This window comes from Pelophylax lessonae, assembly GCF_965119305.1.
Source record: "Pelophylax lessonae genome assembly, chromosome: 6".
Taxonomy (NCBI): domain Eukaryota; kingdom Metazoa; phylum Chordata; class Amphibia; order Anura; family Ranidae; genus Pelophylax; species Pelophylax lessonae.
This window is the reverse complement of record NC_138773.1, coordinates 181,763,761-181,907,939: the sequence shown is the minus strand read 5'-3', so window position 1 is coordinate 181,907,939 and position 144,179 is coordinate 181,763,761. Positions and strand designations below refer to the sequence as shown.

The window sequence follows — 144,179 nt, the reverse complement described above, 5'->3', positions numbered from 1 at the left end:
AAGCACCCTGTGCCTGTTCAGGCACTAGGCTGTGAGCCAGCCTTGCCCCCCTCCCTTCCAATGGTCTCAATGATTAGGAGTGACAGCATCAGGAGGCAATATTGGCATGCTGTCACCTCAGTTAAGGAGGAGGGGGAGTCTGTTCCAGACAAGTATTAGTGCAAAAATTTGGACCGTAAAAAATGGTCCCAGTAAGTCTTAGGGGGAATATGCACACCTATCACTTGGAATACTAATGCATAGAATGCATTCACATAAAGAACCTGCTGCCTTTAGAACAACTTGAAGCCTGAGCGGAGACATACACAGTTAGCATTTCTCCACTTACTAAGTAGACACATTACTGGAAAAGCACACAACTTACCATCATCAGGTTTTTTTGGGGCCCCTGAAGTGGATGGCGTGGCTGGCGTGGCTGGCTCTGGAGAAACTGCACAAAAAGAACACAAATAGTGAACTGGAATGTGTTACATTACCGAGGAAGAGTATTTATGAAAGATTGACAAACACACATTTTCAGTGTTGACTAAATCAGGACATGATTAAATTACAATGTCCACAAAAAATTTACAAGTACAAAGCACACCATTTCCAATGTAGAGAAACTAACACCAATTTAGAATAGGGTGGCTTGAGATAACTTACAAAAGATAACATGTCCTGTAAAGCTCCCCAAAACCACCTTTCAAACATGAAGGTTAAGCAAGAGTGTTTCATGACCAACCTTCCTGTCACATATAGCAAAACTACACTTGCTTAGACTCCAACTTAGATTATCCTAGATACACATCATCCTAGCACACACAATTCATGTGAGAATCTAATTTTAGGTACTTACAGACTAGTTCAGGGGAGCCTGGAGTGGGGGAGGATGGGGGAGACCCTACATGGGGGGATGGTGTCCCTTCATGGGGGGATGGTGTCGTATCTCCTAGAAACACAAAGACACAAATACAATCCTTGAACCAAAGCTATTTGATAAAGGCACACAGAAAGTAGTTGGGAAACATTGAAGGTAGTAGTTACTTTGGACTGGGTAAGCAGCAGCCCCTCTTCACCAGTCCTCCACAACTAACATCCTCAATGTCAGCTGCTACATAACCCCAATGGCAAAATATAGATATTACAGCCCTTAGATTTCCCAGGACACATTGAACACACAAACACATGTAGAATACTTACTTCCCATTTGAGGAGAGCCCAGGTCCTCATCCGGTTCAGACCAATTGGCCTCTTCTTGGGCACCAATGTGTTCCTGGCCCGGATCCAGGCGACTTGGCCCTGCCTGAGGCTCCTCTCTTGCTGAAGTTACATCAACCACAAAAGAAAACAAAACAAACAATCATTCCTCCAAGTTCGACCTAATACACAACACACCAGCACATCCACATTACTTACAGGGGGCCTGAGAAGGCTGAGCCTCCACATCCTGATCACTGGTTTCTAAAATAAAAGAAAAACATTATATATTATTTATGGACACAAATAGGCAGTAACCTCTCATCATGCTAGCACCATACTCAATGCCCCTACAATTCAGAACATAGAAGTGCACTTACACCAATGAGAGGCATTGACCATGTTTTAAAACAGGAGGGCACCATGCAAATTAAGCGGGCGCCTAAGGCCTCGCACCTACAGGGGCCTTGCGGCCAGTGGCGGAGCACCAACATTTCGAAGGGCGCAGTCAGGGAAATCTCCCAAGTAAAAGATTGCTTTCAATCCTCGGATCAAAAAGTTGCAGCAGTGTGCTGCAGTCCCTTCACTGCGTCTGCCAGGTGTCTGTTGTCCGCTGACACTTACTCCTCCTTCTCTGCCTGGGGATTGGCCGTCTGATCATGTTATCCTAAGATGTGGAGGAATCGGTAGGTGTGTACCTGCACCAGTAGGAAGTGACTGGCCGGTCAACTCACTCTGCTATCATCAGTTGTTGCTCTGGGAGGAGAGCTCCGCCCTGGACCCGGAACATACAGGTAACCAGGCCCAGACTTGATATTTTGCAGGCTGGTCATAGATTTGTTGTGTCCACTATGCAAAGTGGTTGAGTAGCCCCAGGGAAGTTGGAAGAGTCTGAAAATGGTTGGTGGAGGAGGAGGAGAAGAAGGCCCTGGGTGGCTGGGGGACAAGGAGAGGGCCCCTGGGGGTTTTCTAGAGGAGGAAAGATCCACAATGACGCCAGAGTCAATTGCCAAGGAAGAGAGTGGAGCTGAGCAAGTCCTGCCTATCTGACATGAAAGCCAAACATGGTGTAGATGGAGCCCTTTGCCCTACACAATGACAGCACCGGAGGTGGAAGGTGAGTGGTAGCGGGTATTTGACATTATAGAGCATATGGACTCTGTCCATTATTGGTAGTTTTGTTTGGAGTTGTCCTTTAGATGTTTAACTGTGTTGTTTTTGACCCGAGCTGTGAGGGACTGAGGTATGACAGCCCACTATGCTGAGACTTATAGTGCCCTAGAATGTTGAGGACTGAGGAATCCTTAGTCACTAACAGAGGGCACTACAAGTCTTAGCATAGCAGGCAGTAGTTCCTCATTCCCCTACAGAGAGCATTACAAGTCCAAGCAGGTAGCCTTCTGCAGTGGGACTTGTTGTGCCCTTGACTGTGGTGGACTGAGGAAGGGAAGTGTAAGAGGGTCTCTGTAAGCTCAGATTTATGGGGGAGTTTTGGGGACCACAGAGTTCCCTTTTACACCAGAGTCCACAGCTTCCCCCCTCAAATAATGGTTCCCAGAACTCTCCTTACATCAGAGTCTTCACACTTCCCTCTTACAGTGTAGTAAGTCTGGAGACTCCGATGTAAAGGGGGCTCTGTAAAATGTGATTAGAGATTTGAAATTTCTACCATTTTTATTTTCTACTTACGATCCACAATTTTCAGCTGCTCAAATGGCTCGCTGTCTCTGAAGGCATATTGGAGTGTGGCCGTCCTCCTCCTCCCCTTCTTCACCAAAAGCACAAGAGGGTGCCGGCCGTCCGCTTTGGCTAGAAGCAGAAGAAAAAAAAGAAACATAAAAAATACGAATGTACATAGTAGTATTAAAGGTTGTGAAGAGACACTTGATGGAGGTAGGAAAGGTAGGAGCGAGAGGGAGGGGGGGGGGTGTTGGTATTAGTGTTGTTGCATAGCTAAACACATGTCCACCTACCCAAAAAATTGTAACCTATCTGGTCACATGTAATGTATATTTTTACTTACCGGAGATTTGCTCCACAGCCTTTATCAGGAGCCTGGGTGAGCGCCTTTTGGCATCACTCCAGGCCCGCTGCAGATCCACCATATCAGCCTGGAACTGAAATCTCCGCTGCAGCCTCATCCGGACACGACACATCATCTTGTGCTTTTGGTGAAGATGCATGTTCACCTTATCATACCCCCAGAGGAGGAGGAGCTGTGGAAAGAGCAGTGTATGTTTGAGTCCAAGTATGTCCAAAATAGTACAGTCTTCAAATAACATGCTAGGTCGTCTTTGAGATATTGTAGAACAAAGAATTCCATTTCTGGTGATACATATACATCGATGTCCAAATCTACCTCCATGACATAGGTTGCCCCACACTGGTGATTTCCTCTACATGATATAGCCATTTTCTCAATTGGCCTTTCATGACACACCCAGGGCCGCCATCAGGGGGGGACAGGCAGTCACTGTATTTACAACCTTATTGCTGTCCATTTAGCAGGGTGAAAGTAACTTTACACACATGTAGCATAGGTATCAACTTTTGTCACCATGTTAAAAGGACAGCAGTATGGGTAGCATTACAGTGACTGTTATTAGTCCAGGCTCACTAAACTAGCCAATGCTTGGAAAAGCAAGCCATGCAGATTGCTTTTCAGGTCCCTTTTAACATGAGCTGTCTGATTGGGTGTGGCTGTTAATTTTTGACGCAGACCTGATAAGCCCCTCAATTCTCCTTTATGGAGTGTTATATGTAAATGGGATTGCTTCATTTGAGATGCAGATTTAAACTATGTATGGCCAGGCTGAAGGTACCCAAGTGGATTGCTCGATCACCTGGAGGACAACGTACAACCAGTCTGTCAGATTTTACACACACTTATCGCTAGCATCTCTTGTAGCCACTAGCAATAATCACTGTGTTTTACTGGCAGGGGCAGCACCGGGTGAACACAATGGCTCCGCAGGAGGGTTTCCCCTGTCTGTGTTGATGGTGGAATCAAGGCAAAATGTTTTTCCTGCAAGCCACGGGACAAACAAAGATAGTTTTGTAATTAATCCATGATTTTGCCAAAATGGAAAAAAAAGAGGTTTGCTTTGTATATTCTTAAGTTTGCTACATAACTAGAACATGTAACAGTGTTATATCATTGCATGAGATTTCCCCTCACTTCCTGTCTTGGTGTCACCACGACAGGAAATGAGGGAATCTCCCGTGGGGATATAGCCAGCAATTCTTTCCTTTTATATATACTATGGACATTATAAGGCAACAATTGCAAGCTATTTCCCCACAGTGATATTCCCCTCACTTCCTGTCTTGGTGACACTAAGACAGGAAGTGAGGGGAAATCTCATGCAATGATATCACCCTATTAGAAATTGGAGTTCCGTCTAAAAAGTATACATAAAGTAAGCACTTGGTTTCCAAAGTGGCAAAATTATGGAGGAGTTAAAACCCCATAGTGTGATTGGGGAATCTGACGCTGTGCTCCTACACTCCTCAATGTGTCTGTTCATTATGCTGTGCTGAATTATCCTTGATTCGCAATTCCTGCAAGAGTTGCACATGGTATGTGGGAGATGCAAATTTAAGGTGGCATAATTATCCACACAATCACACATAATCCTTTTTAAAGGTCCCCAGCAGAATTTGATGGCATAGTGGTTCACAGCAGTGCCATCAAATTCCAGTTAGATCTGTAAATTAACAAAGCAATGTGATCTGGGGGTGTATTTAACTTGCAATGGACACCCCCATTCATTATCATATGGCAGTGTGAGATGGGTGTGTTGGGAATGTGATCCATTAAGAAAAGTGATTATACACTCATGTGTTTCTTTTAGAGGTGATTTGTTCAAGGCAATCCTTTGAAGACATGACCATTCCAGATTTTTGGGATCACTGATTCCATCTCAGGTGAACCAATTAGCTGCTGTGTGCAGATCCAGCTTATGATGGTAAGAGTGTCAGACAAGACAAACGGGGCCGAGCTTGCAGTGTGTATGGATGTATGTAAGGCAATAATTTTTGGCATTATGCATTTAGGGAATATAATAATGTTTCTAATCTTGCATATATGAAAAGGGTCAATACATTTGTCTTTATCTAGACAGATTCCAAAGCGTCAGAGCAATCTGTCACAGATAATTGTGTTTCATTTTGTGTAAACGTTGAAACTAATCAAATCTATCTATATACAGGCATAGCCCACTTTAAGTACACAATGGGACCAGGGCATGTATGTAAACTGAAAATGTACTTAAAGTGAAGCAATCCCTTTTTTCTTTTCTCAATGCATGAAAATACACCAGCTCCATTGTAAATTTTGGCCACATTGACATAGCCTTACTCCGAAACCATGTGGGAGCATGTTAAGGGGATCCAGGACTATGACATGATAGATTACCTAGGCAAGCTGCCCAGCCACAAAATGGATATGGTGTAGTCCTGGGTACCCTCTCGTTGCTCCCTAAGTTTGTTATCCCTGTCACTTATGGTTTGTGAGCAGTGCCATGGCAAGCTGAACAAGCTGTGTCCTTACTCACGATTGTATATAAAGTGAGTGTACTTAAAGCAGGGTATGCCTATCTATATCTATATAGAAAGATCAGAGATGTGAACCTGTTCCCTATTATATACACTAATATATGGTATATAACATATTCTATAATGTATATATTGTATATAATGTATATATTGTATATAATATATACATAGTATATATATTGTCTCGAATATATATATTTTCTATAATATATATTTTGTATATATATATATATATATATATATATATATATATATATATATATATATAGGGAACAGGTTCACATCTAGGAAGTTTCTATAACAGGAAGCTTCTAGATCACGTCTAATAGGCAGAAAGTGCATGCGCAGATCAGCAGACCAAAAGTTTCTTGCACACCCGCTAGATAAGCGACCCACCCAGCCACCCACCCACCATCCCACCATCCCACCATCCCACCATCCCCCATCCCGCATCCCGCACATTCACACCCCCTCCTTACCTTACACACAAATGCCACAATTTCGGACGTGTAGAGCGCAGGAGCCATGATTGCGATAAGGGCCGGGACAATTTCCGGAAACGTGTGCACGCACCAAAAGTTTCGTTTCCGGTTTCATGTATAAATGTGAGAATGTGGGTTTGTATATTCGCGAATTCGCGAATAGTCACCATACACAACCATTAAGCATATTTAACTTAGAAAAAGAAATACAAATACATACATTTGTGGACACCAGAAAACTTTATTTAGACACATGAAGACATTTGTAAAAAAGATTGTAAACATGCTGTTTAATACACAAATACACAGCTCAAACATTTCACATGACATATTTTTGGCACAGTCTCCACAGTATCCCATTGAAGCCACAGATTTGTATTTTTCAAACAAAAACAACCTTTGTACAACATTTAGACCATATACATCGACAAAGAGCCCATAATCAACAGATGCATGTGCAGATTGACAGAATTATGTTAACAGCAATAAATACTTACAGAGAGTCAACACACAACACAGCCAAATCTCACCTCCATAAATAACAAAGGGCCACAAATGTGAACCATAAAGCATGTGACACACAAATATTTTGGACCTCTTTGTAGGTCAAATCTTTCCTGATGTCTGAGTGAGCTATATATAATCCAAGCAAACACACACCCAGAATGGTAACGCCCAGTCCAAAAATTAACTGTGTGTGTCCTGTGTGTTTTGGAGCATGCTCAGTTGCCAAAACAAGGGAAATAGAAATGAGGAGGAGGAGAGAGACCTAAACTGCCCAAATCCATGTATGTATGTATGTAGGTGTGTATAGTATATGTGAATTGATAAAATTCTCTCTTCAAGTTTGCTAGTCATTATTTAGAATGTTTAGATACAGGAATACATACATATATATACAATTAATATAAAAATATGTGCAGCGCTAGAAGAAAAAAATTCCCAACAAAATAAATTGTCCAATCGCAGGAAACATTCCACAAGTAACGTAAACAATTGATGGTGAGAAAAAGTCCAATATATAATGGTGCAAATCATATATAAGTGCAGCAAATCCCGTCACCAGTGAAGGTAGAAATATATTGCGCTCACCAGATGGATGGGACCCCAAAACACCATATAGTGTAGGAGTCAAACAGGCTTAAAAATGATGGAGTGTCCCCACAGATTTTTCACCGATTCCAACGGCAACCATGCAAATCTCCGGTAGATGGAATAGTTCAGAGATTCCCCTTCCACATGGTGGGTGGTAAAACCGAAAAAAATGGAGGGACATATAGCGTAATATTGCTAAAATCAATTTAATAACAATAAAGCTGATACACTTACAGACATCCGTGAAAGACAGGCATATAAGATGTAAAACAGCTGGGCTGACCAAGTCCTCTTTACATGTTTCGGCATAAATGCCTTTTTCAAAAGATAAAGTCAGCAGGTAGCCAGTGTTCATATATATATAGAGGTAGAATTAATTGGGTACACCTGTAGGAAGTAGGCGGTGGACTGCATGGAAACCGGAAGTAAAACCGGCGTGTGTTCCAAGCCTCACTATGGTATAGCGCCAAAAATGAAGTCTATTAAATCATAAGGGGAAACAGGAAGTGATGAAATGCCTGGAGGGGATGGCATTAGCCATCGTACATCCCAAGCCTCTTTATGAATTGTAAGACAGGAAGTGCTGACATCACATCCGGGAATAGGCGGAAGTGATGTCAGCGTCAAAACATCGAGGGGGGACGGCATTTAACCATCATCAACCCCAAGCCTCCATCTGAAGTGTAAGACCGGATATGCCGACATCACATCCGGGATTGGGCGGAAGTGATGTCAGCACGGCAAGGCGGACCGCTTTACCGGAAGTTGGAGCATATCAATGCACCAGGTCAACAAAACAGAAATGGAGACAGCTCAGATTGGCCGATTCAGCGAGTAGTGAATATCGCCAATAAGAGAACAAAAAACGGGGGAGAATAAAAAGATGACGTTATAGTTAAACAGCGCCAACAAAAAAGGGGAGAGGAAAAAATCGGTTTAGTTATCTAAACCATAATATATCAACATAGTGGGCTCATTTATTGAGAAACCAGTATATTGAAAAAAACAAAAATGTCAATTGTCCACAGTTGAAGGGACATAATAACAAATTTTGTCTATATACAGTCCATAGTCTATCTCCATATTAGGTGACCCTTAATACAGGATATCTATAACAAAGAGTATTTTTATTTCATAACTACATGATGTATACAGCCAAAAGACAAATATAATAAAAATATTTTAAAAAATATCGTGAATAAAAATAATAAAATCACATAAAAGAACGAATGAGGATAAAGGGAACATATAAGGCTAAAAATAGCCAGAAAGGCAGATGGGAATGGGATATTTAGTACGCTAAGCTTTGTTTATAAAGGCGTTTATATCCCACTCTATATTCAACCCAAAAGGATGGTAGGACTTCAAAGTATAGATCCAGTATGTCTCTCTCCTAGAGACACCACGAATTTTTGAGCCACCCCTCCAGGGAGGTACATACTGGTCTATGACCTGAAATAAAGTGCCAGTGGGATCTTTATGGTGATAAAGAAGGTAATGTTTACCTACAGTATGCTTATCCTTGCCTGTGAGAATGCTCGTAATATGTTCATTAACACGCACATTAAAGGACCTTATAGTGCGTCCCACGTACTGCTTTTTACAGGGGCACGTTAACAAATAAACAATATAAGTAGTTATGCAAGTGGCGAAAAATTTGATATGGTGAAGACTCCCTGTGACAGAAGATTGAAAGGATGTAAATTTCCTTCTTTTATCACAATTATATTCGCACACTCTGCACTTCCGGCAGGGATAAAAACCAATAAGATCAGCAAAAAAATTTTTTTGGTTTAATTGGTTCATCCGGTACATTGGGAGCTAATTGTCCTCTTAATGCAGGTGCACCTCTGAAAGTGACCGAGGGTCGTACAGGTAAAACGGTACCCAAAATGGGGTCATTTCTAAGTACATCCCAATGTTTGGATATAATTCTCTTGATGGAATTATGCTGAATAGAAAAATTGGTAAAAAAGGACCATTTAGCAAAATCAGACTGGTTTTTTGTTTTATTTCTATTTTTAGACCCAGAAAGTAATTGTGCTCTATCAATCTGGGTTACTTCCCTTATAGTGGACTCAAGAGCATCAGAATTATAACCCTTAACTAAGAACCTATCCTTTAGCAGCTGGGCTTGTTGGAGGAATTCATGTTCATGAGTACAATTCCTCCTAAGTCTGATGAATTGACTCTTGGGTATTCCACCCAACCAAGCCTTGTGATGACAGCTGTCAACAGGCAGGTACGAGTTACGGTCTGTGTCCTTGAAAAAAGTACTGGTGACAAACTGATTGTCCACTATGGAAATATTGAGGTCTAGGAAATGGATATTGGTGGAACTATATTCAAAAGACAAATGAATACCTCTCGTGTTATCATTCAAGAATGACATGAATGTCTCGAGAGATGAGGTGTCCCCTTTCCACAGGAGGAGGATGTCGTCTATATAACGCACCCAGAGAACCAGCTCGGGTGCGTCATAAGGAAAGACGACATCCTCCTCCCATTTGGCCATAAAGAGGTTGGCCAAACTAGGGGCGAACTTCGCCCCCATGGCCACACCCCTTTGTTGTAAAAAGTATTGGTGATTGAACCAAAAGTAATTCCTCCCGGTGGCAAATATCAACAGATCTAGAATGAAATCTCGATGTGAAGGAGAGATAGATTTATCTGTCTTTAAGAAATGGTCAACAGCATTTAAACCCTGAATGGGACATTGCGTTTTTAGAATATTATATCTCTAAATCAATGGTTCCGAGAAGCCTGAGATGGGAGGTATCCCCCCAATCAGACGATACAGCCTTAGAGGCTTGGTCCGATTATTTCAATAATGCTGGTTTACAGTTATTACGGCATCTTGTTGAGATTAAACGTACCAAATTAACCTCCCTAGACAGGGAGATCAAAGAGTTAAAAGAAAAAGTTACTCCTTTTAACACCACAGCTGAGTACAAAACTCTCTCTGAAAATCTTCAAAAGTATTTAGAGAAAGAGGAAAGGGAACAAAAAACTAAGAAACAAAAAAAGTTTATGAGAGACATGTCCGATTATGATAACCGTACTGTCTTTCAATGGCAAAGGAATCTACTGAATAGTGATCCTAATGATGGTAATCAGACGGACCATGTGATTCTTAATGCTCCTGGGGCTACCTCTGTTCAAACTTCTCTTCCACCCAAAACACAAAAGAAGCCAAAAAACAAGGGTCCCCCCCATAAAAAAGGAAAAAATCCAAAAAATCAAAATTGGAAGGGTAACCATCCACCACAAACACCACATGAAAGAGGCCCTGTTAAGAATAACTGGTATCCTCCTCATCCAGTGAATTCCCCTAGGGGACAGTGGTCTCATAATGAGAATTATCAAAGACATTTCTCTCCCCCTCCATTTAGACCTTACCCTCAACAAACATATGCTAAACCATATAATGTGAACACACATAATAGGTTTTCTCCTTTGAGGCAACAACCTAGACATGATGATCAGTCTCGTTCGTACGATGAGGAGTATGACCATCAAAATAGTTCACCTTTTAATTACAACCAGCCACGCCCAGGACCCAGTCATGAATGGGATTTTCCCCGGCAACACAACAAGGGAAAAAGGGGTGCGGATCCAAGCGAGGTACCAGAGGGGGGTGGCGGATCCAAAGAAAAAAGAATAAAAACTTGATTGGATCCGGTATCTTCAACCTTAGCAAGGTGGAACTCAGTCCTGATGAGCTATACACCTTGGATAGAGGCTTGAAGTTCGCTCCACCCAAACCCATTAACAAATTTAGTACATTTATCGATGTCCACAAATATGTACGCAAAATAAATGTACAAAGGTACATTCTGTCAAAACCCAGAACAGAAGTACCACATGAATATACCTCTTCTATTAAACATTCCGGATTATCAAATCCATCTTTATTTAACCCCCCTGGTCCGGTTGCTCCATCAGTGGCGGTGTTTAAAGATTTGGTGTTTAAAGATCTGGCTGAGTTAGCTGTTAAGAAACCCTATATACAGCCTCAACTGAAAAAGGGTCTAAAATCTCTGTGTGAACAGAAAGACCTCATAGTGCGCCCTGCAGACAAGGGCGGCGGCATCGTCGTCCTTGACAAACAGGACTACTATGATGAAATGGGTAGAATCCTAGGAGATCAGGACACCTATATTAAAATACAAAATAACCCTACTACTTCTTTTAAGAAGGAATTGGTGAGACTGGTGGAGAAAGGCTATGAAAGGAACTTAATAAACAAGAAAGAAAGGTCTTTTTTGGTTCCCACAGCCCCTCGCATCCCAGTCATGTACTATTTACCGAAAGTACATAAAAACCCGGTAAATCCTCCTGGTCGCCCTATTATTAGCGGCATCAATTCTATTACATCACGTATTGGCAAATACATCGATTTCTATCTACAACCGCTGGTTATTGAAACTCCTTCCTTTATTAAGGATACCTGTGATGTTATCAACAGGCTGAAAAATATCAAGTTAGAAGGTGAACATCTGATGGTGACAGCAGATGTCACCTCTCTCTATACCTGTATCCCTCATGATCAGGGTTTAAATGCTGTTGACCATTTCTTAAAGACAGATAAATCTATCTCTCCTTCACATCGAGATTTCATTCTAGATCTGTTGATATTTGCCACCGGGAGGAATTACTTTTGGTTCAATCACCAATACTTTTTACAACAAAGGGGTGTGGCCATGGGGGCGAAGTTCGCCCCTAGTTTGGCCAACCTCTTTATGGCCAAATGGGAGGAGGATGTCGTCTTTCCTTATGACGCACCCGAGCTGGTTCTCTGGGTGCGTTATATAGACGACATCCTCCTCCTGTGGAAAGGGGACACCTCATCTCTCGAGACATTCATGTCATTCTTGAATGATAACACGAGAGGTATTCATTTGTCTTTTGAATATAGTTCCACCAATATCCATTTCCTAGACCTCAATATTTCCATAGTGGACAATCAGTTTGTCACCAGTACTTTTTTCAAGGACACAGACCGTAACTCGTACCTGCCTGTTGACAGCTGTCATCACAAGGCTTGGTTGGGTGGAATACCCAAGAGTCAATTCATCAGACTTAGGAGGAATTGTACTCATGAACATGAATTCCTCCAACAAGCCCAGCTGCTAAAGGATAGGTTCTTAGTTAAGGGTTATAATTCTGATGCTCTTGAGTCCACTATAAGGGAAGTAACCCAGATTGATAGAGCACAATTACTTTCTGGGTCTAAAAATAGAAATAAAACAAAAAACCAGTCTGATTTTGCTAAATGGTCCTTTTTTACCAATTTTTCTATTCAGCATAATTCCATCAAGAGAATTATATCCAAACATTGGGATGTACTTAGAAATGACCCCATTTTGGGTACCGTTTTACCTGTACGACCCTCGGTCACTTTCAGAGGTGCACCTGCATTAAGAGGACAATTAGCTCCCAATGTACCGGATGAACCAATTAAACCAAAAAAATTTTTTGCTGATCTTATTGGTTTTTATCCCTGCCGGAAGTGCAGAGTGTGCGAATATAATTGTGATAAAAGAAGGAAATTTACATCCTTTCAATCTTCTGTCACAGGGAGTCTTCACCATATCAAATTTTTCGCCACTTGCATAACTACTTATATTGTTTATTTGTTAACGTGCCCCTGTAAAAAGCAGTACGTGGGACGCACTATAAGGTCCTTTAATGTGCGTGTTAATGAACATATTACGAGCATTCTCACAGGCAAGGATAAGCATACTGTAGGTAAACATTACCTTCTTTATCACCATAAAGATCCCACTGGCACTTTATTTCAGGTCATAGACCAGTATGTACCTCCCTGGAGGGGTGGCTCAAAAATTCGTGGTGTCTCTAGGAGAGAGACATACTGGATCTATACTTTGAAGTCCTACCATCCTTTTGGGTTGAACATAGAGTGGGATATAAACGCCTTTATAAACACAGCTTAGCGTACTAAATATCCCATTCCCATCTGCCTTTCTGGCTATTTTTAGCCTTATATGTTCCCTTTATCCTCATTCGTTCTTTTATGTGATTTTATTATTTTTATTCACGATATTTTTTAAAATATTTTTATTATATTTGTCTTTTGGCTGTATACATCATGTAGTTATGAAATAAAAATACTCTTTGTTATAGATATCCTGTATTAAGGGTCACCTAATATGGAGATAGACTATGGACTGTATATAGACAAAATTTGTTATTATGTCCCTTCAACTGTGGACAATTGACATTTTTGTTTTTTTCAATATACTGGTTTCTCAATAAATGAGCCCACTATGTTGATATATTATGGTTTAGATAACTAAACCGTTTTTTTCCTCTCCCCTTTTTTGTTGGCGCTGTTTAACTATAACGTCATCTTTTTATTCTCCCCCGTTTTTTGTTCTCTTATTGGCGATATTCACTACTCGCTGAATCGGCCAATCTGAGCTGTCTCCATTTCTGTTTTGTTGACCTGATGCATTGATATGCTCCAACTTCCGGTAAAGCGGTCCGCCTTGCCGTGCTGACATCACTTCCGCCCAATCCCGGATGTGATGTCGGCATATCCGGTCTTACACTTCAGATGGAGGCTTGGGGTTGATGATGGTTAAATGCCGTCCCCCCTCGATGTTTTGACGCTGACATCACTTCCGCCTATTCCCGGATGTGATGTCAGCACTTCCTGTCTTACAATTCATAAAGAGGCTTGGGATGTACGATGGCTAATGCCATCCCCTCCAGGCATTTCATCACTTCCTGTTTCCCCTTATGATTTAATAGACTTCATTTTTGGCGCTATACCATAGTGAGGCTTGGAACACACGCCGGTTTTACTTCCGGTTTCCATGCAGTCCACCGCCTACTTCCTACAGGTGTACCCAATTAATTCTACCTCTATATATATATGAACACTGGCTACCTGCTGACTTTATCTTTTGAAAAAGGCATTTATGCCGAAACATGTAAAGAGGACTTGGTCAGCCCAGCTGTTTTACATCTTATATGCCTGTCTTTCACGGATGTCTGTAAGTGTATCAGCTTTATTGTTATTAAATTGATTTTAGCAATATTACGCTATATGTCCCTCCATTTTTTTCGGTTTTACCACCCACCATGTGGAAGGGGAATCTCTGAACTATTCCATCTACCGGAGATTTGCATGGTTGCCGTTGGAATCGGTGAAAAATCTGTGGGGACACTCCATCATTTTTAAGCCTGTTTGACTCCTACACTATATGGTGTTTTGGGGTCCCATCCATCTGGTGAGCGCAATATATTTCTACCTTCACTGGTGACGGGATTTGCTGCACTTATATATGATTTGCACCATTATATATTGGACTTTTTCTCACCATCAATTGTTTACGTTACTTGTGGAATGTTTCCTGCGATTGGACAATTTATTTTGTTGGGAATTTTTTTCTTCTAGCGCTGCACATATTTTTATATTTATTGATTTATCACCCTCCTTAGTTCAGTGATTGATGTCAGCTGCTTACATTTTTTAAGTTAGCGCAATAATCTCTATTTTACTCTATATATATACAATTACATGAGAGAGCGAGAGAGAGAGAGAAATATATATTTAGGGAAACAATTGAAACACACCTTTTGGGATTTGGGAAGTGAGATTGTGACGATTGAACAGATATGTAAGCCAACAATCTGACTCATCACTCATGAACATCCCTAAATTTGGCGTGGCAATTATATCAGGCGTTCTTATGTGCGTTTTGGCTGGCGTTTTCACAGGCGTTTTGACATGCATTTTTTGGGCAGGCATTGTTATATGAAATCACCTAAAAAAGCCCCAAAAACAGACCACAAACACCTACATGTGAACGTAGCCCGTTTGGGGGCGTTTGAGGGGGATTTGTCCAGCTCAAGGATCAACTCCCAAAACAGGCAAAAAATCCAATCCTATTCAGTTCAATGGCCCCTTTTCCCATGTGAGCATTTTGCCGGCATGAGGAAAACACCCAACGCTCACTGAGAAATAGCACAATGATTAGGGAGTCTGCCTTCCTGCTGTAGGTTTGTAAGTTCGAATCCGGAAGGAGCCCTCTGTATGGGCAACACTTGGATATCTCCAATTCTCCAAATGTTGACATCAATAATTTTGTTCATGTTTGAAAAAGGCATGTGTATCAGCAAACTTTTAATCTAAAGACATGAACAAAATACAAAAGATGCCAGTCAATATGTAGCAATATCGTGAGCTAAAGCTCTATTTGTTTGTTGGGCATACTTTGCTAATTAGCCAAGTATGAGATATATATATATATATACCTTCAGTTAAATGTGTATTAAAATGGTAACACTTGGCCATACCCATATGGAAGAAAATGTAGTATTTGCAATATATTTCTAAAAAAATTCTTTGGAAACACATAAAATATTGTCAAAATTGTGACATTTCCTTGATATGTGTGAAATGCTAATAATCTTTCTTTGAAATATGTTTTACATCTATTTTTTTTATATCTGACGACCAATTCCCCAATGTAATATTTTGTGGGTTTTTTCCGATAATGTGGAGGTTCTATATAAACACTGTAGATTTGACTGCTATGATTTCTGAGTTAGCAGGAAAGGTGTATGGAATGTGATGGTGTTTACTAAGGGATCCCTTGTTGGAAGTGTGCATGTTTTTCCAATTCCGCCGGTTTTTGCCATTTTCTATGGGCGAGACAGCGGATTTCCAAGCGGTATTCAAAAAAAATTTGACCCAAAATCGCGCTGGCGAAATTTTTGGAGCCTATTTGGCGTTACGCATGCGCACATTCGCGCGTTCGCAGCTCGAGGCTGGAGGAGCTGTTTAACCTTTCTACACTTTCGCAGATATCTCTCTTTCTAAGTCAGTTTTTGACATTTTTTAAACGCAAGTCATCTCCAAATTGACTTCCACACCTTCCACAGTGATTTGGGATTTTTGGGGGTACAGGGGAAAATTTGGCTAAACTTTAGTCGAGCTTTTAGCTGGCGTGGTTTTAAGTCGCGCTCTGACCATATTGCATCTTAATGAATCTCACACTAGGCGCTATTTTCCGCCCGCCGTTCTTTGAATGCCAATTTCAGACTTAAATAATCGCCGGTTCGCAAAATCCCGCCGAAACGCCAATTCGCCGTACTATGAATTAGGCCCCGTGCATCCCTAGTTAAAGATAGGAATAAACAGAAACATATAAATATAACTATAAATATAAACAAAGATGAGTTTACCAATCTGTGTCTTTTTATTTCCATGGGGTGGATTTACTAAAGGCAAATAGACTGTGCGCTTTGCCCAGAGCTTGGTTAAAGTGGTAAAGCTTCACTTTGTAAAGAATAACCAATCAGCTGTAAGGAAACAATCTATTTGCCTTTAGTAAACCCACCTGAAAGTGTTCTTACCATGTGGAGCTAGGTGCTTGGCTAAGAATGAAGGTGAAAGAAACACTGGCTGCAGCTGCTGTGGTGTTGAACTGGTTAATAGCTATTTCAGCAAAAGGAGGGAGCTGCTGAGCTGGAAGAGTTCAATAGACTGAGTCAGGGAGAAATGCACTGTTGGAACTGTAGTCCTGTGAAGAGACTCTACTGTGTAATCCAGAACTTTTGAACTTCATTCCTCAGAGAGATTGCTGGGAGAAAGGGCAAGAACTGCATTTTCCCTGGCAGTAAAGGACACAGTTTCCTTTTGCCATGAGGGAGACTAGAGAATACATATCGCTGTCCAGTGTACACCATCACTGCTGCATATCGGCAGATCCAGAGTGCTGAAGTGGGGGGTGCCAACAGCCAGAGTGTGGACTTATCACTGTGTGTGACCGGATTGTGAGCTGCAATAACACTGGGACTGGTAAACTGCTGCTGTGGAGATTTACTGTCTACTACTAGAGAAAGAGACTGAGCCCTTTAGGAACTGACCATACAGCCATCTAGTAGCCTTTTTGCTGCCTGAAAGCTTGACTGGGACTTTCATGTGCACCACTGGTACAAGTGGGCCCCAACACTAGTAGGCTAAAGGGTTAGGACTAAATACTACCCATAAATATTTACCTATTGCTTATGCTATAGGTAACTCTCAGGGGAAATTGCACCATATCCTAGTCATTTTCATAGAATGCACTCTAGACTAGTTTAGGTATTAATTATTCTTCAAAAGTACATGAAGAAGGCAGCGCATGAACCACACCGGGATGCAATGGATAAGGAAGTCAGGTAAACATCCAGTATAGAAAGGGTTCACAGTTTATTGGTATTGATAACCGGAAAACAAAGTACATAAAATGCTTACATCCCCCTGGGCTGGAGTGGACAAGGGCACCTGGAAGCAAGCAACACAAGTGAGAGGAGGTCAATCTCCAAGGACTGCTGAGCAGTGTGTGCACAAAACTGGAAACCAGCCGTCGCGAGGATGAAAGGATTTCGCTGTAGTTAAGGAGCAGTGACATCAGCCGGACAGGCGCCACTTGCAGGGAAACACCAGGAACCAGGGTGGAACACAAGCTATATGGTTGCCATGACTACATGTTTCACACCATGCGTTTTATCAAGTCATCTATCTAGGTATTATTGTTCACATTGCAGATAATGCTTATATGCAATCCTTATTGCTTACTCTTGCTGATTTATGTGTTGCATTCAGTGGTACAGAACTCTATTCTAAGCTACTTTGGCATAGTCATTATACTGTCTTGCAGACAGGGCCAGGATAAGGGGTGGGCAGGAGGGGTAGCTTCACCAGCAGCAATGGTATATTGCAGGTATGGGGGTGCCCTTGAAGGTAAACAAAGCCACTCATATAAATGTGTAAAGCTGAAGTGAGAAAAATGGTGGCTCACTGATGTACTCACTTCATACATCAGAAATATGAATGGATTTGCTAACAAACACAAATCTATTCATAAATGGAAAATAAAAACCTTTAAAAACAGAAACATAAAATACATTTCATTAATTAATTTATTAAAAAGTCACACAATGGCATGTCATTTAAGCAGCCCATAGATGATTCAGTTTTTTTTGTTCAACCAGTGGGTATAACGAAAAAAATTAACCGATTCCCCCATCAACATATTTGAGGTGGATAGGGGAGTCCCTCCCACTGAGCTATTGTATTCTGACAGTAGGGAGACTTCCGTACCATCAGAAAACACTGGTCAGCGCTGCTGGCTATAGCCAGCGTCACTGATCAAGTGGCATTTATGCAGCAGGCTGGTTGTACAGAAATCGATTGGTAGATTACATGAATCGAAATTCTGCTACTCCCTGCTGAACTGGCAGAATTTTGATCCATGTATGGCCGGCTTAAGTTCAGTTGGCCACAGCATAGTGCAAGGCAGTCGATTGCCTTGTATTGCACTGAAATAAAGTTGTGCATGCAGCACTTTTTTCAGCGCACAATACAGTGGTGTGAACCAGCCAGATAGGAGACAATGCATTTTACCTTGTCTTGTGGTGGGACTGCGGTGGAATAAGCACCCAACACAGTCCAACCACACCTAATGTGAATCTACCATCACAAATTGTTGTCTATTTTGTTATTTTAACCACTTCCCGACCACTTCACGCAGATTTGCTTATGGTCTCTGATTAGACACAGCGGGAGCCAGGACGTGGGAGGAGAGGGTGCGATCTCCGCCAGCCTCCCGCAGTCTTCACTGAAACTGACAGGAGAGCAGCCTGCCTATGTAAACAAGGCAGGTGGCTCTCCTGTCACACAGGCACAATGAGATTGTGTGTTTCAGCTAAGCTGAAGCACCGATCTCTGTATGCCTGTCACAGAGCCCCCCCCCCCGCACACACAGTTAGTAAGCACAATTTAGGAGCACACTTAACCCCTTGATCACCCCCAGTAATAACCCCTTCCCTGCCAGTGTCATTTATACAGTAACAGTGCATATTATTTAGCACTGATCACTGTATTGGTGTCACTGGTCCCCAAAAAGTGTCACTTAGTGTTAGATTTGTCTGCCGCAATGTCGCAGTCCCACTAAAAATCGCTGATCGCCGCCATTATTAATAAAAACAACAAAAAAATTAAAAGTCCAAAAATCTATCCCATAGTTTGTAAATGCTATAAAACTTTTGTGCAAACCAATTAATATACGCTTTTTGGAATTTTTACCAAAAATATGTAGCAGAATACAAATTGGTCTAAACTGATAAAAAATTGCTTTTTTAAAAAATTTTATTGGGAATGTTTTATAGCAGAACGTAAAAAATATTTTTTTTTTTCCAAAATTGTCACTTGGTTTTGTTTATAGCGCAAAATCTAAAAACCGCAGAGGTGATCAAATACCACCAAAAGAAAGCTCTTTTTGTGGGAAAAAAAAGGACATTAATTGTATTTGGGTACAGCGTCGCATGACCGCGCAATTGTTAGTTAAAGCAACACAGTGCCAAATAGCAAAAAAATGGCCTGGTCATTTAGGGGGTAAAACCTTTTGGGGCTGAAGTGGTTAAAAAAAGTCCAACTAGTAACTTTTAAAATTTAAAGAGACAGTAGCACAAGCATATTCCAAGTGTTAAAACTGCAAAGGTCGCTACTTTCCACCCTTTTTTATCGAACATATTAGCTACTAAAAAGCTTGGTAATCTGACATAAACAACCTATTGCTTCTCCCTAACCTGTACAATTACATACTCTAGTGACTGGCATGTGCGTTCTTTTGTTTTGGCTCTGACACAAAAGCAGCATGTTCAAAACGGAATATTTGTTGTTCCAGAGCTTTCTGTAACTAAAACAACTTTTAGATCCTTAGTTAATACCCTGCCGAACTTTCCAAGTCCTGTGCAAGTTAACCTTAGAATAGTTTTTGAATAGTTTATGCATGATTGCCATTTCTGTGCCACCTCCCAACAAAAGTGAATAATGATACCCTAATAAATGCAGCTGATACATCAAGCCAGAATGTATTGTTACCTTCAATTTCCCTAGTTTATGGTGCTCCTTTGTCTAAAAGCTAGTGCTCTAAAAAAAAAATTATATATATAAACATATATACACACACTGTATATAAAATTCAAGAGGATGGATGGCACCAGCAGATAATATCCATGCAAGTAACCAGGTGGATCCCAACAACACCACCAAGCTAATCAATATATAATACAAAGGGGTTACAGCACAGTAAGTATACACATTTAGCCAGTTATAAAGCAACTTCAGGGATTCTTGCCCTTATAGATATCAACTTGAACACAATGCAGTAAGATGAGAATGGGGGCTCAGGTCCTGACGTCCTATTAGTCAAGTCAAAAATAAAACTTGGTAAGCAAAATTATTCTTGCTTTAAAAACCTTTCGATTTACAACAATGTACGGAGCAGATTATGAAGGCTCAACTATATTTACACAATTAGGGAATGGAATTGTTCTCTTTAAAGCGACCCTGTCAACTTACAGCAAAAATAGAGATGAAATTGTCCTGCAAAAGAAGAGTTCTTACACCATTATGCACAGTGGTACCATTAGTCTCACTTTGCAACTGAACGATATCTGTATCTCCAAAAATAATCTATACACATCCACACTACTTAACGGCCCTGTAATCTATTTTTATTTCCAACCATTTTTTATTAAATTTCTTGACATAAATACAGTAGGTAACATGTAACCATAATAACAATGTACCATAGACAACGCCAGAGAATTGGGTTAGGATCATGTGCAATTCCTCTTGTATCTTAAAATGGGAAAGATTCAGTCACCTGTGTGAAGAAGAAATTTAATATGGAAGCCCCAACTCTAGGTTGCAGTATCTATTTCCATGGTCTTATAAATCCAAATTTTGTCCAAAGGGTACAAGTATACAGTACTGTGCAAAAGTATAGGCAGGTAGGAAGAAATTCTGTAATATAAAAATTCTTTAATATCTATTTTAATTGTTTATTTTTAATTTACAAAGTGAGCGAACAGAAAACAAAATCAAAATCTAATCATCATTTGATGTGATTACCCTTTGACTTCAAACTAGCATCAATTATTACACTTGCACAAAGTCAGGGATTTTGTGCAAGGATTAGAGTCAGGTGTGTGATTAACCAATTATAGCAAGCAAGTGCTAATGACCATCAATTTCATATGTAGGTTGAAAAACAGTCATTCATTGAAACAGAAACAGCTGTGTAAGAGGCTTAAACCTGTATGAAGAACAGCCAAACGATGCTACTAAGGAGAGGCTATGGAAGACAGTTTCATGTTACAGGTCATACACAATGGAAAGACTGAGCACAGCAACAAGATACAAGGTAGTTATACTGCATCAACAAGGTCTCTCCCAGGCAAAGACTTCAAAGCCGACTGGGGTTTCAAGATGTGCTGTTCAAGAAAAAGAAGCCAAAGAAATGGGTAATGTTGAGGACCATAGACACAGTGGCTGGCCAAGGAAATGTAATGCAGCAGATGAAGAAGGCCGCCATCTGGGCAGAACAGCCCGTACGGATGTAGGGGGCCCGGGCGTCCCGAGAGGCCTGGTCCCTTGGGACACCCAGGCCCCAAGTGGTCATCTCCCCTTTGTTCCTTTCCTCCCCTACACTGACAACTAGTCCCGACTCCCACTGGTGCTGCCCACTGCACTGGCTCCTGACTCCCAGCCTCCTGCTGGCTGCCGCTGTTAAAATTATTGGTTGCTAGGACCACCTGGATGTAACTTCCTGCTCCACCACATGCTAGTGTTTCGGCTCCCGGCTTCCACTTTCCAGCTTCCATCCTGCTGCTGAGAACAGAATTGGACTCGAACAGAATGGAACTGGCGAGGGGAACCAGGAGATAGGGGGACCTTGGAGGAGCAATGCAAGGGGGAGAGGGGAGGCAGCACTGCTGAAGTGTGAACAGTTGTGAGGGCTGAGCTGCAGGCACTGCTGAAGTGGAAACAGCTGTGAGGTTTGAACGGGGCTTGGAGGTTGCTATGACTGTCTCTTTTCTGGATTGCGCTGTCTCTTTGCTCGATGGGGATGTCTCTTTTCCTTTCAAATAGTTTTTATTGCATTTTGTCATACAACAATGTAACAGGAAAAAAACTGAAAAGGGAGGGGGAAAAAAGAGGGGGGGAAGCAAGCAGTCATCAAGTACATCAATGCACATCAACAGGGTAACAATGACTGTAACAGTAAATAACATTACACAGTACCAACTGTTGCATACTCCATCATACTCGACTAAAATGCTATCTCCTCAGCGCCACCTAGTGACGTAAAAGAATATTGTTGTCAGATTATGGTTCCACTATACTATATAGGAGGAATACCATTGTTCCCATGGTTTCCACCATTCCAACTCTCTTACATATCTGCCATGGGAAGGGGCCATTAACAATTCAAATGTTTTGTGCGTTTGGGTGGTGTTTATCACCTCAGAGAGGGATGGAGGTAGAACCTCCCTCCACCGTCTAGTGATGTTGATTTTAGTAGCGAGTAGTATGGTAAGTACAGACTTGCAGGATATCTGTGGCAGTAGGTCAGCCGATATGTGAAGCAGGGCGAGTTCAGGCGACGGTTTGACAGGGGTCTTGGATATTGTTGAGATTAAAGCGAATACGTTCTCCCATAACGCCAGGATGGGAGGGCACTACCACATGATGTGCATAAGTGTTCCTCGAGCTCCGCAGCCTCTCCAACATGTGGACGGGGCTGTGGGGGAGAACCTCGCGATCACACTGGGAGTGAGGTACCACCTCAGGGTCAGTTTAATGTGGAGTTCTCTCAGGGATGCGCTTAGCGTGGTTTTGGAGCTGGATATCAAGGCCTTTTTCCATTGGAGTGGAGAGAAGGAACCCCCCAGATCCCGTTCCCATTGCGTGAAGGGGCGGCTTTTGACAAACGCATCCTTTTCACCCAGCATTGGGTAGAAAAGTGATATACCTTTAGCCGTCGGTGGGCTGGCTGTTAAGTAGTGCCATGCGTTAACCGGAATTTTAGCCCTCAATTGTGGGTTGCTACGCAGACAGGAAGCAATTTGGCCATATCTAAACCATTCTCTATTATGGATACCCAAGTCCGTTACAGCTTGCTGGAATGGTTTCAAGTGATCCCCATTGTAGAGGTCATGTACGCATATCGGGGGAGATTTACGCCACGCCGACAATTCCAGGTCAGGGACAATCTGCAGGATGCTGGTAATCGGTAGGACAATGGTGACGAGCGGCGTGTACTTCCACTTCGTGTGAGTCAGGTGCAGCCATGCCGAGACAGAGGCCTGAGCAGTCGGTGGGATATGCTTAGGCAATCGCGCTCCTTGCCGTCTGCTACACAGCCAAGCGCCCAGGTCCCGTTACGGGATCCCCTCGCTTTCCATCTTACCCCAACTCTTGTCAGGTGGCTGCTGGAACCACGTCCGTAGCTGAGATAGCAGGTTAGCCCAATAGTAATCAAGTAGGTTTGGCACGGCTGCACCTCCCACAGTGGTGGATTTCATCAGCAGGCTTCCGGCACACCTGGCACGTTTGCCCCGCCAGAGGTATCTGGAGACCATACTCTGAAGTGCGTTTATATACGATTTGGGGACGTGAATCGGGAGGGACCTAAATAGATAGAGTAACTTAGGCAGGGTACACATCTTAAATGCCGCCAGTCTCCCAGTCCAGGTAAGTTCATGCCTGGAGAGAGATTGGAGTTCTGTGGACATTTGGGACTTAAAGGGGATAAAGTTAGCTTGAAATAACGCAGTAGTATATCTAGTGAGTTTGATACCCAGATAAGTCACGCCGGAGTCCGACCACTTATACGGGAAGGTGCGTTCGAGGAGGTTTCTGGTAGTACCGTCTACCCCGAGGTCTAAAATATTGGACTTGGTTTCGTTGACCTTGTAGAGAGAAATGTCTCCAAAGTCTTCCAAGATTCATTTTACGCGCGTGAGGGAAGCCGTCGGGTTTGATAACATCAGTATGACATCGTCCGCAAAGAGACTGATACGATGTTCCTGAGATCCCACGCTTATCCCCGAAATATCGGGGTCCGATCTAATTTTTTGGGCCAAGGGCTCTATAGCCATGTTAAAAATGAGTGGCGAAAGTGGACAGCCCTGCCTCGTGCCGTTCGTGATCCTGAACGGTGATGAGAGAGTGCCGTCCACCAGAACCTGGGCCGAGGGGTTCGCATATAGGGCCATAATTGCAGATTGCATTCTTCCCCCTATTCCGAAGCGTCTAAGCACCTCGCGCAGGTATCCCCAGTGCACCCTGTCGAACGCCTTCTCCGCGTCCAAGGAAAGGAGCAGAGAAGGCGTTCCAGATGTCCGGGCGGCATGCACTATATTGATGAGGCGTCTAGTCGCATCAGCCGACTGTCTGCCCTTTGTGAAACCAGCTTGGTCTGTGTGGATTAGCTGTGGAAGGTAGGTCATCAGTCTAGTGGTCACTGTCTTAGCATAGATCTTAACGTCTGTATTTAACAGCGAGATTGGGCGAAAGTTTTGGGGAGTGTCGGGGTCCTTGCCCGGTTTAGGCAGGGTAATGATGGTTGCTGAAAGCATTTCCGAGGGGAAGGAAGCCGACTCCGCGGCTTCATTGAAGACGGAGCATAAGTGGGGGGCCAAAATGTCCTTAAGCTGTTTATAATATTCATTGATCATCCCATCTGGGCCAGGAGATTTGCCGGACGGAAGGGACTCAATGGCAGAAGTCACTTCATCCACCGTGAATGGGCTATTAAGGTGGGCTTGTTGGGTATGGGACAGGGTGGGGAGAGCAATGGAATCAAGAAAAGCCTGTATGAGTGCGGGTGTGGGAGATGTCGATTGAGTCGCTTGGAGATTATATAGGGAATCGTAATAACTACTAAACGCATTTGCTATGTCTTTGGGGTCTTGGAGTGATGCGCCCGTGATTGGGTGTTTAATAGTCTTAATCCTGCTCTTAATACGTTGTCCCTTTATTTTTGCCGCCAGCGCTTTGCCTGCTTTGTTGCTAGTAGCATAGTATTTCGCCCTAACCTTTCTGAGGTTACGTTCGTATGAGCCTAGTAAATACGCCCTGAGTTCCTGTCGAAGCCTAATCAGCTGCTGGTTAAGAGCTACCGCAGGTGCAGTTTGATTCTTAGCTTCTACAGCCACTATCTCCCTAGTGATCCTGTCAATTTCACTCGATCTCTTTTTATTCATTCTATGCTGCATCTGTGTCAGTATACCCCTACTAAATGCTTTGTGTGCATTCCAGAGGACCGCAGACTCCGAGACCGACCCCGCATTGGTCTGAAAGAACTCTGATACGGATTTGCTGAGGTGTTCAGCATTTTCCGGGATCTTAATGGAGTCAGCTCTCGCTCTCCACGGTTTAGGCGTTGGAGACGCAGATGAGATTGTAAACGATACTGTAACAGGGGCATGGTCTGACCATGTGATGGGGGAGATCTCGGAATCCACGGCCCTCCTAAGGACCGCACAATCAGTCAAAATCACATCAATTCGGGCATATGTGTTATGGACGGCAGAGTGATGTGAGTACTCCCTGTCAGAGGGGTGGTGACACCTCCACACATCATACAGTTCATTCTTGTGGATAAAGTCCTGTAGTGACGCTTGATGCCTGGTGGAGGTGGAGGAGGAGTCTAAAAACCTGTCTGGAGGCATATTGAAGTCACCGCACAAAATCAAAGGACCCTTCTGGGCAGAGCGGATCTTTTTAATGGTACGGTTCAAAAAATAAAGTTGTCGCACATTAGGTGCATAGACCGATGCAATCGTCACCGTAAAACCGTCTATGGAGCCAATCACTACTAGGTACCTCCCATTTGGATCTACAATGGAGGAAACAATGTTAAGGTCCAGCGATTTATGGAATGCTATCAGCACACCTTTCCTCTTCTTAGGGCATGAGGCAGTGTAGACTTCAGGAAAGTCCTTGTGTGAGCAAATAGGTGTGTGGGAGTCCAAGAAATGAGTCTCTTGTACGCAGACAATCTGCGCTTTGTGTGCTGTCGCTGTCTTCCACAGCGAGGCCCGTTTGCCCGGATGGTTCAGGCCGTTAACGTTCATCGACAGAATTTTAACTGTCATTGAAGACTAAGGGCCAGCGTGTGGTGTAGCTACTCACAGTTAAGAAGGCACAGGACACAGGTGGTGCCGAGCTAGGAAGTCCAGAGAAGGCAGGTCTGAGTATTGATCGGAGAAATGCTGAAGAGTTGTGGTCGATTGGAGATCTCGGATGCTGTAGATCGTTTGATGAGCTTGCACGTGCATTACAATCTGAAAAAAAAAAAGGGTTTTTCCTGCTTGCAGGGAGGGAGAGGAATAGAAAGTAGAACAGTCCAGTACAAAAGGAAAAGAACAGCGACAAACAAAATGAAGTGGAGATTATCGGCAAGATAGCCATCTCCTAGTGGGGTAAGACAGTTAGTTAGCCAAACAGGCTAGGTGGCTCCAGGCACAGCTGCTGTGATAGCCTAGCATCCAAAGTGGTGGTGGTGTGGGGATCAAACAGAAGGGTCAGGCGTCAGGTGGGTTGCGTTGGGGCATTGCGTGCCATTGTTGGGGTACCCTGCTCGGGGCCCTGTGGGCATCTGCTGGGGGTGCGACTTCGGGGATAATACCCCATAGCTTTAACAAGTCCAGTCCCCTTTGCAGACTTGTAACGGTATGCGAGGCACCATCCTTATCGATGATAATCTTGGAGGGATGTTTCCATTTATAGGGAAGGTTATTATTGCGGAGAGCTTTGGTTATAGTGGACAGCTGTCTCCTCATATCCAGGGTGTGTTTAGACAGATCTGCGAATATCTGGATGCCAGAGTACGGATCCGGAAATCGACCGAGTTGCCTCGATCTCTGCAAGATTGATTCTTTGATATGGTAGAAATGCACCCTCAGGAGGGTGTCACGAGGAACTTGCTGGGAAAGAAATGGTGGTTTCGGTACCCTGTGGATGCGATCAATGGTAAGATCAAGAGCGGTTGCCTCAGGAATAAGTGTAGTAAATAGCTCCAGAGCAAATTTGTGTAGCTCTGCTGGCGGAACAGACTCAGGGATGCCCCGGATTTTTAAGTTGTTGCGTCTGGAGCGATCCTCCAGATCTGCGATTTTGGCTTTTATCCACTGGCGTTCTGTGATATTTTCCTCGTGGGCTTCTACAAGGTCGTTGACCGTGGTAACCATATCCGTCATGGAAGATTCAACATTATGTACCCTATCACCCAATGAGTGGATCTCAGAAGACAGTCTATTAGCAAGCGCCAATATGTCGGCTTGCAGGGATGTATGAAATGTATACATCATATCTTTAAGGGCAGTGTCCATTATAGGCTTGCCTTGGGTAGGGAAGTCCGCAATAGGGGAAGGTCCCAAGAAGGCTGGTGCTATCGAGGTGCGGCCTGCTAACAAGGCCCGGTCCTGTGAGTCCAGTCTAAGCTTAGACTTGGCGGGGCTGCTGCATGAGGGGCTGGATGGCTCTGGGGTGCGGGGAGACACAGTACCTGGATCGGAGCGGTCCCCGAGAGGATTGGCGTCAGGTAAGTCCGAGTAGTGCGCCCGCCGCTGCTCCGGAGCAGCAAGGCCCAAGCCGCCGGCGCCATCTTGTCGACTGCTCCGGGACGGCGGCGGGAAGAAGGCTGTAAGTTTTTTCGGCCCCTTGTCCTTCTTTCTCTTCCCCGACATGGCAGCAAGTGCAGGGAAGTGTAGGAAGGCTGTCGATAGCTGGATGGCGGCTTTCGTTGCTCGGATGTCGCTGGATACAATGCGCCTGGAGCCGGAGCAGAGAATCAGGCGTCCATCTAGGTCCCGCGCTGGCCACGCCCCCGGGGATGTCTCTTTTCAAGGTGGGGGATGTCTCTTTGCTGGATTAGGCCATCTCTTACTATATGGGGATGTCCTTTTGCTGGATTGGGATATCTCTTTGCTGGATAGGGATGTCTCTTTATTGGATTGGGCTGTCTCTTTACTGGAGTGGGCTGTCTTTTTGCTATATAGGGATGTCTCTTTACTGGATCTGGATGTCTCTTTGCTGGATTGGGGCATATCTTTGCTGTATGTGGAGGTTTCTTTGCTGGATTGGGCTGTCTCTTTGCTGGATTGGGATGACACCTTGTTGGATTAGGATGTCTCTTTGCTATATGGGAATGTCTCTTTGCTTGATTGGGCTGTCTCTTTGCTACATGGGGATGTCTTTTTACTGGATTGAGATGTCTCTTTGCTGAATGGGGATGTCTCTTTACTGGAATGGGCCATCTCTTTAATGGCATGGGCTGTCTCTTTAATGGAATGGGCTGTCTCTTTACTGGATTGGGCTGTCACTTTGCTGGATGGGGATGTCTTTGTTGGATTGAGATGACACCTTGTTAGATTACGATGTCTCTTTGCTATATGGAGATGTCTCTTTACTAGATTGGGCAATCTCTTTGCAATATGGGGATGTCTCTTTGCTGGATTGGGCTACCTTGTCGTGGTGGCAGGCTTCATATTTTTTGTCCAAAATATAATTCCTTACTATTAGCACAGAACTGCTGGAAATCAGTGAGACCCAGGTACATCAATCTTCTGTTTAGAGAATCCTGGCCAGAAGTGTTCTAAGCGACTCAACTATGCACAAAAACGAAACGCAGTTGAAAGTTCCATTGGCTGTCAGGTGCTGCCACCACCATTGCCGGTAAGGGAACCCGGGAGTGAAGCCTTGCAGCTTCACGGACAGGCCTCAACTGCATATTCGTGAAGTGTGCTGCGCTCGGTAATTGGCCTGGAAACAAGGGAAAGAGGAGGGGGCCAAACCCCTGACGTACAAATAAATAAATAAATATATAGTGCGCTAAATAATAAATGAGGGACTGTAAACAGTGCATATAATAGTGAACCAAACATTGAAATAAGGTGGGATCTTGAACATAAACTGTCCAAAAGAAAGTCCATAAAGTCCTTAAGTGTAAATAATCACATAGGTGCTTGAATGAAAAATCCCACTTCACAACAGGTGAACTCTTAATCAAAAGGTGCTTGCTTTAAAAGGTGCAGGTGTTCCCCTTACCAGACGGGTGAAAATAAGGTGCAAAAGACTCTCCAAAAAGAACATAAGTGCGGTGATGAAGATACACCAGCTCTGCCCACCTCGTGAACAGTCAAGAGTATATATCCTCTTACCAGATCAAATTAGGGCATAGGTGTTACATAACCTCTGGATATCCTTTCCACCATCAGCTGTATATAATGGATGTTCCCCCAATAATTTGGCTTCCTGTTGTCCAGCGGAAGTAAAACTCCTTGCTGCAGTGCTTCTGTCTTGCCTGTCTTGAAGCGCTTCACAGTGCAGATGGACAATGACCAGAAGCATACTGCAAAAGCAACCAAAGAGTTTTTTAAGGGAAAGAAGTGGAATGTTATGCAATGGCACCTGACCTGAATCCGATTGAGCATGCATTTCAATTGCTGAAGACAAAACTGAAGGGCAAATGCCCCAAGAACAAGCAGGAACTGAAGACAGTTGCAGTAGAGGCCTGGCAGAGCATCACCAGGGATGAAACCCAGCGTCTAGTGATGTCTATGCATTCCAAACTTCAGGCTGTAATTGACTGCAAAGGATTTGCAACCAAGTATTAAAAAGTGAAAGTTTGCTTTATGATTGTTAATCTGTCCCATTACTTTTGGTCCCTTAAAAAGTGGGAGGCACATATACAAACTGTTGTAATTCCTACACCTTTCATCAGATTTGGATGTAAATACCCTCAAATTATAGCTGACAGTCTGCAGTTAAAGCACATCTTGTTTGTTTAATTTCAAATCCATTGTGGTGGTGTATAGAGCCAAAAAGATTAGAATTGTGTCAATGTCCCAATATTTATGGACCTGACTGTACAAACAAAATTTGGAGTTTGACCCTGCAGAGATTTTCATTTGGAAAGTCTGAATTTGATGTGGAATGCTGTGTGCACCCTATACAAAAATCGTTCCTCGTACAGAATTTTTCTTCTGATTTATTTCATAGTGTGTACCCCACTTTAGGAGTGTGTTTTTAGCCTTTAGGAACTGGTCTCCTCCCTCTAGTACTTTATATTTACAAAAACAACACCTGAAGCTTGGATACCCATACACTTCTAAAATGCTGGAATACACAAAAATGCTCACAAAATAAGCCTGAAAATCACTGGGTTCAATTAACCTCTTCTGGACCACCCCACCAGATATAATGCAGCAGGGCGGCTCCTGCACAAAATCACGTACCTGTAGTTGATTTTGTGTACTGGGTCTGATGCGCCTGCGCGCTGCCAGCGATCCGCTCCTGCTGTGGTTAGACACCCCGTGATCGTTCTCAAAAGAGGCAGAACGACGGTCTGCCTATGTCGGGGGTCTCCAAACTATGGCCCTCCAGTTGTTCAGGAACTACAATTCACAACATACCTAGTCATGTCTATAAATGACAGAGTTTTACAATACCTCATGGGACATGTAGTACTGAAACAGCTGGAGGGCCCTAGTTTGGAGATCCCTGGCCTATGTAAACTAGGCAGACCGCTGTTCTGTGAGAAGGGAAGATGGGGATCTTGTGTTTCTGCTAAGCAGGAAAAGGGATCTCTGTCTTCTCCCAGTTAAAGCATCGCCCACAGTTAGAAAGCACTCTTAGGGAACGCATTTAACTCTTTGATCACTCCTGATGTTAACCCCATTCACTGTGTGATGCAAATTAATGGGGATTATGATAAATAGTGAGTGCGGTGACAATTATTTTTCCAAATTAATGGGGATTGGAGCACAGAAATTCTCTTGGTGCGCCGAAAACTTCACTGCAATGAAAAGCACACTTGTGGATATTAATACGCGCCAAGCACCATTAATCCCTTGTGTTGAAAAGTACAATGTACAGCTCTTTTGTATAAAGAAATCCTAGCACGCTCAACGACAAAGGAGGAAACAGGCGTACGCTGTGTCACAATCGATGCCAACTGAAGAGTCCCTGCTTCAGAGCAGAGCCCTGGTTTATTTATAGTCAAGAAAAAGGAGTTTACAGTGGGAGGAGACAACTGTACCGCACAACCAATCACACATATGTATGCATTCAAAGGATCAATAGATGGGGAGTGCATGTTCATGCACGAGCGGAGCCACATGCCTGAGTTTCCTGCCGTTGGGTACACAAGCGACCCTGCACTCCTGCTAACAATGAAACCAACGTGTAGGAAAAATGCCCACCAAACACTATACTATGGAACTAGCGTGTTTCTCATGAACGTTGCCCCGCTAATATGTGTGCATGCACTACCATCATTACCTGGTAGAGTGAATCCTATATAATATAGATCATAAAAACCATATTTGATAGTGATTATGCTATTGTTCCAGTGAATGAGTCTATATCTGCAAAGGACAATAGCAGCAGTATTTCAATCATGTAGATCAAGCATATGTGACAGGAAGTTAGGTAAACCACTTCTCGGCTATCTCCCTGTGTAACTAACCCCCCCAAAGGGGTCATCCACACCCGCCACCGAGCTAATCAACGCCACATATGGTGGAGGTATGCATTGGGCAGAAGCAGAGATCCCTGCAAAGAAGTGCATATGTTCTATGAACTTTGTCTGGTGCATGAGATTGCACAATCTATGTGTGCAGGAGAGGAGATCCTGAAAGAGAGGAAAAACTACTTGTTTTAAAGAGACAGTGGTCTCAAAAATTTTCGATGAACTTTGTCTGGTGCATGAGACTGCACAAACTGTGTCTGCAGGAAAGGAGATCCTGCAAGAGAGAGAAAAGCTACTGGCTTTAAAGAGACAGTGGTCTCAAAATTTTTTGCTGGACTGTGAAAAATTTATTGTGGAGTTATTGAAGATGGGGCGATCAAAACGCCTGAAAGATGCAAAGATAGCTGAAATGAGAGACCGAATTCTATGGATGGAGGGGATGTTACCGCGTGAACGAGCCCCATCTATGCCTGAACGGAGTCTGCTAAAAAGAGAAGTTGTTGTCCCTAGCAACACTCAGGCAAATGCGGATTTTCAGCGGAGCTTTGCAGCTCAACAAAAGGCTCACCAAGAGAGTATGGCAGGCTGGAAACAGAGACGCCAGCAGCAAATGGAGGTCATCGGTTTGGAGGAAACCGAGTATGTGTGCAGGGCTGAGCTGGATGCCTTGCAACAGAAAATGGAAGAAAAGGAACAAGCCTTGGAGTTGCTTAGGATGGAGCATAGAAACTTGCAGGCTCAGGTGTTACAGTGGGAAGAATCCACTGCTCTTCTTTTTTCCGAGTTACAAAAACGTGGAGAGACTATAATGGAGAAAGATACCATCCTCATTGTAAAGGAAATTGAAGTTCAGACTTTGCAGAAGCAAAGTAAGGGTGATATGTTGGAGTTGCGTAATCAGCTGACAAAAAGTCTTCAGTCTTTGGAAGCTACAAAAATAGACCTGCAGGATGTGCAGGAACAGAATGTCGCTCTGAAAACGACAGTGTCTCTCAGCTACAAGGAGAAAAATGAGAGAGAGGCTAAATTACTGAGTACTGTGTATGAGCTCACCACTTTGAGCAATGTGGTAGATGAATTGCGTACGGACTGTGAAAGTTGAAAAGAGGAAGCCCAACGTGTCCAGCAGCAGCTAAAGAAGAAAGAAGCCTGTGTGGCAGAATTACATTCCCAGAAGCTAGCCAATGAGGTGAAGGCTCTTATGCAGGGAAAAGGAGATTCTGAACACAAGAGAAAAACAGTAGAGGCACAGCTGCAGGAATCGCAAGTCAAGGTGTCAGAAGGTGACCGATTGTGTGCTAAGCTGTCAGAGAAGGCAAACCGACTGCAGGTTGAGTTGGACAATGTCACAAATCAGCTTTCTCAAGCAGACAGCAAATCTAGAAATTGCCAAAGATTTCTCTATCTTGGAATCACAGCTGCTAGATATGCAGGAACTCTTACAGGAAGAGAGGTGTCAAAGGCTGAGTTTTAGCACAAAGCTCAAACAAATGTAAGATGAGAAAAATGGCTTCCTGGAACAATTAAAAGAGGAGGAGGAAGCAAAGAAAAACCTATCAGAGCAAGTCGCAACACTGCAAGCTCAGATAGCGGATATGAAAAAACGCATGGAAGAAAGCGTTGGTTCATTAGAAATTGTTGAAAATGTGAAAAAGAAGTTTGATCAGATGCTTGGTGAGGAGAAGACCGTGTCTGCAAAATATGCAGAAGAACGCGACCGTGCAGAAACGGAGGCGCGTGATAAAGAGAGCGAAGCCCTGTTCTTGGCTCGCTCTTTGGAGGAAGCTCTAGAGTGTAAGGTTGAACTAGAAAGAGTTAACAAGCAGCTGTGTACAGAAATGGAAGATTTGGTCAGCTCCAAGGATGATGGTGGGAAAAGCGTTCAGGAGCTAGAAAAGTCTAAGCGAGCCTTAGAACAGCAAGTAGAAGAGATGAAGATTCCGTTGCAGGAACTTGAAGAGGAATTACAGGCAACCGAGGATCTGTCCCAAAGAGGGGATAGTGTGCCTGATGCAGTTTATAAAAGGACCAGTGTTTTGGGGTTTGTCCTGAGTGAGCATGAGAAATTTGATGACATGTTGTTTGAATCACCCCTCTGGAATAAACAGTTCCTTCAAAAACTTCAAGCACTGGAAGATGTAACATTAGAACTTCAGCAAACAAAGGAGCTGTGTAAGAAATGTGATGATTTCTCAGTTATGGCTGAAAACCTAGTGGAGAAAACTAAAGCAAGTGATATAAAGCTTGGAGAAAAAAGCAAACACCACCTAGTGGAGAAAACTAAGGCTGTTGGTGAAAACGTGAAACAAATGAATACGTGCCTTTCAGGGAATATTTCCAAAATAGAACTGGCAAAAGACAGGTGGCAGAAGTTTGATCGTGATCTTGAGATACATTCCATGTGGAGTTCAGATAAAGAAAAGGAGCTACAAGGGAAAAGTAGTGCAATAGCCGAAAGTGCATTGAAGAAACCTGTAATAAACTGTGTTGTTGCCTTTGACCCATATGTTGGTGGAAGGAAAGTTGATGATGTCGCTGGAAAAATGAACAGGGGTCACTTTGAAGAAATGTGTGACAGCCTGTTGTCGCAAATGGAAGGCCTTCTGCACAGCATCTTAGAGCAAGCTAAGCTCAAGAAGGCATTTCTTGGAACAAAGCCAAGTGAAGCAGAGGTTCTCAAAGTTTTGTGGAAATCATTTATTTATTGCAGAGAGAGGCGGCTCAAGAATGTTGAAGACTTTAAGACTAGCACAATTGAGTTGCCTATGGATCACGGTCCTCCATGGTGGATAGGACAGACGGTTATGCAGGACAAACTTGAGAAGGAGCGAAATGATGCTAAAAATGCAGTTGAAGAATGTGTATATGAGATGAGTGACAAACTGTGTGACATTTATGAGAAATCTGTCAATGAAGATGACAGAAACAGATTCACCCTGAAGCTTGAAGATACTAAGAGGCTTATCAGTGAGAGTCAAGAGCAGTGCCTGACACATGCGTGCCTGGAAAACTGTGTCCCAACCCTAGGGTTGAAACAAGAGGGGGGGGGGGTATGTGACAGGAAGTCAGGTAAATCTGTGGATGTAGTCACAGACAGGAGATACATTTCCACCTGGTTTAGAAAATTCACCAATTACTATAGGGTGTCGGCTGCAAAGGCAGCAGGAAGGTGTAAAGAAGTTGAAAGGCCTTCAGCTGCTCAGAATGAGGAAGTTAAGGCCTCTATACTTTGTCCAAAGGAAGTCTAAGGATTGCTGCCTCCTGACACTGTGTGGGGAGAGGAGGACAGTCAGATGTGTGCCTCAAGACGCTGTGTGGGCATGGGAGAAGGGATGCCCCCTGAAGCTGTGTGAGCATGGGGAAGACCTCCTGAAGCGATGTGCGCTGAGGAGGGTAACAAGTGTGAAGACTACTCAAGGTGAGGTCTTGGATCGTTTCTATGTGAAAAGAAACCAATGGACATTTCCTGTGTGAAGGGGAAATTAATTAAGACTGAAGACTACTCAAGGTGAGGTCTTGGACTATTTCTATGTGGAAAGAAATAAATGCACTGTTTGCTATGTGAAGAGACAAACAAAGGAATGTGTTCTATGTGAAGAGATAAGCAAAGGGACATGTTCAATGTGAAGAGGAAAAGGGACATGATCAATGGACATTTGTTGTGTGAAGAAAAAACATGGACTATTGAGTGTCTGCTGTATGATCAGCCAAGTCTGCCCAACAGTAGGTTGGGGACAGACTTCATTAGATAGGTTCCTGTGTGTGAGAAGGTAGCCGCCCACAGTGGCAAGGATTTATTTTGTGTTTTATTTTATTTTGATGTTTTTGAGGCTTGCACTTGTGTGAAGAAAATTGCAAGAATAAAAACTTACACTGTTGTTTGTAACCACTTCTCGGCTATCTCCCTGTGTAACTAACCCCCCCAAGGGGTCATCCACACCCGCCACCGAGCTAATCACCCACACATAATAGAAAGCTACCAGCCATTAACCCTGGCAAAAGGGCAGATATCAAAACGATAAGAATTCCACATTGCAAACATATCCCCGCCAGTGAATACCGGGGCCCCGGCTGGCCGATATACAGCTGCAAGAAAAAGTATGTGAACCCTTTGGAATGATATGGATTTCTGCACAAATTGGTCATAAAATGTGATCTGATCATCATCATCTAAGTCACAACAATAGACAATCACAGTCTGCTTGAACTAATAACACACAAAGAATGAAATGTTGCCATGTTTTTATTGAACACACCATGTAAACATTCACAGTGCAGGTGGGAAAAGTATGTGAACCCATAGACTAATGACATCTCCAAGAGCTAATTGGAGTGAGATGTCAGCCAACTGGAGTCCAATCAATGAGATTAGATTGGAGGTGTTGGTTACAGCTGCCCTGCCCTATAAAAAACACACACCAGTTCTGGGTTTGCTTTTTACAAGAAGCATTGCCTGATGTGAATGATGCCTCACACAAAAGAGCTCTCACAAGACCTACGATTAAGAATTGTTGACTTGCATAAAGCTGGAAAGGGTTATAAAAGTATCTCCAAAAGCCTTGCTGTTCATCAGTCCACGGTAAGACAAATTGTCTATAAATGGAGAAAATTCAGCACTGCTGCTACTCTCCCTAGGAGTGGCCGTCCTGTAAAGATGACTGCAAGAGCACAGCGCAGACTGCTCAATGAGGTGAAGATAAAGACTTACAAAAGTCACTGGCAAATGCTAACATCCCTGTTAACGAATCTACAATATGTAAAACACTAAACAAGAATGGATTTCATGGGAGGATACCACAGAGGAAGCCACTGCTGTCCAAACAAAACATTGCTGCACGTTTACAGTTTGCTCAAGAGCACCTGGATGTTCCACAGCAGTACTGGCAAAATATTCTGTGGACAGATGAAACCAAAGTTGAGTTGTTTGGAAGAAACACACAACACTATGTGTGACGAAAAAGTGGCACAGCACACCAACATCAAAACCTCATCCAACTGTGAAGTATGGTGGTGGGGGCATCAAGGTTTGGGGCTGCTTTGCTGCGTCAGGGCCTGGACGGATTGCTATCATCGAAGGAAAAATCAATTCCCAAGTTTATGAAGACATTTTGCAGAACTTAAGGCCATCTGTCTACCAGCTGAAGTTCAACAGAAGATGGTTGTTGCAACAAGACAATGACCCAAAGCATAGAAGTAAATCAACAACAGAATGGCTTAAACAGAAGAAAATATGCCTTCTGAAGTGGCCCAGTCAGAGTCCTGACCTCAACCCGATTGACCAGACCAGACATCCTACAAATATTGCTGAACTGAAACAGTTCTGTAAAGAGGAATAGTCAAGAATTACTCCTGACCGTTGTGCACGTCTGATCTGCAACTACAGGAAACATTTGGTTGAAGTTATTGCTGCCAAAGGAGGTTCAACCAGTTATTAAATCCAAGGGTTCACATACTTTTTCCACCTGCACTGTGAATGTTTACATGGTGTGTTCAATAAAAACATGGCAACATTTCATTCTTTGTGTGTTATTAGTTTAAGCAGACTGTGATTGTCTATTGTTGTGACTTAGATGATGATCAGATCACATTTTATGACCAATTTGTGCAGAAATCCATATCATTCCAAAGGGTTCACATACTTTTTCTTGCAGCTGTACATTTGTGTGGTGGAGTTCCCCTCGCACCGCCATAGATCCGTACCAGAACTTGCTTGTTCACGTAGCCGCTCAGAGCGCCTTGCCGATAGGGATGATCAGGCAAGTAGCGTGCAGTCTCCATTTAATGGAAGGTTTCCACATCTATAGGTCTTTCCTTAATGCCAGTTAAAGCAATATTAGCTGTGCATAGCGATTGCCAGTAAACCGACACTGGGAGACATAATGGCAATTTAAGTAAAAACACATTCTAAAAAAATGTCCACACAAATATTAATATAATTTCCATAACAACTGCCAGTGTCATTAGTATAGTTACAATGCATAGTTTTAGCACTGATCACTGTATGTCACTGGTCCTCAAAAAAGTGTCAAAAGTGTCAGTTAGCGTCCGAATTGCCTGCTGCAACGTCCCAGTCCCGCTAAAAATTGCTAATCAGCACCGTTACTAGTTAAAATCATCATTTTTATTTGGGTACAGCGTTGCACGACCGCACAATTGTCAGTCAAATTAACGCAGTGCCGTATCGCAAAAAAAATGGCCTGGTCATGAAGGGGTATAAGGCTAAAGCAGGTCCATTTTGCAGCCACTGAGATCCCTATTATCAGTATTAAAAATCTTCACACCATAAAATATCCGCTGGGCTCAGTTCCCCTAGCGATACCTCACGTCTCTAGTCACAGGCAATGAGGTATCGCTTTCCTAGCCCGGGCCGCAGTCAGACCCGTTATGTACACACACAGGGACAAAGTGAAACCAACAATCTACTTCCGCACACTGCAAGGCCAAACTAATCAACTTCGGCAGCGCCTTCACACGTCCTGTCCCTGCCTCCTGCCAACCCTCGGTGTGGGAGCTTTGTGACCGGCTCACCTGCACGTTGCCGGTACATGAACGGCTAGCCAGGATGGTGCTGCTATAAAATCACTTTAAAACAAAAGTCCGTAGCCAGAAAGGGACCGAGAAGACTGTAAATCATTCGGGCTCAATGATCGGCTCTCGTGTGCTTTAGCCTGATCTTCCTTAGCGCCAGTTCAAATCGAAGGAGAAAGATGAAAGTTGGAGGAGTCGGTGTGTGGAGTGCAGTGTGCAGCATTGTCCAATCTCTGCTCCTGGGTGACGTATGGGGCCACACAGGTATAGTACATACTAGCCAGAAATCAATGCCATTTATTTGGCTAAAGCAACTGGAAATTAAAAAATGGTGTCATTTTTTTTTAATGAAATGCTTGTTTTCAGCTTTACATCCTGCTGATCTCCTGCAGCCTGTTTGCAACCTGTTTTCATGCATGCAATGATAGTGTGGATTTTCTGATGGTAACAACAGTGCACAATGCATGTGACATACAGTATGTCTTAACCACTTGCTGACCGCTGCGGCAGGCTGGTCTGGCTGCATTAATCGATGTACCTATCCTGGTGGCACATGCCCCCATTAGCCAGCGGGGAAGCTGATTCACGTGGCCGCGATTGCCGCTGGGCACCAGCGATCGCTCCCCATTTGGAGAGAACAGCGGTCTGCTGTTGTAAACACAGCAGACTGTTGTTCCCTCAGGAATCGACACAGAGCGCCTGTGATCCTCCTATTTAGGATCACATGTCTCTGTGTTGATTCCACAAGCCAATCCCCCTCACAGTTAGAAAAAAACCCCTAGGCTCACATTTAACCCTTTGATCGCTCCTGAGTTAACCCTCTTCCCTGCCAGTGTCATTAGTACAGTAACTGCATATTTTTAGCACTGATTACTGTAGTAATGTCACTGGTTCCCCCAAAAAAAAAAAAAAAAAAATGTCAGTTAGGGGTCCGATCTGTCTGCCGCAATGTTGCAGTTCCGCTAAAAATTGCTGATCGCCGCCATTACTAGTAAAAAAATAAAATAAAAATGACATAGATCTTTCCCCTAGTTTGTAGACATGATAACTTTTGCACAAACCAATCAAAATACACTTATTGTGATTTGTACCAAAAATATGTATCAGAAAACAAATTGGCCTAAAAATCGCACAGGTGATCAAATACCACCTAAAGAAAGCTGTATTTGTGGGGAAAAAAATATTTGGGTACAGCGTCGCACGACCGCGCAATTGTCTTTTAAAATAATGCAGTGCCGAATCAAAAAAATGGACTGGTATACCATTAAGGGGGTAAAACCTTCCAGTCCAGAAGTGGTTAAGGTGATCATGTATGATCTCCATCTAGGGCTATGTTACCAAACGTTCGTATTTCTACTAGCAGCCAGTAAAAAACGGGCGCTTTTCTCATGCAAGTGACAAGAAAAGGTTGGCAGTATGCGCAGTTCCAGTCTGGGGCCAGCTGAGACCAACTGAGTGCCTGCTGTGGCGCTGGCAGGTCTGGTGGAGGCGGTGCCTGAGCATGTCGTGTGATGTCATGGTGCAAGGGAGCCGTTTGGAGCATCGTTTGCGGGCCAGGAGCAAGGCAAACTGTGTGGCGGACTGTCAGCACTGTTTGGACTGGAGTGGAAGGAAGTAGCCACCTGGTTTGGAGATAGGCTGTCACTGTGACTTCTGGAAGGGACGGAACTAGTGTTGCCACCTCATGCCTTTTAACCAGGACACACATTAATTACACAGATTCTGTGACTGATTAAGATGGTAATTAAACTCACTAAGTGCTTTATCTGCATTAAATTAGCCACAGAGCCTGTGTAATTAATTTGTCCTGGTTTAAAGGGATGAGGTGGCAACCCTAGGTGGGACAAGAACATGGAACTTCTGTTAGGGAGATCAATCCTCAATGATGGAAGGGGGGGTTTGGTTGGCCTCCGTGGTCATGCAGGGAGTGCCACGCTGACCCTGGGGCAGCTCTTCTGGAAAGTAGAAGCAACGTTTTTATCATGTATTCATTTTATTTATTCTTAGTCTTGTAGTACATCCTGCCCCTGTGCCCGTCTCTTATTGGCCACCCATCACCATATATCTCTCTCCATTCCCCACTTCCGGTCCCACTCTTTATTTAACTCCAGGCATCTTCTCTCCCTGTCATCGGTATGACGAAGGAGCCTAATTGCGCATGCTCCGAAACGCGTTACTGCCCCCTGATGTCACTACGCCCCGTGCAGTCCACGGGCGAGGCGTGCGTTCCACCACGGCCTGGGACGGAAGTACTTTCCCTTGTTGGACTCTACAATTCCATCACCCCCTTGCTGCTGGACAGCCAAGGGAGATGGAGCCATGGAGTCACAGGGTCAAGAATGGACCCTGAGTGATGCTGTCACATGCCTGTTTTACTGGCCCATCCTGTAAGTTTTATATCTTCGTGTACCAATAAAAGTAGTCTATGCTGCACTTAGGGGTGCCTTCTCCCTTTCTTACTCTAGACGAGACAGGTTGGTTAGGTGTCCTCCTCATCCGTGCTGCTGCACACTGCTGCCAGTGTCACTGTGAGTCAATTTCATGTGTGTATGTGCCCGACCATTCTAATTTCTTGCCCTCCTTAGTCTTGTCCCTGAGCTAATTACTTACAAAATAAGATATGTTTTTTTTGCCTTAACATCTACCTTAACCACTTAAGCCCCGGAGGATTTGGCTGCTAAAGGACCAGGGGTTTTTTTGCGATTTTTTACTGCGTGACTTTAACGGACAATTGCGCGGTCGTGCGACGCTGTACCTAAACGAATTTGACGTCCTTTTTTTCCCACAAACAGAGCTTTCTTTTGGTGGTATTTGATCACCTGTGCGATTTTTTGATCACACGCTATAAACAAAAAAAGAGCGTAAATTTTGCAAAAATAACAATATTTTTACATTTTTTTATATGAAATTCCCCAAAAAAAAAAGTAAAAATCAAAATTTTTTAACATTTTTCGGCCAATTTGTTTTATGCTACCTATGTTTGGTAAAAAAAATCGCAAAAAGCGTATTTTGATTGGTTTGCGCAAAAGTTATCGCGTTTACTAACAAAGGGAAAGATTTTTGTCATTTTTGGTGGTTTTTTTTTTTAACGCGTAATGGCGGCGATCTGCGATTTTTTTTTTTTTTTTCGGTACTGCGACATTGCGGCGGACAGATCGGACCCTTGACTGACATTTTTGACACTTTTGGGGGCACCAGTGACATTACTGCAGTAATCAGTGCTATACATATGCACTGTTACTGCAAAAATGACACTGGCAGGGAAGGGGTTAACTTTATTGGACAGGGAGGGGTTAAGTGTGTCCTAGGGGCGTGATTCTAACTGTGTAGGGACATTCCTATTGGTGTAAAAGCAAAGATCAACCGTTCTACATAGTAGAACGGACAGATCTTCACTTTTACACAGGGAGAACTGACAGGCAGCTTGTTTACACAAGCTGCTCTGTCTTTCTCCCTTCACAGGAGCGATCGCAGTGTGACTGGCGGACATCGAGTCCGCCGGTCACACGCACTGACTTGTCTGTGAACGAGCCGCTGGGGGCGCGCGCCTCGGCGGGCGCGCGCCCGCCCGCGATAGGCTCGCAAGTCAGTGACAGGCGAGTGACGTACCGATACGTCACTCTGCCTGGCCGGGGCTGACCGCCGCAGTATATAGTCGTGCGGCGGTCGGCAACCGGTTAACCTCTTCGTGCTAGCGCCTCCCGGCCCCTTAGGAGGGTTTATGACGCAGGGCGTGGGGCTTAAGATCACGTGACCACCGTCATTGTCTGTTACTGCGCTCACGTGATTAAAAAAATCCCAATCGCAAGCGGCGATCTGGAGCTTTCGGTTAGGCGCCGGTAACTGTGCTGGCAGCCTGCACGCTCTCCTGGCACAGCTCCTAGTGACCGCAATTCGCACAAATATGCCTGCAGCCACATATTTGCAATTGTAATTTTGTAACTTTAGGAAATGTAAAATCTTTGCTGTGTCAGTAAATTTTGGGTGTCGTGTCAGTACATTTCAATCTAGCAGGTTGGCAACACTGTTCTGAAGCCCTTGTGACAGATACAGATGAGGTTGGGCGTCCTCCAAACTCATCTCTAGCTGAATTCCCACTTTCTTTTAACTCTACTGAGCTGTGGGCTGGGCCAGGGCTTGACAAATTTACAAATTTGCTTTGAATCTAGGAGCCAGCTAAATAGAAAAAAAGTTAGCAGCTATTTTTTTTTTATTTTTAAATTGCTTGCCTACTAAGCACTCTCCCCCCCCCCCCCCCCCCTCCTGCCCAGGCCAATTTTTAGCGCTGTTGCACTTTGACAATTGCGCGGTCATGCAACACTATACACATATCGTTTTTATCATTTTTTTTTTTTTCAAACAAATAGAACTTTCTTTTGGTGGGATTTAATCACCACTGGGTTTTATATTTTTTGCTAAACAAACAAAAAAAAATTAAAATTTTGAAAAAAAAATATAATTTCTGTGATAAAGTTTTGCAAATAAGAAATTTTTCTTCTTCACTGATGTTAACTGATAAGGCGGCATTTATGAGATTGATCAGTGTCCTGATTTGTAAATGTCCCCTGTCACAAGATAGCCGGTTATCAGATTTCCTTCTCGCACACTGTGACAGCGCTGAGGAAAGGAAATGCTGATAACTGGCATTTGATTCCATGTGGTCAGCTGTAATTGGACACAGCTGATCACATAGTAAAGGGCTGCTGGTGATTGGCCTTTTACCTCGATCTGTGATGAGCTGTGTCTGAAGGACACAGCAATCACAGAGCGCGCCCTGGGGTAGGGTCCTGGGAGGACGTCAATAGGTGCCCATCCCCGAACTAGACGACCGAGATGTAGCCATCTTTCAGCTATAGCGAGGCGGGGAGACTATGTGAATGGTTAAACGCTCAGGTGTCAGGATGCAATTTCTAGTCGCCATGGCGACCTGGCACCTGAGATTTATCAAGCCCTAGGCTGGGCCATTTCTGCCCTGCAGCTCACATAAAGTAAGAGGTGTGCCGAGTAACCCGGCTGGCAACAAACTGGCGTAAAAAACAGTAGAAGTTCAGAGGTCTGCTAGAGATGAGTTTGGAGGAAGCTAAAGCTTATCTCTACGAACGGTGACCACGCAGGAGAGCTGTTTGGAGACATATATAGAGGGTTGTTATTAGAGATGAGTTTGGGTGTCCTCCAAACTCCTCTCTAGCCGAACTTCCACTTTGTGCTAATCTCTAGTCAAGTCAGCTGCTAAAGGGGCAGATGCTAGTAACATCAGTTCCCCTATATGGTCACATGCCCATATTTAGACCAGTTTGAATATAGATGAGAACAGAGGAGGCCCAAGCTCGTCACCCTATAACAGGAAGTGCTAAAACAAAGACCCAAATAGCAGAATCACCAAGTATTGTTTTGATGAGGCTACAGATTTAAAAATATTGAAAATGAATGATTTTTTTAAAAAAAATTAACATTATCATGTTAAAGCTTATATGAGATGCGATTGGGTTTGCATATTATTTAATACAGTCATATGTGACTACAGCGAAGTTAATACATTGGCTGTCAGGAGCATCAATTTAAAGCCCACTTTTGGGCAAGATTAGCTTAAAAAATTTGAAGCAGGAATACCTTGGGAGGACCTCATTCTCATGCAGACATACTTTGATCTAAGGCAAATCATTCAGTTTACATGCTAGAAAAGGTCCAGCTCCTGCTCAACACCCTAGCAGCTCCAGCTGGAAGTGCTGCAGTTCCTTCTCTCTGGTGGTTGTGGCTCTGCAGGCAGTGGTGGCTGTGGTGGGAGTTTGCCAAGCCCTCGAAGTTTGAGCAAAATGTATGCTTTGTTCCAGGGCATCCTGCCATTTGGCAGTTCCTTGAAGTTTTCTGAGAGCCTTAAGTTTCTCAGTGGATGCCTTGGAAGACCCCATAGGGCAGCTTTTTCAGTTGGGTGTCATGTTTGTCTATATGAGGACCCAATGGCTCAAGTGTTAGGTGGTTGAACTTTTCTATAAGTAGCAATTTGAGAGGCTGCTCTTTGAGGATGAGCCCTTGTTTGGAACCTCCGTGGACTCTTTCATGCAGAGGATGAATGTGGGTAAAAGCACATTCTTATGCAGTTAGCCTTGAGCTCTAAGCAGAAGGCTACATGCCAGTTTTTATAAGAAAAACTGGAACCCAGGTCCTCTTCACAGTAAAGCAGGGATCCTCAAACTACGGCCCTCCAGCTGTTACGGAACTACACGTCCCATGAGGCATTGTAAAACTCTGACATTCACAGACATGACTAGGCTTGATGGGAATTGTAGTTCCTGAACAGCTGGAGGGCCATAGTTTGGAGACCCCTGCAGTAAAGGGATGCCCCCACTCATGTGGGTGGGGGAAGTCTAATGGTCTTTGCTACCATCTGGACTCAGGAAGTCACAAGATGTCAAGATGTGACAAGCTGGAATTGCGCTGCTTTTTCTCCACACTTTGTGCTCAAGGGTCTCTTTGGAGCCATAAAGCCGAGTGGTTTTCTGTGCAGCTCTGGAAAAGCTACTGTCTAAGGGGAATAAATCGCAGAATCAGGTTAAACAAATTAATATCAATGAAAACAAGAAAGCCGTCACTCCAGGTGAGTAGATCCAGGTAAATGGATTGAATAGGTGGGACTCATCTCACGGTTGCACACCTTGGCTCACCAGCCGTAGGTTACCCATGTGAAAGAAAGTGGCTGCACACTGAAATACAGAAAGTCTTTTTATTGCATGATCCCAATAAAATACATGACACACATTACGTCAACCTCTGTACCGCTCCTGTGAACCCAGTTTTATCATTGATTTATTATACTCCTAGACATTGATTGTAGGACTGATTACTGTGATTGGTATTCATTTGTTCACCTGATACTGCGTATTATTCTTTTGGTAGGTGTTGATGTGCTGTGGATATATCACTGAGTAGTACTGAGTATATTGCTTTTGGTGTGGGAACACATTGATTGTTTTGCTGCAACTCCTTAGGCTACGTTCACATCTTGGCGTTGCTATTACAGGTGTTTTTATGGACGTTTTTACAGGCGTTTTTTGTGCAGGCGTTTTTAGATTGACTAGAGACCAATGGAAAACGCCTGTAATCTGCCCAAAAAGAAGCTTTTTTGAGCGTTGGGCATTTTGCTCACGGCGTCAAAACGCTCAGATGTGAACAGGGGCCATTGAAATGAATAGGATTAGTCTTGTTGGGCGTTTTGAGAGCTGATCCTAGAGCAGAAAAACTCCCCAAAAACGCCTACATGTGAACGTAGCCTTAGGAAATTCATATTTATTTATTTTGATACACTTTACAATTTTGTGGTAGCGCACAGAGGTTACGTTTTTTTGTTTTGTTTTACTTTCTTTGGGGGGGGGGGGGGGTGTTCATACTGCCCATTCTAGAAAGATAGTGGTGTCTTGGCTTATATTCTAAACTTTTTACGGTGTTTCTAAGTCACACAGAAATATCTGGCCTATTCTGGACTTTAAGGGTCTCAACAAATTCCTGAGGGTACAGGGGGACTTTCTGACATCAGTTGATATCAAGGATGCCTACCTACACATTTAAATTGCACAGCTTCACCAATAGTTTTTGCGATTCGCAGTGGAGGGCTGCGACTACCAGTTTGTGGTGCTGCTGTTCGGCCTTTTAATGGCTTCCAGAGCTTTTAACAAGGTGTTTGCTCTTGTTCTGGGTTTGTTAAGGGCTTAGGGTATTCCCATTGTGGGGTATCTGGGCAACCTGATTCTCGGGAAGCAGACCTTGGCATAAGATGTCCATCAGGAGGTGCAGATCCTGGAAAGGTTCGGTTGGGTGCTGAACCTTCAGAAGTTGCCTCTGGTTTTGATGTAATACCTGGGCTATTTGATCTTAGTCCTAGACACAGCAAAGGAAAAAGTGCTGCTTCTGCAGTGGAAAAACTTGTCCCTTCACTCCCTGGTGGAAACTCAATCAAAGAAAACTCCATCGATTCATGTTTGCATGAGGGTGGTGGGGGAAGATGACAGCTGCCTTTGATGTGGTCCCAGTTCAACTCCAGAGCTCTACAACTCAATACCCTTGTCAGTATAGAACGTCAGGAGTCCTTATATCTGCATAATATGAGAACATATGACTCCCAAGGCCAGGCTGACTCTGTAAAGGTGGATATTAACGCAGATGCTGGATTTTTTTTTCTTCCAGTGACTTAAAGTGGATGTAAACCCTCGCATATATCCAGTGAAGTGAACAGCCTCAGATGATACACAGAGATGAAACAAATCTTCCTACATAAGTTTTACTTGTAAATGTGCTGTCTTTAGCTTTCTATACTGTTTTGAAAGTAAACATTGTGTTAGAATTCGTGTTTCCTCATTTAGCAGTGGTAGTGTAGTCCAGGCATACACTGTGTGTGAGCTGATTGGAGGAAAGACACACCCCCCCCCCCCCCCCCTCATAGGCAGAAGAACAAAGAAACTTGCAGAGCTGTACTGTGAATAGACCAGCTCTCTGCTTATCTATCTTCCCCCTCTCCCCGACACAATTTATAATGCTGATAACGGAGGAATGAAGCAGCAGAAAGACACGACACTTAGTGCTTTGGAGAGAGAGTAAACACTACAGATATATGTGCATAGATCAGATTTCATGAATGAGGTTTACAGCCACTTTTAACGTATTAGTAAAGCTTCTCTTTTTTTCATTAAAATAATAAACATGTTATAACTAGCACCCCCGATCCTCCTCTTTGTGGGTCCTCTGCCGGCGCTTCTGGCTACTCAGGCGTGCTCGATCGGGGTGTTTGCGTCTTTTTCAGACACACAGCCCAGATTGGCCCCAGCTTTCTACCCACAGGTTTGACAGCAGAAGGAGCCAATGGTTCCCGCTGCTCTCAGCCAAGCCTGTGGGAGAGGGGAGAACTGCTGCAAATGTGCACGGTGCTTGACCGAGATTGGACTCGGATGAGTATTTAGGCGGGGCTGCACTGTTTTTTTTTTTTTTTTTTTTTTTTACCTTGATGCAGAGGATGCATTAAGGCAGGGCTCGACAACCCCCAGGTACCAGGTCGCCATGGCGACAAGTAGTTTTGTCCTGACGCCTGGGCTGCTGTCTGAATGCTTCCCACACCCCGCGTGATGTCACTTCTGGGTCCTCGTTGACAGTTTCCCCGGCCATCAAGGCTGGGAAAGAATGTAATGCAGTGCGATGTACATTGCATTACATTTAGTGAAGCACAGGGGGGACATGCAGGGTCTTTTAGACCCCTGGATGTCTCATTAAAGAGAACCTATCTGCAAAAAAAATCATCACATAGAGGACTTTAAAAAAAGTTTTTAAACTTTAAAAAAAGTTTAAGTAAAAAAAAAATTTTTTATATTGTAAAAAAAAAAAAAGTTAAGTTACACCCAAGCACACAAAATCTCCCCAGCCCGCCCAATAGGAAAACTGAGGCCTACGCCTAAAAACGTTAATTGTGATACACGTTACATATAGGCTTGTGACGGTATCAGATTTTCATGCTGCGATTAATTGATTAAGGTTTTGCCACGGTATACGGTATTATCACGGTATTCTATTATTAAATTTAAATTATTAAATTTCCACCTCACTTCAATTTCATTGCTGAATTTAGGGGCTTTGGTTCACTTATTCACATTATTATATAGTCAGTCAGTACAGACTCTGTGAACCAGGCCTAAAATAGGTCATCAAGCAGTGTCTGGCCTAACTGGTGATAACTGGTCCTGGCGCTCGGCTCCGATCCGATGGCCTGGTCATTAAGAGGGCAAATCCTTGTGGTCAAGAAGTGGTTAAACCTGAAGGAGGTGTTGTTTATAAATTACTTTACTATTGCTTTAGGCCTGGTTCACATGTATGCGGGTTGGTGGTTCACATGTATGCGGGTTGGCGGTTCACATGTATGCGGCCAACCTGCAGGAGGACCGGTGTTTTTATCTATTAATGACTTTACTATTGCTTTAGGCCTGGTTCATATGTATGCGGGTTGGGGGCCCACATTTGCACAGGCATAGCAGCCCATTGATGTGAATGGGCTTGAGCTGCTATGCCTGCGTTTTCAGCTGAAAAAAGGTGCATGCAGAATTTAAAAAAATGCAGTGGCCATGAAATCCATCCTTCTTTTGCACCATGCGACTTACCTGCCGTTGCTGCACACGCAAACTGTTTTTAAATGCCGTGCCCACGTATACAAAAAATGCAGAAAGCTTGTCAGAGCAGAAACTGCAGGTTAGGCGCATGGTGCAAAAGCAGGATGGATTTCAAGGCCACTGAATTTTAAAAAAATGCTGCAAGCACCTTTTTTCTGAGGGCATAGCAGCCCGTTCAAATCAATGGGCTTCTATGCCTGTGCAAATGTGGGCCGCCAACCCGCATACATGTGAACCGCCAACCCGCATACATGTGAACCACCAACCCGCATACATGTGAACCAGGCCTAAAGCAATAGTAAAGTCATTAATAGATAAAAACACTGGTCCTCCTGCAGGTTTAACCACTTCTGGATCGCAAGGATTTGCCCCTTTAAAGACCAGGCCATTGGATCAGAGCGCCAGGACCAGTCATCACCAGGTAGGCCAGACACTGCTTGATGGCTATATAATAATGTAATGTGGGCTGCTATGCGTGTGTGTGTGTGTGTGTGTGTATATATATATATATATATATATATAATATATATTAGAGCACGATTCTGGCCAAAATGAGAATCACGATTTTTTTTAGCTTGGAATAAAGATCATGATTCTCTCATGATTCTCTGTGTAACAAAAAAAAAATTTGGGATAACTTTACTGTTACGTTTTTTTTTTATTCATTAAAGTCTATTAATTGCGTTTGAAAGACTGCTGCACAAATACAGTGAGACATAAAATATTACAACAATCGCCATTTTTTTCTGTAGGGTCTCTGCTAAAAAAATATATAAAATGTTTGGGGGTTCTAAGTACTTTTCTAGCAAAAAAAAACTGATTTTAACTTGCAAGCAACAAGTGTCAGAAAAAGATCCAGTCTTTAAGAGGTTAAACTTCCTTTCTCCCTGGCAGAGGGAAGGAAAAGATACAATGTAATCATTTTTGTTTATAGTTACTGGGAGAGCTGTGTGAGTGAATGAGTCATCCAGCTCACTGAAATGTATCAATTCACAAGTCAGACCCAGGAGCAGAGAAACTCGGTATTTTAAAAATGCCACAATAATGGCACTTTTCCACTGCAAGTACCGGCTAGTACTGGCTCGGCTCTACTCGGCCCTGCTTGGCCCGGTTTGCTTTTCCACTGCTGGTACCGCATGGTATAGGGTCGGAACGGTTCGGTACGGTACGGTATAGGTTTGCTTTTCCACTAAAGTAGTACTAAAGTTAAGTGGGTGGGATAACAACGGGGTGGGTGGGATTCTCTGACCAATCAGTGGCTAGTAGTGACTGCATGCAAAGGTTTGTGGGATATGGTACCAGTTTGGTACCTGTTGGAACCACAATCGAGTAGGTACTGTTTTTTCAGAGCCGTACCGTACCGTACCGTTCGGTTCCATGCAGTGGAAAAGCAAACCTATACCGTACCGTACCGAACCGTTCCGACCCTATACCATGCGGTACCGCAGTGGAAAAGCACAAAAGGGTGCCGAACCGGTACGGTTCCATGCAGTGGAAAAGCGCCATAACAATACCGTGGCTATGCAATACCGCGATATATCGAATTACCGAAAACCGGCATATGTCTAGTTACATATCTTCGCACACGCCAGAATGAAAAAAATCATTCTAGCGTCAGACCTTCTTCGTAATGCTAAACTGATTACCTATAGAATTTTTAAAATGTCGCCTATGGAATATCTAGGGTACTGACAAACACATTTAAGGTTTGACATGTTGGGTATCTATTTACTCGCCGCAACCTCAGCTTTTATATTTTTCCAAAAAATTTCGTAATTTTTTTATTGCGTTTTTTTGTCCCCCCTAAAATTACCTTTTTAAAGCGGAGTTCCAGCCTCAAAATCGAAAAAAAACATATTTCTCTTACGTCCTCCGACAGTCGCCGCCTCTTCATATTCGTCACATATGGGGTATTAGACTTTGCTCCGAAGGAGTAGCTAGGCAACAGAATATGTTAACAATAAAGCTTTAACATATCCCACCCTCAAGGGGTGGTCCCCTCAGTCAATACCCTCCTACTTCCTGCAACCATATCTCAGTTTTAATGTCTAGCTTGTCAGGAGTGGCTGGCTCTCTCTGTGCTGGGACTTTCTGTCCCAGACTCTTTCTTCTTTTTAATATTTTGTTTGAGTTTTCTCTCTACCTTTACTTAGCTGTTATTTTTGTCAGCATTAGTTAGTTCTTCGGACGAAGAGGATCATGCGGACTGGGTCTCGGGCTGATCCCCCTGGTCGCAGGTCGTGGGTCAGTGGCTTCCCAGTCTGCCATCGAGCGTTCAGCCAGGTAACGCTCCTGGCACAGTGAACGACCCATCCCTGTTCGGTGCAGGGATGATTGGTGAGGTGGCTACCTCACCGGACGCTGTGCGGTTTCTTAACCTCCATTATGTGCGTCTTGAATTGCGACTCTCCCTGCCTCATGTGCAGCGGCTTGTTCGCCTGTGCGGGTTCCCCACGCCATGTGAGGTAAGTGTATTTATGTGGGGACCTGTCTGTCTGGGACTGTGTAACCTGCCTTTAATCACACTGCTTGTCTCCCTATCTCTCGGCTGCATGCTGTGGGCTGCAAGGGGGGGGGGGGAGCTGTATGACACTGTGTGTGTCAGGCTGGGCAGTGTGAGAAGCTGTGTGCTGTGGGGCATGTTTTTTCTTGGCATGTTTGGGCATATACAGCGATCGCTGCGGCGATCTAACATGTTTCCTTATATTGGGATGTATTGTGTGTGTTTTTATGCACTGTGGAGCGGCGTTTTCGGCGCCAAACGACGCCATTTTACCGGCGCCCGCTCCGGCCGCATGGTTTACATACACGGCGGCCATTTTCTTGTAGCCTCCATAGGCTTACATAGAGCGCCCTGGCAGCATCACTTCCTCTTTCCAGGAACACCGATCGAGGCAGCTGCAGCAGCGGGGTCTCCTCAGGGTTTATCCTTCTGTTCTTGCTATCCATTGCCTGTATTCAGTTTGTATATTCCCTGTGGGGGTCTCATTGTGCCTGAGTGTGGTGCGGTGGGCTGCGCTTGCCGCGCTTGCTAAAAGGGGGCAGTTAACCCTTGGTTGTCTGGCATTACAGGGGCAATGGATTCTCAGGAGGGCAAGTTTCCTACAGTATTGGTGGAAAGCCAGGGGACCGCTGTTTCCCCCCCAGGGGGGGATTTAGCCACTATTGTGGCTGGCCTTGCTGCCCAGGTGCAAATGCTGGTGGCTGCTCAATCTACTAAACGGCCCAGAGTTGCTCTGTCCTCTGATTCTGAGGGTGAAGGTGATGGGGCTGTTCTGGCAGGGACCTCCTTATCGGGGTCCCGCTCCTCTCTTGATCTAGTGGGGTCTGAGGTAGAGGCTGAAGTTGAGGGAGTTGATAATTCTCCCCCTGGCTCGCCTGAAGAGCTTGCAATCATGGATGAGTTGATTGCTTCCATTAAGCAGACGCTACGTTTGCAGGACGAAGTGTGTCCCCCCGCTGCCTTGGCGGCTTATGGGACGCAGAGGAAACGCAGGACGCCGCAGGTTTTTCCCTGCAATGCTGATTTTCAGCGCGCTGTTAAGGATCAATGGCGCGATCTGCGCAAGCCTTTTGCGGTACCAAGTAAATTCAAGCTGCGTTATCCTTTCTCGCCTGCCACTGATGAACGGTGGTGTGTGCCTCCGCCAGTGGATCATGCAATTGCGGTTTTGAACAAAGCCACTGCGATTCCTGCAGAGGGTTCTCCTGTTTTCCGTGATGCCACGGATAGGAGACTGGAGTCTCTTGCCCGTCATACTTATTCTGTTACGGGTTCTATGCTTAAGGCTCTGTTTGCTTCTCTCATGGCGGCCCAGGCGATCGCAAGTTGGACGCAGATGCTTAGGCGCGTCCTAGTGGCCGATTCGGCCTCTCCGGCGACCCTGGATATGGTGGATCAGATCCACCAGGGTGTCATGTATCTGTGTGATGCGGACCTGGACCTGATTCCGTTGGCTGCACGTGTGCACAGCGTGGCGGTGTTGTCTCGCCGCCTGGTTTGGTTGAAATGTTGGTCGGTGGACCAATCTTCACGTAAGACCTTAGCCAATCTGCCTTATGATGGGTCTCGCCTTTTTGGGGAGTCCCTGGATGTGTTGATTAAGGGGATCACCGGGGGTAAGAGCACTCTCTTGCCCCATTTCCCCAAGGCTAAGGGGGCTTCTGGGAAGAAGCATGCTAATTTTCGGCCCCCTCAGGGGTCCTTTCGTGCCTTTCGGCCGCACTACAAGGGAAAACCGTTCAAAGGCCAAGGCTCTCAGAAGAAGCCCTGGTCTGGAAAACAGAAGTCCGGCCAATCCGGACCTGCAGCCCATAACAGTTCGGCCTGAAGGGGCGCCCTCACCCAGTTTTGGGGTGGGGGGACGCTTGCTCGGTTTTCTTCAGCCCTGGTTGGCCCGTGTGCGGGACAGATGGGTTCTGGAAATCGTTCGATCTGGTTACAAGGTCGAGTCTCTCTCTCGGCCGGAGAGCAGATTTTTTCCCTCAAATCTTCAACTGTCTCCAGAGCGCCTGCGGGATCTGCACCTGGCGGTGCGGGACCTGAGGGCTCAGGGAGTGGTGGTTCCGGTGCCTCATCGGGACAGATTTCGGGGGTTTTATTCCAATCTGTTCACCGTGCCCAGGAAGGAGGGCAAGGTTCGTCCGATTCTGGACTTGAAGGCTCTGAACCGCTCTGTGCGGGTTCGCAAGTTCCGCATGGAATCCCTGCGCTCGGTGGTGGCTGCCCTGGTTCCGGGGGAATTCATGGCCTCCATCGATTTGAAGGATGCGTACCTTCACATCCCCATATTCGAGGGTCATCAGAGATACCTTCGATTTGCCATTGCGGAGGATCACTACCAGTTCGTGGCGTTGCCCTTTGGTCTCGCCTCGGCTCCGCGGGTCTTCACCAAGGTGCTTGCACCGGTTCTGGCATTATTGAGGGCCCAGGGCATTTCTGTCCTGGGGTATCTGGACGACATTCTGGTTCGGTCTGCGACCAGACAGGGTCTGGAGGAGGACCTGTCTGTCACAATGCAAACTCTGCAGGAGTTTGGTTGGACGATAAATGTTCCAAAGTCGACACTGAGTCCGTCGGTTCGTCTCCCCTATCTGGGAATGATACTGGACTCGGTGCAGGCGAAGGTCTTCCTGCCGGAAGACAAACTCAGGACTCTTCAGGAGGAAGTCAGGTCCCTCAGGGACGTTCCACACTCGTCTCTGCGGACGTGTATGAGATGTCTGGGATTGATGGTCTCGGCCTTCGAGGCGATTCCTTTCGCGCAGTTTCACACGCGGGGTCTCCAAGCGGAGATCCTGTCCAGGTGGGACGGGCGACCTCAATCTCTGGATCTTCAGATCTCGTTGAGTCATCGCACCAGGGAAAACCTTCTGTGGTGGCTCCAGTCCCCGTTGGTGTCCGGGGGCAAGTCGTTTCGTCCGATCTCGTGGACGGTAATCACCACGGATGCCAGCCTGTCAGGCTGGGGTGGTGTTCTGGGCGTTCTGTCCGCCCAGGGGACCTGGTCGGAGGGGGAGTCTTCCCTCCCGATCAACATTCTGGAATTGCGTGCGATAAGGCTCTATCTTCATCGCTGGACGGACCGGCTGCAGGGCTGCCCGGTTCGGGTGCAGACGGACAATGCCACGGCGGTGGCCTACATCAACCACCAAGGGGGCACCAGGAGTGCCCGAGCGGCTCGAGAAGTGGCCGACATTCTGTCTTGGGCCGAGACTCATGTCCCGGCGATAACGGCGGTTCACATTCCGGGGGTGGAGAACTGGCAGGCGGACTATCTGAGTCGCCAGACCCTGGATCAGGGGGAATGGTCTCTCCACCCGGCTGTCTTCCAGATGTTGTGCGCGAAGTGGGGTCTTCCAGATGTGGACCTGTTCGCGTCTCGCCTCAACTACAAGGTGAAGTGGTTCGTGGCAAGGACGCGCGACCCTCGGGCAGACGCGTCGGACGCGTTAGTGGCCCCGTGGCATCAGTACAGGCTGATGTACGCGTTTCCACCGATTCAGTTGCTGTCCGGGTTCCTTCGCAGGTTACACTCGGAACACAGCACGGTGATTCTTGTGGCACCGGACTGGCCTCGCCGGTCCTGGTACGCAGACCTCGTGAATCTGGCGGTCGACGCCCCTTGGCGTCTGCCTCTTCGAGACGATCTACTGTCTCAAGGACCGATTTACCATCCTGCTTTACAGTCGCTGGCTTTGACGGCCTGGCTGTTGAGACCGAGGTCCTGAAGGAGAAGGGTCTCTCTCCAGAGGTCGTTCATACTTTTCTCAACGCGAGGAAGTCTTCCTCGGGGAAGGTTTATTACCGTACTTGGAAGGCCTATTTTGCCTGGTGTGAGTCCAGGGGGTTTTCACCCCGCACGTACTCGGTTTCCCGTGTGCTGTCTTTCCTTCAGACGGGTGTCGATCAGCGTTTGGCGCTGGCTACGATAAAGGGTCAGGTGTCTGCGCTGGCCGTTCTGTTTCAACGTCCCGTGGCTTCCAACTCCTTGGTTGGCACCTTTATTCAGGGTGTGCGGCATCTGGTTCCTCCTAGGAGGGATCCTTTGCCCCCTTGGGACTTGAATCTCTTTCTATCTGTGTTACAGCGTGCTCCTTTTGAACAGATCAGGGAGATCTCGTTGTCTATGTTGTCCAAAAAGGTCGCCTTTTTGGTGGCGATCACTTCGGCTCGCAGAGTGTCGGAACTGGCGGCTTTGTCCTGCAAGTCTCCGTACCTGGTTGTTCATTTGGATAAGGTGGTCTTGCGACCTAATCCTTCTTTTCTGCCGAAACGAGTTTCGGAATTCCATCTTAACGAGGATATTGTTTTGCCTTCGTTGTGCACGAAGCCTAAACATCCAAAGGAGATGAGATTGCACTCTCTGGATGTTGTTCGGGCGATAAGGGTTTACCTTAAATCGACTGAGTCTTTTCGTAAGACGGACTCCTTGTTTGTTCTTCCAGAGGGTCCTCGGAAGGGCATGGCGGCTTCGGCCTCTACCATCGCCAAATGGATCAGGCAGACCATTGAACAGGCCTATGCCTTGCAGGGGAAGGTTCCCCCTGTGCCTGTGAAGGCGCACTCTACTAGATCTCTGAGTACGTCTTGGGCCTGCCGTCATGGGGCTTCTGTAGCCCAGGTGTGTAAGGCGGCGACTTGGTCGACCGTGCACACTTTCACAAAATTCTACAAAGTAGATGTTCAGGCATCGGCGGATGCTTCCTTTGGCCGCAAGGTTCTTGGTGCGGCTGTTCCCTAGGGTCCCTTGTTGGGGACTCCCGGCTGTTGGGATAGTTTTTTGTATCCCCTGGTTTTTTTTTTTTTTGTCTTTTCCTGGGTTGTTGCTCCTGTTGAGCACTTATTTTTGCTGTTGCCCAGCTGGTTTCCTTCCTTTGGTAAGGTTCCTTTCTTTGATGTGGAGACTGCGTTGCCTTTCGGCGCGGATGCGTTTCCCACCCCTCATGTTTGCACTGCTTTGGGACGTCCCCATATGTGACGAATATGAAGAGGCGGCGACTGTCGGAGGACGTAAGAGAAAACGGAATTTTTGTAAAATCTTACCTGTAAAATTCCTTTCTCTGAGTCCTCCGACAGTCGCCGCCCCCGCCCCTCTTTTGGGGTTTGAATGTATACTCTACTGCTATTCCACTAAAACTGAGATATGGTTGCAGGAAGTAGGAGGGTATTGACTGAGGGGACCACCCCTTGAGGGTGGGATATGTTAAAGCTTTATTGTTAACATATTCTGTTGCCTAGCTACTCCTTCGGAGCAAAGTCTAATACCCCATATGTGACGAATATGAAGAGGCGGCGACTGTCGGAGGACTCAGAGAAAGGAATTTTACAGGTAAGATTTTACAAAAATTCCGTTTTTTTTTTTTTGGTCACTTACCTTATTATAGAAGAAAATATACTCACCTTCCTTCCACACCCTCCCTCTGCGGCCGCGGCCTGCGCTGCCTCTTCCGGTTTGCGATGACTCCTGGGAGCTGAACATCATCGCTCCCAGGAGTCAATGCGCCTGCACCGGCTCCGCTCGTCACTTCCGGTGCAAGAGTGGCATTCCATGCTAAACAGCTTCTGGGCATGCCCAGAAGCTGTGCAGGGATACCGCATCTGCACCGGAAGTGACGAGCAGGGCCTGTGCAGTGCATTGTGGGAGTACGACGTCACGGAAGAGGACACGAAGAGGGGCGCTGTGGCTTCAGCTTCCCACACCTGAGATGGCAGCGCTGGAGAAGAAATTTTCAAGGTAAGTGTTTCTTCTTACAGGTAAGTGCGACCCTGGACAGTTCAGAGGCTATCCATTATGGAATGTACTAGCCCTGACTGTCCCGGGGGTATTTTTAGCTAAAATTGACCCCCAAGGCCAGAATTTTTTTTTTTTTTTTTTTTTACTAAAATCCTGTGTTTTCTAGCGGTAACATCATGTGACATAAAGAAAGGGAACTTCCACTTTTTTATTCTCCAGGGTGTCTGCTTTCAGGAAAATATATCATATTTGGGGGTTTTATGTAAGCCTCAGGCATAACATTATTTTTTTAAACGTGTGCAAAAAAACGTCAAAAACGCTCTGGCTGTGAAAGGATTAAAGGATAAGTTCACCTTCCGGAATGTGTTACACCCGTAAAGATTTGTTAGTTAAAAAAAAAAACTGGCTCCTAACTTTTTTAGCTGGTTCCTAGATTCAAAGCAAAATTTGTTAAGCCCTGCATTAAGGTAAAAAAACTTTTACTTTTGCAACCACTTTAAAATGTTTTGACATTAAATGGCTACTTGTCATGCTAGGAAGCTCATTAGAGGAACAGATGTGCTGATCAGCATTCTGTAACTTTGGCCATTTAGCTGGACCCCCTACACAGGTCTGTCTGCCTTCAGGGTCTTCCCATCAGGGTGCAGACATACAATGCTACGGTGGTGGTGTACATCAGCCATCAAGGAGGGACAATAGTTGTGGTGTTCAGATTAAACACACTTGCTCTTGTCTTGGGCAGAACTTCACGTTCTCAGTGTGGAAAATTGGCAGTTGGATTTTCACTCTGTTCTCTATACCCAATTATTTTTTTTATAAGCCCTTAGTGCACATCCACTGACTTTTTTCACACACATTGCAGAAGTAGGGATGGCATACCTGTGCCATCCCTTCAGAGCTCCATGGCACAGCCACGACTCCCACAGGAGTGACGTCAGCCAATCAGAAGGATGGAGCACTCAAAAACCCAGAGGGAAGACCCAGTGAAGATGGAAGCTTGTCAGCAGTGACAGCGTGCCACTGGAGGGCTTTGTTCTAAGGGAAGTATTTCATAATGTGCTAGTATGCGATGCATGCTAGCACATTATGCCATTGTTTTGCAGGGTTTTTTTTTCCAAAGTGCGGTTTTGGCTTTGGCATGACTGTTTAAAAACAACCATCAATGGCAGCTCAAGTGTTTTTTTATCTTGGAAAGTTCCCTTAAAGGCAGATGTGGCCCTGGGCACCATTTTACAAAGGTGTTAGGAAGCTTTTTTAAACCATTTATAATTTTGTTGTGTGACAATGTACTGTATTACTGCACGTTAAAGGGACACTGCGAGTTGTAAACCCGCAGGGCATGTAACGCACTGCTCAAAATTTAAAGGAACACTTTGAAAACACATCAGATCTCAATGGGGAAAAATATCACGATGGATAGCTATACTGATATGGACTGGGTAATGTGTTCGGAATAAAAGGATGCCACATCGTTTGATGGAAATGAAAATGATCAACCTACAGAGGGCTGAATTCAAAGACACCCTGAAAATCCAAGTGAAAAAATGATGCAGCAGGCTGGTCCATTTTTGCTGAAATTTCATTGCAACAACTCAAAATGGTATTCAGTAGTTTGTATGGCCTGACAACTTTGGGGCATGCTCCTTTTGAGATGATGGATGGTGTCCTGGGGTACTTCTTCCCAGATCTGGACCAGGGCATCACTGAGCTCCTGAACAGGCTGAGGTGCAACCTGGCAGTGTCAGATGGACCAAAACCTAATGTCCCAGAGGTGTTCTATTGGATTAAGGTCAGGCAAGCATGGGGGTCATTCAATGGTATCAATTCCTTCATCCTCCAGGAGCTGGCTGCATACTCTCGCCACATGAGTCTGGGCATTCCCATGCACCAGGAAGCACCCAGGACCCACTGCACCAGCATCGGGTCTAATAATGGGTCCAAAGATTTCATCCCGATACCTAATGGCAGTCAGGATGCCATTGTCTAGCCTGTAGAGTTCTGTCTGTGCGTCCCTCCATGGATATGCCTCCCAAGACCATCACTGACCCACCACCAAACTGGTCATGCTGAACAATGTTACAGGCTGCATAACGTTCTCCGCAGCTTCTCCAGACCCTTTCATGTCTGTCACATGTGCTCAGGGTGAACCTGCTCTCATCTGTGAAAAGCACAGGGTGCCAGTGGCAGACCTGCCAATTCTGGGGTTCAATGGCAAATGCAAATCATGCACAACGGTGCCGGGCAGTGAGCACAGGGCCCACTAGAGGATGTTGGGCCCTCAGGCCACTCTCATGAAGTCTGTTTCTTTTTGTCTGGTCCAAGACATTAACATCAGTGGCCTGCTGGAGGTAATTTTATAGTGCTCATCCTGTTCCTCCTTGCACAAAGGAGCAGATACCGGTCCTGCTGTTGAGTTAAGGACCTTCTACAGCCCTGTCCAGCTTTCCTAGAGTAAAGCCCCGTACACACGTACCGATTGTCGGCCGTAAATATTCGGCCGACGACCGATCGGCTGATTGTAGGCTTGTTAGTATGATGCTTCCGACAGCCGACAGCGCATTTTCGGCCGAACAGAATCTGTCGTGCAGGCATTAAAGTTTTTGTTGGCCAACACCAGAACGGCCGATTGTTCGCCAGTCAGTACAGATTTTGGCCGACAGACAGCAGATTAGCAAGACTGGGCATGCTCAGAAAAGAAAAAAGACAAGGAAAGTTAACCATCACATGACATCACTTCTGCAGTCGGCTGTTGTTGGCCGACAAAATTCGTGTGCAGTCTTTTGCAGTTTTCAACAGACACGACAGCCCTGGACAAAAGGCGGCCGATCGTTCGGCCGACGATCAGTACGTGTGTACGGGGCTTTACTGCCTGTCTCCTGGAATCTCCTCCATGCTCTTGAGACTGTGGTGGGAGACACAGCAAACCTTCTGGCAATGGAACGTATTGATGTGCCATCCTGGAGGAGTTGGACTGCCTGTGCAACTTCTATAGGGTCCAGGTATCGCTTCATGCTACCAGTAGTGACACTGACCCTAACCAAATGCAAAACTAATGAAAATCAGTCAGAAAAGATGAGTAGGGGGAAAGAAATTCAGTGGCCTCCACATGTAAAACCATTCTGTTTTCATGGTTGTCTCATTGTTGCCCATCTAGTGCCCCTGTTGTTAAATTCATTGACACCAAAGCAGCTGAAACTGATTAACAACCCCCTCTGCTACTTAACTGACCAGATCAATATCTCAGGAGTTTAATTGACTTGATGCTATACTCTGATTAAAAAGTGTTCCTTTATTTTTTTGAGCATTGTATAAAACAAAGGCACCATCATTATCTGCCTACATCTCCCAATTGAACCTATGGTTTTTTACCTTTTAATTCTTTTTCCCTGTGCTTGTATGAGCCCTGTAAACATCGGATATGGGTGGGTGGGTTTCAATGTCGGTAGAATCGTGACGTCACAGCACTCCCCTTCCATCTCTACACTTCTCCCGGCAAGCAGAGCCACGCGGCTTAGCCTTGCACGAACATGGGAAAGTGTGCGCATGTCACACACAGAGCATGCTCACGGCCCCCTCAATGCGCACATGTCAAAGCTACCTGACGCCTGTATGTATGAGAATTCCTGCCACCAATAGCTTTTGACAGCAGATCCATAGAAATCAGAAAACATGGCTTGGCAAAAAAACCCTCACGAGTAACATCCAATCGGAACTCGGAGAAGGCACCATATGACTAAAGCATGGCCAATCATGCTGAGGCATGGAGCAGCCAGTCCTGGGAGGGCTTGAGGAGAAAGGAGGAGTGATCTGTTACTGGAATTGTGGACACACTCCCACTGCTCTCATGCTTGTGTATGAGAGAAATACCTCAGATGTCAGTCACAGCAGCGGGAGTGTGGTGACACAAATTTTCTCTTGTGTCGGCTTTTAACCCAGCAAGAAATCGGAGAGGATTTCTCAGTCCTGGATTACCTGTTCATGGCAAGATTGGGCACAGATCACTTGACAGCGGATGCCCGCTAACAGGCGCTGCCATAATTGATCTGAAATGACAGGTGCTCTTTAAATGTAAGGGCTCTTTCACACGGTCCGCTCCGTAGGCGGATCCGTGCTGCTCAGCGGGGATCGATCCGCGATCCCCGCGGAGCCGGCGGATGACAGCTCCGTCTCCGCTTGCAGTGCGGAGAGGGAGGTGTCACAGCCCCTGCTGCTCTCTATGGGGGATCGGATGAGAGCGGACCGCCTGTCCGCTCTCATCTGAGCCGATCCCATCCCTGAACAGATGGAAAAATAGGGTTTCCATCCGTCCAGATTTCACGGACAGGATCGGATACGGATGGCAGCGGGTGTCAGCGGAGGTGTCTCCGCTGACATCCGCTGCCCCATAGAGCTGCACGGAGGATCCGATCAGATCCGCCTAAAAAACTGACAGGCAGGTCTGATCGGAACGCCCGTGTGAAAGAGCCCTACGGATGCATTCTTGCTGGTAGTTAGTGTGAAATTGTGTGAATGCATCAATGCAGTGCATGTGATCTCAGCTTGCAGAGCTTGGATTCATTGAATGAGTTTACCAAAAATGTAAATATTGCAGAATATACATATATGCAGGATATATGCGCTACATAACTAAGCTCCAACTCATGCTGAATAAACTAAGTTATTAATGTATTTTGAATAGAAAACTATCTTTTAGATTTTTTTTGATAAAAATAAATTGAGAAACAAAAAGATTTTTAAAAAAAATTGTGAAAAAAAAAATATATATAATATATAATTTTTTTTTTTTTTTTAAAGTCATAAATTTTTATTCACCCTGCCTCATTGCATGCACTACCATGCTTTGCGGTAAAACCGAGGTATTACTGGGTGTTACTGTAACACCCCAGTGTTTAATTAGTCTATAAGTGTAGGGGTCCCCAACCCCCGGGCCGCAGACTGGTGCAGGTCTGCGGCCTGTTGAAGACCAGGCCACACAGCAGGCGATAAGTGGCAACTGTAAAGGGGTACTGTAATATAAAGGACAGACTACATGAATAGCCTCCACCCCCTGTCCCTGGGAAAATTGGCTGCCATGAATCCGGTCCTTGGTGTCAAAAAGGTTGGGGAACATCTAGAAATAATCATTGTTCCTCAGCAGTACCCTGAAAATTTTACTTTTTGTCTGAAATGTCTTCAGAAAAATATCAGTGCACTCCTGTGCCTGCAATCCTGTATATCTGAATTGTGAAATCCAAGTCACTGCTGCCTCTGATGGTCAGTGTTAGGACAGTGAAGAACAAGGCATGGTAAGTCAGTATTGGGAAAAGGTCAGCTGCAGAGAGACTGTAGGCAATACATGTCTGAAAGCAGTTTTGTGTTAGTTAAATTATGTGAAACATTTCAAAGCAGTTATGTGTCTATATCGTGTATTTGTTATGGAATATTCTGAATATTTTTTTATTTATTTTTTTAGATAAGAATTGTACGTATCTAAGCCAGGGATTTGCAACTGCTGAAACAAAAGACCATTGCTTCTGTTATAAGGCAGAATGGAATTTCAAGCAGTCATGGTCAAGTATCCAGGTACAGTTTTAATTATTTTATTCAGTTGTTTAGCGCTCACACCCGGGCAGAAAGTCAATTAAGCTGTAAATATGTCTTTGGATTGTGAGAGAAGCAAGTTGTTATAGGACTTGTTATTGAAAATTTAATTTGATTGTCCATCAGGTTGCAGTGTTAACCTAGTTTGACCACCGAGGAGTCATACAGTCCGATATGCCCCTACAATGAACTGTGTAAGCTGTGATAAAAGTGTCTTTCTGTCATATTGAGAAGACTTACTGTATAACTCTAGGCAGTCTTTCTTCGTAATTTACCTGTAATGTGGCAATCTATTGGAATGTTCAGCAATTGTGTAAGTCCGGTGTCTTTTGCATCACTGTGGTTACAAAATCAACTTTCACATATGGTTGAAGGTACTAATGTTGCTGGTCGTATTATGGGTTTAGTATAGGAAAGGGGTAAAAGCAACTGTTTAAAACGCTTCAGTTGGAGTGGGGCTTTAATTTGTTTGTTAAAGTGCAAAGGGGAGTTATATCGGCGCAAACAATAGTCTATTGATATACTAAATAAAGTGCAAAATTAAGCTGCTATACCCACTTAGCTTACCACTGCAAAGCAATATCAAATCTTAAAATAACGGTACAGCGCTAAAAAAATAATGTATCCAACCAAAGTGCACTCAGTGATTGTGTGTGTTTACAGTACATATATCTGTGCAATGATGAGGTAGGGAAATAAGGTGCTACGATTGATACAGTGCTTACAATGAAATACTGTAAATAAAGTGCCAATCAAATAAAATATATACATAATAAATATTAATAAATGAACAGTGCAGAAATTTTGTGCAAAATATGCTTGGAGATGGTGCTTGAACCAGTGCTCGAGGGTAAGTATGTGTGCTTCCACCACCACATAAATGATTGGCCTCTCACCTGAAGCTTAGACCTGTGTTGCACCACAAGGTCAAATAAGCAGGGGTTAAGAGCTGGACAAGAGTTTATTCAAAATAAGATAGATAAAACACTCACATGCATGGGCACTACAACTAGTGCAAATGGAACACTAATCACTGCAAGCTACTCCGAGCTGGCTGTCGGCTTCCAGGTTGCTGGTGAAGACTCTGCCCCCTATACGCATTGCGTCATCCGTCAATCAGATGCTAGACTTCCTCAGTAGGAGGGTGGGGCTACCCACGCAACCAGCCAAACTAAATACCGCTATGCCCTAACAGGTAATGCAGTGTCACCGAACACCACTTCCGGATGCATGTGAGTGTTTTATCTATCTTATTTTGAATAAACACTTGTCCATACGGAGAGCATTAGATCCTGTGCTTTTTTTTGTCTTTTATGCCATAATATAACCACAATGAGAACATTGTTCCAGTATATGGTTGTCTCAAGGTACTAAGCAGCAGTGATCTAATTGAGAGTGGAGAGGAAAAGGAGCTTTTAACCCCTGCTTATTTGACCTTGTGGTGAAACACAGGTCTAAGCTGCAGGTGAGAGGCCAATTGTTTTATGTGATGGTGGTGGTAGCACACATACTTACCCTTGAGCACTGGTTCAAGCACCTTCTCCAAGCATATTTTGCACAAGTTCTTGCACAAGATTTCCAGACTGTTCATTTATTCATATTTATCATGTGTATATATTTTATTTATTTGATTGGCACTTTATTTACAGTATTGCATTGTAAACACATTGTTGGCACGGTATCAATTGTAGCACCTTATTTCCCTACCTCATCATTGCACAGATATATGTACTGTAAACACACAGTCACTGAGTGCACTTTGGTTTGATACATTGTTTAATTTGGTTGTTGCCTACTTAAAGCTGTATAGCTGTAGGGAACATTTTAAATATTACTGGTTGACAGGCTTTTATTGCAGAAAATAAGGTGTCAGAGGTACTCAACCTTTTGAAGTGCACAGGCCACTTAAGTGATTTGTTAACCAATGCTTCAGAATTTCATTTTTTTTTTTTCAATTTTAATTTAATTAGCATAATGAAAATTTTAAACAACCAGGATCATAATTTTCCGTGGGACCAATCCCCTCTGGTTTTCTAACCACTGTTTTTAATCACAGCCACAAAAAGAAAATGCACAGGTAGACCTGATCAGACCGATTGTGTGAAAGGGGCCTAAAGCCTAGTACACATGGGCCGAATGTACTGCAGCCAGTCTGACAGAAGCCAGCTTCTGTCGATGGGGCATGACCAAAAAAAGGTCTGCTGATAGGCTCCCGATCAGTGCAGGCCAGTCAAGCTCCTCCACCCCAAACTCGCTCATCCATGTCTTTATGGACCTTGCTTTGTGCACTGGTGTGCAGTCATGTTGGAACAGGAAGGGGCCATCCCCAAACGGTTCCCACAAAGTTGGGAGCATGTCATTGTTCAAAATGTCTTGGTATGCTGACGCCTTAAGAGTTCCCTTCGCTGGAACTAAGGGGCCAAGCCCAATTCCTGAATAATAAACCCACACCATAATCTTGACTCGTCTGCACATAGGTTTGCCATCTCATCCCTTTAAACCAGAACACACATTAATTACACAGGTTCTGTCACTGATTAAGGTGGTATTTAAACTCACTTGGTACCTTATGAGCATTATATCAGCCTCAGAACCTGTGTAATTAATATGTGTCCTGGATTAAAGGGATGAGGTGGCAACCCTATCTGCACAGGTCCTGAGTCCTGACCGCAACCTGATAGAACATTTTTGGGATGAATTTTGAGCGCAGACTGCGAGCCAGGCCTGATCGTCCAACATCAGTGCCTGACGTCACAAATGCGCTTCTGGAAGAATGGTCAAACATTCCTATCGACACATTACTAAATCTTGTGGACACCCTTCTCAGAGGAGTTGAAGCTGTTATAGCTGCAAAGGGGGGGGGGGCCAACTTAATATTGAAATCTACAGACTAAGACCGGGATGCCACTGACCACTTCCATACCGGGCCAAAAACACTTTTTTTTTTTTTAATTAAAAAAAAAAAAAATAAATAAAGTTAGCCCAGTTTGTTTGTATAATGTGAAAGAGGATGTTACTCCGAGTGAATAGATACCTAGCATGCCATGCTTTAAAATTGTGCACACTTTTGAAGTGGCGCCAAACTTCAGTACTTAAAATCTCCATAGGTGACGCTTACATTTTTTTTACAGGTTACCAGTTTAGAGTTAGAGGAGGTCTTGCGCTAGAATAATTGCTCTTGCAGCAATACCTCACATGTGGTTTGAACGCTGTTTACATATGCGGGCGTGACATACGTATGTGTACGCTTCTGCGTGCGAACATGAGGGAGCGGTAGTGCTATAAAAAATGTTTGCCCTTTTTTTAAACTTTGTTTTTACTTTTACAAGGAATGTAAAGAGGAATAGGGCATGACAGGTCTTCTTTACAGAGAGATCTGGGAAGTCGCTTCTTGCTTCCGAGGGTCATAGAGATGGTCAGGGACCATCTGGTCCGCGGTCAGCTATAAGGTAAACTTCCACCGCCAGTTTCATTCTCAGGCTCCCTGATCGCACAGGCGTGGCTAAACAGCCACTATGACTGTTTTTTCTTTGCAGGGAATCTGCTGAAAAACAAAAGTCCACTCAAAGTCCAGTATGTCATATGACGTCCTGTGGGCAGGAAGTGGTTAAAGTTCATGTGCGTGTTAAGGCAGGTGTCCCAATACGTTTGACAATATAGTGTACAGATCAAAGTTTGTCAAACATTTTTAAAATTATGTTGAATGCAAAAAAAAAAATAAAAAAATCTAAGGATTGCTTAAAGTATTACATGTGGTGTTAGCCTTTTTTTTTTTTTTTTTTCTTCAAATGTTTAGGTTTATTTACTTTTTGCTTACTAAGGCCCTATAAGGGGCTGGCAATACATGTTCAATTTTATTGTACAATTTTCTGTTAGATTAAGGGCTCTTTCACACGGTCCGCCTCCGTAGGCGGATCCGTGCTGCTCAGCGGGGATCGATCCGCCGATCCCTGCTGAGCCGGCGGATGACGGCCCTGTCTCCGCTTGCAGTGCGGAGAGGGAGGTGTCACAGCTCCCGCTGCTCTCTATGGGGGATGGCAGCGGATGTCAGCGGAGGTGTCTCCGCTGACATCCGCTGCCCCATAGAGCTACATGGAGGATCCGATCAGATCCGCCTAAAAAACTGACAGGCGGATCTGATTGGATCGCCCGTGTGAAAGAGCCCTTACCACAAACCCCATAATTATGAGGTCAGAGCTAAACAACACTTTCACTTGTATCCAATTAGGTAGGCCTTTGTACTACATAGTTGAAGGTGAATTTCAAGAAAATTGTGTAATGTATGACCAGCTTAAGAATGTGTGTATGTTTGTTTTTTCTAGGTCAAGCCAGGTGCAGGGCCAGCATTTGTGAACTATACACAAGTGTGGTTGTTTTTTCTCATGTTCTTAAACATTTTTATAGTGTTTCAAATAGTAATTTTATAATTCTCTGTATTTTCTGTGGTGCGCCGTAAAACATGCTTATTCTACTTTAAATTTTTTTTTTTTCCAGATTCAAGTACAGAGCCAAGAAACCATTTCTATTTCACCCCGACTAAACAAACTAAACTGTGTTTACCCCGATCATATTATGGTTTATTTGACATGCTTCCTACATTATCTATGGAAACCAGCAGATTCTAAGCATGTGAACTTTCATGTTAGCCGTCTGGATCAAGACTTCTGCTTTGATGTAAAAATTGCTAATGTGACACATTACAGGGTGACATTTACAAACATCTGTGAGTATTTCTGTTATTTCTTTAAGTTGCATATGTATATGAAAGAATGTTGGCGGCTTACTAAGGAAAAAACTTTTATTATAGACAGGTGTATGTAGACAAATATTTGCATGTACACTGGGCCTTTTTCAGCAGTCTGAATAACTATAATTATGAAGATTGAAATTGAGTTGGTAAAAATTAAGATGTAGTCACCTGAAAGAAATAATATTTATTAAAACCTAAAGGAAAGTGGTCCTTAATCCTTGGCTATACCTTGATTCTGTCCGTACTATCCAATTAGTTCATGGCTGTGCCTATAGACAAATCTGGCGAATGACATGACAAAAACTACAGGCAAGAATTGCAGTCAGCCTGTGTTTTGAAGGACCACAATTTCCACATTGCTAAGTACATTTATGTTAAAGGTACACTTTTTACGTTTTTTTTTTTTATTGTTGCTGAATTTATTGTTACAAAATTTAACCATCCCAGCTCTCACCTTAGAGCCGGTTCACACTACCGCGACCAGAAATGAAGGAGCGACTTTAGCGTGACTTTGAAGAGACTTAAATGATAGGCGACTTTGTCTGTGGGGAATGCCGGGATAATCTTTTTGTTCTTCCTGGAAAGTCTGATCACAGTCGCTTGAAAATAGATAAGGATCCGACTTAGAGGCGACTCCCATTAAAGTCTATGTGCACAAGTCGGATAGAGGTGGCCTTGAAGTAGTACAGGAACCTTTTTCTGAAGTCAGAGTAACTTCAGTAGTGCATATTAAAATGGATCTCATTCATTTATATTGAATTTGTAATGACAAGCAACTTGGGGTGACTGAGGTCGCACAAGTCTCGTCCCAAGTCGTGTAGTGTGAACAGGGTCTTATGGAAATGTTTACATTTCAGCTATGGACCTTTTTGATTCAGTGATACGTTTGCCATTTGTTAAGGTAACCAAGTAATATGTACAGTATATTGTTATTTTAATCCTACAGTACAGGACACAGAAAAAATAATTTGTAGACCTTGGGTTATAGGCTTGTACCTTCAGGTGATTGGACACTTGCAACTTGCGTCTGTCCTTAGACCACTTACAGGGCCTGTTTGGGGGCAGTACAAGACTGGTTCCTTCAATTGTGTGATTGTTCCGTTTCCGACTTCGGAATGTTTTCAGGGTTTTTACTCAAACCTGTTCACAGTCCTCAGGAAGGAAGGCAAAGTGCGTCCAGTCCTGGACCTCAAGGCGCTCAACTGCTTTGTGCAAGTACAGAGCTTCAGAATGGAATCCATTTGAACAGTGGTGGAATCCCTGCATCAGGGAGATTTCCTCGCCTCTCTCGATACCAAGCATGCCTACCTTCACATTCCAATATGTGCCAGTCACCAGCATTTTCACGGCTTTGCTGTGGTAGAGGAGCATTATCATTTTGTGGCATAACCCTTTGGTCTCGCCTCTGCTCCTCGGGTCTTCACAAAAAGTGTTAGCCCCGGTGCTAGCTTTGCTACACCAACGGGGGATCGTGGTACTGAGCTACTTGGACGATCTCCTTCTGCGAGCAGAGTCTCCCTCTGCTCTGGTGGAAAACCGGGAGATCACAATACAAACTCTGCGGGAGTTCAACTGGATTCTGAATTTTCAGAAGTCTGCTTCTGGCTCTGTCCACGAAGCTGGACTATCTGAGCCTGACTCTGGACTCTGCCTTAGCCAGAGTGCTTCTTTCTCTGGACAAATGAAAGAAACAACTATAGGTGTCCCTGGGGAATTTGAGTGGAAGGGCTGGAGATGGTAAGTGTAGTAATGAAAGGTATAGAAAAGAATATATAAAATTTCAACATTTATTGATTGATTTATATTAAAATTCAACAAAATACAAAAAATAAACATATTTAGACTTTAAAATAACATTCCATGTACATATCCTGATAGGGATAATACATTAGGGGTTCATGAAGCAGGGGAGTGATACACTCCCCTGCTTCATGAACCCCTAATGTATTATCCCTATCAGGATATGTACATGGAATGTTATTTTAAAGTCTAAATATGTTTATTTTTTGTATTTTGTTGAATTTTAATATAAATCAATAAATGTTGAAATTTTATATATTCTTTTCTATACCTTTCATTACTACACTTACCATCTCCAGCCCTTCCACTCAAATTCCCCAGGGACACCTATAGTTGTTTCTTTCATGAATTCAGTGGGGAAGGGATTTTGGGCTGGTTCGGCATAGCCTTGTACCAACCATTCAATTTTTCTCTGGACAAACTCCAAAAAATTGCAGGCTTCAATTCGCCTCCTTCTGTCCAATAGTTGGTCGCCCCTCTGGACTTGCATGCGGGTGCTGGGTGTGATGGTGTATACCTTCGAGACTGTTCTGTTTTCACAGTTCCATACAAGATCCCTGCAAAGGAATATTCTAACCAAATGGGACAAGACTCCGCAGTCTCTGGACAATCAGATCCAGCTGAGTCGGGAAACGAGGGAGTCCCTGATATAGTGGCTTCATTCTCCGGCGCTTCGGCTAGGAAAATCCTTCCTCCCCTTGTATTAGACAGTGGTCACCACAGATTTCAGCCTGTCCGGCTAGGGAGGCATCCTCGACAAGCATTCTGCTCAGGGGATCCGGACGCTGGAAGAGTCCAGACTATCGATCAATGTCTTGGAACTCCGAGAGATCAGTCTGTGTCTGGATCATTGGACAGATCGTCTTCAGGGTTGTCCAGTGCACATTCAATTGGACAATGCCACAGCCGTGGCTTATTTCAATCACCAAGGGGGCACAAGAAGTGTCCTGGCGGCTCTGGAGGTAGCCGGCATTCTAAGGTGGACAGAACGGTTTGTTCCAGCCTTCTATGCTGTACACATTCCTGGGGTGGAAAATTGGCAGGCGGATTACCTCAGACAGCAGGGGAGTGGTCCCCTTCATCCAGAGGTTTTTCATCAGCTGTGTCTCCAGTGGGGCACCCCCCCAGTTGGATCTGTTGGCATCTCGGCTCAACAGAAAAGTGCAAAGATTTGTGGCTCGGTTAAGGGATCCTCTGGCTGACTCCACAGACGCGCTGGTGGCCCTGTGGGGTCAGTATTGGCTGATTTACGCCTTCCCTCTTCTCAAGCTTCTGCCAAAACTTCTACGCAGGATCGAGGCAGAAGGGATTCCAGTCATCTTAGTTGCTCCGGACTGGCCTCGTCGGGATTGGTACGCCGATCTGGAAGCTTTCTCTCAGTGAGGATCTGCTGTCCCAAGGACCGATCTTCCACCCTGCTTTAGTCGCTGGCTTTGACGGCTGCTTTAGTCGCTGGCTTTGACGGCTTGGCTGTTGAACCCCAGGGGCTGAAGGATAGGGGTTTATCTAAATTGGTGATTCCTACACTGTTGAAAGCTAGGAAATCTACTTCTAGGAAGATCTACCATCGTATGTGGAAGACATACATTGCATAGGGTGAGTCGCTTGGGGTTCATCCTCGCTCCTTCTCGTTGGCTTGGATCTTAACCTTCAATGGGGGGTTGAAAAGAAGTTGGCCTTTAGTACCATCAAGGGACAGGTGTTGGCTTTATCTTCCAACGACCTTTGGCTACACACTACCTTTCTTCAGGGTGTCCGACATTTGGTACCTCCAGTGCGGGCTTCATTGCCGCCTTGGGATCTCAATTTGGTGCTTTCAGCTCTACAGAAGCCTCCCTTTGAAAATATTCGGGAGATTCCCCTGCTTACACTGTCCCAGAAGGTGGTCTTTTTGGTGGCTATCACCTCTGCGTGCAGGGAGTCGGAACTGGCGCCGTAATCCTGTGGTTCACCTTACTTGGTGATTCACAGAGATAAGGTGGTTCTTCGCCCCTGTCCGCTGTTCCTTCTAAAGGTTGTTTCCTTCTTTCATTTGAATGAAGACATTGTGTTGTTCCCCAGGCCAAAACATACAAAGGAAATTGCCTTGGATGTGGCCTGGGCAATAAGGGTGTACCTGACAGCTACAGAGTCTTTTAGGAAGTCAGACTCCCTATTTGTGCTAACGGATGGGACTCTGGAATGGGTTGTCCGCTTCCTCTGCGACCATTTCCAGATGGATCAGACAGACCGTTATTCAGGCATATTCCATCAGGGGTCAGGTTCCTTCTTTCCCTGTCAAGGCGCACTCTACTCGGGCAGTTAGTGCCTCCTGGGCCTTCTGTCATCAGGCGTCAGTGACGCAGGTATGCAAGGCAGCCACCTGGTCGTCAGTGCACACTTTTACAAAGCTTTATAAAGTGGACGTGTTGGCATCTGCAGATGCTTTTTTGGCTGCAAAGTTTTGCAGGCTGCTGTTTTAGAGGATCTGATCATCTTTGAGAGTGTATTGTTTTTTTCAGGTGGGTTCCAGTTTTTTGTTGAGCTCCTGTTGCCTGGTTGGCTACTGTTTAGCCTTGGGAATTTTTTTTGCTGTTCCCACCCCTCATGTTTTAACACTGCTTTGGGACGTCCCAATGTTTAAGAATATCAGGAGCTGTGTCCGTCAATGAACAAAAAAAATGGGATTTTTGACTTTCCGTGAAATCCATTTCTCTAATGTTCATTGACAGACACAGCACCCACCCCTCTGTGGAGTTATAATTCTCCTGACACTGCATGTAACAAAACTGAGTGGCTATAGCAGAGAGGGAGTATACCCCTTGGGACTGCCCATGGTTGTAGCCAGAATGTTTTTCTGCCTAGTGTCCTACTCCGGTAGGGGGCAGTATAACCCATTGGTTAAGAATATCAGGAGATGTATCCGTCAGTGAACATCAGAGAAATGGATTTTACGGTGTCAAAATTAGCGTTTTTTTTTTTTTTATTCACCTAGGTAGATGCAGCATCGAAACAATACCCCAGATGCCTCTGTCCCCTGCTGGCTCTTCACTGAGAATAAAACACCGTTGATCGCTCAGTTATCTCCTCAGTCCTGAGCAGAGAGCACTTACTGTCAGTCACCAGTTTTCTGCTTTCACCCCCCCCCAATTCAGGCTTCTGAGTGGATCCTGACTTTAAAGTTGGAATCTTTCCAAAGCCTGGAGCGGCTAAGTGATGCCAGCCAACAGTCGGCTTTAGCCCGCTGACGGTGGAAATGTGATCACAGGAGTGCAGAATGACCTGCACTTCTTAAATGCCCAGGAGAAGTATAGCCAAAATATCTTTGGCTATACTTCTCTAGGTCCATCTTGACCTGTCTGATATGTTAACCACTTGCCGACCGAGCCATTGCCGAATGACGGCTACAGCGCGGTGGGCTTAGTCTGGGGGGGCGTACAATAATGTCCTCCCAGAATCGCGCTTCCCGCTTGCCCCCTGAGGTGCGCACACAAGGAAGTGTTTGTGCTCGCCAGGTCCCATCACAGATTGTGGTAAGGGCCAATGACAGCGGCCCTTTACCACGTGATCGATCCGTCCAATGACAGAGCGATCAGTTGGCGACAAACCGGCGCATGTCCGGTTCAGTTCTCTCCTCTCCTCACATGCTGTACACAGCGATCGGTACAGCGTGCGAGGAGAGGAGGGAGGCTGCAGCATCGCTCATCCCCTGCCTCCTCCATGCCTCGATCATACCACAGTCATGCCCATCCCTGCCTCAATCGTACCTCATCTAGGTCCATCCGTGCAACATTTAGGCCTCATCTGTTCCCACCCATGCCACCTCAGTGCTCACCTATGCCACATCCATGCCATGTCAGTGTTCATCCGTGCTGCCACATCCATGCCATGTCGGTGCTCATGCGTGCACCATCCATTCCACATCAGTGCTCATTCTTGCCACATCTGTGCCAGGTCAGTGCTCACCCATGCCACATCATGTTGACAAATGGCAATTAAAAGACAAACGTACAAAAGTTCAAGAATATATACATATAGAAATTATAATAAAAAATAAATGATAAATGTCCCAAAAGTGAATTCCCAAGAATACTCCATTGATCAACACCAGTGAAAGAATGGCTGCTTACCGGAACAAGTTGGCATCCAAATTAATGGAAAGGCCAAATTGACCTTAGGGATATATATACCAAACATCCACGCATGAATACTGCGAGTCCCCGCGTTCCTCTCGTTAGGCTGTCACTCTTGGATACATGCATTTAAATATGGAAAACTCATAGCGTGATACTGTTTGTATATGTTTAGTTAAAAAGAGCAAGTGCACTTACAGTACTGTATGGTTTACATGATACACGTTATCTGCTGCTTGATACCTTTTCTTCCAATAACATGGATGTTTTTAAATTTCATACCAATCACATTTTAAATATAGATGGAGTGATTGTTGGGAACCCAGTACCCCAGGACGACCTGGCAGGTCATTTTATGAGACTTAAAAATCTCATAACCTCTGAGGTTCACACCAAATGGGATATAGCGTTTTAGAACACTATGTTGCAGAAAAGATGGTCCCTCGCAGTTTACGATGGGAGGTTAACCCCCAAACTGATGAGCAGGAACTCGAGGAATGGTTCTCATATTTCAATGAGACCGGTATAAAATGTGTACTATTTCCAATGGGGAGGAAAAGACAGAAATTTACTAAAATGGATTCGGAAATCAACATTTTGAAGGAGGCTGTATCTAGTCTCAAAGATAGTGAGAATTATAAAAAAAGATCTGAACTCCGTAAACACTTAGAGAAAGAAGTGGTTGATCAGAAAGCGAAGAAAAAAGGGAAATTTAATAGAGATGTGAATGATTATAGGAGCAATCCTGTTTTTAAATGGCAATCTAATCAGACTTCTATCATGCCGAATGCATCCGAATCTATGCAAGTAGCATAAAGATCTCTCTATAGAGTCTGAACAATGAATCAATCCCGATGGAAAATGGAAAATAAGAATAGACATCATCATCCTCCCCCTAACAATTCTCGCCAATTCAATCAGTGGAGGAATAAACCAAGAAATACGGTTAATGAACAGGGATATTGAAACAACGGCGACATTAGATATCCACCCCCTAACACACAACATAGTTCCTATACTCTGGGTTTTAGTTAGTTGGGGTCCCTACCTATAATAGATATACCCCTTTTTGGAGCAGGATACGATCAATTCTAATTTCTATAATAGGGTAATCACCTGACACCCACTAAATACTCTTGGGAGGGGATGGGATAGGAATAGGGATCCAAGTGAGAATCCGGGTTCTAGGCACTACCAGTATAAACCCCATTCAAGGTTTGGGGGGAGATCAATGTCACTCAGAACAAAATTATATGGTAAACCAACATTTGGGGGGGTTTTCCCCAGGGACGATCAAAACCGGAAAAGGGGCATAGAACCAAGAGAGGCTCCGGGGGGAGGTGTGCAAGGTAAAAAAAAAAAAAAGGCGGGTGTGTAGGATGTGGGCATTTTTAATTTGTCAAAGACCACATTCACTGCTGAAGAAAAATCCGTACTGAATCATGGTTTAAAATTTGCCCCTCCGCGGATGTAAAATAAATTTGAAACATTTATGGATATTCAAAAGTATATCAGGAAACTAAATATTAAAAGATACCTTACCTCCAACCCCTCCCCCGAACCAGCACTGGAAAGAGATTTTTTTTTTTTTATCATACTAGTCTCTCTAATGCTTCCCTTTTTAACCCTCCAGGCAAACCATCTCTGTGTCGGTATTCAAAGACCTTGTCCTGCGGGATTTGGATTTAATCAATGTTAAAAGGGGCCCTCGCAACTCTGATTTAGAGGATGGATTACAAAGGTTATGTGAGAGAAAATATTGTCATCCGCCCCGCTGACAAGGGGGGCGGCATTGTAATTTTAGATAAAACTGACTACATAATGGAAATAAATAAGATCTTATCTGATTACGCCACTTGCATCCCTTTAAATGCCAACCCAGCGATGCCCGAGAACCGGAAGTTATGTCAGAGGTCCCTCCGGTCCCCCAGGGGCATGATGCCGAGTGGGGGCCATCTCACTTGACTTCCTGCCCAACAAATGGCCGCATCGGATTGCTTCCAGGTTTACTGGCGGCTCTGGAAGCTTGGAAATGACCAGGGGGGGGGGGGATCTCTCCCGCCGCCTATAAAAGTGATCACACAGCGAATCCACCTGTGGGACCACTTTTGTCAGACACACTAAATTGCCCACGGTAAAGTAACGATGCTGGGTTATGGCAGCTAGCTGCTGCCATAACACTAGTATTTAATGTCGACGTATATTTACTATGGGCTGTTGACAAGTGGATATAGAAGCCTATGGAATTGAATATATAGTGTTTGTATTGGAAGAATCACAGCACTGAGCACTTTATATCAAAAGTACTGAACACTATATTTTTGTTGATTTGACTTTGTTGGGAATTGTGTTGTTTTTGTGAGGTAGAGAACTGTGTATATTCTGTATATACACAAACCTGGAAAATAAACATTACAGACCACACAGGGACCCTTACTCAGGCATGTAATAAAACCAACCAGAAATTGTCTACCAAATAGGAAAGAGGATCTCCTAGTGCCCCTGACCCCCTTTTCCCTCCAAAATATGTAAATAGAAGTATTTGCAAATATAATGATGCTAGAGCCATGTTTACAAAGAGAGTATAATAAACAGACATCCACAGTTACTATGAGTATTTGAAAATAGAATACATATTGTGTTGGCTGATAAACAGGTTTAACCGGTTTAAGCAACAGCTTGTGCCCGGGTCAGTGCACATACATATAAGCTATGCAGGCTAATAAATGTGAGTGGACGTGTGCACCCATCGAGCCTGTGTGCATGCATATTAGCATTGGTATCACAGGACTGTCAATTGTACTCCTCTAGAGAGGGTTTAGTATATCAAGTTGTTCATACCATATGATGTTCTGTGTAACTCTCCTAAACCGCATAATACGGGGATAGATGTGGAGAATAGGGTAAAGGACAAAAAAAAAAAAAAAAAAAGAACTGAAAAATCACTGTAGACATAACGGTGTCTAACTTGGCTCAATGTACAGTGCCTTGAAAAAGTATTCATACCCCCCTTAAAATTTTCTACATTTTGTCATGTTGCAACCAAAACGTAAATGTATTTTATGTGATAGACCAACACAAAGCGGCACATAATTGTGAAGTGAAAGGAAAATGATAAATGGTTTTCTACATTTTTTACAAACAAATATGTGCAAAGTGTGGCGTGTATTTGTATTCAGCCCCCTTTACTCTGATACCTCTAAGTATAATCCAGTGGAACCAATTGCCTTCTGAAGTCACTTAATTAGTAGTGAGGTTTGTTAGAGAACTTTAGTGAACAAACCGCATCACGAAGGCCAAGGAACACACCAGACAGGTCAGGGATAAATATGTAGCAAAGTTTAAAGCAGCGTTAGATTATAAAAAAAAAAATTATATATCCCATGCTTTGAACATCTCACGGAGCATCATCCATCATCAGAAAATGAAAAGAGTATGGCACAACTGCAAATCTACCATGACATGGCCGTCCCCCTAAACTGACAGGCCGGGCAAGGAGAGCATTAATAAGAGAAGCAGCCATGAGGCCTATTGTAACTCTAGAGGAGCTGCAGAGATCCACAGCTCAGGTGGGAGAATTTGTCCACAGGACAACTATTAATAGTGTGCTCCTTAAATCTGGCCTTTAGGGAAGAGTGGCAAGAAGAAAACCATTGTTGAAGGAAAGCAAAAAGAAGTCCCCTTTGCAGTTTGTGAGAAGCCATGTGGGGGACATAGCAAACATGTGGAGGAAGGTGCTCTGGTCAGATTAGACCAAAATTAAACTTGTGTGGCTTAAAACTAACAGTGCACATCACCCTGAACACACCACCGTGAAACATGGTGGTGGCAGCATCATGTTGAGCGGATGCTTTTTTTCAGCAGGGATAAGGAAGCGGGTCAGAGTTGATGGGAAGATGGATGGAGCCAAATACAGGGCAATCTTAGAGGAAAACCTGTTAAAGTCTGCAAAAGACTTGGGACGAAGGTTTACCTTCCAGCAGAGAAATTACCCTATACATACAACCAGAGCTACAATGGAATGGTTTAGATCAAAGCATATTCATGTGTTAGAATGACCCAGTTAAAGTCCAGACTTAAATCTGTGGCAAGACTTGAAAATTGCTGTTTACAGGTGCTCTTCATCCAATCTGACAGAGCTTGAGCTATTTTGCAAAGAAGAATGGGCAAAAATGTCACTCTCTAAATGTGCAAAGCTGGTAGAAACATCCCCAAAAAGACTTGCAGCTACAATTGCAGTGCAAGGTGGTTCTACGAAGTATTGACTCAGTGGGCTGAATATAAATGCACGCCACACTTTTCACATATTTATTTGTAAAAATTTTGAAAACCATTTATTATTTTCCTTCCACTTCCCAATTATGAGACACTTTGTGTTGGTCTATCATATAAAATCTTAATAAAATACATTTACATTTTTGGTTGTAACCTGACACAATGTGGAAAATTTCAAGGGGTATGAATAATTTTTCAAGGCACTGTACATGATAACATTGCTCCTATGCACATAGCCTGATTCTATCCAAGTACATGTTGCATCCTACATTCATGTTTATAATACTCGTATTGTAAATATAGATTTGACATCATTCTATTTGTAAATACTTATATTTTTTACGCATTTTGGATTCCAATCTTTTTAGATTATGTGTTCTTTTATGTTTTTAACAAAACCGAGCCCCCACGAAGGGGAATAGTAGACAGACACTTGGGTACAAATTCCCTTAATAGGGTAACCATCATAGCGAAGACAAAGCATTCATTTAGGGTAAAGAAGAGAAATACTGCTTACATCTCAATAATTGTTAGAACAGAGCAAAGAGCAGGTTTAAATTAGGTTAACTCTCATTTTGGACATTCTCGTCTGCTGTCTCACTCAACCAAGTGTCAAAACGGAAACAAGTTACCAGAAAATAGAATTACTACTTAGTTAACCAGGAAGGAAGAAGGCGGCGGCAGGGGAAGGGGGAGACGAGAAAAAGGATTAGAGAGAAAGGACTGAAACAGGAAAGATGTGTTTAAAATCCCCAGATCACAATAAACTCTCTCCAGTTACCGCAGCCATGACAGTCACCAGTGGAGACTCTCTCCTAGTCATCCAAAACTATGACCTATATAGGGCAATGCAGAAGGTAATCTCTGCCCCCGACAGTTGGTTCACCACTGTCGCCCCACACACACTATATACTTCCTTTAAGAAATACAGTGAAAAGGTTTGCATGTGTTTAGTAGAAAAGAGTATGCTATTAATAATTCTTAGTTTCTCCCTTAAAATGCATGGCTTTCACCAGGTCAGTGTAATTGATCCTCTTTTAATTTCTTTAGCTTACTGCTAGCAACTTTAGAATTAACTCCCTAAGTACGGTTAGCAACAAAACGAATCAGATAATATAACTGTAAGATCTATTTACGCCTGAGTAACTTGAAGCTCCAAAATACTCCGCTTTCAAAATCCCATGTGTTTCAAAGATGACTCCTCAAGAATCAAAAGCTACATGTGATACTTTTGAGGCAGATGTTGGCCCCAGAGAGTGCCTGAAAACGCTTGCATCAAGTGCTTCTTAGGCATATCTTAGGCATTTTTGAGACATTACATAGGTTGAAAAAAAGATAAGTCCACCTAGTTCAACCAAAAATAACTACAATCCATACAATGACCAGAATTTCTTAAATTTTGTCAACTTTTTAATCTTTTGGACAAAACATTGACAGGATGCTGAATATTCCTGATCTGTTCAAAAATAATTAAAACTTAAAAAAATAAAATTAAAACAAAAAAGCAATGATATGAAGTAACCCACAGTAACAAACACTCCTGAAGGTGACTGTAAAAGCTTTCACAGCAGGAATTCTTGGAATCTTGGGCTGACAGATAACACTGCAGAAGGCAAGACCCTGACCTATTACTTTATTAAATTCTGCATTTTGTAGATGCAATGGAGATGCTCTTTAAATGCTTCGTATTAGTCTGCTTCTGGAAACCCTTAAAAAGGTTTTTACCAGTTACATAGTCAGGTTGAAAAAAGACACAAGTCCATCTGGCCCAACCAATAAAAATAAAAAAACAGTAAAGAAAACCCAACCATACAATCCCATATACACAATCCTATACCCGCAGTTGATCCAGGGGAAGGCGAAAAACCCCAGCAAAGCATGATCCAATTTTGTTACAGCAGTGGAAAAAATTCCCTCCTGATCCTCCGAGAGGCAATCGGATATTCACTGGATCAACTTTAGCTATAAATGTTAGTACCCAGTGATGATATTGAACCGGCCAGAACCACCTCCACATTTTCACAGCTCTTACTGTGAAGAAACCATTCCGTATTTGGAGATTACGTCTAGAGGAAAAGAGATTTCGAGTGCCCCCTTGTCCTTTGTCATGACCTCAAAGTAAAAAATTCAACACCAAGTTCACTATATGGACCCCTTACTTGTTTATACATGTTGATCATATTCCCCCCTTAATCCCCTTTTCTCAGTTCCTCTAATCTTTCTTCATAGCTGAGCTCCTCCATGTCTCTTTTCAGTTTGGTTGCCCTTCTCTTCACTTTCTCCAGTTCCCCGATTTGTGAACTGGTGCCCAAAACTGAACTGCATATTCCAGATGAGGGCTTACTAATGATTTGTACAGGGGCAAAATGATATCTCTCTCTCTGGAGTCAATACCTCTGTTAATACAAGAATGCATGCTTTTTTGAAGCTTAGGATATACCGAAACCCCCAGATCCTTCTCTGCTATTGTCCTTCCTGTTATGTATGATGCATGCATATTCTTAGCACCCAAGTGCATAACTTTACATTTATCATTATTAAACCTCATTTGCCACATAGTTGCCTAATTAAACAGTGCATTGAGTTGGAGACCTCATGTAAGACCTCCTTAAGAACTGGTCTCCTCCTCCTAGTGCTTTCCATTGGCTAAAACAAAACCACTTGTGTAAAGACTTTAAGATTGTAAGCTCTAACGAGCAGGGCCCACTGAAGCCTTCTGTATTGAATTGCATTGTAACTGTACTGTCTGCCCTCATTTTTAAAGCGCTGTGTACACTGTGTGCGCTATTTAAATAATGTATAATAATATTCATTAACAAAAAAAAAAAAAAAGTGTAAGACCCATTTAAGGCATACTTTAGCAGATCTGAATTGAAGGCAAATGGGGAAAAAAAAGGTCTGTATCTATGAACCAGAAGGGGCTTTCCTTCCTGTGTTCATGTCAGTTGTGATGATGCAGTGGTGAGAAATGGCTGAATCCCAGTGATCATAAAGCAGGGTGCAAATGATAAATATTGAGGAGTGTCTATTCTAGGATATTGGTTAATGGTCATAATAGCAGCTTTAGAAATAGAGAAAAATTAGTAATCGGTCATATTTAGAAATAGTGCAGTAAGAAAGTATAGAAACGTTGTTCAGATTTTCCTACAGTTCTTTAATAAGAGGTCATCTGTCTCTTGCTTTGGAAGATGATTGTTTGGTGCTACTTTGGTTTTTGCCATTGCTGCTTAATACAAGGTTTTCTTGGACATTGTATCCTGTTCGAGGCTATGTTTAGTTGTTGTGCCAATAAGGAATGTCCAAAAACACTTTATATATTGAAGACCGAGTAGCAGCATGGCCATTGTATTGTATATGTTGAACAATAAATGAGCTGTTGATGATGTAAACTAAGCATTTCATTTTTTTTTTTTTTTTTTTTTTTAGTATTTTTTATTTTGTATGTTTGCCATATTTTTATTATTTAATCTGTTTTTGGTATATTAAGGCTTCTTTCACACGGGCGCTCCATTTTTTTTCGTCCGTTCAGTCACTTTTTTTTTTTTTTTTTTTTTTTTTAGGGACACTGATAACACTTGTCATCCGGTCCGTATGTCCGCATATCATCCCATCCGTTTGCGGATGATATACGGACATAATGTATGTCTATGGGATTGCGGATGTCCGATTTTGCGTCCTTTCCGTTTTTTAAACGGAAGAAAAATAGGGTTCTGTTCCATTTTAAAAAAGGAAACAGAATTGAAAGGACGCAAATCGGATGTCAGCAGATGGTCATCCACTGACATCCACAATCCCATTGACATGCATTATGTCTGTATATCACCCACAAACGGATGGGGTGATATACGGACATACGGAACGCCCGTGTGAAAGAGGCCTAAGGTTCTGCAATTTTATTGTTCTTTCTCAGTTTTTCTGTATCCTTACCTCTTGCTACCTGCCTTTTACATACTATTCCCATATCATTGTTTTAGCACTGACTTATTACATCTATCTTTGTATTTTATTTTTAGGGTTCAATCCCCGACTTTTTGCCCTCTCCATAAGTGGCTTTTTATTGTTTTGCTTTGCTGGCCAATTGAGTAGGTAAGTGTATTACACATGATTTTTCTTTTTCCTTTAAAGCGGAAGTATACTTCGCTTTTTAGCTTTTACCTACAGGTAAGCCTATAAAATTAATATCTCCTAAACCTGCACTCTGAAGGTCCGGCGGACCTTCAGAGCTGAAGGTCCGGCGGACCTTCAGAGCCCCTTGTCAGAAAGTGAACTTGCAAGTGCATGCACAGGAGTGATGTCATCGTGGCTCCAGCCACTCACAGCGACGGAGCAGCCGAACCCGGAAGAGGCGCTGAGGGAACATGACAGCTCCATTCGTGGTGTCCAGGCGACCGTGTGGGGGCTTCCTTCTAAGGTAAGTATTTCATAATGTGCTAGTGTGCTATGCATACTAGCACATTATGCCATTGTCTTGCAGGATTTTCTTTTTGTACTTGGGATACTACCACTTTAAGTGACCCATTCATCATGTGGTCACTTACAATAAATAAAAACTCTCATGTAAAAGAGTCACTATACTTGCCTTTTCAGTGACATATACGTACTAAAACAGCCTGTGGCTGCTCTCCAACAACTTCAGGTATTCAACCGGTTGAACGGGTCAAATACCTGATCTCCCTACTGCATTTAGTGGTTTCTCCTGCCAGCTCAAACAGCACTGGAGCCAGCCGGAGAAGCATATATCCATATACCCAGAAATACTTGTTGCATCCAGAGGGCAGTGAAGCGGTATCCTTACAAGACACAGACTGCCAGAATGGTTAGCATACTGTAGTTTTTACAACAAAAAAAAAAAACCTTGTGGTGGCAGGATCACACTAAACAAACAAGAATACAAAACACACAGAAAACAGGGCCTCTAACCACTTCTGGACCGGAAGGTTTTCCCCCTTAAAAACCAGGCCATTTTTTGTGATACGGAACTGCGCTACTTTACCTGGCAATTGCCAAAATTGTCGTTCCCCCCCCCCCCCCCCCCCCCCCAGAAATAGAGCTTTCTTTTGGTAGTATTTGATCACCTCTGCGGTTTTTATTTTTTGCGCTATAAACAAAAAACACAGCGACAATTTTGAAAAAAAAAAAAACATGTTTTACTTTCTGCTATAAAACACAGCCAATGAAAAATTTTAAAAATCAAATATTTTAATTAGTTTAGGCCAATATGTATTCTTCCCCAATAAGTGTATATTGATTGGGTTGCGCAAAAGTTATAACGTCTACAAAAGATGCAATATTTTTATAGAATTTTTTTTTTATTTTTTTTTACTAGTAATGGTGGCAATTAGCGATTTTTAGAAGGACTGCGACATTGCTGGCGGATAAATTGGACATCTAACTGACACTTTTTGGGGACCAGTGACACCAATACAGTGATCAGTGCTAAAAAGAAATGCATGATCACTGCACGAATGGCACTGGCAGAGAAGGGGTTAACATCATGGGCGATCAAAGGGTTAAATGTGTCCCTAGGGGGTGCTTACTAACTGTGAGGGGTTGCACTGATTGGGGGAAGACCGAGATCGGTGTTAGTGCTAATCAGGAACACAAGATCATACATTTTGTCCCTTTGCAGATTGGCCATCTGCCTCTCCCGGGGATGATCACCTGGGGCCAGCAGACCTGCTGATTGACATCCCCTCTAGCGAATCACAGCCCAATCATGCCTCCCGTGGCGCGATCACGTCATCTAGTGGCTACGTATGTCATTTCGCGCAATAGAGCCACACTGCCGCAGTAAATGCATGATGGGCAGTCGGCAAGCAATTAAACTTTTGACTTGCTTTTCCTTTTTTTTTTTTTTTTTTTTTTTTTTTTAAGAATGTGTCCTTTTTTAGTTTATTAAAATCGCTTGTGAGTGGCATGTCATACTACGCAAAAACAGCTGATAAAATTGGAACCTACAGAATTTACAATGGTTCTCTGGCTATGGTGATTGTACATCTCAGTTTGCATGATTGAGAATGATGTGTGCAATGTACTTGAGTGTTATAAACTCTGTTCACATTTCTCTGTACATGTTATCCCACCCCACTTTTGTTAAATTGATAAAAATATATTGAGTGCAAATAGCTTGTGAGTGGATTTCTTTATTTTCTCATTTGTTTTTCTAGGACCGCTGCAGCTTTCTATGTTGCTGGCATAACATTTGGTGTGGCAGCTTCCCCTTTGTTACTTTTAATCATACTGAAAAGATTCATTTCAAAGGTATGTTTGACACATTTTGTGTTAATAAAGAACTAGATACTTTAATTTTGGACCATGCAGTGTAGTTTTCATGGTATAAAAAAATGTTTTTTTTTTTTATTTTTTTTTACTTCCTTAAAGTAGGGAGGAATTATCTGGCAGTTGTGTGAAGTGCTGTTTTTTATCTCCTTTCACCAGAATGCTCAAATACTTTTTTCCACGTGTAGTTACATAATGGTTCATTTCTCTTTCGTTCGTTGATGGACACAGCTCCAGAGTCTTCGTAACCATTGGGTTATGCTGCCACCTACAGGAGTAGGACACTAGGCAGGAAAAAGCTTTACCATGCCTATGGGGCGGGCCCAGGAGATATATTCCCACACTCTGCTATAGGCATTGTTTTTTTCTGCCTAGTCAGGAGTAGGGACCTAGTTCCTTGCTGGGATCTCTGGTCCTAGCATTTTTTTTCCTTTTTTAAATGAAATGTTTTCCTCTTTCATTTTCTGTTCCTGTGAGAACTACAATCAACTGCTGGACTGGGCGACGGACTGGATATTCTAGATCCTTAAGGTCTCCCTAGTCCAGCCAGCAAGCGCGCGCAGGCCTCATCTCCGCGCTAGGTCAGCCGCAACATAATCCCACTGGACAGGGGCTGGACTGCAAGTTAAATGTCTCGCGAGTAAGCATACGACCTGGTCGCGGCCTGAGTTGCAGTGTTCCTCCTGGCCGACAGCACCCCCATTCCAGTGGAGAGGTGTTTTTGCGGGTTTTGGGGTGGACGTGGGCCCTCCTTTGGGCGGTGGGACCCCTGGGTTCCCCTACTTCTCCCCAGCCCTCAAGGATCACCATGGGTCTTCTGTATCCTCTTTTTTTTTTTTTTATATTTATAATTTTATTTAGAATTTTCAGAGGAAAAAAGAAAGAACATTACAGAATATATGACTCCTTAATAAGTAAATAGCTTACAAAAACATCAACCACATCATTTTTCTCATCACCTAGGTCTAATAAAGACCTCTAGAGATTCCCGACTCATTAATATATAATCCTTTGTCAAACATTCAGCTAGGACAAGATATTGTTAGGTCATCAAGTCTCCATCTCTATTCCCGCTCATTTAATCCTTACCTCTCTTTGCTTCCTTATACTTTAATTTGAATAACCTAGCCTTTAATCTTGTCTTAATTTCCCCTTCTTCTTCTGTCTGTTCATTCCCTTCCTTTTCTATATTACCCCCCCCACTCTCTCTCCTCATTCATACCCACTGTCCACACCCCACATACACAACAACAACAAAAAAAAAAAAAGGGGGACCCAAAAAAATTAAAAAAAAAATTCTCCTTCCCTCTCTCCCCTCTCCCCCCCTCTCAAAGAGTGACAAAGAACCCCTCCCCTCTCATACATCTCCTACACTCTGAGATGGGGGCCCCAGTAATTGTTTGCCCGCATCTGAGGATATGAATAAATTCCATGTTCTCCATGTTTTTTTGTATTGTTCCTGTTTATGTTGTGAGGAAAACACGAGATCCTCCATTTTATTAATATGTTCTAATTTTCTAGCCCAATCGAACACCGTTGGCGCTTGTCTATTTCTCCAGTGTTGGGGTATACATGCTCTTGCGGCATTCATCATGTGTGGCAGTACTGATCTTGCATATTTCCTCTCTGACTGGTCTGATATCTGCAGGAGGCAGAAGGCAGCTTCTTCCTTGATTTTATAGTCTGTTACTTTTTGGACTATATCACCAATCTCTGACCAAAATTTCTTTATCTCTGGACAGTTCCAGAAGATATGATATATTGTGCCTTCCCCTTCTCCGCATCTCCAGCACCTATCCGATTCTTGAATGTACCACTTATGCAATTTATCTGGTGTGTTATACCACCTAGTTAGGATTTTATAATTTATTTCCTGCATTTTCGTGCATTTAGTTGGTCTAAATATTGCCCTAAACATTCTTTGCTTCTGTGTGTCCGTTATATCCATATTTAGATCCACTTTCCATTTTTCCAACCATTTCAGATTCGGCTGGACCAATGGGGTGTTCAACATTCTATATAGAATCGACAATGGGCGGTATACACCTCCTGTTTTCTCACATAGTTTTTCAAAGTGTGTCAATGGTTTTTTAAATTTTTCCGGCTCCGGCAGCGACTCTAAAAAGTGTCGCAGTTGCAATGCCTCCCATAAGAGTAGCCTATATGGACCCTCCTCATATATTAGTCTACCGATTGAAGGCCATATCTGCTGGCTTGTAAAATTTTTGATGCCGTCTTGTCCTGTTTCCCACAGTTTTTTAAAATGCTGTCTTCCTAAACCTGGGGTAAATTTAGGGTTTCCCAAGATCGGATATAATGGGGATTCCATTGAGGTTAAATTTTGTCTCAGGGTCTGATGAAACCCTATTCTTATTGTATTTCCCAGCAGGGGATGTAACTTCAAGGGTTTAGGAAGCGTCTTATAGCACCAGATTGCCCTCTTTAATGAGACCGCCGTTTGTGCTTGTTCCATTTGGACCCATCTTTTCGATTCCCAATGGTGCCACCAGTCCAATATTCTATTTAAATGGATGGCGTGGTAGTATCTACGCAGGTCGGGTATAGCCAACCCACCCATGTTTTTGGGGAGTGTTAACGTATTGCGTGCTATACGTGGTTTTTTACCCGCCCAGATGTATCCACTAATCACACCCTGGATATTTTTGAAGAAACTATTAGGAATTTTGACTGGGAGCGCTCTCATGATATATAAGTATTTTGGCAGGATGTTCATTTTGATTAAATTTCCTCTCCCAAACCATGACTGGAGGCCTCCCCTCCATTGTTCCAAAGTTTTCTTTGTCTCTCCAATCAAAGGGGTGAAGTTTAGTTCATAGATCTGGGCTAAATTAGCGGGCATATACATCCCTAGATATTTCACTGCTTTCTCTACCCACGAGAATCCAAAGTTGCTCTTTATTCTATCTTTATTTGTTTGTGACATTCCCACTCCCATTGCTTCAGATTTCCTATAGTTTATTTTGAAATTTGATAACTCTCCATATTGTTTAATTTCCTCTAGAAGTACTGGTAGCGAAATTTCTGGTTCCGTCAGAGTAAACAGTAAGTCGTCTGCATACGCTGCAGTCTTGTATTGTTCCCTACCTACTGTGATTCCTTTTATGTCCTGATTCATTCGAACTTTATTCAAGAAGGGCTCTAATGTCAGCACAAACAACAGGGGAGATAGTGGGCAACCCTGTCTTGTGCCATTTTTTATACTAAGAGGTTCCGACAACACACCATTTGCCTTCACTCTTGCGGTTGGGTTGGAGTAAACCCTAGTTATTCTTTCCCGCATTATTTCGCCTACTCCTATATACTTGAGCACCGACTGCATAAAGGTCCATTCAACTCTGTCGAAGGCCTTTTCTGCATCGGTGCTCAGTATGATGCATGGTAGTTCTTCTTTGGTGGCTATATGAATTAAGTTGAGAACTCTTGTAGTGCTGTCTTTTGCTTCCCTCGCCACCATGAAGCCCACTTGGTCTAAGTGTATTATTTTAGGGAGTACCTTTGCCATCCTTGCCGCTAAGATTTTTGTGAAAATTTTTAGGTCCGTATTTAAGAGCGAAATAGGCCTATAACTTCCGCAATTTGAGGGGTCTTTACCCTCTTTTAAGATTAGCGTTATATACGCCATTAATGTATCCCTAGGTAGCGTCCCCTCTATTCCTCTCTCATTAAACAGTCTCTCCATGTATGGTCCCAGAATGGGGGCCAATACATGGAAATACTGTATTGTCAAGCCATCAGGGCCTGGTGCTTTACCACTTTTCATACTTTTTATGGCCTGATCTATTTCCGTCTGCGAGATGTGCCTTTCCAAGTCATCCTTATCTTCTTCAGAAAGTTTCGGTAGACCTGATTGTGCCATATAGTCGTCCATTTCCTTTTGCGATTTTCCTATTTCCGGTAAATTATATAGTAATGAGTAAAAATTCCTAAATTCTTCCGTTATTTGATCAGGCAATATTTTTTTAACTCCTTCTGGGGATAGAACTTGTGGTATATATGATCTTACTTTTTGATTGTGGACAGATCTTGCTAAGACTTTACCGCATTTATTCCCTGATTCGTATGTGATTTTCTTTGATACTTGTATCGCGACTTTCGCTTTATAGTGCATCAAATCAAGTATCTGCTTTCTTACTAGAGTCAGTTCACCTATTGCTATATTTGCCTTTTTCTTTTTGTGTTCTGTTTCCATTATTTTGAGCTTATCTAGTAATCCTAGCAATTGTTTATTTCTTTCCCTTTTTATTCTTGCGCCATGCTTAATTAGAATTCCCCTTATCACCGACTTATGTGCCTCCCACAGCGTGCCTATCGCACAGCCAGGTAGATCGTTAAGATCAAAGTAATCCTTAAGTTCTTTTTGTACCTCTGACCTTACTTCCTCTATCTGTAACAGACTTTCATTTAATTTCCAAAATCTTTGTTTAGTTGATTTAACTGTGGAAATATTGTAGACCATTGACACCATTGCATGGTCTGACCATGAGATGTTGTCAATGTCGGTGTGTATCGCCGCCCGGAGATGCGCATGTGGTACTAGAAAGAAATCTATTCTCGAGTAGGTCTCATGCGGATGTGAGAAAAATGTGAACTCTTTTTCGGTTGGGTGCTGGAGACGCCATACATCTATCAGTTGTTCCTTATATATATTCTTCCTCATCCGCCGACACATCGCTTCTGAGGAAGTATGTTTAGTTTTAGAGGTATCAGCCACGGGAGACAGCGGTGTATTGAAATCTCCTCCCACTATCACTTGACCTTGAGTAAATTCTCTAAGTATGTTTAATGTTTTGGCAACAAATCTATCTTGTTGCTTGTTAGGGGAGTATAAGGTTGCCAATGTCATCTGTGTTTCTCCTATTTTCCCTTTTAGGAAGAGATATCTACCGCTGTCATCGCATAGCTTCTCCTCCATCTGCCATGGTGTCTTACTGTCAATTAATATTGATACCCCTCTTGATTTTGATTGTGTGTAAGTTGAATGATATATGTATGGAAATGCATTATTTTTTAAGTATGGTAAATTCCCTGATCTAAAATGCGTCTCTTGTATAAACGCTATATTCGCCTTAACTCTTTTGAGTTCTGATAATAATATTCGCCTTTTTTCGGGCGTATTTAGGCCCTTTGCATTAATTGAAACAATCTTTATATTCTCCATTTTAACCCTATCAAATTATATAAGTGGAGACTACAGATCGTGGGAGAAGGAAGAGAAAAAAAAAAAAAAGAAAAAACCCCCCCAAAAATCTCACAACCTACTATCAGCAGTCACTCACTCAATCTCTTGTCCACACACCTCACACTAATCCAATCACTCCTATGCCCTTCCCTGTGGATCCTACCCTGCCGGTTGGAGCAAAAAAGCTCTTCCCGGTCGGATCCCCAGGTCGGATTTTTAAATCCTTCCAACACACGGCATTTTACTGCCACCTGTGTGTTCTAAACTTTTTACAGGGAATTCTGAGGTCATACCCTCTGTCCCCGCATTCTCCCTCCCTATTTTTACTTATAGGCTTTTATTTCTCTATCTCCACTGCCCATCCTTTCTTCCTCTACCCCTCTAGCCTCTGGTTTTCTGTGCCCTTGAGATACTCCCCTCCTGAAGCTTTATGAATATTTTAAGAGCCTTGATATCTAACAATAGCTTCCCCTTTACAACACACCGATAAAGACAGGGGCAAAAAAACAAAAAAAAACTCAGCTTGCCCCAATAACGTATAGAATTCCCATTCCCCTTAAAACTTAGTTAACTCTATTTAATAGGGGCTATTGTGCCCCACATTAACACCGTACCATATATAATGAAAAAATAAATAAATAAATAATTTAGGGCTGCCAAATACGACCCACTTTGTGCTCCCTTGTATGGGGTATTACACCCTTTAATTTCCTTGTGCACAGCAACGCAGAAAAAAAAAAAAATTGAATTTTGGGGTCGCCAGTAACGACCTACTTTGTGATCCCTTGTATGGGGTATTTAAACCCTTTAATTGCATTGTACAAAAAAAAAAAAAAAAAAGGGGTAATTATTAAAAACTGGAGGAGTGGGGGGTCAGTGCAGAGAATGACATATCCCCTATATGGTTTTCACCTTTAGCCTTACTGGCCCACTCTTATTTCCTCATTGTAATACTGGGTTTCTCTGACCCCCCTTCCCTGCTAATTTCTACTGCTCTTCAGGGTCTATAGATGAGGGGAGGGGGTTTGGGGTCTTAGGTCTCTAATGCATCCTTCAATTTCTATTAGTATGTTCTATATTTAATTCAATACTTCCCAGAGAAAAAAAAAAAAAAACCCCTAAATACAACATTCAAGTGTCAGTGTATATTACACCCAAACTTCACCGTGAAGAAAAAAAAAAAAAAAGAAAACCAGTGCAAAAGTTACCCTTAACCCTTTACCGCTTCTACCAAAACTTCCGTGCCTTATTTCAATCGGGTAAGTTAAACCCCTACGTTCCACTATAGTCTTCGTGGGAGGGGAAACAAAAGAAAAAAAATGATTACAACCTCCTTTCCATTAAAACCCCGATAAGTGACTTCATTCAGTAGGGGGGATTATGCCCCTAATTTCCACTGTGCTTTTAGTGCAAGAAAAAAAAAAAAAGGGGGAGCCCACCACCTCTCCACAGGTTGTGCAGAGAGGGGCTTAGATGTGGAGGTCTTATCCCCTCATCCCCGGCCCCTCCCGTATACCAACAGGATTGCATCCTTCTTCATCTTTATTAACCTCCAAATCCCCTCGGAAAACCCAAACCCCCCCATCCCCAATGTAATGCCCCTAGACTTTAATCCCTACCCTCCCTCCTCCCCCCTATCTCCCAAGGTTGTGTTAGCTCTCTGCGTACATTTCCCTCGATTTCCCCCAGCCAGTTTGGGGTCTCTATCGCCGGTACCCCCAGAAAGTCAAAAAAAGCCTCCCTGTCTTGAAATTTACGCATTGTGAAGAAACGACCATCCCTATTAAATGTTACTGTAAAGGGGAACCCCCATCTATAAGTACATCCCTTTTGCTTAGCCAATTCCAAAATGGGTTTCAGCATGGCTCTTCTCTTTAGGGTCCCTTTGGAGATATCTGAGAAAACCTGTATGGTCATTCCTTCCATTTTCCACACTCTGGTGTCCCTGGCCGATCTCAGTATCAGTTCTTTTTGGGTGTAGTAGTGTAGTTTGCAGATTACATCCCTTGGCCTTTCCTGATCTCTCTTCATTTGGCCGGGAACCCTATGTATTCTGTCAAACTCGATTTTACCCGGATAACTTGCCCCTAAAATATCCTTGAATAGATTATTTACTGATCCTTCCAACTGTGTATTTTTGAGTGTTTCTGTTAGGCCTCGGATTCTTAAATTATTGCGACGGCTTCGATTTTCCATATCTTCAATCTGTAGCTGTAGCCTAGCCTCTTTTTCTCCCTGTTGTTCTGCATTCCTCTCCAGGACTGTTAGCCGTTCCTTTTATTGCAACAATTTCTGCATCCTCTTTTCTTTGATTAGTGGATAGTGCTTGGATCTCATTTTTAATAAGCTGGATTTCCTTTTTATGTGTCTCCTCTACCCGGTTCACTAGCTGTTCCATGTCCTTTTTAGTTGGGAGCGAACTAATCATGGCTCTGAATTCCGCCATTTGCGCTGCCCATTCAGCATTCGGGGAGGGTGTAATCTGTTCTTTCTGGGATTTAAAGTTGTGAACCGGGGCTCTGTCCTCTAGGGGTGATGTGGCCCTTGATTCTATGATATCACTAGAGTCCCAATCTGTCTGGGTGTCTCCTGGCTCCGCCATGCTGCTTACTGTTGTAGTTATAAGGCTGGTAGAGAGGAATTTCCTTATCTCTCCTTCTGATTTCCCTTGTGTTTTCCCGGTGTTTTTTTTGACCTTCCGTTTTTTTGTGAGAGTCATACTAACTCCCTATCCTATGAGAGCCAGTGGTGTGGTTTGGAGTTAACTGGGCCCTCCGGTCTCCCTTGGTCTTCTGGGGTACTCTAAAATATGGAGGCTGGAGGTATATAGGATTGGATAAAGTCCCAGCTCCACTTTATCACTCCTCCACCTCTTTGATAACCTTCCTCCTTTGCTCTCCCACAATCTTCTGCTGGTGGGGGGACTTGATTTATGTTTCCTATTTCACCATTTACCTCCTCATCTGTCCCCTTCCAGCTTATATCCCCAATATGACCGTATGCCTGTGTGATACCAATATGTCTCTAACAGTCAATTATTGCTGGTACATATGGGTTGAATAGGAAAAGTGGAAAGTATTCACTCACGCTTTGTGCATGCAGTCTCTTCACCGTTATTGCTTTTCTGGGGATCCGGTGTTTATATGTATCCGTTCCTCACCGGCTCCCTTTTCCATGCCGTGTGGTCGGGAGATTTGGGAGTGCGGGCAGGCTCCCACAGCTGCCCCCTTCCTTCACTTTCACCCACCTGCCGGCAAACTTCCTCGTGGGGGCCACTGCGTAAGTTCCCTTCCAGGTTCCTGTTGCTCTCGGCTGGTATTCGTGACGGGGAGAGTGTTAGCACCCCAGCTCCGCTGACCGTATACCCGGTCGTCAGACGGGAAGCCCCGTAGCCACCGACTGTCTTTTAGTCTGCCTGGTGCTGCCCCTCCCTGGTCACGCCGCCCCACACCTCCGGGAGGCGTCCGCCGACTGCCCTCCTCTCACAGCCCCGGTCTCAGTCTGACAGCTGGCGTGTGGTCTGCAGCGGGAGCAGGTATCTGTCCGGGTCTCTGCAGTCTCACCCGGTCATACAGTTCGGCTGTCGGGGGTGATGAGAAGCGGGTCCGCGGCTTTCCTTTCTCACCGCCGCCCAGCGTGCAGTTCTCCCGCTCGGTTCTCGGATGGGCTCCATGTTAGGGAGGGAGTTTTCCCGCGAGGCACCCAGAGCACAGCCTCACATGACCACTTCCGGGTCCGCCCCCCGAGCTTCTGTATCCTCTTAACCCCCTCCCTGGAGCTTGTGAGCTGGCTTTTGCCATGTGCTCTGAAGAGGGCTTACTTTGGGGTTGCTGCTGGCCGGTTTTCTCTGGGCGCACACTGGGGGGTTACAACAGGTGGATAGTGACCTGGGTAGGGGGTTGCTGTGTTTGGGCTGGGGGGAGCGGATGGGCTCACATGCGCGGATCTGTTCTACATCTCAAACTGTGCCGACAAGGTTCCATTAACCTTTACCGATGCAGTTGGCTGTTTATATAGTGTTTTAATCCACTGAATCATCCTTGGACCCAAACCAATCTCTTCTATTGTATTCATCATGAATTCCCATTCTACCCTGTCAAACGCTTTTTCAGCATCTATTGGCGAGTAGCGCTGGCGACCCATGACTTCCCCTTTTTTACATTAAGAGCAGAGTTCTTATCCCATTATCCTTTCCTTCTCCCCTGGTATAAATCCCGTTTGATCTGCATGTATCCATTTGGGCATCAATTCTTTTAATCTGGTGGCTAAAACTTTTGCGTATAATGTTGTATCTGCATTTAATAATGCTATAGGTCTTTAGCTAGAACACAAAGTTGCATCCTTTCCTTCTTTTGGCAGGCCTGTAGTGACTCTTTCCTCACCCCTTTCCTTCTCCTAATCCATTCCTATATAAGCATCATTTAGAAATTAATTGTTCTTTAAATATCTTATAATATCTAATCGTGAACCCACCTGGCCCTGGGCTTTTTCCTGTTGATGTATTTTATAATGCTCATTCAATTTCTTCTTTTGTTATTAGTTCTTCTAATAACTGCAGTTTTTCCTCTGATTCTTTAGGTAGTTTTGCATCTCTAATATATTCCTGTATTTTTTTTCATTCTAATTAATTCTACTTCCTCAAGCTATTTTTGTCCTATGGAGTGCAGGGAACTATAATATTTTTGGAAGATTTCTGTGATTTTTGATAAGTATACCATCTTCCCTTGCGCATTTTATGTTTTTGCAATTAAATGAATTGATTTTTTATTTTTTAGGGCTCTTGCTAAATATTTCCCGGGCCTTTTTCCCCATTTATATCTATTTTTAGCTACTCTATTAAATACCATTCTTGTTTCCTGTTCCTTTTTAACTCTTTTAATTATTCTCTTTTTAGATCTAAGGCGTGTAATATTTCTACATCTCATGTTTTTTTATGTGTTTGTTCTAATTCGTATATTTCTTTTACTAGACCTCTTATTTTAGTTCCCTCCTTTTTTTTTTTTTTTTTTTTTTTTTTTTTTTTTTTTTTGCTCCTATAGAAATCAAAACACCTCTTAAATAAGCCTTATGTGCTTCCCATATTGTGGCTACTGATATTCCTGGGGTTTCATTGAGCTTAAAGTATAGTTGTAATTCTTCTTTTATTTTACCTACTACTTCATTCTCTTGTATCAGTTCCTCACTCAGAGGTCCACACTAGCGCGACTTATCAGGCGACTTGTCAGCCTGACAAGTCACGCTCCCTCACGGTCCATTGACCGCTACAGGACCCATTCTAATAGGAGCGACACAAGTCGCTCCGACTTAGAAAAAGGGTCCTGTGCTACTTCGGGTGACCTCGGAGCAACTTGCATAGACTTCCATTATGTGAAGTCCTTGCGAGTCGCTCCAAAGTCATGGTGCATGGCAATTCACAAGTCGCCCCCGAAGTAGTACAGAGTCGTGTCGCCTTAGTGTGAACCGACTCTTAACCTCCAGTTGTTTACCTTATGTTGAGTTTCCACTATTTTCAGCTGGGGCATGATCCGATAGAGATATTATTTCTATAGATGTTTTAACTACTGAATCCAACAGTCTATGGTCTACCATGATGTAGTTCAATCTAGAGTATGTCCCATGCACTGGGGAGTAAAGTGTGTATTCCTTTACACCTGAATGTTGTGCACACCATACAGCCAGCAGCTGGGCTTGATACAATTCCCTCTTAACCCTCCTCAGTTGATGGCTTTCCTTCCCCAGTGCATGTGACATACTATCTACATGTGGATCCATACAAAAATGTAGTTCTCCAGCCAGTATCACCATACCTTTTTTAAATTCCAATAACTTTCCCACCACCTTCTTCAGGTATCGAGTCGGGTTTTTATTTGGGCAATATATGTTCACCTAGGTAAATTCCTTCCCCTGAATCTTTCCCCCCAGGAACATATATCTCTCTTCGGGATATACTAATCTCTCATCCAGGGAGAATTTTATCACTTTTGCAAAGCCTATTGCAAAGCCTTTTGCTTTTTTAGTTGTGGAATCTCCATAATACCATATCAGATGGTCTTTTGAATACAATCTAACATTTACATCATGGGTTATGTGTGTCTCCTGTAAAAAAAAATTACACTTGCAGAACGTTGTTTAACTTCTTTAAGAACCTTAAGTATCTTTGTTGGGGTATTTAATCCTCTAACATTATACGTTAAAATATTTATTGACATTGTCTCTCTTTCTCCTTCCCCATTGCAACCTTCACTTGACTCTTCGTCTATTTTCTTTTTGAATTGAGTCCCTAGACTAACGTAATTCCTAAAATTAGAGTGGAGTGCGTTTAGTATGGAGAATGAAAGAAAACATCATTAATAGGGAGACTCTTCTACTTATGGTAAAATATACTACCCCCCCTTCCCCCCCCCTATTCCCTTCACCCCCCCTTACCTTCCCCCCATCCCCACTCTCCCACCCTCCCTCCTCCTGCCCCCCTTACTTCAGTAAGGGGGGCTTTTGACCTCTCATTGGTCATTAAGTGGACAGGTACCTCCTCCATCTAGGTCTTCTCTACCTGTCTACTCTTGGGCTGGGGTGAAACTCAATCCACGGTACCTACCAATGTCCTCCCTCCCTTCTTCGTTATGAGATGGCTCCAAACCCTGCAGGTGCCCACCAGGTATCCAGGGATCCCTCCTCCTTATTACCAACTTTACTTTCCCTTTCTGACTATATCTATTCTTTCTCAGGCTAAATGTCCTTATTTCATTGTCTCTTTAAGCTCACTTCTATTTCTTCTTTGGGACCAGTTGCCATTGTTCAGCGTCCAGTGGTGGGCCTTCTCTTCTTCTATTTGATCAACCAGGAATATCTATCATCGGTAATTCCAATTTTTTACAGAAATCTTGTAACTCCTCTGGGAATCTCAGTGTTACTGAATGTCCATTTTTCCGGCATACTAGGCATGCTTGAAATCCCTAATTATACTGAATATCATGTTCTCGCATTTGGTCCAGCAGTGCTTTTAAGACCCTTCTTCTTTCCAATGTTCTACGTGATAGGTCTAAAAAAATCTGAAGGATTGACTCTGTACTTAAGTGGCGGTTTGCCTCTCATCGTTCCCCACATTTGTGCCTTTTCTTCATAATTATGAAACCTTACTATTACGTCTCTTGGAACATCCTTTTGTGCTCTTCTAACGCTGTGGGCGCTTTCTATTTTTAAGACTTCTGTTATTGGTCTACCATGAAGTGGGTTAAAAATGTTTTTCATTATTTCTACTAGATCTTCTCCTTGTGATGTTTCTGGTAGGCCTCTTATTCTCAGGTTTTTTTTCTTCTATCTCGATTTTCTGGGTCTTCAAGTCTATACTCCAAATTCCTTTGCTTTGTTTGTAATAAGTCCATCTCCTCTCTTAATTCCCTCATTAAATGAGAATGCGTATCCAGCCTCTTTTCTGTATCCTCCATTCTTGTTAGTAACTGACCCAAGTTGTTATGTAACTTTGACAGATCTGTCTTCAAGGAGAGTTTTAGTTTACAAAACATGGTTGCCATTTCCAATATTGTAGGCATTTGGGCTTCGGGATAATTTTCATCATCCAGATCTATTTTTGGTTGGTTGGGTGTGTTCTTCTCTGTCGGTCTCTTTTCTTTGACATTTTTGTTACTCCCTGTTGTATGTTTACCTCAAGCTCCTAATTGACTTTCAGAAGCCAACTTGTCCATGTTCCCTTTATAGGACATGTATTTTTTTATAGTCCCAGAGCTGTTGCTAACTCTAGGTGATTTTGCTGTTCCGCCACCTCTTCCAGTTTTGCCCCTCATCCTGACTATCTCCTTTTATGTCTTTCAATTGTATAGTCACAAGTTAATATCCACTTTATATCTGCAGTCTGTGTTCTGTGTAACTTACATGAAATGACAAGCAACAAAACACAGGTAACAGTTCAAGCAGAATGAGGAGGTGACTCACCACTCCTGCATAGGGGCAGCTCTTCAGATAGTGACACTCCTTCTTTCTTTTCTGCACCTGTTTCTCTTTTTCGGGTTTAGGGTGTCCACTTATTGTCTTGCAGTCTTGTGTGGTGCTATGTTGTTTATCCGCTTCTGCCTTCCACCCTCGTCCGCTTTCATCTGGCTGTCAGTTCCCTCTGAGAACAACTGAGTATAGCCAAGAGCCTCCGAGCGTGTTCACCTCCTGTCACTTCCTCTCGGGCTTCCCAGCCTCGCTGGCACGGCCGCCGCTAGAACTCTTACTTCCATCGGCAGGCCCCCCTGACTCGGCTCGGCACCCACTCAAACTGCTGCCTCCACTCGTCGTCCTCCTCCGCTCTCCCTCCACCTCCGCCAAGCAAGGGTTTTCCTGAGGCGGCTCCTTGGCTCCACCAATTTCCTTAGCTCTCTGGCTAATACTGCTTTCCAGCCGTCTCGGGCCAGCCAGCCAGCATTTCAACTCTCAGCAGAAACTCTCTGCCTGCTTCATGCAGAGGTAATTCCCTGGCGTACCTATTACGGGCTCTGTGAAGGTGCTATTATTAACCACTTTCCGACTGCCTAACGATGATTTACGTCGGCAGTCAGCCCCTCACAGGCAAAGTGACGTAGTACTACTTTGCTAGCCTGTGAGGCTCTAGGGAGCGAGCGCGCGCGTGTGAGCAGCGGACCCGATGTCCGCCGGTCACTCGCGATCGTCGTTTACACCGGGAGAAAGGCAGGCGGCTAATGTAAACAAAGCCGCCTGTCATTCTCCCCTGTATAACAGCACAGATCATACGGTCCTGCTATGTAGGGCCGTAGATCTCTGCTGTTGCATCACGAACCTCATCCAATCACAGTTAGAGGCACGCCCCTAGGGACACACTTAACCCCTCCTTCTCAAATAAAGTTAACCCCTTCCCTGCCAGTGTCATTTTTACAGTAACAGTGCATATGTATAGCACTGATTACTATAGTAATGTCACCGGTATCCCCAAAAGTGTCAAAAATGTCAGTCAAGGGTCCGATCTGTCCGTCGCAGTCCCGCAAAAAAAAATCGCAGATCGCCGCCATTACTTATTAAAAAAAAAAACAATAAAAATGACAAAAATCTTTCCCTTAGTAAACGCAATAACTTTTGCGTAAACCAATCAAAATACGCTTTTTGCAATTTTTTTTTTTTACTAAACATATGTAGCAGAAAACAAATTGGCCTAAAATGTTAAAAAATTTTGATTTTTACATTTTTTTGAGGGGGAATTTCATATAAAAAAAATTTGAAAAATATTGTTATTTTTGCAAAATTGTCGCTCTTTTTTTGTTTATAGCGCATGATCAAAAAATCTCACAGGTGATCAAATACCACCAAAAGTTTGTGGGGAAAAAAAGGACGTCAATTTCATTTGGGTACAGCGTCGCACGACCGCGCAATTGTCCGTTAAAGTCACACAGTGCCGAATTGCAAAATAGGCCCTGGTCAGGAAGGGGGTAAAATCTTCCGGGGCTTAAGTGGTTAAGCCCCTTCCCCCAGCTAAACTGGAATTCTGATGCCAACAAACATTTAGAATGAGTTCTGGGTCGATGGCAGAGAGTTGGCAACTTCCAGTATCTCATGGATTTTTTCAGAAAGGTCTATGGATCTAAATTTTTAAAGTGATTGTATACGATCACCTTGTAAAACAATTCATTTAGTTTAAAATAGAAATAAAAGGCAAAAATATTTGTGTATATCTATTTAAAAACATCAATACCTTGTTTTCCCCCTTTTTAGAAGTGATCACATTCCCTCTGTTCAAGAGCTGGAGGGAGGAGCAGCAGCAGTACACTGATCTTCCCAGTGAATGGCTGTGCAGGGGAGGTGTGTTAGGACAGGTCTGGTCATTGGAGGAGAGCAGGCTGAGTTGCCAGCACAGCTGAAGAACTGACTAGACTGTGCTCTCCTGCTTAGCATGCTCAGTTTTTAATAGGAAAGCGGACGGACTGGCAGAAACACCAGGGATTTCACAAAAGGAAGCGATACAAAGAGAACAGGATACTTTTTTATACAAGTACATGGTACAGCAGGCATGTATCGGGAATATGAAATGAGGAAGCACCACATGTGGCTGTGGCGCACTTGTCGACACAAATGAGATGAAGACAAACAGTGAGTAGGCATCGCATCACCTCCTCACCAGGTGTTGATCACCTCTTACAAATGGTCTAAATTGAGTATCTCATTTTTAGTATTGGATACTTATGGTAGAATTTCGGACAAAAAGCTAAATGCACTGAGATGCCTCTTTTGTGCAACTTTTCCCATCTTTGGCTACCCACCCACCAGTGCCACCAAGTTTTTTCAGTAGAGCCCTACTTTAACCTTTTCCCTGCCAGAGCCATTTTTGCATTTTTTGCACACGTTTAAAAAAAATAATTTTAGCCCTGAAGATGATGTAAAACCCCCAAACATTATATATTTCATATCTCTGAATCTCATCTTATATTTATGTATCTGAAAGCAGACACCCCAGATAATAAAATAGTGGTAGTTCCAATTTGAATTAATGTCACACAATATTACCACAAAGGTCTAGAAAATGCAACATTTCTGGAAAAAAAACAGTAAAGTTTTTTAGGACAAACAAAGGCAATAAATTACCCAGATTTTTAGTAAAATATAAAAGACGAGGTTGCGTCAAGTAAATGGATACCGAACATGCCAAACCTAAATTTGTGTGCGCCTGTGAAATGGCCACAATCTTCAGTAGCCTACATTAGCTATAAGTGAAGCTTCAAAAGCCCCCTGTAGGTATCATTTTAGTGTTACGGAGGAGGTCTGGTGCTGGAATTATTGCTGAATTATTACGAGCCCTGGCTGCCCTTGACCCTGTTACTGTTTTTACTGCTTTGGACCACTTGGTAGGTTCTGACAGCAGACTGAAAACATCCCACAAGAGCTACAGTTTTGGAGCTGCTCTGACGTTCGACGTTATAATTCAGCCCAAGTCAAAGACGCGCAAATCCTTGCACTTGCCCATTTTGTTGCTTTTAACACATCAACTTCAGGGACAACATGTTCACTTGCTGCCTAATATAGCCTGCCTGCTTTCAGATGACATTGTAAAAGGATAATCCGTGTGATTTACTTTACCTGTCAGTGGTACTAATGTTATAGCTGATGAATATTTTTTCCCCAGGTTATGGGATACCTAATAAAGATTAATTAAACACAACTGGATTAGGTGGTCGTTTTTTTGCAGAGAGTGCATATGACTATCTGCTTTCCATTATTCTCCACAGGGCTATGCATTTTATGGCCCATTCATAAAATGTGGGGCACAGTGTGGAGCCTTAGATGCCTTATGGAATTTTGTCTGCTTATTTGCAGCAGAGCGCGCTCTGTGACTGCAAGTTCTAAACCTGTGTTTTTTGGGTTTTTTTTTTTTACAATAGTGGTTCAGACTCCTGAAGCTAGTGAGGGGCACTAAGAACACCTGTAAAGCACATCTCTTTGGTTTATAAACACGTGACTTTTGTTTTTGTTGTTAAATCAGTGGGATGGCCGCAGTGCAAAATCTCACTTATAAGGGTATTCATGCCAGTGCTCTGAGTCTTGTAAATTCAGCAAAGTCTGATGAAAACAATGTTTGCAGCACATAAACTTATATCATGTTAGGCTCCGTTCACATACTGGCGTCCCGGATTCCAAATACAGCAAATCGCGGTACGCCCACGCGATTCCCGTCACTTCCAATGGTACCCCAAACGCGGAATCACAGGGGTGTCCCACGATTTGCCGTGATTTGGGATCGCGGGCAGGATCGCAACAATTCTATGACAAAGCAAACATCTGCAGAAGGAGTTCAACTGCAGTTCATATGCACTTGTCAATGAATTGTGACCGATGTCTGAAGCCTCTCAAACTGATGCCATGAACACAGGCTCTAATTATATTTATTTCCAATCTGTCATGACGTGTGTGTCTGTTCTTTGTAAAGTGGAGCACTCTCTAATAGCGCTGCACGATTTATCGTTAAATCTCAATTCACCCCCCTCACAATCTTAAAACGGCATTTCCTTGATTCATACAGAGCAAAGCTGTTCTCTGCTCACTCACAGCTGTCAAAAAAAAAAAAAAAAAAGAGCCTTTTAAGATTGTTAAGGCTGCTAGATAACTACAGTATCTCACAAAAGTGAGTACATCCCTCACATTTTTGTAAATATTTCTTTATATCAATGTAAAGTAGTGAGTGTACAGCTTGTATAACAGTGTAAATTTGCTGTCCCCTCAAAATAACTCAACGCACAACCATTTAATGTCTAATCCGCTGGCAACAAAAGTGAGTACACCCCTAAGTGAAAATGTACAAATTGGGCCCAATCAGCCATTTTCCCTTCCCGGTGTCATGTGACTCGTTAGTGTTACAAGGTCTCAAGTGTGAATGGGGAGCAGATGTGTTAAATTTGGTGTTATCACTCTCACCCTCTCATACTGGTCACTGGAAGTTCATTATGGCACCTCATGGCAAAGAACTCTCTGAGAATCTGAAAAAAATAATTTTTACTCCTACATAAAAATGGCCTTGTCTAAAAGAAGATTGCCAAGACCCTGAAATCTGCAGCACGGTGGCTGCAGACCATACAGCTATTTAACAGGACAGGTTCCACTCAGAACATGCCTCGGCATGGTTGAACAAAGAAGTTAAGTGCACGTGCTCAGCGTCCTATCCAGAGGTTGTCTTTGGGAAATATATGTATGAGTGCTGCCAGCATTGCTGTAGAGGTTGAAGGGGTGAGGGGTCAGCCTGTCAGTGCTCAGAGCATACACCGCACACTGCATCAAAATGGTTTGCATGGCTTTCGTCCCAGAAGGAATCTTCTTCTAAAGATGATGCACAAGAAAGCCCGAAAACAGTTTGCTGAAGACAAACAGACTAAGGACATGGATTACTGGAACCATGTCCTGTGATCTGATGAGATCAAGATAAACTTATTTGGTTCAGATGGTGTCAAGCATGTGTGGCGGCAACCAGGTGAGGAGTACAAAGACAAGTGTGTCTTGCCTACAGTCAAGCATGGTGGTGGGAGTGTCATGGTCTGGGGCTGCATGAGTGCTGCCAGCACTGGGGAGGCAAAGTTCAATGAGGGAACCATGAATGCCAACATGTACTGTGACATACTGAAGCAGAACATGATCCCCTCCCTTCGGAGACTCGGCCGTGGGGCGGTATTCCAACATAGCGACCCCAAACACTCCTCCAAGACAACTGCCTTGCTAAAGAAGCTTGAGGGTAAAGGTGATGGACTGGCCAAGCATGTCTGCAGACCTATTGAACATCTGTGGGGCATCATCAAACGGAAAGGTGGAGGAGCACAAGGTCTCTAACATCCAACAGCTCTGTGATGTCATCATGGAGGACTGGAAGAGGACTCCAGTGGCAACCTGTGAAGCTCTGGTGAACTCCATGCCCAAGAGGGTTAAGGCAGTGCTGAAAAATAAGAGTAGCCACACAAAATATTGACACTTTGGGCCCTATTTGGACATTTGCACTTATTGGTGTACTCCCTTTTGTTGCCAGCGATTTAGACATTAATGGCTGTGTGTTGAGTTATTTTGAGGGGAAAGCAAATTTACACTGTTATAGAAGCTGTACACTCACTACTTTACATTGTAGCAAAGTGTCATTTCTTCAGTGCTGTCACATGAAAAGATATAATAAAATATTTACAAAAATGTGAGGGGTGTGCTCACTTTTGTGAGATACTGTATAAACACAATGTTTTACAATTTATCATTTCATTCTTTTAGATCAAAGGAATGAACTTCTGTCTGGAGATGCCTTCTTCTGACACTTGTTGCTTACAAGTTAAAAACAGTATTCTTTGCTAGAAAACTACTTAGAACCCCCAAACATTATATATATTATTTTTTTTTAGCAGAGACCCCTAGAGAATAAAATGGCGATCGTTGCATCTTTATGTCACACTGTATTTGCGCAGAAGTCTTTCAAGCCCAGTTTTTTGGGAAAAAATACAGTTAGCCCAATTTTTTTTGTATAATGTAAAAGATGTTACCCCAAGAATCGTAATCTTTATTCTAAGCAAAATAATTGTGATTCTCATTTTATCCAGAATCGTGCAACTCTACTCTCTAATGACCAGCAATCCTGTCATATCTGTGGTTTTCTTGCAGTTTCTCGAAGTCGTTTGTGATAATATTTAAATGAAAGGCTATAAACTGTACTAATCGCTCTTCATGCTGTAATTGCAGCACAGCACATTTTGGCTTTTTTCGGGCACATGTCTCTTTTTAACTGCATATTCTGTACACTTCCTCAAAGAAAACTATCATTGGATATGGACAGACAACAAGCATTATGTAATGGGTAAGATTCTTTATATTATACGGACGACAATGTTGTTGCTAAAACGAGCAAGAAAGCTAGAATATATAAAATCTGTACTGCTGAGCATGGGAACAAATATTGCAATCCCTGCATGACTTTGTAATGTGGTTGTTATTCTGCTGGTATAGTTTTGCAGGTTTAAGCCCCATTTACACCTTTGCATGTGTCAACACTTTTGCTTTCATGCATTGAGGCAAGTTATATAAGGGCAGCTCATTCATTTTGAATAAACTCTGATTGTGCCTCTATTCAGGAAAAATGCAGTAGTAAAAGGGTATATGGCACAATAAGTGTTGTGTGTACATAAATATCTGTGCAGAACAGCAAAACGTTCATAGAATCTAATTGGAGCGTTCAGGGTAACTTTCTGCTGATCTCAATGCGCCAGAGGCTGAAGTATCTTTGGCAAACCGATAAGTACAGCAGGGTGCAATCTGATCAGATTTATTGTGGTGAAAAGACAAATGGCAACTCACATTGTGACAGTTAAAATCGGGCTCATCGCATAGTAAAGGCTTCTGATAGACAGTATCACAACGTCGGGGAACCTCAGACCAAGATAGAAACACTGGGTGTATGGATACACCTGCATGATCAGGAGAACACACCAGGGGGCACCAAACTAAGTTCAGCATTACATGCACTGAGAAACACTAGTAAATTAGCAACTCACATTGGGAAGACGAAAAATCACCTTTTGCTCTGCCCCCCCCTGACATCTCAAAGACATCACTTCTGCTCTGCTCTGCATCCCACAAGAAGACCTCCGCCATCTTGGTTTTTACTTTCTCATCTAAACTGTCATGCGCCCTTAGGTTGGAACTTTCCTCCAGGTTGCAAGTTGAAAGAAGAGGCTCCCCATCCCAGATGCATGAGCTGACAGCTCATGGATTACATACAAAAAGTGCAATTTCTTCTTCCCATGCGAGTTGCTAATTTAATAGTGTTTTCTCAGTACATTTAATGTACATTTACATTCCTGGTCTGAGGTTACCTGTTGTCGTGGGACTGTCCATCAGAAGCCCTTACTATGTGATGAGCCTGATTTTAACTGTGACAATGTGAGTAGCCATTTGTCTTATCACTACAATCTGCTGTTCAGGTGCATTGAGAAAAAAATGAAAAAACACCCCAATGCACATATACTTACTGTATGTGTTAATGTGTTGCAGTAAAATGAATTACCCCAACACAAGTTTCTGAATCCACACTGAAGGTATCAGAAAATGTTTTATTCAGGTTCTACTGAATATTTTCAGTATACAGTATTCATAAAGAAACAGATGGCAATGGCACAACAAGTACAGTACAACAGATGGTGCCTCTTGTCATTGGCCTTAAATGAGATGTTGACTACTTTGAAGTACAGGCAATGTCCTGGGCCACAATTGAAGGCTTTCTTTTGACATTTTGTTTTTCACAATACAAACTTTACAAGTAATTTTGTCATAATTGGTATTATACAACTCTGAACAATGTTGTTTCATCTGTTTTTCCTAGGATATTTCATAACAGTTGGGTTTCTGAGCTTTGTATCCTGCTATAGACATGGGCCCTTGAGCAGTGAGCGGAGTATCACCTTATTCACCTGGATGCTGCAGATAATAGCCTGCTTCTTGATTTACCTTGGTCTCGCTGTCTCTGAGATTGCCTTTACAATCATAGCTGGTCTTGCTTCTTGTAAGGGTCTCTATTATTCCTTTAAAGTTCTTCTTTATGTAAAAAGGTTGGTACTTTTCTATAGCATCAGAATATATGTATATAGTATCCTTACACACAGCTAGGTATCTGAACCAGGTGTTTTTGTTTGGGAAAATAAAACCGTAATCGTCAATTAAGAAGGAATAGCTTTCTCCTTCGAATCCTATTGAAGTGGAGAGGAGAACAGTTGTATTTAAAAAGGATCTTCAGTGTAAAAAAATCAAGTCCGCAGCAATTGGCAATCATATTAAGGTCTGTGTTTTAACAGTCCCCAACTGAATCTAAATGGTACTTTAACCATCTCCCACCCACCATATTATTACATAGTTAGTGAGGTTGAAAAAAAGACATCCCTCCATCCAGTTCAACCTATGATGTGTGTGTGTGTGTTTGCTGTTACCCGTACATTGTATACCCCTGTATGTTGTGATCTTTAAGGTGCCCATCTAATAGTTTTTTTAAACTATCGATGCTTCCTGCTGATATGACTGCTTGTGGAAGAGAATTCCACATCCTTACTGCTCTTACAGTGAAGAACCCCTTACGTGCTTTAAGGTTAAACCGCCTTTCCTCTAGTTTTAGTGAGTGGCCACGTGTCTTATTATATTTCCTTTCTCTGAATAGTTTGTTCCTTATGCTAGGGTCGCCAGTACAGTATTTGTACATTATGTAGTATTTGTATGACGGCAGCAGGGTGGTTCTCTCGTTCTGGGACGAAATTATATGACGCGGCAATCGGGGTTGCATTGTGTCCCTGATCTTGGAAAAGAGCCGATGACAAGACTGTTTACCGATGTGATCAGCTGTGTCCAAACACAGCTGATCACATGTAAAGAAGAAATTGCCAGTTATCGGCTTTTCTGTCTTCATACTGAAAGTGTGAGAGGAGAGCCCATCAGCGGAATTCTCTCACAGGGGAGACCTGCACAGATAATCAGGGGACTGATCATCAGTGCCCTGACTATCAATGCAGCCCCAACAGTGCCCAGAAGTAATGCCAATCAGTGCCCGTCAGTGCTGCCTCTCAGCCCTGCATATCAGTGCTGCATATTGGTGCCTCCCCATCAGTGCCGCCTCATCCCCACACATCAGTGTCAGAGAAAAATTACTTACTTACAAAATTTTCGAACAAACTACAAAAACATTTTTTTTTTTTCAAAAGGGTTTTTTTTTTTTTTTTTTTTTTTTTTTGTGTGCTTTTAGCAAAAAAACAAGCAAAAACCCACTGGTGATTACCACCAAAAGAAAGCTCTATCTGTCTCAGATAACTGATAAAAATGTAATTTGAGTACAACCTAAGGGGGTGATAGTGCCCTATATTGAAGCAGTTAAGGGCTTGTTTACACTTGTGATTGTGGGGGAATAAAACTCAGTAGATGAGCCATATTTTTACCAGCCCTCAACTGCTTCCCCATTTGCTGCAGAGGAAGTGGCTGAGGGTGTACACTGGCAACAGCCACAATGATTTGCTGTTATGATAGGAATTATACTCCCTGGTGGTATTGGCTTAATGGCCAATACCACCCTCCAAGCATGGTCCATTCAAGTGAATGGGGCCACTCTGCAACTGCTCAAATACACACATACTTTTGTCCAGTATTTGGGGGTTAAAACTGGGAGTGAGGAGGCATTGTATCGCCAAACATGGATCGCTCCTCGGAGAGCAAAGCAGGAGTAAACGAGCCCTAAAGGCTCCAGCAAAGAACTTCAAAAATGCTCTGTAAGCTTTGCAGTTCACACGGATCTTCTACAAGTTGAAGCCTGTGTGAACAAAGGTGTCTGCATTCGCTTTTTCTTTTTTAGGCTTTTTTTTTTTTTCATTTATTTTCACCTGGATATCCTGCCAATAATTTATTATTTTTTAACTTCCTTTAACAGACCAAGCTGTCCAGCAAAAGTGGCCGTTATAGGGTTACAACAAAACATTTACTGCTATACAACATAAATTTGCTACACTAATCCCTTATTGGAATATTAAACAAGTTCCATGTGCATATAATAAAAGTGCAAAGGAAAATACAGTATGTGATGGTTCTTTATACAAATGAACAATGTAAAATGCAAAAAAAAAAAGTCAGTAGAAACGACTTAAAATGATTGTAAAGTCTTGTTTTTTTTTTTTTTTTTTTTTTAAATAAAAATAACAAAAATTTTATACTTCCTGCTCGGTGGTTTTGCACAGAGCAGCCTGAATCCTCCTCTTCTTGGGTCCCTCTTCAGCTCTCCTGGCCCCTCCTTCCCTTTGAGTGCCCCCTCAGAAAACAGCTTGCTATGGGGGCACCCGAGCTGAGGCACAGCCCTGTGTATCCATTCAGATACGGAGCTGTGGTTCAGCCCCGGCTCCTCTTTCTTCTTATTAGCTAACTGACTTTGACAGCCGCAGGAGCCAATGGCGCCGCTGCTGTGTCTTAGCCAATGAGGAGGGGAGTCCCAGATGTATGAAACAGTCGTGGACATCGCTGGTTCGAGAGGGGGCTCAGGTAAGCATGAGGGGGGCTGCTGCACACAGAAGGTTTTTCTCTTTCGTTCATTGACGAACACGGCTCCTGATTCTTCTTAACCATTGGGTTATACTGCCCCCTCGGCCGCAACATAGCCCCGCTGGACGGGGGCTGGCCATTGAGTTAAACGTTTTGCAAGGGCACATACGACCTGGCTTCGGCCGGAGTCGCAGCTTTTTCTTCTGGCCGACAGCACCCACATTACGATGGAGTGTCCTGCCTGGCAGGAGGGTTTTGGGGTGGACGTGGGCCCCTCCCTGGGATAGTCGGACCCCTGGGTTCCCCTCCTTTCTCCCCAGCCCCTCTAAAATTTTGGTCACTGTGGGTCTTTTGGCCCCCCAGGGGGGAGGTGATGAGCCGGCTTTGCCACATGCTCTTAAGGGGGGCTGGTTGGAGTTGCTGCTGACCAGGCTTTCCTGGTGTGCAACGGGGGGGGGGGGGGTTGAGGGGGGGGTCCCCTGCCATCCTGGGGGTTGGTGACTAGCAGATATTTTTACCATCCGTTGGTACACGCCTCATGTGGCTGGATCCAGCCAAAAATTTAGGCTGCGGCTTTGTGGCCTACTCGTGTGAAACTATGTGAGGATGTGCCCCTGTGAGGATGGCTGAAGCCACTGCTTCCTGTTTTGGCATCCGCCTTCCCCTTCGCTGCCCCTGGGTGGTCGGCTCTGCAGGGGCTCACATCCTGGTGGCCGGGTTCCCTCAAAAATGTAGGTTGTGGCCTACTAACCTATGCGGCTGAGTCAGGCGTGGCCGTTAGGGGGAGGCCCCAGTGCGTGTAGCTGTAGCCCCCACTCTTCCTTTGAGCATCTCCCAGGCTGAGGATCCATGCACAAAAATGGGGGCTTTGTCCTATTATGTCCTCTATGGAGGGCTCAAAGGCCGACCCTCTTGTTTTTTGCGGGGTCAATAGGTGGTCCATTTGTGGACCCTTGGCCAGTGTCCCCTTTGCGGGATTGCAGTCGACAGCCTCCCCTGATTGTTATGGTTTCGGGGTGAGCTCAGTATATATCGACAATACTGGGTCTGCATCCATACATCCTGAGTGCTCAGTTAGTGGGGATGATTCTTCTGCTCCTCTAGCCGTGCTTAAATAGGCACTGCTGGATGCACCGTTTGTGTCAGTGCGTGAAACTTTAAAAATAGAGGTTGAAGCTGATGCCGCATTGGAGCCACTGGTTCTTTTTGGCACCCACAGGTCCAACAAAGAAGCAAGGATGTTCCTCTTTCCGCTCCCCTTGACAGCATTGTCCAAAACGCAGTGGTTGCTAGGCGTTTTTTGCTTGCGGTAGCCTTATGAGGATTTACTGCGTAAAAGGTTGACGGTCTCACCTGTAGTGAACTCTCCGGTTTCCAGGTCAAATTGAGTTACCTTCATTCTGGTTGAGGAGTCCCGACCTTTACAGGTCGAGCTAGGAGGGTGGGTGCCCTGGCCCGCTATATTTGCTCTGTGGCTGGTTCGGCAATTAGGCCGGTAAATATTTTTGCCCTGGTGTCGCGAACTCTGACCGAGTGGGCTAAGCTTTTACGCCGGGACCTGGAGGGAGAATAGCTTCCCCCTGTCTTTGCGGAGCTGGTGGACCGTTTGGTCCAGGGGCTACCATTTGGGATGCCTCTTTGGATGCGGCTCCTTTGATTTCTAGGCTGTCTGTATCAGCAGTGTTCCTTCGGCATATTGTCTGGCTGAAATGCTGGTCTGTGGATTATCTAATATCCCTCTTGTAGGAGGTTGCCTGTTTGGAGCTTCCTTGGATGACCTCGTTAAGGGACTCACAGGAGGAAGAGTACTCTTCTTCCGCAGGCTACCAAGGCCAAGGAGCCCCGTCATAGACGTGGGCCATTCTTCTTGGCTCCTAAGCGGCCTCTTCGTCTCTCAGGTTCTCAAGATTAGGGATCAAAAGTCAGGGCCTCCACCAGAGGTTCCGAGCCACGAGCGGGCTCTTCCAGACCTGCGGACAGGATTGCCTCCACATAAAGGAGCGCCCTCTCCCGTATCTGGGGTGGAGGGACGTCTTCGCTGGTTTCCGGATCCATGGACCTCCCTGGGTCCACAAAGTTATTCGGTCAGGCTACGAGATAGAGTTCGATCTTGTCCACCAGAAACTTGTCCACCTTTCAACCTGCACTTGTCCCCAGATCACTCACGGGGGTGCAAGACTTGGTATTTCAAGGGGTGATTGTTCTGGTTCCGACTTTGGAACATTTTCAAGGGTTTTTTACTCAAACCTCTTTACAGTCCCCAGGAAGGAAGGCAGGGTACATCCAATTCTGGACCCCAAGGCGTTAAGCTGCTTTGTGGGAGTACAGAAGTTCCGCATGAAGTCCATTCACATGGTGGTAGCGTCCCTACATCAGGGGGATTTCTTCTCGCTTCTTTCGACATCAAGGACGCCTACCTTCACATTCTAATATGTGCTGGTCCCTAGTGCTGCTTCAGTTTTGCCATGGACGAGGAGCATTATCAGTTTGTGGCACTGACCTTGGTCTCATCTCAGCACCTCGAGTCTTCACAGGAGTGTTGGCCCCGGTACTGGTATTGTTTGAGTCAGCGGGGGATCGCGGTACTGGGGTACCTGGCCGATCTTCTTCTCCAAGCGGAGTCTCCATCTGCTTTGATGGACTACCGGAGATTGCTCTGCGAACTCTGAGGAAGTTCGGTGGGATCCTGAAAATTCAGGAGTCTGCTTTGGTTCTGTCCACAAAAAATATCTGGGTCTGACTCTGGACCCAGCCTCAGCCAGAGTGTTTCTTCCTCTGGAAAAACTGCAGACATTGCAGGAGGCAGTTCAGCTTCTGTTGTTCAGCAGACTGTCATCCCTCCAGGCATGCATGCACATGCTGGGCCTGTTTCTGTCCACCCTCAAGGCGTTCTGTTTGCACAGTTCCACACAAGATCTCTGCTAAAGAGATTCTGGTGAAATGGGTCAAGGATCTATGGTCTCTAGAGGTGGCTTAGTTCTCTGGCCCTTTGACAGGGAAAATCCTTCTCCAGTACTGGACGGTTGTCTCCACGGATGCCAGCCTGTCCAGGTGGGGAGGCATCCTCAGCACAGATGTGCTCAGGGGGTCTGGACTCTGGCAGAGCCCAGACTGCAGATTTAGTGTACTGGAACTCCGAGCAATCAGACTCTGTCTGGCTCATTGGGCAATCGTCTTCAGGGGTGTCCGGTACAAATTAATTCGGACAATGCCACGGCCATTGTCAATCACCAAGGGGGCACAAGAAGTGTCCTGGCGGCTCGGTAAGTAGCCGGCATTCTAAGGTGGGCTGACTGATTGGTTCCAGCCCTCTCAAATTTCTTCCACGACTCCTTGGCAGGATTCAGGCAGAAGGGATTCTGGTCATTCTAGTGGCTCCAGACGGGTCCCACCAGTCTTGGTATGCCAATCTGGTAGGGCTGGTCGCAAGGCTCCTTGGGGACTTCCTCTAAGGGAGTCTCTGCTGTACCAAGAATCAATTTTCCATCCTGCTTTTACAGTCGCTGGATTTAACGGCTTGGCTGTTGAACGCCAGGGGCTGAAGGGTGGAGGTTTGTTTGAACCAGTGATTCCTACACTGTTAAAAGCTTGGAAATCTGCCTCTAAGAAGATCTACCATCGTATGTGGAAGACGTACATTGCGTGGTGTGAGTCTCTTGGGGTTCATCCTCTTTACTTTTCAGTGGATCAGATCTTAACCTTCCTTCAAAGGGGGGTTGAGCAAAAATTGGCCTTGAGTACCATCAAGGGCCAGGTATCAGTTTTGGCTGTCTTTTTCCAGTGACCCTTGGCCACACGCTCCCTGGTGCATACCTTTTCTTCAGGGTGTCCAACATTTGGTTCCTTCAGTGCGGGGTCCGTTGCCACCCTAGAATCCAAATGTGGGGCTTTCAGCTCTACTGAAGCCTCTCTTTGAAAATATTCAGGAGGTTTCCCTGCTTACGTTGTCCCCAGAAGGTGGCCTTCTTTGGTGGCTATCTCTCCTGCATGCAGGGTGTCGGAACTGATGGCATTACCCTGTTGTTCGCCTTATGGTGCCTCGCATGCATAAGGTGGTGCTTTGCCTCTGTCTGTCATTCCTTCCTAAGGTGGTCTCTGACTGTGATTTGAATGAAGACATTGTGTTGCCTTCTCTGTGTCCCAGGCCTAAACACCTGAAGGAAATTGCCTTGCCTGTCTTGGATGGGGTCTGGGCAATTAGGGTTTACCTTGCAGCTACGGAGTCTTTTAGGAAGTCAGACTCTATTTGCGCTCACAGACGGACTTCACAAACAGTTGTCTGCTTCTTCTGCAACCATTTCCAGATAGATCATGGTAGATGGTGGTTCAGGCCTATTCCATCAGGTGTCAGGTTCCACATTTCCCTATTTAGGCACACTCTACTAGGGCGCTTAGGGTCTCCTGGGCTTTCCGTCTTCAAGCATTAGTGACGCAGGTTTTGCAAGGTGGGCACCTGGTCGTTGCTGCACACTTTTACAAAGTTTTTTGTGAAGTGGTTGTGTTGTTATCTGCGGGTGCTTCTTTTGGCTGCAAGGTCTTGCTGGGTGCTGTTTTAGAGGACCTGGTCCTCTTTGAGGGTGTATTGTTTTTTTCAGGTGAGCTCCAGTTGTTTATAGTTGACCTCTGTTACCTGGTTGGCTATGGTTAGCCTTGGGAATTTTTTTCTAATGTTTTCCCACCCCTCATGTTTAACACTGCTTTGGGACATCCCAATGGTTAAGAAGAGTCAGGAGCTGTGTCCGCCAATGAATAAAAGAGAAAATGGGATTTTTGACTTGCCATAAGATCTATTTCTCTGATGTTCATTGACGGACACCGCACCCACCCCTCTGTGGAGTTGGCTTTCTTCTGACACTGCTTGTAACAAAACTGAGTGCCTATAGCTGAGAGTGGGTGTATACCCCCTGGGACTGCCCATAGGCATAGTCCAGCTTTTTCTTGCCTAGTGTCCTACTCCTGTAGGGGGCAGTATAACCCAATGGTTAAGAAGAATCAGGAGCTGTGTCCGTCAATGAACATCAGAGAAATGGATTTTACGGTAAGTCAAAAATCAAATTTTTATCTTAATGCATAGAATGCATTAGGATATAAAAATCTTCTGACTTTACAACCCCTTTATCAAGTGTGTCTAGTAAGACATCCACAAAGACCAGAACAGGAAGGAAGCTCAATCCTGCAGAGATCCTCCAAAAGTTGTCCAATAGAGAATTAGTGGCAATGCCATCTCGTTGTTCAAAAATATTTTAGATGTAAATTGCTATTGTTGGAAATCCTTGCCAATAATATCTAATATCTACAAATTATAAATTAGAACAGAAATGTTGTAGTTAAAAGCACTACTTATATACCTCCCTAGAATATAAGGGCAGTTCACACCAGAACGCGGTGCTAGAAAGGCACATTCCATGTGTGTTTCCCACACCGCTTTTGAAATGCACTGCTTTTGCAATCTGCTAACAATACATTAACAGCTTCCCGTCCAGCCTATAGCAAAATGTCAGCCGGGCGGGACTTTCATAGTTCTAAATGGACGTCATATGACATCCTCCCAGAATGTGCCTCTCGCAGAGCCACATACAGAGCCGACATCCGGATTCATCAATTTTCATATATATATATATATATATATATATATATATATATATATATATATATATATATAGTTTGTGGACTCTGTAAAATTCCTACAGACTAAAAAATAAACACTCATAAACTTTTATAACCGAAATGAAAAGCGCATTTTTTTATTTTTTTTTTAACATATTCTGCCTTTTTTCGTTAATTTAGCAAAGGAAAAAAAAAAAACAGCGGTGATTAAATACCACCGACAGAACTCTATTTGTCTGAAAAAAATATAAATTCCTATGGGTACAGTGTAGCAGGAACGCCAATTGTCATTCAAATTGTGACAGGGCTGAAAGCTGAAAGTTGGCCTGGGCAGGAAGGGAGCAAAAGTGCCCAGTAATAAAGAAGTGGTTAACCCCCCCCCCCCCCCTCCAAAAAACACAGAGCAGTACCTTTCAATTTGGTGTGGTGGGTTTTTAAAAAGTAGTGCATACACTATTTGCACTATTTGTACACTCTGGTGTGATTTGTAGCCCCTTCAAGTGAATTGGCTGCCAAATCACAATGCAGGAAAATGCACAATAATCGCACAGGAATGTGTATGAGAAAATCAGGTCAACTACACTTACAGTGTAGTTGACAGTTATAGCGAGTTCCCTCAAGGTGGAGCAGAGTAGCGGTATCCGCCTGCAGTGCGGACCGCTGCCTTGGTCTAGTAGTGATGACGCGGTGCCTCCTCTCTGACGCGTTTCCCCCGATTGGGCATCCACTGAGATAGGAGGCCCTTTAATTTCCAGTATTTGGTAAGAGGCTAAGCTGGTGGCGGGACTCTGTACCTTCCTAACACAGTTTTGCACCTTCCAGAGTTTTATGTTCACAGCACGACATTTGCATCTTCACCTTATGGACTTTTTGATTTATTATCATGGACGTTCATACTGTTGTTCACTGGTGATTCACTAGTTTTATTTTTGGATTTGCATTTTGTCAATATTTTGGATCTATTTTTCTATACTTCACTTAGTTATAAGTGATTTGTTTTACACACTTCTTTGTATGTTGTACCACTGTATTTGGGTTAGCGCACCTGATTTTCTCATACACATTCATTACATTCACTCTAAGGTAGCAGCACACCCAAGTTGAATTAGCGCACTTTCCTACACATCACAATCGCACAGGAATGCTGGTCACATTCCTGTGAGATTCTGTTGTGAACTGGCCCCAAGGGACTAAATATTAAAAGAGAAAAATAAATTGAAAATAGAAACGACAGGTCCCATTCCCTCTGTTGCTGGTAAGCTCACTAGAAATGCTTGCATATATGCACAACTAAAGACCCATCAAACACACATGAATGATGCATACAATATCAGGACCTCAAAAAAGCATCAAAAGGCATCACAAGACCTATAACCTAATTTTCATCATGCAGCTTGTGTTTATGTGATTCTGATGTATAGTCAAAACTGGTAATCCATACAATATGACAAAATTTAACCATATATGGAAACTCCCATCAAAGGTGCTAAAGTAATTTATATTTCTAAAACTATGCATAAAAATTAGGAAAGTATAAAAAATATTAAATATATGGAAAAAATCTAATTCTAATCGAATAGGCAAAAAAAAAAGGCTAAAAAGTTAGCCAGAGAGCTGTAAAGTAATGCCGTACAGGGTTTACTTATATGTCAAACCAGACCTGTAAAGAGCATCAATGTAAAAGATGGACAAAAAAGGAGAGGAAAGAGATGTTGCCCTCAGAGACGATGAAAGACTTTAAATCCATGTAGTCTGCAGAATGGGGCATATCAACTGTTATTAATAAAACAATTGATATTCCACCTAATGTATGGCCATAGGGAATACATGTCCTCATCTAGACGTGATATTTCCCTCTTTATGTAGCTATTCCTCCAGTGCAGACCTTATTTGTTAATACCTTTTTAAAAAGGGTTCCAGTTGGATCCTTATTATGGTACATAGCTTAATGCTTTGATACGCTATGGCCCTTGAACCCTCTCCTGATATTCTCTGTGTTCATTTAGTGATACTAAAGTATGTTATACTTGCCTGCTTTGTGCAACTGGTGCTCTCTGCTCCATGTGCCCCCATAGCAAGCCACTTGCTAGGGGGCACATGTGCTGGCGTGCTCCTGAGCCAGGCTGTTTGTGTCTGTAGACACGCAGCAGTGCAGTTTGACCCAGCCCCCTCCTTGCATTATTTGATTTTTCTCCTGACCGGGGTGCTTACAATGTTCTTTTTTTCATTCATTTATGTAAAACCTTTATTCCAAAAGGAGAAAAAACTGTTGCTGTAACTGCTTAAAAAGTGTTAACTGGAGTTTGGCTATAATGTGTTAATCATGTCCATCTACTGTAAACCTGCTAGCCAAAAGCCAGCTATAAATGGATAGAATTTGAAATGAAAATTGTTAGGAAATGTCTGCAGAAATTCTCAGAACAAGTTTACTTTTAACATTTGATTTTGTAGTGAATACAGTTTACCAAAGACCATACACTGTTAAAAATTCCTTTGTTCAAGAAAAATTTTCCATCCTGCTTCTTCGAAGTTTCTCATCATTGCGGTCGAAAATGAAAGTTGATTTGACCCACTAATGATTAGAAAAATGAATAAACGTTTTTTTGACAGGAAGTGTGTTACTGCCCTGATCAATAGGTGAGCATAAAATAATAAAAAGAAAACTAATGCACCTACAACATCTAAAATTTGGTAAACTGCAATATGTCATTTTTTTTGTTTTGGTGTTTAAAACCATTTTAAGGTGTGTTCAACAATTTTTTTTTTTTTTCGTTCCCTCTGATAGACTAATAATACGTAGGAAGCCTGTTGTGAAATTGCTCACAGAAGAGGAATACAGGGAACAAGCTGAAACAGAGACTGCAAAGGCTTTGGAGGAACTCCGTGATTTTTGCAACAGTCCTGACTTCAATTCTTGGCTTGTGGTTTCTAGACTTTCATCACCCAAACGGTAAATATGCAAGTGGTGGGGATAGGCTGGTATGGCAAAATTTTCTGCTCTATTTCTAAAATAAGAAAAAACCTTTTGCCTTTTTAGGACAAAATTTCAAAGCAACACGAGTATTGCACCTTTGTGGTGCATGCATTATGATGCACCATGGTGTGAAATGGACTCTTAAGCCTCGTACACATGATCAGATTATTGAACGATCTTGCTTCCGATTTTTGTTGCATGCTAGTCTCATATGGAAAGTGAAGAGGTTACTTTCATATGAAAATTCCCATACGACAGAATTCTACTTCAGAAGTCGTGTCATGTGTTGAATTGTTTTGTATGTGTTCTTTCGTTTATGAGCATGCCAAGTCTTGCTCTTACGATTTTTTGCGGCCAAAAACTGTACTAATTAAACGAAAATCGGACGTTGTGTTGACGTACAATATACATTTTATAGCCTGCACATCCAGATTTTGTCGTCTGAAAATTCGTAATCGGCTGTCGAAAGCACCATACTAACAATCCGAAAATTGGCAGATCGTTCGTCGGACGAAATTTTACTTCCGATTTTCTTATCGTGTGTACGGCTCTTTAGGGCTTGTTTATACTTGCTTCAAAATGTGGCATTGGACACGCTTAGCGCTCTGAATACCAATCAAAGCACCTGTCACTAAATAAAATGGGAAGCTTACAGTCCTGTTTACACTTTGCGTTTGCTTTGCTTCACTTCAAAAATTATACCCATGTCCCTTTTTTCGAGCTTCAAAGCATCTCAAAGCCTCCATAGAAGTATGACAAAACTCGCTAGCACCACCTGCAGCTTTTGAAAGGCTTTTACTCAGCTTTAGCTTCACTTTTGTTTTGGAGGTATTGCAGGAATGAGGTATCCCAGGATGCACTGAAACCAACAAAAGACAAAGTCCTGGCGCTGGTCCTCCGGACAACCACCTGTAGGATTATAGGCGCCAACATCCACAACAGTGTGGTGGTGGGAAGAATTGCTGGGAGTTAAATGTCACACACAGTGCTGCCAAATCCCTAACATAGGATGAATTGTGTGGCATGAAAGGACTAGGAGGGATGACTTGTTGACAAAGCGCATGCGCGCGATACATGTAGTCACGGAAACCTGAAGCTTGAGTTCCACGCCGGACCGCTCCTTGTCCTGGCCTCGGCTCTCTGTTTCCTGTGACGCTGTGCGGTAGGAGGATCCTGGGAATGATTGTGTGTTACGGCCGACACACGCGCAGGGCTGACTTCCTTCCCTGTCTATGTGACCCTTTGGATCCCATTCCCGCTCCTTCCCTGGATTTGGAGTAGTGCCATCCCATTAGACTGAGCGGGACCCCCACAGTGTCCTCACGTGATGCCGAAGACCATGTGACCGGTTTGTGGATTTTAGTGTTCTTTCCAATAAACTTTCCTATTATCACCGTCCACTGGTTGTCCTTTACCTAGGGTTACCAGTTTCACAATACATTGCTATGCGCCATCCCTCCTTCTAGTCCTTTCACTGAAACCAACAAGCAAACTAGAAAGGCATCATCGGCAGTCCCTTCCAGTTCATGTGGATATATTTTGGAAGTGTCTGCATCACATCTGGTGTGCAGCAAGAAGCAGCAGGAAAGAGAGTGGATCCAGACTAGAGCAGATCAACTAGCAGACAACACACATGGTATGCAACATGGGAAGGCTATAATGGAAGGTTAGCGGGGACCGGAGAGAGGACGGAGCGGCAGAGTCGGGGGGACCGGAGAAGAAAACTAGCAATGTCACATGGTGCATAGCAAGGGAGCAATATAGCGGAAGGTGAGCGGGGACCAAAGAGAGGAGGATCAGCAAACCAGAAGATCAGCAGAGCTGGTCGGTTACTATTGAGCAGGAGATCAGCAGAGCTGGGGTTACTATTGAGCAGGAGATCAGCAGAGCTGGGGGCTACTATTGAGCAGGGGATCAGCAGAGCTGGAGTTACTATTAAGCGGGGGATCAGCAGAGCTGGCGGTTATTACTGAGCAGGGGATCAGCAAAGCTGGGGTTACTACTGAGAGAGGGGTCTGCTGAACGAGGATACTAATAAGCTGGGGAACTGCAGAGTGGGGGTACTACTAACCTGGGGATCTACTGGGGCCCCTTTAAAGCAAATAGAAAATCACACACAGGGCATTTGCCAAGCTTCATTTGAAGCATCCCTGAAGCATCAAAAAAGCATGTTCAAGTGGTAGGCGCTTTAATGTGTGTTGAAATTGAAGCAAGTGTAAATGGGCCCTTTCTGCCTGGACTGTATTTCCTATCCTACCTGCAATGAGGATGTTGTGACCCAAAACTGGGTCTGATTAGCGCACACTGTACCAATTTTCTGGATTATATCTTTCAATCTGTTAGTTATGCGGTAAAGAAAAAGATGCTAGTTTCACCGCAGCACCTGAAATAAGTTAAAATGGTTGTTTCCTCCTTTTTAATAAGCTGGACTTTTATCAAAATTTTCTCTTCCCTGCTGCTATTAGTTTTTCAAGAAATTTAGACTGAACCTATACTGCAATGCATATACACCAATACATAGATGGTGAGATACAGTTGTGCTCAAAAGTTTGCATACTCTGCCAGAAATCGTGAATTTTGAAATATGACTGATCATGTCAAAAACTGTCTTTTATTTAAGGATAGTGATCATATGAAGCCATTTATTATTGCATAGCTGTTAGACTCCTTTTTAAATCAGAGATCACCTAAATGGCCCTGATTAAAAGTTTGCATACCTCGGAATGTTTGGCCTTGTACAGACACACAAGGTGACACAGGTTAAAAATTGCAATTTAAAAATTAATTTCTCTTTCGTTCATTGATGGACAGAGCTCCTGATCTCCTTAACCATTGGGTTATACTGCCTCCAGCAGGAGTAAGACGCTAGGCAGAAAAAAGGTCTGGCTACGCCTATGGGCAGTCCCAGGGGGTATACTCGCTCTCTGCTATAGGTACTCAGTTTTTTCTGCCTAGTCAGGAGTAAGGACCTACTTCCTTGCTAGGATTTCTGTTTTTTTCACTTTTTTCTTTTTAGATCAAATTTTTTTTCTGGATTTTTTCCTGTGAGATCTACAATCAACTGCCGGACTAGGTGACGGGCTGGATAATCTAGTTCCAGTTATCACCCAAGTCTGGCCAGTGAATGCGCGCAGACCTCACTAGGTCGGCCGTGAAATGGCTCCAACGAACGGGGGCTGGCCTGTGAGTTAAACGCCTTGCAAGGTCGCATACGACCGGGTCTCGGCCTGAGTCGCAGCATTCATCCTGGCCCAGAGCCCCCATTTTAATGAAGAGATGGTTCTGACTGGAACGGTGCCTGCCTGGCTCCTGGTATGGTAAGTAACTGTCCTCCCTCTCCCCCTGGAGGGTTTTGGGGTGGATGTGGGCCCCTCCATGGGATGGTCGGACCCCTGGGTTCCCCTCCTTCCAGTTAGGCACCCTCCTCATCAGTCTGTTGGTCCCTGTGGGCCATCTCGCCCCCCCTTCCACTGACGCTGGGGAGTGGCCTAGTCCACCGCCTAGGGTGGGGGAAGGGTGCTGTGCTGACGATGGGGGCAAGGGGGTGCGCCGCCGGCGACTGGGCGATCATCCATGGGGGGGCTGTACCTGGTGGGGGCTCCTACCAGGGCCCTCCTTCCTGCCTGTGCCATTTTCTGAAGCCTAGGGATCCCTCCTGGGTCCCTAGGAGCCTTGTGGTGCCATGCGGGGCCACCATTTTCTTGTAGCCTGTGTGCTTAATGCATGGCGGCCGTGTTTTGTAGTCCGGCTGCCATTTTTCGGTGGTTTGCCATTAAAAATAATGGTGGCCATGACAGGGGAACCCTCTGGGCGGTGATTTCGGCGGTGGGAGCCCCTCCTCATCCCCTTGTGCTGACTTCTAGATCTTTTCGTTTCCTGATCGCCGTTCGTGCAGTGCAGATTCTTCTAGTAGCTGCAGTGCCTGGTTTCTGCGGGGTGGTGAGTCTGGTGGGGTCCTCTCTCTGAGGATCGATTTGGTGCTCTGTGGCTGGCAACTGGGTGGGCTGCCAGAGCGTTGGGGGATGTCCCTTAGCAGCATTTTACCCTTTTTTTTAGGGGTCCCCCTGGTGACTCATGGAGTCTTTGGAGCACATCTCCCCACCTGATCCTGCGGGGCCCTCTGGGTCCCATCCATCCATCGATGCACTTACGGCGGTCTTGGAGTCCTTGGTGTCCCAGGTGGAGGTGGCTTTTGGGCGACGAGCTGGCAAAAAGCGCCCCCCCTTCCCCTGCCTTATCTGTCTCATCAGATCCTGAATCTGATTTGGCCGCCATGGACGTGGGTCACCCTGCTGGGTCTGCGACCACGCACCTGGAAGCGCTGGTGGACGCACTGATTGTAGCTGTGCAGGAGACCTTAAAGATGGAGGACGCAGCTGAAGCTGTGGCAGAGGCGTAGGTACCTCTAGGCATTCACAAGCCATCCAGAGCGGAAAAGGTGTTCCTTTTTCCCTCCTATTTGTCACTAAATAGTGGGGAAGACCAAAGCGTCCCCTTGGGGCCCCTAAGCGATTTTGCTAGGCGATACCCCTGTGAGGAGTTTCTTTTTAAGAAGTGGACTGTTCAACCGGTGGTGGACCCTCCGGTTTCCAGATAAACAAGGCAACCATGATTCCGGTTGAAGAGTCCCCGGCCTTTAAGCACCGGGCTGACAGGAAGGCGGAGGCTGTGGACCGCAGTATGTACACCCTGGCTGGTTCGTCACTAAGGCCGATTTTCACCATTGCCCTGGTGTCACAGACTCTAACCGAGTGGGCTAGGTTTTTTGCGCTGTAACCTGGAGGGGGAGTAGCTCCCCCCTGCTTTTGCAGGGCTAGCAGACCAGCTGCTCCAGGGGCTGCAGTTTATCTGTGATGTCTCTTTTGGATGCGGCTCCCCTAGTGGCTCGGCTCTGTTTTGGCAGTGGTTCTTCGCCGTGTCTTTTGGCTCAAATGCTGGTCTGCGGACCTGACTTCTAAAAGGCCTTGACTTTCCCTTCAAGGAAATCGCCTGTTTGGTGCTACCTTGGATGACATTTAAGGTCTCACAGGGGGAGAGTACCTTTCTTCCGCAGGCTACTAAGGGCAAGGACCCTCGTCGTAGATGTGGGCCCTCCTTCTCGGCTCATAAGAAGTTTTTTCATCCCTCAGGGTCGACTGACGGGATCCAAGCGAACTTGGTCTGGCAAGTCCAAAGCAGGCTTCTCCAGACCCGCGGACAAGGCCTCTTCAGCGTGAAGGGGCGCTCTCACCCGTATCTTGGATGGGGGGAAGTCTTCGCTGGTTCCCAGACCCATGGACTCCCCACATGTCAGGTTGGTCCACGAGGTCATTCGGTCCGGCTACAAGATAAAGTTTCGTTCTTACCCTCCGGTAAGGTTCTTCCTTCCAACATGCGACTGTCCCCAGTCCGCCTACAGGCTCTTTTTGGGGCGGTGCAAGACCTTTTACTTTAATGGGTGATGGTTCCGACTTTGAAAAGTTTTCAGGGGTTTTACTCAAACCTGTTTACAGTCCCAAGCAAGGAAGGCAAGGTGCGTCCAATTCTGGACCTCAAGGCGCGGAATTGCTTTGTGCGGGTGCAGAAGTTCAGAATGAAGTCCGCTCGCACGGTGGTGGCTTTCCTGCATCAGGGGGATTTATTTATGCCTCCATCGACATCAAGGACACTTAGCTTCACATTCCAGTATAGGTCAGTCTCCAGCGCTTCCTCTGCTTTGCCGTGGAAGAGGAGCATATTAGTTTTTGACGTTACCCTTTGGTCTTGCCTCTGCTCCTCGGGTCTTCACGGAATTGTTGGCCCCAGTGCTAGCATTGTTACGCCAATGGGGGATCGTGGTACTGGGCTACTTGGACAACCTTCTTCTGCGAGTGGAGTCTGCTCTGGTTCCATCCACAAAGCTGGACTATCTCGGTCTGACTCTGGACTCGGCCTTAGCCAGAGTGCTCCTGGACAAAACTCCAGGCTGTAATTCGTCTCCTGCTGTCCAGCAGATGGTAATCCCTCTGGACTTGCATGCGGGTACTGGGTCTGAGGGTGTCTACCTTCCAGGCAGGTGCGTTTGCACAGTTCCATACGAGGTTCCTGCAAAGGAGATTCTGGCAAAATGGGAAAAGAATCCTTAGTCTCTGGACAATCGGATCCAGCTGAGCCGGGAAACTAAAGAGTCCCTAATATGGTGGCTTCGTTCTCTGGAGCTTCGGCTGGGAAAATCCTTCCTTCCCTTGTATTGGACAGAGATCACCACGGATGCCAGTCTATCCGGCTGGGGAGGTGTCCTCAGCAAAATTTCTACTTGGGGGGATCTGGATACTGGAAGAGTCAAGACTAAAGCCCCGTACACACGTACCGAATGTCAGCCGAACGATCGGCCGTCTTTTGTCCAGTGCTGTCCTGTCGGCTGAAAAGTGCTAAAGACTGCACACGAATTTTGTCCCCCCAACAACAGCCAACTGCAGAAGTGATGTCATGTGATGGTTAACTTTCCATGTCTTTTTTTCTTTTCTGAGCATGCCCAGCCTTGCAAATCTGCTGTTTGTCGGCCGAATTCTGTACTGACTGGCGAACAATCGGCCGTTCTGGTGTTGGCCAACAAAAATTTTAATGCCTGCACACCCGATTCTGTTCGGCCGAAAAGTCGGAGTCGGTTGTCGGAAGCATCATACTAACAAGCCGATCGTTCGGTGGCCGAATATTTACGCCCGACAATCGCTACGTGTGTACGGGGCTTTACTGATCAATGTCTTGGTACTCCGAGCGATCAGACTGTGCCTGGAACATTGGACTGATCGTTCAGTGCGCATTTAATCGGACAATGCCATAACCGTGGCTTATGTCAATCACCGGGGGGGGGGGCACAAGAAGTGTACTGGCAGCTCTGGGGGTAGCCGTCATTCTAAGGTGGGAAGAACGGTCTGTTCCAGCCCTCCCTGCCGTACGCAATCCTGGGGTGGACAATTGGCAGGCGGATTACCTCAGTCGGCAGGCGTTGGGCCAAGGGGAGTGGTCCCGTCATCCGGAGGTGTTTTCATTAGTTGTCTCCGGTAGGGCATCCCCGAGGTGGATCTGTTGGTGTCTCAGCTCAACAGAAAGGTGCATAGGTTTGTGGCTTGGTCACGGGATCCTCTGGCGGATGCCACGGATGCGCCGGTGGCCTTGTGGGGTCAGGATCCTCTGATTTACGCCTTCACTCTTCTCAAGCTTCTGCTAAGACGTCTATGCATCGATCGAGGCAGAAAGTATTCGGTCCTCTTGGTGGCCCCAGACTGGCCATCGCTGGGCTTGGTACGCTGATCTGATGCGGCTGGTTGCCCATGTTCCTTGGAAGCTTCCTCTCAGGGAGGATCTGCTGTCCCAAGGACCAATCTTCCATCCTGCTTTACAGTCGCTGGCTTTGACGGCTTGGCTGTTGAAAGCCAGGTGCTGATGGATAGAGGTTTGTTTGAATCGGTGATTCCAATGCTCTTAAAAGCTAGGAAATCTACTTCAAGGAAGATCTACCATCGTACGTGGAAGATGTACTTTGCCTGGTGTGAGTCTCTTGGAGTTCATCCTCGCTCTTTTTTCGGTGGCTCAGATCTTGACCTTCCTTCAAAGGGGGGTTGAGCAGAAACTGGCCTTGAGTACTATCAAGATCAGCTGTCAGCCTTAGCGGTCTTCTTTCAATGCCCTTGGCCACATACGCCTTGGTGCGTACGTCTCTTCGGGGAATTAGGCACTTGACCCCTTGAGTACTGTCTCTGTTGCCGCCTCGGGACCTCAATTTGGTGCTCTCAGTTCTCCAGAATCCTCCTTTTAAAAATCTTCAGGAGATTCCCCTGCTTGGTGGCTTTCACCTCTGCGCGCAGGGTGTCAGAATTGGCGGCATTACCATTTGGTTCACAGTGATGAGGGGGTTCTTCACCCCTGTCCATCGTTCCTTCCTCAGGTTGTCTCTGATTTTCATTTAAATGAAGACTTGTTGCCTTCTCTGTGTCCCAGGCCAAAACCTCCAAAGGAAATTTACTTTGCATGCCTTGGATGTGGTCTGGGCGATTACGGTGTACCTGGCAGCTATGGAGTCTTTTAGGAAGTCAGACTCACTATTTGTGCTTATGGATGGGCCTCGAAAGGGTTGTCCGCTTCCTCTGCGACCATTTCCAGATGGATCAGACAGACGGTGATTCAGGCCCATTCCATCAAGGGTCAGGTTCCTCCTTTCCCTGTCAAGGCGCACTCTACTCAGGTGCTCAGTGCCTCCTGAGCCTTCCATCATCAGGCGTCAGTGACGCAGGTTTGCAGGGCGGCCACATGTTCGTCCATGCACACTTTTACAAAGTTCTTTAAAGTGGATTGTGACGGTACTAACTGTCACTATGAGTGAAAGACAGATAATTAATGGTTTGGATTGCTTCAAGTGGGACAGTAATATTTGACAACCATATCTTCATATAGAAATATGAAGATTTACTACCACTTTACACAGTGTATTCCATGTGCTTGTCTGTGAGAGAGACACACAGGCTGTCTTTGGCAGACTTCCCTATTGTTTGTGTATTGGGAGGGAATGTGGATTGTGCCTGTCTCATTGTTAAATGTTAATGACCTCACATTGTTCTGTCTGCCTTAAGATAAGCTTATTATGGGATGTATATGTGTATGTGAATTGGCTGCTAAGGAAGGGGGGATTGTCCCACAGTGTACATCTTTGTGTACACTGTATGGGAGTGTAAAACTGTTTTCATTGGATTGTGAATGTCAGGGCCTGTTTTCAACAAGGTCCACCTGGGTGGTAACATTGTGGGGGAAAACTGTATAAAAGTCTGTTTCTTGTTCAATAAAGTTGAGTTATACTTCCTGTCTCTCATTGGGGGAATCTTCTACAAGGGATTGCTATGCTCTCCATACTCCCTTGAATAATCACTAAGCTCTTGTAAGAGCTTGAGTAAGAGCTTGTTCCTGCTTTACTCTCTGGGGAAAGAGAGGTTTACCCACAGGAACCTGGAGCCTTGTCGTAGGTCCAGGATGGGTAGGAGGCGGCGAGACCCTAAACAAGCTGCGGCGGTTCGTGGGGTCTGAAGTGGTTACAGGGTCTGGTGGAGTGCTTGGAGCCCTCGAGAAGCACTAGGAGCATCCGCCAACGGAGGTGCCCAGTCGGGTTGCTGGTTGATCCATTACATGGATGCTTTCTTTGGCCACAAGGTTTTGCAGGCTGCCGTTTAAGAGGACCTGGTCCTCTTTGAGGGTGTATTGTTTTTTTTTTCAGGTGGGCCCCAGTTGTTTTGGTTGAGCTCCTGTTTACATGGTTGGCTACAGTTTAGCCTTGGGAATATCTTTTTCGCTGTTCCCACACCTCATGTTTAACACTGGTTTGGGACGTCCCAATGGTTAAGAAGATTAGGAGCGGTGTCGGTTAATGAACGAAAGAGAAAAAGGGATTTTTCACTTACCGTAAAATCCATTTCTCTGACCATTAATGGACACAGCACCCACCCCTCTGTGGAGTTGTAATTCTTCTGACACTGCTTGTAACAAAACTGAGTACCTATAGCAGAGGGAGGGAGTATACCCCCTGGGAATGCCCATAGGCATAGCCAAACTTTTTTTCTACCTTGTGCCCTACTTCAGTGGGGGGCGGTATAACCCAATGGTTAAGAAGATCAGGAGCTGTGTCCATCAATGAACATCAGAGAAATATGGATTTTATGTTAAGTCATAAATCCTGTTTTTCCCACATTGGCTTTTTAAATTGCAATCTGTTTGTGTATAAATAGTCAATGAATTTGTTAGCTCTCACATGGATGCACTAAGCAGGCTAGATACTGAATCATGGGGAACAGAAAAAAACTGTCAAAAAACTTGCGTAGTAAGGTAATGGAATTTTATAAAGGTGGAAAAGGAATTAAAAAGCTATCCTATGCCTTGAATATGCCAGCCAGTGCTGTTCAATCACTTCTTAAGAAGTGAAAAATTCGGGGATCTCTTGATACCAAGTCATGGTCAGGTAGACCAAGAAAGATTTCAGCCACAAATTCCAGAAAAATTGTTCGGGAGACAAAGAAAAACTCACAAGTAACCAAAGGAGAAATACAGGCTGCTCTGGAAAAAGGCGGTGTGGTTGTTTTTAAGGAGCATAACAAGATGATACTTGAACAAAAATTAGCTGCATGTTCGAGTTGCCAGAAAGATGCCTTTTAATGTGCCAATGCCACAAAAAAAGCCCAGTTACAATATGCCCAACAAAACCTTGACGCCTCACCAGGCTTTTTTAGGCCTCTTTATGGCAACTCGATCATTTTTGTTCAAGTATCATCATATTGTGCTGCTTAAAAACAATTACACCGTCTTTTTTTTTTTTTTTTTTTAGAGCTTTCTGTATTTCACCTTAAGTTTTTTCTTTGTATCCTGAAAATTTTCTCTGGCAGTTGTGGCTTCAATCTGTCTGGGTCTTGACTTGATATCGAGATCCCTGAATTTTCCACTTCCTAATAAGTGATTTAAACAGTACTGACTGGCAAATTCAAGGCCTTGGATATTTTTCTATATACCCTTTTCAAACTTTATAGAGCTCCATTATCTTGTTACGCGGGTCTTTTGACAGTAATTTTCTGCTCCTCATGGCTCACTATCTAGCCTGCTCAGTGCTTCCACGTGAGCGCTAACAAACTCATTGACTATTTATACACAGATACTAATTGCAATTTAAAAAGCAACAAATGTGGTAAATTAACCTTTAATTGCTATTTTAACCTGTGTGTGTCACCTTATGTGTCTGCACCAAGGCCAAACATTCCAGGGTATGTAAACTTTTGATCAAGAACCGTTTGGGTGTTTGGCTTATTCTTGAATCATAATAAAAACAAACAACTATGTGATAATAAAAGGCTTCATATGATCACTATCCATTTTTTGGCTGATCAGCCATATTTTCAATATCCATGCCAACATTTACGATGTTTGGCAGGGTATGCAAACTTTTGAGCACAACTGTATGTGTGTGCTGTACTCCACTAACAAAAGATTTTAAAGGTTGGATTCATTTTCACAAAAGTCTACTTATGCAGTCTATACCAGATAGAAAAAAATCATACAGGAAATAAAAGTTTCGGGAGGTAACGCCTCCATATTTTGTTTCCTCACATTTTGCAGAATACTTCCTAAAAATGTGTGTGTTTCTGTTTGACAGGTTTGCACAGTTTATCTTGGGCTCCAGTCATGTTTCCTTAGAAGAGGCCAGTATACATGAAGAACAGTTTGGACTTGGAAGTGCCTTCCTGGAAGAGCAGCTTTTCATGCAAGACCAAGAATCACAGAATTTCCAACAGATGGAATTAGCTCCTGAAGAAAATGAATACGCTGAGAATCATCGAAATGCCTTTGATCAATCGGACAGTGAAGCAAGTGTTCTGCTTTACTAGTTTTATCACTTTTGTAATATTTTAAGCGTTTTTTTTTTAAACCTGAACTCTAGACATTTTAATGCACAGAGGCAGCCCTATAATTCAAGGGCTACTGTATTCCTGAAACTGAAAATGTGAAGAGATTATAAAAAAGGACTTTGCACTGCTCATGATATGCACATTTCTGCTATTGCTATGAAACGACTTATGCAGGTTCACCCAACTTCATCAAAAGGTGTACATTTTAGCAATTAGGCCCATCTTCTAACAAATTTTTATTTGTTTTTTTTTTTGGGGGGGGGGGGGGTTATATATTGCATATGATTAATAATGGTATGATTATAGTGCTGTGTCGTCTTGTCGAGTGGGTCAACCATGACTTCCCTTTTCCCCTTGCTATGAAGTAGGCTAGTCTTTGGGGGATTCCATGTTGTTCATGTTGTCCAGGTTGCTTCTTGGGTTATATTGTGGTGTCCTACTATTTGCTAAAGTTGCAACAATGGTGGAAAGAAATAATTCCAATCTAAGTAAAAAAAAAAAAAAAAAAACTGGCCACCTTGTTTTTCTATTAGCTGTTGCTGTTTTTTTTTTTCCTGCAGAATGCATTACCTAATGTAAAAAATGCCCCCACCCTGGTGGTGCCAACATTGCTACCCTAAGGACTTCTATATGTTCCGGTGGTTTAAAACAGATGGTGCTCTAGTAAGCAACAAGAGGGGGCTCAGTGTCTTGAAAACTTGCTGTGATTGCAGTTAGACTGGATTATTACTTTGGCGTTACAGTACAATCATTAAGGTTGCAGTGAGGTGGTACTAATGGATCTGAAATGCCCACCTCTAAGTACTGTAAGATACAGAATTGACTACCTATAATGGAAGTTATTTACACATCTTCACTTTACAGCACTTTGGCGTTATAAATACAAAGCATTGTAGTTTGTTTTTGTGTGCTTTTACTGTGTTTTAGCATTACAAACACACTGTAAATATTCATTTTTCAAAGTGTGAATCCAGCCTTTACCATCAACACACTAAATACAGTATATGAGTATTAGTTAAACTCTAAACTAAATACTAGTCCAAAAGTAGCATTGGCAAGTTTTGAACAATTTGGCAGCAGCAAGAGAACCAACTGACTTGTTTTTTTTTTTTATTTCTTCTTAATTTAGGTCCACACTAGTATGTTTGTTTTTGTTTTTTTTTTTTACAATACAGTGCCTTGTTACAACGAAGATCTTAAATGTATTTTATTGGGATTTTATGTAATAGACCAACACAAAGTGGCACATAATTGGGAAGTGGAAGGAAAACGATAAATGGTTTTTAAAAATGTTTTACATATATATGAAAAGTGTGTTGTATTTCACTGAGTCAAAACTTTGTAGAACCACCTTTTGCTGCAATTACAGCTGCAAGTCTTTTTGGGGATGTCTCTACCAGCTTTGCACATCTAGATAGTGACATTTTTGCCCATTCTTCTTTGCAAAATGGCTCAAACACTGTCAGATTGGACTGAGAGCGTCTGTGAACAGCAATTTTCAAGTCTTGCCACATATTCTCAATTGGATTTAGGTCTGGACCTTGGCTGGGCCATTCTAACACATGAATATGCTTTGATGTAAACCATTCCATAGTAGCTCTGGCTGTATTTTTAGGGTCGATGTCCTGCTGGAAGGTGAACCTCCACCCTAGTTTTAAGTCTTTTGCAGACACCAACAGGTTTTCTTCTAAGATTGCCCTGTATTTGGCTCAATCCATCTTCCCAGCAACTCTGACTAGCTTCCCTGTCCCTGCTAAAGAGAAGCATCCCCACAACATAATGCTGCCACCACCATGTTTCACGCTAGGGATGGTGTGTTCAGGTTGATGTGCAGTGTTAGTTTTCTGCCACTCATAGTGTTTTGCTTTTAGGCCAAAAAGTTAAATTTCTCCGTCGCTCATTGACAGACGCAGACTTCTTGATTAATATCAGTAGGGTTTTACTGCCCCCCACAGGAGTAGGACACTAGGCAGAAAAAAGTTCTGGCTACGCCCATGGGCAGTCCCAGGGGGTATACCCTTTCACTTCCCGCTATAGGATGCTATTTTTTTTTCTGCCTAGTCAGGAGTAAGGACCTAAGTTCCTTGCTGGGATCTCTGGTCCTGGCAAGCCTTTTTTTAGTTAATTTTTTAGCTAGTTTTTTTCTCCGGATTGTTCTGAGAGATCTACAAGCAATTATGTTGGATCTGGGCGATGGGCTGGATGTTGAGATCCAGTGGTCACCCCACCTGGCCAACGAGCGCGTGCAGGCCCTAGCTCCGCGCTGGGTCGGCCGCGACATAGTCCCACTGGAAGGGGACTGGCCCCGCGAGTTAAACGTCTCGCCAGGTCACCTAAGGCCAGTCTGAGCCTGAGTCGCAGTGTCCTTTTTGGCCGACAGCCCCCCCACCTCGGTGGAGAGGGGTTCTGTCAGCAGTTGGCGCCCGCCTGTTCCGGTATGGTGAGTAAAATGTTCCCCCCTCTCCCCCTCACAGATTTTGGGGTGGACGCGGGCTTCTCCCTTGGATGGTCGAACCCCCACAATTCCGGGTTCCTCTCTGTCCTGTTGTGCACCCCCACCTATCTCCCCCCCTACCCCCCATCACTAGTGGGGATGTTGGGAGGTGACTCCAGGGGGCTGAATCTGGGTTACAGGCCGCAGATGGGGGCGGGGGAGGTGCGCCGCCGGTGACGCCCAAACGATCGTGGGGGGGGGGTTGCTACCTGTTTTCCAGGCCCATCTGCCGATCGATCCGTGGGTAGGCACGGGGGGGTCCCCTTTGGTGCTGGGGGCCGCCATTTTCTTGTAGCCTACATGTGCTCTGCATGGCGGCGGCCATCTTGGTACACCCAGCTCGTATTTCAGTGCATGAGTTCACTGTATGGGAGTTCCTGGAGGCGTGCATGTGGGTGGAGCCCCTCCCCAGACCCGGGCGCAATACTCTGCAGAAGGATCGCTGCTGACAAGTGCTGCTGCGACATTCTGGGCCTGCTGGTGCATCTGGCTGTGGGTTGGTGAGCCTTGGGGGTCTCTCTCTCTTTGCTGGGGGGTCTCTAGTGCGCGCTGCCTGGGCACTTGGGGGCGTTGTAGAGCAGCAGGACGCTCTTTCAAAAAAAAAATAATATTTTTTTTCTCAAAATTTGCTAATGGGTTCCCCTATTGTAACATGGACCCTGCTGAACATGAGTCCCCACCTGACCCCCTCGAGGTGGCCGCAGGGCCGCCGGGCTCCCGGCTGGCTATAGATGCACTTCGGTGGTCCTGGAATCATTTGTGTCACGGCTGGAGGTGGTTTTTAAAGGGCGAGGTGCCCAAAAAAAACACCCTCCGCCTACCCCTGCCTCATCTGATGCCTCAGACTCTGGGTCTGCATCAGTCGCTGCTGACGCGGGTCTCCCTTTCGGGTCTTCTGTCCTTTTTGCCTTCGCTGCCTCGCAAGCCTAGGCACTGGTGGATGCGCTGTTAGTGTCTGTGCGTGATACTGTCGCTCACGAGCCTTCCAGAGCGGCAAAGGTTTTTCCTTTTCCTGCGTACTTGGACAATATGCTCAAACAAGAGTGCGACCATCCAAAACGTTCCTCTGGGGTTTGGACACTGCTCCCAGCCTGAGGGTATGCTAGGCGCTATCATTTTGCAGGGTCCCTCATTGACTAGTGGACAGTGCCACCTATGGTGGATCTGCCGGTATGCAGACTGTATGGAGCTACTGTGATCCTGGTGGAGGTTCCCCCATCCTTTTGGGCAGTGGTCCTCTGGCGCATGTTGTGGCTGGAGTGTTGGCCTGCGGATCAGCCTTGGATGATTGCTTAACTGATCTTTCCCTCTGGGGATAGTCTGTTTTGGACTTCCTTGGCTGACTTTTTTCCAAGTCTCACTGGGGGTTTAAGTACCTTTCTCCCGTAGGCTGTGAGGGGTGAGGACCCCCGTCGATGACGAGGACCCTCCCTTTTAGCGCACAGGGAGTTCTTTCGTCCCTCAGGGTCAGTCGATGAGGCAAAGTCCTTCAAGGCTCCCTTGGGGGGTTCCAAGCGACCCTGGCCTGGAAAAACGAGAATCAAATCTTTCCAGACCTGCTGACAAGGCCACTTCGGCCTGAAGGTACACCCCCACCCATATCTGGGGTGGGGTAACATCCTTGCCAGTTCCCGGACCCGTGGCTCTCCTTGATTCAAGACAGCATCCAATCCTGGACTTAAGGAAATGAATTGTTTCGTGCGGGCTTGCCTGTTTCGCTGGACTGAACGTCTTGGGATTGTCCAGGACGCATTCAATCGGACAATGCCACGGCTGTGGCTTATGTCATTTGCTGGGGGGTACCTTAATTGCCCCTGCGGCCTTGGAAGTGGCTGGCACCCTCCGATGGGTGTAACGCCTGTTCCAGCTTTCTCCGTTGTTCCCTTTTCCGGAGTGGGAAATGAGCTGGTGGATTTCCTCAGTCGACGGACCTTGGATCTAGGAGAATGGTCTCTCCATCCGGAGGTGTTCCACCAGTTGTGCCCAAGTTGGGGCACTCCAGATAGGGATCTCTTGGCGTCCCGGATCAACAGTGATGTTCAGCGGGATGTGGCCCGCTCCCGAGATTCTCGGGTAGACGCTGCTGATGCGCTGGTGACCCCATGGGGTCTGTATCAGCTGCTGTATGCCTTTACTCCTCTCAGGTTACTACTGTGACTGCTTGCCGGATAGAGGTGGAAAGGATTCCGGTCATTCTTGTGGTTCCAGACTGGCCTCGTTGGGCTTGGTATGCCGACCTGGTTGGGCTGGTCGCGGACGCTCCCTGGGGAATTCCCTACTCCCTACTGTCAGGGGCCAATCTTCCATCCTGTTCTACGGTCGCTTGCTTGGCTGTTTATTGCCGGGTGCTGAAGAAAAGGGGATTGTCTACTTCAAGTATTCCTACTCTGCTCACGCTAACTAACGCAACTTCTAGAACGATGAATCATCGTACGTGAAATTCATATATTGCGTGGTGTGCGTCTGTTGGGGTTCCCCAAGCTCTTGCTCCGTCGCTCGATTGTTGCTTTTTTTTCCACAGGGAGTTTATCAAAGGTTGGCCTTGCGTATATCGAGGGTCATGTCTTGGCCTTGGCAATATTATTTCTAAGGCTATTGGTCACCTTTTTCCCTGGTGCATACTTTATCCAGGTGGTGCGACACCTGCTCTCTCCGGTGCGACTTCTGTTACCACCTTGGGACCTTACTTGGTGCTGTCAGTTCTTTGGAACCCTCCCTTTGCAAATTTTCAGGGGATACCCCTGCTTACTTGGTCCCTGAAGGTGGCTTTTTTCCTTGTAGCTATTACTGCTGCGCGCAGGTTGTCGGTACTGGTGGCGGCGTCCTGTCGTTCTTCCTATCTGATGGGTCATAGGGATACAGGATACTTCGTCCTGAACTGTCCTTCCTTCCGAAGGTGGTTTCCATTTTTTCATTTGCATGAATTAGTCTTGTTTGCCTCCTTGTGTCCTCAGCCTACGCATCCGAAAAATTGCATGCATGCTTTGGTTGTGGTTCGGGCAAGCTTGGGTGTACCTTGCAACTATTGCCTTTTTTTTTCGCAAGTCAGGTTCCTTTTTTTTTGCAAGTCAGGTTCCTTTTTTTGTGCTCATGGATGGCCCTGGGAAAGGGTTGCCTGCGTCTGGTGCTACTGTTTCCAGATGGATCAGGCAGACAGGGGTACAGGATTGTTCAATAAGGGTCAAGTTCCTCCTTTCCCTGTGAAGGCGCTTTCTGCTCGGGCGCTTAGTTCTTTCTGGGGTTTTTTGCCGTCCGGCTTCTGTACTTCCAGTTGGCGAGGCGACTACCCGGTCATCTGTTCCCACCTTTACAAAGTTTTATAAAGTTAATGTGCTGGCATCTGTGGATGCCTCTTTTTTGCCGCAAAGTTTGCGTGCTGCTGTTTAAGGGGGCCCTTAGTCTCCCTTGAGGGTTGCTGTTTCTCAGGTGGGTGTCATCCTATTGTTTCAATGAGTCCTGTTTTGCCTGGTGGGCTATATTTTAGCCTTGTGGATTTGTTTCTGCTGTCCCACCCCTTTTTTTATGGCACTGCTTTGGGACGTCCCTACTGATATTAATCAAGAAGTCTGCGTCCGTCAATGAGCGACAGAGAAAACTGGATTTTTGACTTACCGTAAAATCCTTTTACATGGAGTTTTTTCGCCTTCCTCTAGATCAACTGCGGGTATAGGATTGTGTATATGGGATTGTATGGTTGGGTTTTCAATACTGGTTTTTTTTTTTTTTTGGTTGAACTGGATGGACTACAGGTAAGCTTTTGTTTACCCTTTGCTCAGCAGTGTCTTTTTTCAACCTGGCTAACTATGTAACGTTCATGTGCGTGTAAAGGCAGGCGTCCCAGTACTTTTGGTAATATAGTGTATATTGTTTCAGGGTTTTTTTTTCCAATACCACTATTGCTGTATCTTTGTCTTCCTGAGGTGCATTGTTCAAGGGAGTCTTTCGCCCCCATGTATATAGGCTTCTGACTTCCATTAACTCATTAAATATCTTGAAGTAAGCTTACCCTTAGCCCTTACAGCTGTAGTTTAATTACCCCTTGACCCTACCTGTATAGCTATGTGTACTAGGAGATCTCAGTATGGCTTCCACTATGTAGGATATTTCGTGATGACTCCACACTTTCACACTGTTGTCTACCATTGAATGTTTATTAATGTATTTGTAGTTAATGTTTATGTTTTTGCACTGCTTGGAATGGGGGACATTTTCCTATAGTTGATGGAACATGACCAGACCTGCCAGACTGCTATAACCCCTGTTTAAGGAACACCTCTGTATGTAAGGAATAGAGCATCTCTATATTGTACTAAATATTTTGATAGTATATGCTGTGTGCCCCTTTCGCTTATCCGTATTTTATTTTATGGATCCTCTTTGACTAGCGCAAAGGGACCTTGAAGGATGTAGAGGTCATCTCTCTTGGGGGAATGGTTGTAAACATATGAGATCATCTCTAATTGCCAGCTCTCCCTCCTCACACACAGACTGCAGTGTGAGGAGAGGAGAGATCCGTGAGTGTAAAATTGCAAATCATCTAAGGTGCCCAGTGTGCCCATCTGTGCCCACAGATCAGTGTGCCCACCAGTGCCCGCCCAGTGCTCACCAGTGCCCATCAGTGTGCCCACAGTGCATATCAGTGTGCTCATCAGTGTGCCTATCACAGTGCCCATCAGTGTGCCAGTGTCACCGTGCCCATCAGTCTTACAGTGCCCATCAGTGTCACCGTGCCCATCAGTATCACCAACGATGGCAAAAAAAAATTTCTCAGCCGAGGAGGCCTTCAATATCATCAGTGGGGACATGGAGCTTTCTGCTTCGGAATCTTCTTCGGAGTCAGAGTCTGACTCCGAAGTAAATTACGAGCCGGTCATTAGCAGCGGGACGCAGACCGACTCCGACGAGGAAGAATACTGCCCGCCTGCCAAACAAAGGCGTTCTGGTGAGGAGGAGGCAGTGCCATCCACCAGCTCTGCAGTGCCATCCACCAGCACCACAGTGCCTCGGCAAGAAAGGCCAAGCTCAAGTGGGGGGTGTCACCTCGCCCCCAAAGGGTTAGGACCAACGCCAGCCTTCCCTATGCCCTTCAGAACCCCCTGTGACTTCCTCCCAACTCAGGAGAAGCCATCATCCCCCCTTTCACTGCCCAGCCAGGAGTCCAGGTCAACACGGAGAACTTTGCCCCAATAGACTTCTTCGGGTTAATTTTTACGGGGGACCTGCTGACGTCAATTGTGGCCCAGTGCAACCTGTATGCACAACAATTTATCCAGAGTAACCCCACATCATTTTATTCCCGTCCCTTTGAGTGGAGAGACCTAACGGTGGAGGAGTTCAAGATCTTTTTAGGCCTCACCTTCAACATGGGACTCAATAAAAAAAATGAACTGCAAGCATATTGGTCAACCAAACCCATCTACCATATGCCCATCTACTCTGCAGTAATGCCCAGGGCCAGGTATTTGATGATCATGAGGTTCCTCCATTTTAACGACAATACCCAGTGCCCTCCCCGAAATTCCCCAGCATTTGACAAGCTATTCAAAATTCGGCCACTTCTAAATCATTTTTCGGAAATATTCCCTCAATTATTTACCCCAGACCAACATGTATGTGTGGATGAGTCCCTGGTTAAAATTACCGGCAGGCTGAGCATCAAACAATTCATTCCCAGCAAACGGGCCCGCTATGGGGTGAAGGTGTACAAGTTATGTGACCGAGCCACAGGGTACACATATGCCTTCAGGGTGTACGAAGGGAAGGACACCCAGCTGCATCCCCCTGAATGTCCGGACTACTTGGGATCAAGCGGGAAAGTAGTTTGGGACCTCATTTACCCTCTCCTGGAAAAAGGCTACCACCTTTATGTAGACAATTTCTACACCAGTTTGCCCCTGTTCCGAAACCTTCACAGAAAGAAGACTCCTGCATGTGGCACGGTCCGAAAAAAACGGAAAGGCTTTCCTCAAAGGCTAGTAAACACCAAGCTGAGAAGAGGGGAGACGGCGGGTCTGAGAAATGAGGAAGTTCTGGCTGTGAAGTGGAGGGACAGAAGAGACGTGTACATGTTGTCTTCAATCCACAATGACAACTATGTGGAATCCCGAAGAAGGAATGGCCCAATCCGAAAGCCAACGTGTGTACATGAGTACAACTTATTCATGGGGGGAGTGCATTTCAATGACCAAATGATGGAACCCTATCTACCCACAAGACGTACATATCATTGGTACAAAAAAGTAGCAATTTATATTTTTCATTTGGCCACATACAATTCATACATTTTATACCGCAAGTCCACCGAAAGCCCCCAACCCTTCCTTTATTACCTGGAGGAAATCTTCACTGCCCTTATATTTCCAAACGGCCCACCAGAAAACATTCAATCCGACGTAATCAGACTGTCTGAACGCCATTTTCCCAGTAAAATCCCTCCCACACAAACAAACCAAAAACGGCAGAAAAAATGTAGGGTGTGTACCAAGGCAGGAATTAGAAAAGACACCCGCTATTATTGTCCCCAGTGTCCTTCCCAACCAGGCCTCTTTGTAGAAGACTGTTTCCGCCGTTACCATACTTGTCTAAATTATTAGTATGGTAAACGTAGTCCTCCGCCTTCACCCCTTATGCCACTGTATGCTCCTGAAATGACCCTGGACTGTTATTCAACGACGCCTTTGCCTGCTGATTTTGTACCTATGTCTACCTGCTCCGGAACTGACCCTGGCCTGTTTTTTGACCATGCTTCTGCCTGCTGATTCTGTTCATACCTCTGCCTGATCTGGAACTGACCCTGGACTGTTATTTGACCACGCCTTTGCCTGCCGATTTTGTACCTACCTCTGCCTGCTCTGGAACTGACCCTGGACTGTTTGACCACGATTTTTGCCTGCCTCTGGAAGTAGTGGGATTCATACAACAGGGGTCTCGCATATGTGAGGGGGCCAGAATTGTTTTTCTGGATGAAGAAAACAATTTTTTTTGTTTTTCTTCTTCTCAGATTAGGGTCTGGATCCCGGAGGCTTCAAAGCGATTTGGGTGGGAGAAGCCTCTACCCCTGTCCCCATTCTATCCCGACAGAGGCCCTACTTCTGCCTGCAGGACTTACTACCATCATGCCTCTGCCTGCCGCATGAACTGACCACACCAGCACTGCTCACATTATCTCGGCCTGCACTGACACTGGACTGGTATCCTTGCATGGAGAATTGCATGCACTGTTGCTGACCATGTCCCTGCCTGCTGCCTGGACTCAACTCCTGTGGACAACTGCACTTCTAAAACTACAGGTAAGCTTTTGTTTACCCTTTGCTCAGCAGAATGTATTTTGGGGTGTAATTCATGGTATGTGCATGCTATGTGTCCCTAGAACACCTAATGGTGTTCTTTGCATGTTGGGCCTCTGTATGTGACCTGACTGCGTAAAAGTCTCACACATGTGGTATCGCCATACTCAGGAGGAGTAGCAGAATGTATTTTGGGGTGTCATTTTTGCTATGTACATGCTATGTGTTGGAAATATCTCAAAAATTGACAACTTTGTGTAAAAAAAAATGCGTTTTCATTTTTTTTCCACATTTTCCGAAAGATTCTGAAAAAAAATGACATGTTTAAAAGACTCATTATGCCTCATAGATTATATGTTGGGGCGTTTGCTTTCAAAAATGGGGTCATTTAGTGGGCTTTTTCATTGTGCTGGTGCTCCAGGGCCTTCAAAAGTGTAATAGGTGGTTGAGAAATGAAAAGTGTATTTCTCTTACGTCCTCCGACAGTCGCCGCCACTTCATAATCTTCACTAATGGGGTAATTGACCTTTTCTCCGCAGGAGTAGCTAGGCAACAAGATTTGTTAATATCAAAGCTTTTAGCATATCACACCCCTAGGGGGTGGTCCCCTCAGTCAATACCTCCTTGCTTCCAGCATTCTCAACTCACGTTTTCAATTGCCTAGCTTAGGAGTAGCTGGCTGATCCTGTGCTGGGGCTTTCAGTCTCAGCCTTCTATTCTCTTTTTGATTTTATTTTGAGTATTTTTCTCTTTCTTTTACTTAGTTGTTCTTTTCTCAGCATTAGTTTAGTTTCTTCGGATGAAGATGATCATGCGGAGCTGGGTCTCGGACTGGACACCCTGGATCCCAGGGCTCAGGGCCAGGGGTTCCCCAGCCTGCCATTGAGCGTTCAGCTCAGGTTTCCCTGGCACATTGAACGACCCATCCCTGTTCGCTGCAGGGATGCTGCCTGTGAGGTGGCTACCTCACCGGATGCCATTTGCGGTTTCGCACAGCAGTTCCACTGTGTCCTGGCTGCGACACTCCCTGTCCTCAGTACAGCGGTTTGGTCGCTAGAGAAGGCTCCCCACGCCATCCGGACTGGTAAGTGCACTTCTATGTGGGGACCTGTCTGTTTTGGGTGTCAGTCTGTGACTGTGTGACCCGCATGTCTGTGTATGTGCTGAGCTCCCTGTCAGATTCCTGTGTGGAATAGCTGCCTTTCTGTGGGCTGCGGGGGGGGGGCTCTCCCGCTCTGCTGTGTGAGATGTATGGGGCAGACTGGGCTTAGACATGCTGTGCGGCGACCGCTGATGCGGCCCGCCATTTTTTTCGGCAAACCATGGTGACCGGCCCTGTGTGGTACAGCGCGGTGTTTTGGCGCCAAACGCCGCCATTTTGGCGGCGATCGCTCATACAGCCACATGTCGGCGCCATTTTCTCATTGCCTACAATGCCTCAGCCGAGCGGCCATGTTTGTGAAGCCTGCATAGGCTTTATAGGGCGGTCAGTCATTGCATCACTTCCTTTTGCTCTGGAACAGCGATCGGTGGCAGCAGCCTGTATGGTCTCTACAGGTTTTTTACCTTCCTTATCCTGTATTTCCTTGCTCAGTGTTCCTTATCCCTGTGGGGGTCGGTACATACAGTAGTGTGCGGTGGGCTGCGCTCGCCGCGGTCTTAAAGGGGCAGTCCTTCATTTCAATTATTACTGGGGCATGGATTCTCAGGATTGCAAGTTTCCTCCCACCTTGGTGGGGGGCCAAGGGGCTGCTGCATCCCCAGAGGGGGCTGATCTGGCTGCTATTGTGGCGAACTTGGCTTCTCAGGTGCAGATGCTTATGGCTGATCGATCCGCAAAACGGCCCAGATTGTCTATTTCCTCTGATTCAGAGGGCGATGGGGCTGCTATGGCTGGAGTGCCCTTCTCAGGGTCTCGTTCATCTCTGGACCTTGTGGGGTCTGAGGGGGAGGCTGAGGTAGAAGGAGTTGATAATTCTCCCCCTGGCTCGCCTGAAGAGCTTGCACTCATGGATGAGTTGGTTGCTTCTATCAAGGAAACACTGCGTTTGCAGGATGAACCATGTCCTCCTGCTTTGATGTCCTCTTATGGGATGCAAAGGAAGCGCAAAACAGCGCAGGTTTTTCCCTGCCCTGTGGAATTTCAACGCGCTGTTGATGAGCAATGGCGCAATTTAAAGAAGCCCTTTACTGTGCCAAGTAAGTTCAAGCTGCGTTATCCATTTACACCCACCGCTGATGAGCGTTGGTGTGTGCCGCCAAAGGTGGATCACGCGGTGGCAGTTTTGAATAAATCTACTGCTATTCCTGCTGAGGATACCCCGGTGTTCCGGGACCCTACGGACAGGAGATTGGAGTCTCTTGCCCGTCATGCTTATACGGTTGCTGGTTCTATGCTGAAGCCTATTTTTGCTTCCATTATGGCAGCCCAGGCTATTGCGGATTGGACGCAGGTGCTCAGGCGCACCCTGGTGGCTGACTCCGCTCCGCCGACCACATTGGCTATGGTGGATCAAATTCATCAGGGTGTCATGTATTTGTGTGATGTGGACGTGGATTTAGTCCCTTTGGCTGCACGCCTCTCAAGTGTGGCGGTGTTGAACCGTCGCCTGATATGGCTGAAATGTCATCTCGCAAGACTTTAGCTAATTTACCCTACGCGGGATCTCGCCTTTTTTGGCGAGTCTTTGGATTCTCTGATAAAGGGAATTTCCGGGGGTAAGAGCACTCTCTTACCCCACTCTCAGAAGAATAAGTCTGTTCGCGGTAAGAAGAATACCTCGTTTAGGCCCTCTCAGGGGTCCTTTCGTGCCTTTCGGTCGCAATACAAGGGCAAGCCCTTCAAGGGCCACGGCTCCCAGAAGAAGCCGTGGGCTGGTAAGCAGAAGTCCGGCCAGTCCGGGTCTGCTGCCCATGCCAATTCAGCCTGAAGGGGCGCCCTCACCCGGTTCTGGGGTGGGGGGACGTTTGCTTGGTTTTCTTCAACCCTGGCTGGCCCGCATTCGGGACAGGTGGGTTCAGGAAATCGTTCGATCTGGATACAAGATCGAGTTTCTCTCTCGGCCGGCGAGCAGATTTTTCCCCTCAAATCTTCAGCTGTCTCCGGAGCGTTTGCAGGATCTGCACCTGGCGGTGCGGGCCCAGGGAGTGGTGGTTTCGGTGCCTCATCGGGACAGATTTCGGGGGTTTTACTCCAATCTGTTCACTGTGCCCAGAAAGGAGGGCAAGGTACGTCCGATTTTGGACTTAAAAGCTCTGAACCGCTTTGTGCGGGTTCGCAAGTTCCACATGGAATCCCTGCGCTCGGTGGTGGCTGCCCTGGTTCCGGGGGAATTCATGGCTTCCATCGACTTGAAGGATGCGTACCTTCACATCCCCATTTTCGAGGGTCACCAGAGGTACCTTCGATTCGCCATTGCGGAGGATCATTACCAATTCGTGGCGTTACCCTTTGGTCTCGCTTCGGCTCTGCGGGTTTTCACCAAGGTGCTTGCACCGGTCCTTGATTCGGTCTGCGACCAGTCAGGGCCTGGTGAACGACCTGTCCATCACGATGCAGACTCTGCAGGAGTTCGGTTGGACGATAAATTTTCCGAAATCAACGCTGTGTCCGTCGGTTCGTCTTCCCTACCTGGGGATGATCCTGGACTCTGTTCAAGCGAAGGTCTTCCTGCCGGAAGACAAGCTCCGGATACTTCAGGACGAAGTCAGGTCCCTCAGGGACACCCAGTGCTCGTCCCTCCTGATATGTATGAGGTGTCTGGGATTGATGGTCTCGGCTTTCGAGGCGATTCCCTTCGCTCAGTTACACACGCGGGATCTTCAGGCGGAGATCCTGGCCAAGTGGGACGGGCGTCCGCAATCTCTGGATCTGCGGATTTCGTTGAGCCGCCTCACCCGAAGAGGTCTTTTGTGGTGGCTCCAGTCCCCGGCGGTGTCGGGGGGCAAGTCCTTTCGTCCTTTGTCGTGGACGGTGATCACCACGGATGCTAGCCTGTCGGGCTGGGGTGGTGTTCTGGGCGTTCTGTCCGCCCAGGGAACTTGGTTGGAGGCGGAATCCTCCCTTCCGATCAACATTCTGGAATTGCGAGCGATAAATCTCTGCCTTCTACGTTGGTCGGAACGGCTTCAGGGCTGTCCGGTTCGGGTGCAGACGGACAATGCCACAGCGGTGGCCTACATCAACCACCAGGGGGGCACCAGGAGTGCCCGAGCGGCTCGGGAAGTAGCCGACATTCTGTCTTGGGCCGAGACGCACGTCCCGGCGATATCTGCAGTTCACATTCCGGGGGTGGAGAACTGGCAGGCGGATTATCTAAGTCGCCAGACCCTGGACCAGGGAGAATGGTCCCTTCACCCGGATGTCTTCCAGATGTTGTGCACGAAGTGGGGTTCCCCAGATGTGGACCTGTTCGCGTCTCGTCTAAACAACAAGGTGGAAAGGTTCGTGGCAAGGACGCGCGATCCTCGGGCAGATGCCTCAGACGCGTTAGTGGCGCCCTGGCATCAGTATCGTCTGATGTATGCCTTTCCACCGATTCAGCTCCTTCGCAGGTTGGCCTCGGAACCGCACACGGTGATTCTGGTGGCGCCAGACTGGCCTCGCCGGTCTTGGTACGCAGACCTCGTGAATCTGGCGGTCGACGCTCCGTGGCGTCTGCCACTTCGAGAAGATCTTCTGTCTCAAGGACCGATATTCCATCCTGCTTTACAGTCGCTGGCTTTAACGGCCTGGCTGTTGAAGGCCAGGTCCTGAAGGATAGGGGTCTCTCCCCTGAGGTCATTCCCACTTTGATCAAGGCTAGAAAAGCCTCTTCAGGGAAGATTTACTACCGTACTTGGAAAGCGTATTTTGCCTGGTGTGAGTCCAGGGGGTATTCCCCTCGCTCATATTCGGTGTCGAGTGTGTTGGCTTTTCTTCAAACGGGCGTGGACCAGCGTTTGGCGTTGGCCACAATTAAGGGTCAGATTTCTGCGCTGGCCGTTCTCTTTCAACGCCCTGTGGCGTCTAATTCTTTGGTTAGCACCTTTGTTCAAGGGGTGCGACACTTGGCCCCTCCTCGGAGGGACCCTGTACCTCCATGGGACTTAAACCTTGTCCTGTCCGTGTTACAGCATGCTCCCTTTGAAAAGATCAGGGAGATCTCGTTGTCTCTGTTGTCATAGAAGGTTGCCTTTTTGGTGGCAATCACTTCGGCTCGCAGGGTGTCGGAGCTGGCGGCCTTGTTCTGCAGCTCTCCCTACTTGGTGATTCACTTGGATAAGGTGGTCTTACGACCTAATCCTTCTTTTCTTCCGAAGAGGATCTCGGAATTTCACCTCAATGAGGACATTGTCTTGCCTTCGCTTTGCGCGAAGCCTAGGCATCCAAAGGAGGTGGCCTTGCATTCCTTGGATGTTGTTCGGGCGATCAGGGTTTACATGTCATCGACGAAATCCTTTCGCAAGTCGGATTCTCTATTTGTCCTTCCAGAGGGTCCTCGGGAGGGCATGGCGTGGTCGGCTGCGACCATTGCCAAATGGATCAGACAGACCATTGTGCAAGCCTATGCTTTGAAGGGGGAAGGTCCCTCCTTTCCCTGTGAAGGCCCACTCTACCAGATCTCTGAGTACGTCTTGAGCCTATCGTCATCAGGCTTCTGTGGCCCAGGTGTGTAAGGCAGCGACTTGGTCGTCCGTTCACACCTTCTCAAAATTTTACAAAGTGGATGTTCAGGCATCGGCAGATGCTTCCTTTGGCCGTAAAGTTCTTAGTGCGGCAGTGCCTTAGGGTCCCTTGTTTGGGTCCTTGGCTGTTGGGGTGTTTTACCCCTGGGTTACTTGTTCTTTCCTGGGTTGTTGCTCCTGGTGAGCACGTTTTTCCTGTTGCCCAGTTCTCTTACTTTGGTAAGGTTCCTTTCTCTGATGTGGGTATTGCGTTGCTTTCGGCGCGGCTGCGTTTTTCCCACCCCTCATGTCTACACTGCTCTGGGACGTCCCCATTAGTGAAGATTATGAAGTGGCGGCGACTGTCGGAGGACGTAAGAGAAAACGGAATTTTTGTAAAATCTTACCGTAAAATTCCTTTCTCTGAGTCCTCCGACAGTCGCCGCCCCCGCCCCTCTTTTGGGGTTTGTTTATGTACTCTACTGCTATGCTACTGAAACTGAGTTGAGAATGCTGGAGGCAGGGAGGTATTGACTGAGGGGACCACCCCCTAGGGGTGTGATATGCTAAAACCTTTGATATTAACAAATCTTGTTGCCTAGCTACTCCTGCGGAGCAAAGGTCAATTACCCCATTAGTGAAGATTATGAAGTGGCGGCGACTGTCGGAGGACTCAGAGAAAGGAATTTTACGGTAAGATTTTACAAAAATTCAGTTTTTATGCTCCGAGAACGCCTGGAGGTGCTACTTCAATGTTGGACCTCTGTATGTGGCCTAGCTGTAAAAAAGTCTCACACATGTGGTATCGCCATACTCAGGAGGAGTAGCAGAATGTATTTTGGGGTGTCATTTTTGCTATGTACATGCTATGTGTTGGAAATATCTTATAAATGGACAACTTTGTGTAAAAAAAATGCGTTTTCATTTTTTTTCCACATTTTCCAAAAGATTCTGGAAAAAAATGACATGTTCAAAAGACTCATTATGCCTCATAGATTATACATTGGGGTGTTTGCTTTCCACAATGGGGTCATTTAGTGGGCTTTTCCATTGTGCTGGTGCTCCAGGGCCTTCAAAAGTGTAATAGGTGGTTGAGAAATGAAAAGTGTATTTTATGCTCCAAGAACGCCTGGAGGTGCTACTTCAATGTTGGACCTCTGTATGTGGCCTGGCTGTAAAAAAGTCTCACATGTGGTATCGCCATACTCAGGAGGAGTAGCAGAATGTATTTTGGGGTGTAGTTGTAAGTATGCATATGCCATGTGAGAGAAATAACCTGTTGAATATGACAATTTTGTAAAAAAAAAAAAAAATTTAATTTTGCAAAGAATTGTGGGAAAAAATGACAACTTCAGAAAAATCTCCATGCCTCTTATTAAATACATTGGAATGTCTACTTTCCAAAAAGGGGTCATTTGGGGGTCATTTGTACTTTCCTGGCTTGTTAGGGTCTCAAGAAGTGAGATAGGCTGTCAGTACATTAGGTGTGATCAATTTTCAATGATTAGCATAATAGCTTGTAGACTCTCTAACTTTAACGCAGACCAAATAATATACACTTATTTGGGTTATTTTTACCAAAGATATGTAGAAGCATAAATTTTGGCCAAAATTTATGAAGAAAAATTTCTAATTTGCAAAATTTTATAACCGAAACTAAAAAAAAAAAGTTTTTTTTTTAAATTTGCGTT

General features: G+C 44.7%; 1 protein-coding gene across 1 annotated transcript; it reads left to right on the top strand.

Annotated features, from left to right (window-relative positions):
• Window positions 1-38,297: 38,297 nt before the first annotated feature.
• On the top strand, window positions 38,298-127,297 carry NEMP2 (nuclear envelope integral membrane protein 2). Its single transcript, XM_082260150.1, has 9 exons — window positions 38,298-38,455; window positions 62,023-62,132; window positions 66,645-66,873; window positions 81,101-81,173; window positions 83,255-83,348; window positions 102,769-102,883; window positions 104,405-104,630; window positions 115,478-115,642; window positions 126,810-127,297. The coding sequence occupies exons 1-9, from the start codon at window positions 38,371-38,373 to the stop codon at window positions 127,039-127,041; spliced, it is 1,329 nt and encodes a 442-aa protein (XP_082116276.1). The 5' UTR covers window positions 38,298-38,370; the 3' UTR covers window positions 127,042-127,297.
• Window positions 127,298-144,179: the final 16,882 nt, after the last annotated feature.

Excerpts from the sequence above, each read along its gene's own strand:
- NEMP2 (XM_082260150.1), top strand. The coding sequence starts at position 38,371 with ATGAAAGTTGGAGGAGTCGGTGTGTGGAGTGCAGTGTGCAGCATTGTC. Across the intron at positions 81,174-83,254 it reads TTTGCTGGCCAATTGAGTAG|GACCGCTGCAGCTTTCTATG; the intron begins GTAAGTGTATTA and ends TTGTTTTTCTAG. Across the intron at positions 115,643-126,809 it reads AGACTTTCATCACCCAAACG|GTTTGCACAGTTTATCTTGG; the intron begins GTAAATATGCAA and ends TCTGTTTGACAG.